A 128,300-nucleotide genomic window follows, 5' to 3' on the forward strand; every position below is an offset into this window, starting at 1 on the left:
GCAAAGTTCTACAAACTATTAAATCAACTGGTTGAATGCATATGCATACCACTCTTTTCAAGTTTTCATATGTAAAATATTTTAAAAACATGAAATCAAATTTTTTTGTTTTTTCACTTAATAATGTACAACTATGCGCTACTACGAATGTCTGTTTTTTACACTTATCAGAATTTGTGACCATTTTTATTACAGTCCCGATTTTAAACAATACCGCCTGGAGTCACAATATTCTTTAGTCACAGAATTAGATGTAGCACCAAATTTGGAAACCTGTGGGCATGAAATTCCTGGGTCTGCACTATTAGTTTTCCTTTTGTTGTGGTTTGGATATTTTTTCCTTTACAACTGTCTGGCGACCCTCAGAAATCATTTTGCGCCCGCCACAGAGGAGTCATCCCTCGGGTTGAGAACCTCTCGCAAGTTGCTCACACGTCATCAAACAGCGACGTGACGGCTTATTTGGGACCACAAACGTGAAACGGTTCTAGTACAGACACAGAAGTAAAGTAAGTAGACGGTTTTCTGTAATATTTTTCTTATTTAGACACAATACCGGGACTGTTTTTGAGACATCCCGCCCTGCTTAACTCCTCGCAAGGTAAACACGGTCTGACGTTAACTCGTTTAACCGGATAAATAATGAAACGTCATTTAACACCTGTGTTGTTTATGTTGTTAGGTTTTCCTCTTTGGACGCTGCGCTCTTAACGCCCTGCTTCGGCTCAAGTCCCGTCTTTATGAATCCAGTAATTAGACGGAGCATTCCTCCGTCAGTGAGGAGCCTCCTGACAGATATCGCTCCAAAGGAAGAGGAGTGGACCGACCCGGCGCCCGAGACAGAGACTGTGGCCAGGGATGGGATCCTGCTTCCGTCTAAAGGAGCTGGAAATGAGGAGTTTCTTTCCCCAGCCAAGATCCAAAAGGAGAAGGTTGCAGGGGATGAGTCTAACACCAGGATGAGCAGGGAGGTGTGCACGCTGTGTAAATGTAAACCCTCCAACTACACCTGTCCACGTTGTAACCTCCAGTACTGTGGATTGTCCTGCTACCAGAGCCCAGACCACTCCGCTTGCTCCGAGGAGTTTTACAAGGAGTCTGTCCTGCAGGAGCTGAAGGAAATGGGGAAAACAGAGGCTGAGGGTAGGAGGAAGATGCAGGAGATTCTGCTGGGACTGAGGCAGAAAGCAGTTGCAACACATGGGGGGATGGAGAATTTTTTAAAAGAAGCAGACATGGTGGGGGAGGGAGAGGATGAAGAGGAAGCAGTGGAGAAGGTACAGGTTTTGGATCTTCTGTCCAAGTTGGCAGAGCTTCAACAGTCTGGAGAGGAGAACATACCAGAGATGGAGGCTATTCTGGGAAAACTTGAGGAGATCGGAGGAGCAAAGGTGACGCCTGGAGCTGCTGGTGAGGATGCTGACAGTACAGAAGGGGATTTGGACTTGGCTGTGCGATTGTCAGGGTTGGAGATCGACAAGCTTTCAGAGGAGGAGCTGTGGGAACTTCTCAGCAAGAAGGAGCAGGAGAAGTTTATGGGTCTTTTGAAGGGGGGAGATCTCAGCGGGGTACTCCCTGTGTGGAAGCCCTGGTGGGAGGAGCATGAGGAGATTGGCAGGTCGCTCATCGAGGTACTTCAGGAAGAAGTGAACAAACAGGAGAATGCCAGTGATAATCAAGTCAAGATATCACAAGAAGATGGTCAGAAAGAAGGAGAGTCGGTGTCAAAGACAAACAAGGTTATAGGAGGGAAGAGAAAGGAAAAAGGAAAAAGTAAAGGAAGCCCATCTGGAGAAAGAGTTCCCTCAATTTCTGCAAATATTCCAAAGTTGAGCTCCTTATGTGCAAATCCATCTCCTCTGGTTTGCTACAGTTTAGTAAATGCCCTTTATGGCTATGCCTTTGCCTTGTCCCTGTATAATGGTGACACAGATTCATTGATGTTCGAGTTCTGTGACATGACTCTCGTTCTGTCTGCGGCTCTGAGCTCAGGCAGGGTGTTCAGCTCTGTCCAGGAAGCTTTAGACTGTGGAGAAGCTCTTGTCCTGCGTGATGGTTGCCTCGACAGGGATGACCCTCTGGCTCCCGCCAGAGCAGTGGAGGCTGTGGCTCACATCATGACAGGCAGAAACAGACGGGATGCCTCAGGTTACTGTCTGGCAGCCCTCAGTCAGCTGCGCAGTGTACTCTCCAAAGCTAGGGTGAAGCTATCCAAAGAGGGTGAAGAAGGGATTAGGAGACAGAAGTACTTCCAGGCAAGCAAAAAGTGTGAATTCTTTCAAGCCTGGGTGAAGGACAGTGTTCAGCAGATTCACAGACTTGCTGTGGAACTGTGGAGTGAACACAGTAAAAGAGAAAGTGTGAGGGACAGCATGGAGAAAGCAAAGACTGTAGTTCAGGAGAATTTGAAGAAAAGAAAGAGAAAAAGACACGATAAGCTCATTGAGGAGCTGAGCTAAATGCATTTATACATGTATGTTGTTTTTTTTAAATAAAATTTGTTGTTAAATAAAATATGTCAAAAATACAATCTGGTCTGTTTGTGAATTTTAAACCAGTAATGACTTACTTAGTGTAATCACTTAGGCCCAGTTTCCCATACAGGGATTAAGGCCTAGTTCTAGATTAAATCACATTTTAAACCAGGATTTATTGAACCAGCTTTCTTAGATATGGATTATAGTAGTTCCAGACTTGTCCTAGTCTTGAGTTAAATCTGTTTTGAAGGAAGACGAGCTAATCCAGGTCTAAATGAAGACTTAATTAAACCTGGCCAGAGGCAGGTTCAACTTCACAGTAAAGGCAGTATGTTTCACTTTGGATGGGCAAAATCGATTTTCTTGACTACATCAATGATGCTAGATGACCACCACCAAAACCAGAAAGAAGATTTCTCAGAAACAGAAGTAACCTGCTGAATGAATTTGATGACACAGATTTCCATGACCGTTTTGTATGTACAGAAACACTGCAGCTGAAATGATGTGTTTGCTTCAAAGATTGCATGTGACTCAGTAAGAGGAACTCCTATACCTCCTCCTCGTTTTCGGTAAACGTATTAGGGTGTCTGTACTCCCACTATGCAGGTCTCAAACATTGTTGCACGTTGGAGCGATTCAACACACGACTCAAGGATTTTCCAGAACTCTTTGTGTGCTCAGTTTGAAGCTGGAGAACACAGTGGAGTCCTACTGCGCGACTGTGGTTATGCACAGACACAATTCTTGTTTACTCCTTATCTGCATCCAGTCAGGCCTGCGCAGCAGCGCTACAACCAAGCCCACATCCACACCAGAGGGCTGGTAGAGCGCATGTTTGGTATCTGGAAGAATCGTTTCCTATCTCTCAGGAATACGTTATGTTTTGAACCAAGAAGATGCTGTATTGTTATTGTGGCAGTTGCAGTGCTTCATAATTACCTCAGACAGCATGGCTGTTCAGACCCACCAACTGAATATTACAATGACCCACATGTTCCCATGGAGGTAGCCAATGACAAAACTAGACATGCTTATAGAAACAGCTTTGCTGTGCAGCACTTTTCATAAAGAAAAAGAAAAGAAGCTGGAAGCTGTTGAGTGATCCACAAGTGATCTGTTTGAATTTGTTTGACTACATTATGTATCATTTTGAAAATGGTAAGATGAAGAAAAAATATGGTTCATTACTGAATATATTTTGGTTGAATTGTGATTGTAATGGAACATCTTTATTTCATAATGGCACGAGGTCAACAGAGGCATTATTAGGAAAAACACTGAAGTTTAGCCGCTGCTGTTGTTTCATGTCTCTCTCCATCTCTTTGACTGACAACTCCACTTGAAAGATTTTTATCTTGAGTTCATGTTCTTTTAGATATTGCAATTTGTGCTCATGAAACTATAGCAAGTTTTTCATGGATAGTCAGCCTTTTCACTCTTGCTGTGCTGCCTGGGATGGTGATACTGGCTGCTGCCACAGGTGCAGAGGTCTGGTTTTTCTGACTCTGTTCTGGCTCCTCCGACATGTGATTCAAGCTCAGGACGTCTTTCTCTAGAGAGAATTACAATACAAGACATAAGATTTCAAGAGTATTATTCATAGTGCAAACGATGGTACTATTTAGCTTACCTGAGCAGGACAATAAATACACACAGACACACATTGTAACAAAGAGTAGAAGTAGAAGATTCCCCACCTGAACTATCCAGATGATCATCATCTGGGATCCCTTCCAAGGGTTTTTGGCTTTCAATCATCCCAATTCTTTCAGGTCATAGGTTTGTGGTCTAACTGGGGGTCCCCCACCTGTCTTGAAATGCTCCCTACGAGCAGTGGCTGCGTTTTTTTTTCAGCTGTACTTTGATGTTTTTTCCACAGGATCCTTACGAGGCAATATATGGCCTCATATGTGCAAACATACATTTCATCATGAGTGATTAGAACAATCAGGATACTGTAAATAATATAATTAAATTATACCTGAATCTGTCAGAGGGTCCGGTTGGTAACTATTTCATTCAAGTTATATTAATTTTCAGTTGCTTTTGATTAGATGCCAAAGAAAGTGATGGAGTGACCGGACTTTTTCTGGCTGTATGGAGCAGAGAGTAATGTAGAGCTGTCCCTCCCCCACCGATTGCTACCCCCTGCCAGTCACCTGGCTGAGAAAAAGACTCCCATACTTTTTCCTGGCTTACAAGAAAGATAAATTAGGGTTTCTGTAAATATTTCCAGTGTGAAAAATCAGAATCATGGTGTGGCAACTAAAGTAGCGCTACTTATCACACTTAACACAATTAACTAGTTTTGAAAACTGGTAGTTTAAAACCAGTCAGTTTTCATGCAGAACAATACACTGACAGTGAAAACAGTATAATTTCTATGTATTAAATTTATTATATGAATGACAGCTATGTTCCTTTTAGGACATTACAAGTCTTTTGAAGGTGTACCACTTACCGTGTAAAGGAAAGCAAACCAGAATATTTTACAGGGCAAATACCATTCATGAAGGCAAATGGAAAAATTGTAAACCATCTTTACCATGTTCAATAGGCAAATTAAAAGGTATCTTGCAACAGATTATATCCCTGAATTATCCACACATAAATAAACCATGCAATGTTCTTATCTCTTGTCTTTGAAAGATGCCGTCTTTGCACAATTACATTTCTTTCGACCTCGAAATTTTCTGTTTGTTTTCAGTGTTGCTTTTTTTCTTGATTTTATATGTTGCTATTTTCAGCTAACCGATAATGTATATCCCAACTGATTTATGTTCTCAGTTTAGTGAAAATGCCCAATAATTTGTATACAGGTCCTTCTCAAAATATTAGCATATTGTGATAAAGTTCATTATTTTCCATAATGTCATGATGAAAATTTAACATTCATATATTTTAGATTCATTGCACACTAACTGAAATATTTCAGGTCTTTTATTGTCTTAATACGGATGATTTTGGCATACAGCTCATGAAAACCCAAAATTCCTATCTCACAAAATTAGCATATCATTAAAAGGGTCTCTAAACGAGCTATGAACCTAATCATCTGAATCAACAAGTTAACTCTAAACACCTGCAAAAGATTCCTGAGGCCTTTAAAACTCCCAGCCTGGTTCATCACTCAAAACCCCAATCATGTATAAGAGTGCCGACCTGACTGCTGTCCAGAAGGCCACTATTGACACCCTCAAGCAAGAGGGTAAGACACAGAAATAAATTTCTGAACGAATAGGCTGTTCCCAAAGTGCTGTATCAAGGCACCTCAGTGGGAAGTCTGTGGGAAGGAAAAAGTGTGGCAGAAAACGCTGCACAACGAGAAGAGGTGACCGGACCCTGAGGAAGATTGTGGAGAAGGGCCGATTCCAGACCTTGGGGGACCTGCGGAAGCAGTGGACTGAGTCTGGAGTAGAAACATCCAGAGCCACCGTGCACAGGTGGGTGCAGGAAATGGGCTACAGGTGCCACATTCCCCAGTCCTGGGCTACAGAGAAGCAGCACTGGACTGTTGCTCAGTGGTCCAAAGTACTTTTTTCGGATGAAAGCAAATTCTGCATGTCATTTGGAAATCAAGGTGCCAGAGTCTGGAGGAAGACTAGGGAGAAGGAAATGCCAAAATGCCAGAAGTCCAATGTCAAGTACCCACAGTCAGTGATGGTCTGTGGTGCCGTGTCAGCTGCTGGTGTTGGTCCACTGTGTTTTATCAAGGGCAAGGTCAATGCAGCTAGCTATCAGGAGATTTTGGAGCACTTCATGCTTCCATCTGCTGAAAAGCTTTATGGAGATGAAGATTTCATTTTTCAGCACGACCTGGCACCTGCTCACAGTGCCAAAACCACTGGTAAATGGTTTACTGACCATGGTAGCACTGTGCTCAATTGGCCTGCCAACTCTCCTGACCTGAACCCCATAGAGAATCTGTGGGATATTGTGAAGAGAACGTTGAGAGACTCAAGACCCAACACTCTGGATGAGCTAAAGGCTGCTATCGAAGCATCCTGGGCCTCCATAAGACCTCAGCAGTGCCACAGGCTGATTGCCTCCATGCCACGCCGCATTGAAGCAGTCATTTCTGCAAAAGGATTCCCGACCAAGTATTGAGTGCATAACTGTACATGATTATTTAAAGGTTGACGGTTTTTGTATTAAAAACCCTTTTCTTTTATTGGTCGGATGAAATATGCTAATTTTGTGAGATAGGAATTTTGGGTTTTCATGAGCTGTATGCCACAATCATCCGTATTAAGACAATAAAAGACCTGAAATATTTCAGTTATTGTGCAATGAATCTAAAATATATGAATGTTAAATTTTCATCATTACATTATGGAAAACAATGAACTTTATCACAATATGCTAATATTTTGAGAAGGACCTGTATTAACCTTACCAAAGAAGAGAACGAGTCTGATTTGGTACTCTCGCGAGATTCTTCCCTCAGTCACGTGGTGTGGAAGTTCCTCCACGTTGTGACCGAAAACATGGCTGCGCTCTTGAGATCAGCCCGGTTACTCAAGTTTTCACCATCAGGTTTGCTCCAGATCCCGGGGAGCAGAAGGAGCGGTGCTCCGCTCGGTCGGTTGTACAGTGGGGCTGTCGGCGGTAGAAGGACCGGCGTCTGCTCCAGACAGATCGGCTTTGTTTCTGACAACGTCAGCAGGTAGGTTCCTGCAGGTTAGCTGGGACCCACGCGTGAAGCATGGATGTCATTGGGCTTCAATGACAAACACAGTAATATGTCTGAAACATTGTTAACCAACAGCATTGCATGTTGAACCATAAAACATGCGTTGTTATAATAGAAGCAATTCAACATACGCAGTTAGCTTCTTTGGGGCCACTCGGAAAACGTGGCTTTTTTATGCACATTGCACGCTGTGTAACGTTGATACAGCACAGATAACTCCTCTTACTTCAGTTTGGTATATTAGCCGTCGTGTTTCCTATTATTACCCAAAGACTAACCGTTATATATGTAGCCTGTTAGCTTTTAGCATGAGGCTAGCTAGTCTACGTTGTGATGCTGTAGCCAGTTTGTTGCTATTGAATAATTAACAGTATTCGTTTTCATATTTTATCATAAAGATTTAAATAGGAACTGCAATCAGTTTCCACTAGTATAATGTTTAACAGATGACCACAGGTTACTGCAGCAGGACTCTCATCCTTCAAGGTCACAGCTCATTACAAAATCACAAAGAGCAAACTGCTATGTGTGGTGTAAACCTAACACTGCATTTCATTTAAACACGTCATCCCCTCAGTGAAACACGGTGTTGGTTGGATCATGCTGTGGGGATGACTTTCTTTAGCAGAAATGGGGAAGCTGGCCAGAGTTGATGTAGATGTAAACATGCAGCCAGAGCTACCATGGAAGGGTTTACATCAAAGCATATTCATATGGTAGACTGACCCAGTCAAAGTCCCAACCTACATTAGTTCAGACATAGATTGATGTTCAGAGATGCTCTCCAGACAACTTTAATATAATGGAGCTTGAGATTTATTTTAAAGAAGAAGCGGGAAGCATTTTAGTCTCTAGAAGTGCAAAGTTGGTAAAGACATTCCCAAAATGATTGCTGCTATTGCAGTAAAAAGGTGCTTGTACAAGACGTGGATTCAGTACATATGCATTGAAAATCATGTATCATTTCTCTTCCTTTTAATACTTTTTGTTATAGAATCTAGTTTCATGCGGGACACGTTACTCATGTCCTATCAGTACCGATGGTGAGATGTGAGCTGATCATTAAGTTTCAGTAAATGAAAAGGTGCTTGAGTCGATGGTTTCTCTATTCGCCTCACCTCAACTCTTATCTTCCTCAGGTGTGTGTGGCCTTACACAACCGGGTGCGTGCGTAACTATGCTGTGGCCACAGAGCAAAAGGACGAGGCCAATGTGGCGGTGCGGTCTAAGCAGGCACAACAGTTCGATTGGGCGCTGACCAAACTGGACAGCTCAGTGAGGAGGACGGGACGCATAACAAAGACATTGCTTTTGCGCATCTTCCATGATATCTGCAGGACAGGTAGGCGGGCACATCTCGGAGCAGTATGTACATTATTGCATATTATGGGTGTTACCAGCAACAAAAAACCTTTACTCTGAAACGCAAGCTTTAAGCATTAACTGAATAAGAGTTTCAGAATGCCTTTTCCAGATGCACAATTGTATGCTATCAAGCCAAGAAAAAGTTAATTTCAAAATGAATTTCCTTTAAACTATAAGTATTGTGACATTTTTCGCCCTCTGTTTTTGTTTCCATCCAACTGCACTCTGTTTCCCTATATGCATGCAGGTTATCCTAGTAGTAATCAGGCCTTGCTGCTGCTGCGTAGCTGTGGCTCCTTGCTGCCTGAGATGCCAATGGAGGAGCGTAACGAGCTGGCACACAGAGTGTGGGATAAGCTGCAGGAGCTGGGTAAGAAGCTTTTAGTGGTGCCAACATCCTAAACCTCAGATGATTAGAGAGTTGCCCCACTGTTCACTGCAAATGTGAGGATACATTTACTCCCAACATATGAACATTTATTAGACTTAAGTACGATTAAATACAGGGATATAACCTTTTTTGAAGTTATTTAAACCATTTGGTTTTTTATAGAAGTTTTTTTTTTTTGATATTTTGCTGAATCTGAACATTTGAACATTTTCCCCAGGTGCACAATATGACGTTAGCCACTACAACGCCTTGCTGAAGGTTTACCTGCAGAATGAATTTAAGTTCTCCCCCACTGACTTCTTGGCTAAAGTGGAAGCAGCGAATATCCAGCCAAACCGAGTAAGTATAGCACAGAGTGAATCCAACAGTTAAAAAATGCAGGCTTGATCCCTAGAAGAGCTTTACGATAAGAAAAAAACAGCATACTGACGAATGTAAATCATAAGCATTATTTTTTTTCATTTGTTGATAGTCCTAATTTCATTTATTTGATTTGACCTTTTTATCCTTTGATAACCACTATTTTCCTGAGTAGTTAATAAAATGAATGTTGCTGTGAACAGGTCACCTACCAGAGGTTGATAGCTGCTTATTGCCAAAATGGAGATATCGAGGGAGCCAGGTGAGAAAATCTGCTGTTTGTATTGTATCTCTAGAAAACCCTTTAAATCTATTATACAAAATATAAGCAATCACTTTCCAGAAATGGTTACATCGTTACTTATAACGTTTCATCTGAATTTGAGGTCAGTGATTCCTGACAACCAGGCCCTGTTAAAGGGCACATATCATGCTTTCAAATCCTTCCCTATCGCATTTAAATCCTTCAGTTGTGGTCTATATAAAGTGGAACAGCAAGGCTTTGGTCTGATTTCTTGTTATTGTAGCTCCACAGGCTCCTCTATTACCCTGTTCTGAGGTGCGTCTGAGAGCAACTCGTTTTGGTGCCGTCTCTTTAAATGCCGTTGAGACACTTCACACTCCGCCCCCTTCCAGTTCAAAGAGCGCTGAACTTTAATCTGTCTGGACATTTTTGTAGTTTGATAACAGAGACGCAATTATCTAGCGCCGCAGAAATGACAAAAACAGCATAAACAATGTAAAACTGTTAATGTAATAATACTGTTCAAAGTACGCAGTATGGTTATTTCCTCAAGGAGCTAAAAGCGGCACTAACATGAGCTGAAGCCACGATGCTACTGCTATCAAATACACAATAAATTTAAGTCTACAAAATTTGTCATTTTGGCGCTATTTGCAGCTTACCGCTTTGCTGTGTCCATTGTTCCCATAGACAGAAGGAACTGACTGCTTAATAAGATGATTTCAACAAATCCTTCTTGATACTGGTGGAGGTTGCTGAAACACTCGTCCTCGAAGTGGGCGAAATATGCATTTCCCCCACTGATGTTGGTAGATTTCCATGAATTTAACCAGGCACTTTGAAGAGGTTCTGATGCTGGGGCACGGTGTAATAAGCTGTGTGGGTTAATACACCCAACAACTTAATACACCCACCAACTGATCCTCTTTCAGGGTATGCATTCTTGAGTTTGGACTACAAAATTGCAGTGAGAAATAAACATGGCGGATAAGGGAAATTGATCAGCCGGAAGACCATGACCTTGTTTAGCTGTTACGCAGCAAATACGGTGATTTAACAGTTGGATCAATGTAACGGATGATAGAGAAAACTGAACGGACTGAAATGTATGACCCTAACAAAATATAAAGATATCTCCACTACACTTGGAGATACTAAATTAAACTTTTCTGCACTCATACAGACTCCAAGTACACAACATATATTTAAAGGCTAAAAAATTGGATTTTACATGATATGTCCCCTTTTAGATTTGGTGGAAAAAACAAATTTTTGTATTTATTTAATGTTTTATTGCTAGTGGCTCTGTTGGCTTTGCATGGTCAGTTCCCTTAAAATATTTTTACATCTGAGCCACCATAGTTTATAATGAAGTGTTTGATTCTGAAAGAACTGAAGCAACTGTGATTACTGTCATTCATTCACAGCACCATCTTGGGTTTCATGAAGAGCAAAGATTTGCCAATCACAGAAGCCGTTTTCAGCTCTCTGGTGACAGGACATGCACGCGCAGGGTGAGTTTCAGAGCATTTCATCTGCTCATAGCACAACAAAATACATCGGTTTTGGAGCAATTTCATTCTTAAAAAGTTGTTTCTTTATTGGTGCTCAGCGATATCGAGAGTGCTGCAAACATCTTATCTGTGATGCGGGGAGCAGGAGTTGAACCGAGTCCTGATACTTATGTGACGCTGCTGAATGCGTATGCTGAGAAGGGAGATCTGGAGAGTATGAAGAAGGTTTGTGCTGTCATAATAAAGATATGATGAGCATGGTTTTACCTTTCTTCAGACCTACACGTTCTTCTTGTCCCATCCCTAACTTTACTCCCTAACTTTTTCAGACTCTGGAGGCAGCAGAGAGCGCAGACTGCAGCCTGATGGACAGAGACATCATGCAGGTCATTTTCACTCTGGCCAAGGCCGGACACCAGCAACACATACCAGAAATGATCGAATGCCTGAGGCACGAGAGGGGCTACATTCCAGGTACACTGGTACAGATACATATCATGTTTTCCAACAGCAGCAAAGACGGATATCAGTCAGAAATACTGCTGACGTCTGATGATGGACAGACTGCCTGTTCATTTCTAGTTAATAAAATCTAGATTTTAGCTGATGCCTGTATTGTCCCTGAGAGTCCACTACATCTGTTTGCTTGTAATTCAATTCAATTTAGTTTATTTATATAGCGCCAATTCACAACACATATCGTCTCAAGGCACTTCACAAAGGGTCTGGAATGGTATAGTGTTGTTGGGGAGGTAAGAATAAACTACTGAGTGTTAGTTTGGCCATTTTAGAATGGGCTATGTGTAGGGGTACTAAGTAAAATAATAAACTGATAAGGTTTGTCCATCTAGAGCAGAGAAGGAGCAGAACAGAGCAGAGACACAAAAAGAAGAAAGAAGCACTGATCCAGGAGTACTTTCTATGGGAAGGAAAAGTAAATGTTAATGGATGTAGCTCCTTTAGTCGATTCACCTAGAAAGAAAGAACAGATAAACTCTGAGCCGGTTTTCAAGGTTAGAGTCTGAAAGAGAGCACATAGAGTTAGTTACAGTAGAAGCTCAGTCAGTAGCTATGTCTAGGAGAGAGAAAGGGTTAAACACTGAAAGACAGGGCCAGCTCAGAGCTCCTATTCTGGAAGAGTCTGGAAAAATATGGATTTAAGTAAGTTCCAGGTCTTAAGAATTTGGAAAAATATTTGTTTTTCAAGGCTTCATTCCCCATCCCGTTATTCAAAAGGTTGGTCCTTTATCCGTTACTTCCTTTGTCCTTCCTCACTCCATTATTTCTTACCTTGCTTTCTTCCGTCTGTCCTTCCTGTCTTCCTTTGTCCATGCCTTCTTCCCTCCTTTCTGGCGTTCTTCTACCATGCCTTGCTCCCTTGTGTCCTTTCCCCTCCATCCTAACGTTTGTCATTCCTCCCCTCTTTCATTCCTTTCCTTCCTTTCCTCCTTCCTTCCTATTTTTTCTTTGGCTTTTCCATGTTCCATATTTAAAGCCTAAAAGATGTCGAAATACTTTTCATAAATTCATAGTGAACTTTTGTATTTGACATTTAAAATGGACTAAAGGGACAGAGAACTCTTTAAATATGCTTTTTTTTTTTCAATAATAACAGTTAGCCAAACAAATGTCACATAAGGTGGTGTGTAAAAGTCCTCCTTCTTGTCCTTCCAGATGCCATGAACCTGTGTCTGAGCCTCATCACCCAGGGACAAGAAGATGTAGCTTTTAGCCTCCTGAAGACATTCCCTACTCTACAGTCAGATAGCAGTGACTCGTCTAACCTTGGAAACTTCTTCCTCAGGCACTGTGTGAACATGGACACGGTACAAACTTGCCTTGGTTTTGTTAAAGAAACTTTGTCGGACCACTGTTGTCCACCCACAGAGTCAGATATTACTTTTGACTTATGTTTCAGGCACTGGAGAAGGTTGTGCATTACTGTAAAGATCTTCAGGTGTTGAACCTTCACACTGCGCCGCTTACCTTCACTCTTTCCTGTGCCCTGGAGGCCAGAAAACTTGGTAACACAGACGTACTTATAGACTAAATTAATTTATGTTCTCTGAATTGTCTTACTGAAAACCAAAATTGTTTTGTCTTCTTCCTTTGTTTTGCAGGGACATCTTTGGAGCTGATGAAGTTACTGAAGGAGCAGAACATACCTGTTAGACCTCATTACTTCTGGCCTGTTCTTATTCAGCCTTTAAAGGAGAACAACATAGCTGGTAAAAACACACACACAAACACAGAGACTGTTTAACATAAAAAAAAGAGGTCAAAATTGTTTTGCAGGTCCTTACTAGAAACCAGCTGGTCAGAAACTCAAACACAGTGAACACATTATACCTGAGTGCTATTAGGTTACGCTAACATGAGCATTCTTCAGCGTCGAAGTTCGTATTAAGGAAAGAAGATTTGATTTTAGCTATTATTGTGAGGTGCAGCTCAGAGATGTAAGAAGCTGTTTGAAAGGACAGGGGCATACGTGTTCATTTTCGTTCTTATTTTGAGCTTTTAGCTTCTGAATGTCATGGCAACCTTTTAGTTAAATGTGCAAAGACATCTAAACGGTAGAACTAGTGGAACAACTGCTCCCAAATGTTTTGATATCCTAGTAGATTTTACATGCAGACTGTTGTGTACTGCTGTCTCTGTGTGAGGAAATACTCAGACACACATGCTAACCTTAATAACTGCTAATAAAAATGGCAAAAACATCTTAGAATGTCAACTTTGTTCATTTTGTCTTTGTTTTAAGTTAATGACCTCTCAGAACAGGATGGCTAGAAGAAATATTTTGGATAGTGTTACCAATAGTTCTTAAAGAGAAAATTATCTGTAGGCCAGAGCTTCACTAAGGATTTAATTGGATGTCAGGTACAAAGCAGTGATTTTGTTTTTCTTTGGAGCGTCTTGATCTTGTAACTGACCTTGGCAGCATACTGTGCAGTATGTTGGGAGAGAAACGAATATGAACATGTGTTAGGGTTAGAAATAAACAACAGGCCCGAGAAAGATGCATCTTTTTATCCCTCTGTTAATGTTTTTTACTCTGTGTAAACTTTTTGGCTAAAAGCTCTTTAGAAATCACTCCGTCCATTAAAAGTAGTTTTCCTTGGCATTTTGGTTTGTTGACTCAACTCGGTAAAGGGAAACGATGAATATGTCTTCCTAAAGGACTGCTGGTAGTCCAACTGAAAAACATTGATTAACTTAAAAGTTTGTGCTTTTCAGAAACCATGGCCTGTCTGAATACTCACTTCATATTTTAACTTACAAGCTTAACATTCTTCAAAACTACATTATCTATAACTATTTTGTGCCATTTAACTTCTGACTTGGAAGGGAATAGGGTGAAAGTCAAGCCAGTTCTAAATCTAAGCTGGTAGTTGCATGCTTGAGCCACTTTTAGCTTCATGTGTAAATAGTTCGTTGATGTGATGACCTAACAGGAGCCACGAAGCTCTTAAATAAATGAAAAAAAAAAAAAAGTTAAAACTCCTTTTTTGTTGAGCGTAATCCTGTCTTTTGGATCTTTTTTTTTTCTGAAGGCATAGAGGGGATTATAACATCTTCTGTACCAGAAAGAGCTTTTAAAGGGGAGTTTTTATTTAAGTATTAATGACCTTTGAGAGTAAACCAACTGGGACAGATTTCACCGGGTTGGGCCAGTGAAGGGGGAAGAGCTCTGATCTCTGCTTGAGAGGACGAGAGCAGGAGCTACAACAAACACGTGCATGAACGCTTCTGTGCAAATACTTACAGTGTCCTCTCTAGAGAAGTTCGTGAATACGTCAAAAAACTGAGACATCCTAACTTCGCATTTCCTGTCAACTGTAAGACACTTTGATTCTCAGAAAATGCTTTCAGACATGAATTTCATGTTTCTGCAACTCTCCCTGATGTCTAGTCACCGTTTTGTTCCAGGCTCTGGGTTTCTTGACCGTACTAATCAGTTTTAGTTTTTTACTGGAGCTTCTGGGCTCAGTATTTTCAGTTATCTTCCTTTTTTGGAAGCAATCAAAATAAACTGAATTTTAGTGTTCGATTTTGTTGCAAAAGTACGAGTCTAAAAAAGCAGCCGCAAACTTCAGTGAATTTTTTGTTATGTTTTTAATGGACGTCCAGTTGAGAATAGAATGGGAGACTTTATTTTTAACTAATTTAGGCCTTGCCAATGATTCTTTTAATGCGGGCTTTGACTAGGCCATTCTACCATTTGCATTATAGCTCTGGCTGTATTTTAAGGGTTGTTTTCCTACTGGAAGGTGAACTTCCAGCCCAGTCTCCAGTCATTTGCCACCTATAACAGATTTTCTTCCAGAATTTTCTTTTCATTAACTCCACCCATCTTCCAATCAGCTCTGACTTGCTTTCCTGTCCTATCTTAAGAGAATCATTCCCACAGCATGATGCAACCACAACCATGTCATATGATGGGGATTGTGTTATCAAGGTTGTATGCAGAGAGGTTTTTCCACATTGTGTAGCCAAAAAGCTTATTTATTTTTTGTTTTCTCATCTGACCAGAGCATTTACTAATTGGTTGGCCTTTAAATAGGTTCAGTGGCACCGCGTTTTATTTAGGTTCATCAGAGTAAAGAGGGCTAAATACTACAAGCCACTTAAATTCATTAAAGTTGTTGGTTGATAATAAAATGTTGTTCAGGGCTCTGAATACCTTTGCAGACCACCGTATATGCTGATACAAACCAAACAGAAGCAGTTCAAAGTGCTTCGCAGTTTGTGTTGAAGGATGGCCTCTTGACCTTTGCCCCATGGTAGGCTGTCTTGTTGGGTAATTTGCTTCAGTGGGTTTGTTCAGTTCTTTTGTCAAACCAGATTTTTCTCACTGTGCAGAACTTTATCTTTCCATTACTACCATTGCACAAAGGATGCTGGGAGCTCTGTGCGTGGTTTCTGAACCCTTAATGTCTATGTGTTGAGGTAGAACAACTCTGTTTTGACTTAACACACCACGTGCTTTCTTTATATGTATCATGAGCTCAAATAAATGAGTTATTTTTGATTTGTTGACTCAGGTTGATGCTCGTCTGTTGCTGTTTGACCGCCGGAGCTCCCTGTGACCCTGGTCAGAATTAGGCAGGTATAGATAATGGATCCAAAGAAGCTGGTTCTCAATTTTTTAGGGTGTATTTACAGCAGGAAAGTCCTTTTAGTCCGCTTGTTTGGTCCGGACCACCGGCGGACTTTATTTTTTTTGTTTGGTGAGGTTTGCTTTGACATTGTACTTTTTGCAAGTGAACTATTACTTGTAAACAAAGTCACGCAGGTGACGATCATTGCTCCCATTGGACAGAAATGACGGGGGCGGGACAAAGCGCTGACCCGGAAATTTAGGAAAACAACTGTAGACGTGCTGCGTGCAGCACCTCTGTTCTGCATATTTTTGCCGTTATTACAGCTGCAATATTATTGTGAAGGTGAAGAGCAGCTCATTCAATGCAGATTTTCAGACGTTCCATTTATAATTTTGGAACGGCGTCGGAGAATGCGTGTGCCCTGTCCCACAGCATGCCAGTAGCGTTGCAACATACAGCTGATCAGGTATGATTTGTGTATAACGTACACTTTTGCTATCGGCTACGGTGGCTTGTTAAGTCCAAAGAGACATACATTTTCTGTAGTTGGTTCAGATCGGGGCCGGTTTGTATTCAGTCCATAAGCGAACCGCACCAGAGCCCGTTTGGAAGCGGACCAAGACCACCTCAAAGAGTGGGTCTCGGTCCGGTGGTTTGGTCCACACCAGGGTTCGCTTGAATGTATTCACACCTGGACAAAAGGTCCGTACCAATGGGGGAAACAAATTCCGTTTAAAGCGGACTGAAAGTGGCAGGTGTGAAGACACCCTTAAATTCTTGAAGTATGTTTTGATCATCTCCCAGTAGATGTTAAAGCTGCTTTCTAGTTCATGTGAAGTCAACTGGAAGAATCAGGCTACAAACAGCTGTCAGAATAACTGCAAACATTCGAAAACAAAGAACTGAATACAGTAGACAGATTTGTCTGTTTTCCCAAAGTATTTTCCCTCTCTGGTTGTCTTTGGAGATGGACCAGTGTAAGAAATCGTGTCGGTCACAGATTGCAGGTATCTTGAGACTTGTCAAGATTCACAACTCATTAGCAGGTGCATCCTGCCGACTGTGTTCAGCGGTAGTATGGTTTTTAAGTGCTTCATGTTTGCAGAACTCCGGGTCTCTCTTTGGGCTTTTTTGAAGCAATTAATAAATTATGGATTTTTTCTTCTCCCTTGTCGGCCAGCTGACAGCATTCAAGCTGGCAGGGAGGTGAAAACCGGTCAGACCGGTGTTGCGCCGTTGCAAATTGAATCTTCCTTGCGGTCAAGACTTATTCCCAGTTTGACTGGTGAGATGTCTCAGCGGCTGGCTTTAGCAGCCTGAAGGGGAGGACCAGATATGAGTGCAAACATGTGCAACCAGACAGACTTGAGCTCCAAACGCACATTCAGACAGCACCCATCTATGTATCGTGGTGCGGAAAGGAGGAAGAAAGAAAGAAAGGAAAGTGGAGAAACTTCTCTCTCGTTCACACTTGTTTCCAACAGTGTTTGCCTTAATCCTCATGAATCATGCAGCTTCTCTCCCCCTTTTCTTCTCCCTCACATTCATTGACTATAGGAGCTGTGTGTGTGTGTGTGTAAGGGAGGGGGTGGAGATGACTTTCGGAGGGCAGTGCAGGTGATGTGACTGATGCAGAGTGACTTTATTTCATGTAAATGCAAGCGCTCTGAGGGAATTCACTTTGGATTACGCGCCCCGCTGTGCATGGCCCATGAAATATTAAGCGTCGTGTCACTTTTTGTCCACAGGTGTCACTAGCGGGCAGAGAGGCCGGAGCTGAGGAATGGGAGGAGGTCTGGGGGAGGAGGGAAAAAAAAATCCCCGTACATGTTGATGAGGTGTGGATTTGGTGGGTTTAGCGAAAGCATATGCTTGCCACCTGCCGCCAGCTAGTCACTGCTTGTCAGTCCTTGTGACACATTGTTGTCTTATAAGTTGTGACACAGCAGGGCCAGGGAGAGGAAGAGGAAGCTGCAGAGGGAGGTGGTCTCTCTCACCTTGCATGTTTTGGGTGATGAGTGAGGTGTAAAGTCTTCTGGTTTGGTCAGTTTTCCTTTCTTGCAAAGACCTCTAACAAAATTGCAGAGAGCTACTTTATATGAGCTCTTTCCTGGACATTTTCCCTACATTTTATTCCAAATAAATTATTATTTTAATTCAAATCACCTATGGTGGAAGCTATTTCTCCTCGTTTCCAACCTGCTGTTGCGTTCTAGCATCAAAGTCCACCCCAAGTAGTCATGGGCAAAGAGAGATGAGCCAGACAGATAGCGTTAGAGGAGAAAGCAAAGGGGAAGTGACAGCTTCTCATGTCCAAGGACAGGACGAGATGACAGCCACCGGTTCACTCCACTCCTCTTTTTCTCCATCTTCTGTGTGTCCTCACTTCCTGTTTGTGACAGTTAACCTGGAGACATGAAGCTGATGGTGATATCTTGTGACCACTGCCGTGCTTAACTTACTACTTTGATACTTCTTGCCTGGAGAAAACGCCAGGTTTCTATGCTGACCGACCTGGAGAGGTCTCCATTCTTCACAGCTCTTCTTTGTGCTAAAATCTGTTTGTGAATTTCTCAGATAGAGTAAACAACAGGGTTTATATAGGTGTGAGTGTTGTGGAGTGTAAAGACTGAAGGAAAGTTAGACAAACGATGCTTCAGAAAATCACTAGTCGTTTTGCTCTCAAATTTCTTTTACTAATTGGTTAAGAACTTTTTTCCAATTATTTCTCCACTTTCTAAGTTTGATTCATGTATGTTAAATCATCTTGGTTTTTTTTCTCCCAGCTATTTACTTATTTACTATCTACTAGTAACATCCAAGGCAGTGTTTTTCTTTTTTTTTGGCCTTTATTTTTGTTATTTTTTTAAAGTGCTAGGTAGTGCCAGAAAGTGGGTCAGAGAGAGGGGGAAGACACACAGCACAGGTCTCACAGGGGTTGCGATTTGAACCCGGGACAGCTGCGTCAATGACTGAAGCCTCCTTATATGGGTCATGCGTTATTGCTACGCCCTGTGGCATGCCTACATCTGAGGCACTTTTTATTAAAAAATTTTTTTTTACTCCGTGTTCTTCCTAGACAAATTATTCACACGCTCATCTGCATGGTAACTGCCAAGCTAGTCAAAGTTCACCAACATGTCTGAACTCTCTACAAAGGGTGGATCAAGATTTTTGTTGAATAATAAAAATCTAAAAAAGGTGTTTTTGTTGGCCAACTGTGTAATGCAGAGATGCAGTAATCAAAATTTTGTAGCCGATTTCCAATCTGTTATTTTGTAAAACCTTTGACCTGCTCTGCCGATTTTGGCATTTATATTTGAAGCATAAGGTGACGTCTGTTTAAGAGAGTTTTTGCTGTAATAGTGCCAACAGATCCATCACATTCCTTAACAGACAGAGGTAAAAAGTTCAGAAAGATGAGCAAAGAGCCTTTCTGCTGACGTTTTGCTCTCTCTCACTCACTCGCAGCCTAAATAAACTGTATCCTTTCCTACATGAAGCTTCTTACATCTCTAAGCTTCTTTTACATCATATTTAAACACCGCACTGATGCTAAAAATAGCCAAGTTCTTTTTCCTTCCTTTATTTCTTCCACACTAAAGAGTGTTGTTCTTAGCATGGCGTGGTAGCACTTGGATATGGTGCATTCACAGATCGCAAAAATATTAGTCAAAGCCTGTAGCTTTTCTGCCTTAACATTTGTCTCTTGATTTAAAGGTGGGCTTCGTCTAACTAAAGCTTGAGTACAGATATTATCCATAATGTAGAAAATTTATTACTTTCACCTTTGTTTGGATGTTCATTGTAGGTCCCACTGCACCTTTTATACCCCAAATAAAAAGGAAGATATAACTCATCTTAAAGAATATTAATAATATTCCCTAAATCTTAAAATATGTGGACCCAAAGCTGACCCTCAAAATACTGAGGCTCAAAGGGTTAAAAGCTTCTTGTTTAAAGGCATGACTAGCAGAAACAAATCCACATGCTTTCATATTGCGTTGGTGAAAAGTGCTGATGATCATGGAAGCTCATGTCCGGATGTCTGAAAGCACATGAGGGACGTCCAGCTTCTACATTTAAACCTCCTGCTCTCCATTCACTTGTTTTCTGTCTGTTTGGCTCACCGTGAAATTGATTATGGATTATTCAGGAGGAAAACAGGTGCTCCCTCTCTTCGTTCATAAAAAAAGGACGGGTGAAAGCGATGACGGGGGTAAGAATGAACCGACGGATGGCAGAGTGGATGGGATCCTCCATTGAGAAGAAAGGGGAAGATTGTGTGTTTGCTTCTTTTGAAAGATGGGTAGATGGATTGTGGAAGCGGTGGATGAATGAGTGATACGGAGGGAAGGGAAAGCTGAATGGATGGAGTGGTTTAGGTACCTCCACCTGTGATAATGCAGCCCAGTTGCAGGTTTTTTTGACATATAAAAGCCCCGAACTCATCATTTATTTATATAAAGATCCTGACAGGTCAACACATGCCTCCCAAGAGAATACACAAACACAAAGATCTTGCTTTCTCTTTATATACAGCATTCTTATATGTATGTGATCTAGAGGAATCACTTAAGGATGGTTTTCTGTGCCTGAAGGTGTATTGGTAATATTGATTAAGCACATATTGTAGCAACATTAAGATTGTTGCTTTACACCTATTCACCAACAAGCACCAACACGAGGTCACGTGTCTTTGCTTTTTTAGGCCTCTCTCCTTCACAGGCACGCTCCGAGACATGATGCACAGTGTTGCCTTCATCGCTGAGTAGTTTTTGTGGCTCTTCCATATGCATGTGGCTGCTTTGGCCACCTTTCCTTAGGCAGGACCTCAGGGTTGTACTGGAGAACAGGGTGCAAGAGTCCACTTGAGGCCAAGTGTGTGTCTACACATGCATATGTTTACCCGGCAATCTGGGGTGGAGGGGAAAGGAGCCATTAGTGTTGTAACAGTCAAGGGTGTGGAGTACTTACACAGCTTCAGCCTGGTACATGAGAGTAACTGTAGAAAAGTGTGTGTGCAGTATTTGACTGTAAGAGACACAGGAGCTGTTGTTTTTCTTATTGTTTGAGGTGAACATACACAAAGTTTGTCATTTTAAAATCTTGTTTTGAAAGTATGCATGGGCCAGTATGAGATTCTTATGGTGTGACCTGGAGGAAAAACACCACAGTTTCACTGTATTTACACTGAAGTTTAAGACAAAAACCTGTAACCTAATGCATCTGCTTTTGTTTGAAGCTTAAAAGTAACAATTATTCATCCGTAGTTGATCACAGCTATATTATTTTAATGTTATTAGGCAATTTTATTGGCGATTAATGATATTGGCTTCAAATTTTATCACGATATTTTGTTGTATTTATTGCAAAGGCAAAAATGATGAACAGATCTTAAACATTTATCAATCTGTTTGGTAAAACATCTGCCACTGCATACAGTCAGACCCTGCAGTACAAATACTGCTGAATTTACAAAGGGCTTTTATAGTCATACCAACCAATCAAGGTGCTTTACACTAGTGGCGCATTTACCCAGTCGCACTCACTGACGCACACACATTCATACATGGATATGCAGATTGTAAGGCAACTTGAAGTTGTGTGCATTGTCAAGGCACTTGGACATGTGACGGGAGGAAGCTGGAATCGAACTCACAACTTTTGGATTGCAAGAAAACTGTTCTTCCCACAGTTGCCCCATAAAATTGACCTATTAGCAAATAGGCTACTTCAGCACACCAACTGCATTAGATTTGCATCAAAAAAGCACACAACCTTTGCAGACAATCATATTTTTAAATATATTGATATTAATAGCATTAAGTTTCTCAGTTTTGCAAACATCCTGAACTATACTTTAATATTTTTATGGTAAATTGTATAACTGGCCATCCCTAATTTAGCAAAAAAGAAAAAAAGAATGAACACCTGCTAAAGTTAGTTTTAGTTTTTAGTTTTTTAGTATACAGAGAGCCGTGCTTTAGTTTCCACTACATGATTGTAACCCAGCCAACTGCATTGGGTCGATGACCTTGCAGCAATCGCAACGATCTCTGCTCCTGAACCAGCATGTAACTAAAGCGGACAGTTGATTGCATCGAGTCTTTAACTTTGGAGCAATTAATCGAGCTGAGCATGTATGAAGGGACAACAGGAAATAAAGTAACAGCTGAGCAGATGAGCTCTGTGCCAGTTGTAAATACTATAGGGTGAAGGAGGGCACATGTAGTTTGTTGCAGAGAGAAAGGGTCAAACACGGAAAGACTGGGGACAGGCGTGTTCCACTCCATACATTCCATTGAAAGATGCTGCCTTTAGTAGTCACCTAATTAGCAATAAGAGCCCACCTGTGTGTAATTTAATTAGAAAAAATAAAATAAATTACTGGTTCTGTGACAACATGTTTTACAAGGGACTATGATATTAAGTCCTGATTCTTCATATTGGCAATGGATTTTGGTACAATTTCTTGGTTAAATACTCGGAGACATAAGCTTAGATTTAGGGAATCCATAATAAAAGTTTTTGCTAATCTGCAATGTTTCTCATCTTAGAAACTGACATGATTTAAATTTAGTTTTGGAAATAAAATGTTGATTTTTCTCTGCGTTTTTGTTGTAGGTGTTGTGGAAGTGATGCGAGGCATGGAGAAGCTTGGCGTGTCCCCCGACCTCGAGACGTTATCCACCTATATCCTCCCCGTGTTCCCCAGCTTAGAGGCCGCACGACAAGCCCTCAAGGTGATCAGTCGGTCAGGCTAAAGTTTATTCTCCGGTGCTCGCCGAAAGGTTTATCTGACAAAAATGTTGCTGTCTCTTCAGGATTTAGGCATCTCTGTGGATTCCGAGGCCTTCGTGTGCGCAGAGGTTCGCTCATTGGCGGCTAGCGACCTGGCCCAAGTGTACACTATAAGTAAGTTGACACACAAACACATTAATTCTCACCAAGTTTCACAAAATCTGAAGAACCTCGGCACCATACAGGGGCATCCATCATCATAGAGGTTGCTGCTTGTCTGCAGGCTAATTGGCGTTTGTGTCCTGGCACTTGAGCGCACACACACACACACACACCTGCCCTCTAACACCTCTGTGCTAGTCAGGCCTTTTAAGGGATTAGTTTGTGTGAATTTGTAAAGAGCGAGAGCGAGGAGAGCTCCGTTCTGCAGAGGAACGAGATATGAAGGGGTTCCTAAATTATGAAACGCTGCTCCTGTTTTCTGTGTCTCATCTTTTAGCCTCAAACATCGAACGCTCCCTCCACATATGTCACATATATGTCTCAGTTTAATCTCTGTGAGATGACTGATTAGTCGTTTCACCTGAAATGGAAATAAATTTCACGATTGGAAGATGTAAATATCCATGAGATTCAGATTTTATGGTAACGTCTAGAAACAAGACAATGATTCTGAAGTTTCTGGGCTGTAGATATGAAACTGTCATTTAGCAGCCTATGTAGATGTGCAGGTTTAGAAATTAATCTAGCACAATGATTTTTACAGTTATAAAATGTTATCAAACATTGATAACAATGTAATCTATGTATTTGTTTGATTTCAATACAGTGACTTAGAGAGACACTTGCTAAATCTATCATTTAGTTTTAAATGAGTTGACTATTATGCAGATTATTATACCTTTTTGTCATTTTGCTCTTTATAGAGTAACATGAATATAAAAAGCTCATATTGTTAATTATTCAGCATATCTACTGGAGTAGAAACATGTGATTGGATGTCATCTTTAGCACATGGGTTAGCTACTATTCTATATATTTTTACACAACTGACTCTATTTAAAATATAATTGTGAAACACCAACTTCATGCAACTTCTCTTAAGAACACTTTTCCTTCATTGTTCTTGTACTGCCTTGAAATTGACCAAAGTAAGGAAAAAGAGGGAAAACTGAAGAAACGGAGGTAAAACGGGCCCAGTTGAACGAACCAATCAATGTTTGTGCTGACGAAAGGCCTAAACTTTCAACTTCCCACTTAGTCTGTAGATGAACCCTCCTCGGTGCAACAGTGTGGAAAAGCAATGCCCTCTAGTTTTATATCTGGTCCTTGGGGCAAAAAGTACATTTTGGTTTGAGGTTCTGAGGACTGGTTGTATTATGTTGCTTTCACAATTAAATGATTTAGAAAGGCCCTGCAAGTTAAAGTCAGCCTTTAAAGACGAACGGGTATGCTGTGCAAATGCAGTTTAAAAAAAGACTGATGAGAGCTTTTCTCTTTGTTCTAGTTGAGTCTTGCTGAAGAGTTTTGGACCAAGCGATTAAGAGCTTTTCTGTTGTTGCTTGTGAGAAGGGCGTCCCAGTCAAACGAAAAATAAAAGCACCAATAACCATCTAAAGTTCTGTTTTGACTGCAGCTTTCTTTGCTTGATAATAATTCTCGATTTACTCGAACAGTTTCAGACAAGATCTTTCAGTGACCTTTTAAGAGACATCGATTGGTCGCAAACGACGCCTAAATTCCTTAGGTTTGCCTTGATGGTAGAAAATAAATGACCAATCTGTTGCCTGATGAAAGGATCCACGCTCTGAATGAATGATCTGACTTTTCTCTGTTTGCTTTCTTCACATCAGTGTCGGATCCCTCTTTCCCACCCCTGGACCTCAGTTTTTTCCGCAACAGCCTCATCGCCGGCTTCAAAAAGTGAGTCAATTAGCCCCTTCATGTGTTTGTCTTTCCATTTTCTGCATCACTTTACATCCTGCATTTTTACATATTTGGCCCCTCAGAGCCCCAGCCTGGGGTTTCGCGTGGCTCTATGGCGGTCACTGCAGCATATGCTGTGAATGTGTGTGAATATGACATGTGCGGCCCGTTGCACCATCCACTGGCGTCTGCGCGCGCGGGCAGCTGCAGGGAGAAACGCTGCATCACACACACTGGCAGATATACACGGGCGCCTCATACATATGGAGGCCCTCTCGCCCCAAAGCACTGCGGGAGATATGCAAATTAGCAGATGCCCACCACTATCCCCTGACTTCTGTACTGGTTGCATTTTCTCTCACTCTCTCTGACACACAAGGGGCTAGCCTTAGGACCTGCATCTGACTCACAGGCATTTATTGAAGGGGTGTTTATGAATATTTACAGTTTAGCACTACACGGCTGCACAAAAACACTTGGGCCCCAGAGCGACGCTGGAAGTGAACCAAGGAGTAAAGTGCTGACTTCCCTGCAGGGACTGAAGTTATTTCTTTCACTGAGCAAAAATCAGATTACTAAAATTCAACTTTACGCTCTTGGTTCATCCTGTCGAAGGTCTTTGTATACAGTGCCTTGGAAAAGTGTTGATCCACCTTGGAATTCTTAACATTTTGACGTGTTACAACTTATATTAAAAATATATGCGATGGATTATCACAAGTTGTTCCCAGCTGGCAAGTGGAGGGAAAAGGATTTATGGTTTTTTAATTATTTATTTTTTTACAAATAAAAGTCTGAAAAGTGTGGCATTGAGAGTTTTTCACCACTGCTGTGTCAGTAGTTGCAGAACCAGTCAGATTTCCACATGCTTGTCGGGGAATGTCGCCGTAACGCAATAGCTTGTGATATGGCTTTATTGCAATCATAGACCCCAGGTAGTGAGTAATCTATCTAGCTACAGGATGAGCGTAAGTTCAGTACTTGCATCTCAACAAGGTTTGATTGAAACCACTTTTATTTGCTACATTTGATGTTTTTGTTGCATTTTTTTAATGACTTTACCTGAACATCTTAATGACAATTTTCTTCTGCAGGCCCGTCATGATATGACGCAGTTTATATCCACCCTTTGAAGCTGACATGATTTTAGAAAGCTTTACCGTTAGCAGTCGCACAGGGTCATAGGGTGAAAGGAAGCGGGAACAGACTCGGCGCATGCGCAATAGCAGACATTAAAAAAGCACAGAGGGAGTCCAGATGTCAGTCTGATTTCAGCGTAGCGGCCCACTACCAGAACCTTGGTATTAATTCTTTGTGCAAGGAACTACGACTCTTTATAAATCATCCCATTAGATCTTGGGATGTGTGACATCTTAGATTTCTGTTGATATTCCAAAATATTGTTGATATCCAATAGATATTCCAAGTCATCACTAATTATCTGCCTTTTTTCTGACTCAGTCCTTTTCCCCTACTCTATTCGCTTTGCTCTCACACCCTAACACACACTCCTCTGGTAGTTAGGTTGCCTGACAGGGTCATAATTGGGCTTGTCACTTGGGAAACGTGTGTGTGTGTGAGCGCTATGTCATCGCTGTGCGGGACCAGACCCTGTCAAAGACAAGGTCAGGGGATAATTTAATCATTAAAGACCTCTTCCTCGCTCCTCTCATCACCCCCTCTCTCCTCCTTTTCCAACATCTCACTGACAACGCCGGAGATGTCACACATTGTCATCATTTAGCCCGTAGTGTGAGTGTTCATGTGTGACTTTTTGTCTTTTGTGGTTCGCCAGACCTTTGTACCGCCGTCTCTCATCTGTTGTATTGTGGGATGGAGAGTATCAAACCGGAAAACATGTCGCTCCTTCACGTATGCGGTGTTGCGCTATCATTTCACTAGCTGTGGTGAAATAATCTGGTCACTCTTGAAATGTCTTGTGTAAGAATAAGAAAAAACAGAACGTTGTTGGATGGTATTGAATCTGAATAAGGTTTTATAAAACAGATTTTAAATGTTTTTACACGCTTCTATATCTAAAGCTTTAAAGATTTAAATGTTTTTAAACTGTAATTAATGTCTCTCTTATTCCAGCAGAAGTACCTGGATGTACTTTTGTGTTTTATGACCTCAATGACCAAACTGCATAAAAGCCCCCACCAAATTGGGGGTCTGGTTGAGCTGCAGTTGCTGTGTTTCAGTTGGGTATTCATTTATTGTCCTCTACTGCCCCCTGCAGGTCCTCTGATGTGGAGAGCATGGTGAAGGTAAGACCACTGCATATCAATTTTGAAGTAGACAAAAAAAAAAAACTCTGAAAAGGGAGGTTGTATTTATGATGGTAAACATATCTGGCGAGGTTTTAGCAATAATTTATGAACAAGGCTCTTTCTCTCAAAGTAGCTGTTTCAAAAAGCCTTCATGCTCCTTTTTCACATTTTGTCACATTACAACCATAAACCTTGATGTCTTTCGTTGGGATTTTATGTGACAGGCCAACACAAAGTTGTACACAATTATGAAGTGGCAGGAAACTCATACGTGCCATGCACTTGTATTCAGCTCCCATTACTGTGAGTAAAAGCCAGAGGGACCAATTCTCTTTAGATGTTTTCCTAACTTTTAAATAAACTCAAGCTGTAAGTAATTTAACCTCAGTTAAAAAAACAATTCTTCTGAAAAGGCCTCAGAGATTTGTTAGAGAAAGCCACCGGAAATATGTGTGGACGAAAACAGACACACTGCAAAACATGGTGTTGGCTGTATCATGCTGTGGCCGTGCTTTTCTTCAGCAGGGACACAGAACCTGGTCAGAGTCTGTGTCTACGAACACTTTGTAGAACCCCAGAGGAAAAGGCTGAGGCAAATAATGGTACTAAGTACTGACTCGGGGGGCTGAATACAAAGGCACAAATTCTAATTTTTATTTGTAAAAATTGTGTCATTTTTTCTTCCAATTTGTACATTGATAAGGAGTTGATCATGATCTGTGAAAGTACAAAAATGTTGAATCAAAAATGTAATTAAAAATGACAAGTAGTTAAACTGAGACCTGTTGTGGGGTGGGAATATATAGGTTTACACTTCAATCAACTCATTTTTAAACATGTTGCAATAAAATTTAATATGTGGAAAAAAGCTGAAATTAGAATTATGAGTGTTTGAATTAAAGAAATGTCGCAAAGTTTCATATTGGCCTGTCACATTAAATCCCAGTGAAATCCAATGAAGTTTGCGGTTGTGAAAAACAAGGGGTATGAATACTTCAAACATTAAGACTTTGTGTGTGTGTATATGTTTATAAAACTTGCTGATGTTTTTCCAGATTACTGAGCTGCTCTATAAGGACAAGCGGTTCTCCAACTCAAACTCCAACCCCTCTGGTAAGAAAACACTTATATACACACGTTACTCTCATTTTTACCTTAGACATGATTTGAGTTTTCTTTGATTGAGAATTCTTTGATTATATAATTTAGGAATTTTTGCCTAGGTGTGAAAGAGAGGCAGCTGCCCTGTGTGGGCATCATCTTCGTCGTATCATAAAACTTGGCAGGTTGCACAGGCCACCACCTGCTTATAACATATTATTTTATTTTTTTTAAGGCTAGGCTTAAAACTTTCCTTTTTGATAAAGCTTATAGTTCGAGTGGCTTAGGTTATCAGGGAGGGAGCCTTCCTCCCTCCCTGTTGGATGGAGTAAGGAGGAGTCAAGTTTAGCCTTAACCGGCTCAGTTATGGTTGAGGTGCAAACACACCCTCCATTTCTGCTACCTGTATGACCCCTTCTCTTTTCCATTGGTTATAATCAGTCTGACAGAGGGAGGTATCCCAATCCTTGTGGTTTTTAGTATAACAATGACCATCATTGGGACCCTTTGTGGGGTGCCTTGAGGCGACATTGTTGTAAATAAGCACCGTTTAACTAAATAATCTGAACTGAAACTATCTGTGTAGTTATGCTGCTATAGGCTTAGGCTGCTGGAGGACATAACGACCACTTTCACCCTCTTCGCTACATTCTCACACTACTCTCCAATTTTGCTTTATTTGCTGTTATTTCAGCTTTTAACTTTATGTTCTCTCTATTCTCTTCCTAGAAGCTACACCTGGCCTGGCTCTGTGTCTACCTGTGACACCTTTCTGGAGAGGGGCATCGTCCGAGCTTCTGCTGGCAACAATTTAATGTTCACCTTTTACCGATGATCCACATGGCCCTGTCTTTCAGTGTTTAACCCTTTCTCTCTCCTAGACATGGCGATTGACTGAGCTTAACTGTAACTAATTATATGTGCTCTCTTTCAGACTCTAACCTTGAAAACTGGCTCAGAGTTTATCTGTTCTTTCTTTCTAGGTGAAACGACTAAAGGAGCTACATCCATTAACATTTACTTTTCATTCCTATAGAAAGTACTCCTGGATCAGTGCTTCTTTGTTCTTTTTGTGTCTCTGCTCTGTTCTCTCAAACCCCCAGTCGGTTGTGGCAGATGGCCGCTCACACTGAGCCTGGTTCTGCTGGAGGTTTCCTCCTGTTAAAAGGGAGTTTTTCCTCTCCACTGTCGCTACATGCATGCTCAGTATGAGGGATTGCTGCAAAGTCAACACCAGTGACTGTCCACTGTCTCTACATGCTCATCTAGGAGGAGTGAATGCTGCAAGTCACTGACTCGATGCAATCTGCTGGGTTTCCTTAAACAGAAAAACTTTTTATCCAATTTGAATAAATAACTATCTCTTACTGCACTGTTCAATGGTTAGGATTAATTGGAATGTATGAACCTGACTGTTGTGAATTGACGCTATATAAATAAAACTGAATTGAATTGAATTATAAAATGTGTGTTTACCTCCAGTGAGCTCATGCTCGGCCCACTTCTCGCTGTGGAATCTCTGTACCTTTCAGTCCATTATGGGTGTGTGTTTGTCAGCATGTTGGTGAAGGACCTGCTACCCAAGGGAAATAGAGCCTGGCTGCTGACACAGCACTGAGACTGTGTGTGTATGTGAGTCAGAGAGTCTCCAGCACTGAAGCTGGTGTGTGTGTTCTGGTGGAAGCGATGGAGACTGTTATCCATGTCACTTCCAGTTAGGCTACATCTGCGTGTGTGCATAAGCGTTGCAGTAGGAGGAAGCTGTCACAGCGAGCCGCCGTACGTTCACTCAAACTGCAGATCGAAAGCAGCTTCTGTCAGCAGAAATGACACAACCTCACACTCTGCAGAGGTTACAGAAAAATAGTATGAATGCACAAATGGAGACTGTGACTGACACAGTGGCATATGAAATTTCTTTCCCAAGATGACTGCTCACAGTGTGTGTTTCTGTGCAGAGGCTACGTCGTACTTCCTTTACAACCTATTTGACAACATGTCAGCCGTGCAGTTTGAGGCGCAGGAATACAAACTGAGGAGTTTCCTCAATCAGCTGCAGACTCAGGTACAAACATCACACTCCAATAAACTGCATATCAAATCCATTCGTTCCTGTTTTAGAGGAGCTTTCATGAAACAAATCTCAGGCAGTTTGCAGTATGTCAACACACTTGGCTGCTTTAATTTATATTTTTAGTTCAGATATTAAAGGAAAAGGCTAAAAACACAAAAAGTTGAAAATTGTAGCAAAACACGGTTGGAAAACATGACTAATATGAATAGAAATGCGTTCAGTGATTTATTGATAATGCAGAGAAGTTGCAAAACCTACATATGTACAAAAGACTGAAGAACCTGTTATTTGTTTTCTGTTCAGCCTCAATTAAAAAAAACTTTTCAGACAGAGGAATAGCTTACAACTTCCATAATCCTTCCCAGTGATAATATTTACAGTTTCAAAGATTTGTTCAGATTCTGATAAATCAGAAATGATCTATGGTCAAGTCTCTGATAGGAAAAGGCTGCTATAAACAACCCAATTATCCCAATAGGGTCATGAGTTACAATAAAAACATTAATGCTAAAGATCCACTGATCAAGCTTTTACTGCCTGATATCAAATTATGGTTTAAAGTTAGGTACGGGTTGTCATATAGCTACTTCTGTTTCTGTGCCATGAGTTTACTGCTGCCTTACAGAGATGCATCCTTGTAAGAATATTTTACCGATTCACCAGCTGTTTAAATTCTTAGCATTTTGTGCATAATTTCCTATTGCAGTGCTGCTTGATGTTGATGTGTGCCTTTTTATATAAATTTGTTTTGCAGAACGTAACAATTTCTCTAAACATCTGTCGAGGAATCAAAAATCTGCTGGAGTCCTACCACTGCCCTGAGCTAATTAAGGTACAGATTCTGACCTTCATTCTGATTCTGTGGCTCCACAGTTCACCAATCATTATTTATGCTTGCTGTCTAATGTCCAGATTAATAGGAACTGCTTGGTAAGACTTGATGATTTATCATGATTTTTATTCTTTGACCTCACCTTATTTCATTTATGTAAAAGAAACTTTTTGAAACTATTAAGAGTGTTAAGAAATATTTTTTTATAAGATTCAGATTCAGACAGCCTTATTAGTCCCAATGGGCAAATCATCTGTAGCTGTCCATTCATTTGTCACTAAGAGGAATCCTCATACCAAAAAACATCAGTAAATCCCAGAAAATTGATATGTACTCTAGTAAAGTAGCCAAGCTAAGCATAAAGCAGCCATAACGCTTCAGTTTCTGAAGTTACAGTTGCATCACAGTTGTAGAAATGTCCACATATGATCTTTGTTTTGTAGGATGTGATTTCTTTGGTTGAACCTAAGGAACGAGACTCTGTGTCGGCTGCTCCTCGAGCCACTGTAAGTAAATATGTTTTAAAAAAAACAACGGAGCAGCACAATTTGTCTCATGATTACTTTACAGGTGCTGGATTATCTGAGAATAAACTAAAGGTTTAGAGCACAAGACTGAACTTATGACATGTAGGTTTATAGACACTCATCATGGATATATGTTATATTAATTATGGGCTTTAATGCTGATTTTTCGAGTGTTGAATGAGCGTACAAAATGCAGGTTCTACAAGATCTGAGTACACAAGTTTGAACTTACTGCCGATCACGGTCAAAATTCTACATACAGGTTCAGATACTTAATGCGCTCCTAAGTGTTGCTAATTTGTAGCTATCAATAAGTTCTGGCATAATTCTGACTGGATATATGATTGCTCGCTGTAAAAAAAAAAAAAGAACAAAAAAAAAAAGTAGGCGATATTGGAGCACGGCGCTGATGGTGTAGGGGTTAAGCGCGCAACCATATACGGAGGCTACAGTCCTCGAAGCGGCCGTCCCGGGTTCAAGTCCCGGACTTGGCGGCATTTGCTGAATGTCTCCCCCTCTCTCTACCCCTCTTTCCTGTCTGCCTACCGTCAAAACAATAAAAAAAATAAAAATAAAGGCCACTATTGCCGAAAAAATATCTTAAAAACCTCAATGCATTAAAAAGAAAAAAGTAGGTGATATTTAACTTGGGCCCCTGCATAGGCTGTTCTGTTAAGAACATCTACAATATTTTAAAGAACGCCGAGGTGGGTCCAGACCAGAACCTTAATGTTGTCCTGTCTTCAACTATTCTAAATCCAGTTTTGATGAGCTTGGAAATATTGCCTTGTAGGAACACCCACTTGTGTCTAAGTTTCAACAGGCTAGCTGTTGATTTGAAGTAAAGTTGGCAAATTTAGAAGTATCAAGCAATACACAGGTACCACCTAAGGCAAGTCAGCCCAACAGCATGATGCTACCACTACTATGCTTAACAGTTGGCACAGTTTTTAAAATGTATCTTGTCTCCTCTAAACATGCTTCTTGTTGCGGTGTTTTATTCACTTTCTCTTTTAGGCACCTGCATGCAAATTTAATGCCGATATAAAACCCATTCAATGTGCATTGGGACACCGCTGATCCAGCACTTTACATTTCATGGCAGGCTTGAGTCTCCTTGGTTGTTTTTAGGTAGTTCCTTATCATTCCAACCAATTTCCTTTCATCTGAGGATGACGGCGTCGGGTCCTTTTCCAGACCTTATCATTATAACCTGTAATTATGTATTTCTACTGATGACTTCCCTAACTTGTGTAAATCTGGAATTTTATTTTCTAGATCTTGACCAAGTTACTCAGACTTTCCCATGAGTCAAAATAATCCGTTTTATGCAAAGAGAACCTAGGATCTAGAATTGCCAACAGGAACTAAAGTGAATTTTAAAGCCTTGTCCTAGACAAAGTAAAATACATTTAGGTCACAGTTTGTGTGTATTTATTTCAGACAGTATCCGTAATTCATAGTCTGTGGGTCAGAGAAAATCCACATTAAAATTTTTATGTTTGCCCAGTTCCTGTATTTATTCATTGCAGCTGAATGTTGTATAATCGTCTATCCTGGAAAAAAGAGAGGTAGAAATAATTTATTAAAAGTCTTTCATGCCCATGCTGAGTGGATCTAAGCTTCTGACGTTAACCATATTACCACAAGGTGAGGTAATTGTGAGAATGTGTGTTGGTTCTATACATGTGACGAACATTTTGTCTCCAGGGAGTTGAGAACAGAGTTTTGGCTCTTGAGAATAAATTGGCCGAACTGAAAGCAGAGAACAAACCATTGGGCTTGGTTCTTAAACAGGCCATCCAGGCTCTGACTGCCGAAGAGGTACGCTTCCTTCGATTCTTTCTGTTTTTTATGTTATAACAGTTTTTCCATGTTTGGTTTGTCTGAGAGTTTTACTGTCTGATCAGAACCTGCAGCGTGCCCTTGAGCTGAAGCAACAGCACGAAGAGGAGATGACAACCGGGGCTTATGCCACCCTCATCAACCTGTGCTGCCGCCACAACAATGTGGAGGAGGCGCTCAACCTGAAGAGGGAGATGTGAGTGCAGCAGGAAACACACACACAGAGACACGCTGCACTGTGGCCAGTGGTGGGCCATTAAAGTTTAACTTGAGTGGTATTAGGGGAGACATTAATGCAGGGTCCAGCCGCTCTGTTGGTGAGCTGAAACACAGGAAACTCTCTCCACCTTCTCCCCTTGTTTCCTCCTCCTATTTCACCACCTGCTTCCAGCATATGACTGAACTCTGACAGTATATAGCAGATAAGCTGCATTACTTTTAGTACAATACATTAATCAAGGCACTCTCTCGCCGTCTCCTTCTCTCCTTTTAGGAGTCGTAAGGACTCATCAGTTGCCCTGGATCCCAGTAAATACATCGCACTGATCAAGATGCTCTCTGTGAATGACAAAGTTGAGGGTAAGTTGTCAGAATCAAAATCTCAGATTTGTTATTGCTTTAAATCTGTACTTCTTTGAATGAACTCTTAAGGTGAGTCAAGCATCAGCCTTGTACTATAAAGATGTAAAGCTGAGAAATTATTTTTTTAAATACATGTCGAAGTGCTGCTACAATAAGCCCATTCATGGTGCTTTGGCCCTTAGTGAGACTTTGTATGCCATCTGTTTTCAGCAGAGCCTGATAGTGACAGTTAATAGATAGAACTATTTACCGAATTTGATTAAATAAATGATGGCCCAAAATGACTGGACTGGCTTAATGAAGCTTTACAACTAAAGATGCACTGAACAGTGTTTTGTGTTTGATTTCCTATCAGTTTTAAACTTTAGATACCGGTTTTTCCCTTTTAGGAATTATACAATAAGAAACTACAAGAACAGCGTTTAAAATATTTCTAGTCTTGTTGCTGTGGTCATTACCTATTAATGTTGGGAACAGAGGAAACCTCATGGCGTGTGTATTACAGAACAGTTGCTGTAAAGTTAGGTTTTACTATTTGAAAACAAAGAAAATTATATCAGACTCCATGTTTTAAACCGTTAATATTAGCGATGGGCATGGATAGCAGTTTTGGTATTACCCAAACAGCAGACTCTGTGTGTATGACAGACAGAGGTTAAAGCTCAAAATAATAAAACAGATCAACTTTCCTGTATTATGTTCATCCTTCTTGTTATCTGCTCATAGGCTTTCTCTCTCTCGCTCTTTGGAAACCTTAGTGAATCGGGTACACGTCACAGAATCTACAGTTTCCATTCAAATAGCTTCTTTACACCTCTGTGCTTCCTCTGACTTCATTTCCTGAACACCTCTTCTTCACTCAGTAACAGTGTCCCTATTGAAGATCGTTGCCAGTAGGTATGGTGGGTTTACAGTTCCGGAGCCAGTCACTGATCAGGGTTGATCAAGCTGAAAATCGCTTGATCTGAGTCACCAGCCAATTTCTCGTTACATCTCAACTGAAAATGAAATAATGTGAACTTGAATAGTGCTTTTTTTAGCCATACTGACCACTTGCATGTTGTTTGGGACGAGCCTGTTATTAAAAGACCAGTTTTTTTTCGGTTCTTCTGAGTTGGGCTGAGGTTCAAAACAACATACTATGTACCATTAGTTGATGCCATGCTGGATAAATCCAGGGTTTATTTTTAGTTTACAATGTAAATGAACCGATCTTTCCAGTTGATGTACATTGTTACAAGAGACAATTGCTCATTTTCAGATTGTGTGAAAACGAGTCATAACTCTGCTTCTGTCATTTATTGTTCAGGGTGTTAATTCTTTGTGTGGTGAAGACAAAAGTTGTAATACTATCATCTTCAGGGTACTCATTAGCATTTTAGCTGAAAGAAATCAGTTCATTTTATAAGTAATTCTGTCTATTAATAAACTAGTCTGACTCATTGTCAGGTCCTTTTTTCCTCTTGCCACCAATCAAGTTGTGCACTGCAGGGAAAGTATGTGATTTTCAGCTTTTGTGTGTGCGCCACCAACTCTGTCACAATCTCTCTCTGTCTCTCGGTTACCATATTAGCCGACCATTTTCTGAATTCTACGGTGGGTTTCCTTCAGCCCATTGAAGACCCAATTACCATCAGTTTGTGCTTCTCTGCATTTTGCATTGGATGACAGGCGAAATGTTTCCCTCGTCTGTTCTCGTCTTTCCTCTCCTCCCTTTATCACTCGTTCTCCGTTTCTGTCTCTGCCTCTCCATTTGACCCCCCCCCCCCATCCTTGCCTTTTTGCAAAGCTTGTCATTCACTTGCCCCACACACACACACACTCACTCGCTGACACGCAGACGTCGGTAGGAAATGAGAGAGGGAGAAAATTACAGGACTGTGTGTATTTTTCCAGAATTATTGAAATCCGCCTTGATGCTAATGGTAGATCATGTCCGCCAAAGTGCTTGAACATTACACACACACGCACACACACACACTCTTGTTTTGCTATATGTAGTGAGGACCATGTGTTGACTTCCATTAATTTTCAGTCATTATCAACCCTTTCTATGCCCTAACCCTGACAATAACCCTAAACCTAACCATTACCAGTGCATGCCTAACCCTAACCTTAACCGAAAGTCGATTCACACCTTAGTCCTAAACATAACCGTTAGCAAAATAGGTCGTGAGGACCAGCAAAATGTCCTCACTTTGGTACAAACGGTGCTCAATTTGATGGTGAAATCGGGAAAATGGTTCTCACTGTGATGCCAAGACAGAAACACACACACACACAGAGTGACACACAAATTTGCATGTGAATTCAAGCAAAAGGCATTTGGTGGCGCTTCGGTCGGTGTGTCCATCTGCCTGAGAGTCTGTTGGGGTGTATATAGGCAGCGCTCAATGCATTTGCCATTAGCCAGAGAGTGTGCATATGGAGGCAAGGCTTGTCAGCAACATTAGCACACATGGCTAACCTTGATGTTAGCCTGTCCCCACCCAGACGCTGGTCTGCCCAGCTCTCGGCGCACACCAGGCTCAGCTGAAGATCATGTCTCCTGTTATTTCGCTCCAGCTTTAATGGTTTTGTTGTTTTTCTTTGAAGCTTCTCATCTTAACTGCCAACTTTGTTTTTTTTTTTTTTTTGCTGCTTTGGTCTTTAGCTTTATCCTAAATTTTATTCTCATTTTAATGTTTCTTACAAGTATTTCTAGTCTCCAAACCATTTAATTTTCTTCTTCGGAGCGTTCATTTTTACACTCTGTACATTTTACTCTCTCTTTTGTTCATTCAGTCCAAGCTATAGCTGTCATGTTTAGAAATCATTTTTTGCAGGTTACTTTTGTAGGTTGTGCTAAAAAGGCTGAAAATCTCTTAACCCCCAAAAAACTATTAACATAATACTCTAAAATGTTCTTAAGTGAATTTATTAGATCTTCACTTTAAAATTCCTTAATCATACCCGTTTAAACTGTCTAATCAAATGGGCTTATATGAGACCTGATCCTGCTTTGATTTCAACCAGTGGTCCGCCCCACCTGGCATCTTGCGTGTTTTAGATGTCTCCCTTGTACAACACACCAGAATTGGTTGAAGGAGCCATCAGCAGGCTCCTGTAAAACTTTGACATGCTGTGGAGTTTGTTCAGCAGGACATAGATAAAACATGGATTCCTGCCCCTGAGACCTGGAGTTGACCCTTAAATTGAACTTGTTACATTTGGGTCATCAGCCTTTGGGACGGTGAACTTTAGTATCAAGTCTTTTGCAGCTTCTGAGAGGTTTTCTTCTAGAATTGCCCTGTTTTTGGCTCAATCAATCCTCCCTTCAACCCTAAACAGCTTTCCTATCCCTGCTGAAGAAAAGCATAACCACATCATAATACTGCCACCACTATTTAATTGTACCAGTTAATGCTCTCCTTGCTGCCCGACCTGTCAGTTTAGGTGTGCTGACATGTTTTGGCAGGTCTACAGTTGTGCCATGTTGTTTCTGTTTTTGGATGATGGATTGAACAGCGCTCCATAAGTTCAGAGTTAGGGATCTTGTTTTATAACATTATGCTGCTTTGAACTTTACACATTCTCATCTCTGACGTGTCTGCTCTGTTACCTGGTCTTCATGATGGTGTTTGTTCACTGATGATCTCTAACAAACCGCTGAGGGGTTGTTAGAGGTTGGAGGTATCAAAGAAAAGGAGGATGAATACAAATACACGCCACACTTCTCAAGCTTAAGTCATTTTACTGTTACTATCGGTAATTTTCATATGTCATAGCCTCTATTGCAACCTCTGGGATTCATGTATGTGTGTGTACATATATATATATATATATATTTATCTACCAGTTATAATAACTTCAATCCTTGGAATCACTGAACTACATGGGCTTCAAGAGGCTGAACACAGTTTTCCTCTGCCTTCCCTCCTCTTTTGTTCTTAATAAATACACCTCTCCTCTATCACCAAGCATCTCTTTGACCTGACCTTGCCCTCTCCTTCAGTCTGTCCAGCCTCTCACTTTAGTAAACGTAACTTGTTCTGTTTTCCCGTGTTTCTGAACTCTTCTTCAGTGCAGAGTTTGTGTGTGTGTGCGCGCGAGAGCTTCTCTAAAGAGACATCAGCAGCAGTCAAGTCATGCAGCATTATGTGAACCATTGGGCTGTGTGATGTTTGTTTACCTGGCCTGTCTGCCTCTCCATCTCTTGATGCCTGCACATGTGTGCGGGGTCTGCCTCGCTGTGCTGGCCCAGATGCTCGGCTGAGCTGATGGATATACATACTAGCTCAGCGGACGGCTGAAGGGGGAGATGGAGGGAGAACGCCATGGGGGAGGTTTTGATGGTGGACGGAGGGACGTTTGGGTTGGGTTGCTCCATTTGGGCAGATCAACTCCAAGCCATTGGTCTCTGTGATTAACGGGTCTGTCATGCCGTGATGTAGAGAGCTACGGGTGGATGGAGAAATGGTCAGACAGACAGAATATGCATCATCTGAGATGATAACAGTGCAGACCTGATAGCAGGTGAGCTTATTATGTAGATAGCAACATCTGAGATCAGCATGTTTTTATGGTTTTTTAGATAGTGATTATATCTAACAAGGTGTGTCATTTTCTGTTAAATGTTTGCTTTGTGCATTCATTTATCCCTGCAATTTCTACTTCAGATGTTTAGGTTTACATCATGCTTGTTGATTGGACCTGGTTATAAGACACCTGTAGTATGTAGCCCAGAAACATTCTCACACTTTGGACTCATCCTTTTTGTTCTTACATTACTTTGAACCGCTAAAAGGGTTCATATAAAATAGATTTTTGACAATAAATATTGTTGACTGTAAAATATCTCACGTAGATAAATTTGCAAAGAAACATGGTACATGCTCCACTCCTGATGGTTTTTATTCAGTTCCTTGATTCTGTCTTATGCAGCAATAAGCATCTTTACGATGTGTATTTATGTTATTAGGAACCAAACATTGCAATAGTCTAGATCTGGGATCTTTAGACATAGCACACTTGTACAACTGAACAAGTTGTAAATAGTATACAAGTCAAGGCCTCTTGATGTGTACCGGTCAGGTATTTGGCCAGCACTGTGTTTTGAGCAACTCTGTCACAGTGGTGCTGCCTCTATATGAAGTAGTTCTGGTTGGAAATTGCAATACACCAGACTTTTTGTGGTCCTTTACTAATTTTTGACCGTTTTTGGTCAATTTTGTTTGGTGATGGAGGGATGGATCAATTTTGTTCAAACTCGATCCATCCATCAGAGCTACATATCCACCTCACACTGACTGATGTCCAGCTGAGGTCTACCTTTGAACCCAACTTTGACATCAGGTCTGTTGCTCACTGGGATGTCGGTACTGCAAATAAGCTTTTGCTAGTTGGATAAAGTTAGTGTGATATGTCATGCTGTGTTTAAAATCTAGCCTTTTATAACTGAGAAGTACCAGTTAACATTCAGCTTGGCGTGATGCCTCTTAGAAGCTCTGGCAGTTTCAATCCCACTTGTATTACGGTTTCCGTGACACCTTAGATATTTTGCAGCGACTCTTTCTGGGTTTCAATGCTAGTCGCTCGCGCTCCAACCTCTGTTCCCATGTTTTCCCAGGTCCCGTTAAATCTCTGGCAGCCTTGGGTAGCAACTGGCACAGGAAGTTGGGCGTTGGAGAGACAGACTAAACATTAGGATGGCAAGGCACTCACCAAGTGCAAAGTGTTTGACTATGGACTTTTTGTAATACTCTTGCTGTAGAGGTTTAGTTGTGATAGTAGCTTTATTGGAGAAGGGATCTTTGTACCATTATTGTGGAGCTAAAGTTTTCCTTTTTTAGCTTTAGGTTTGTCTTTGCTATCTTTACACCAATGATGGAATCAAGGCCCTCGGTTGAATACATTTTAAGTGCAATACCAATAGAACCCTGCAATTTGAGTCCTAAAGCAGATTATTCAAATATATTCTGTGTGTCTCCATCTTTCCATTTCCTCCTCATTATTGGTCTCGCTGTATAGATTAGTATCTGTGGTGGAGAGCGGCTGTATCACTGACAGCCCATTAGCAGCTGTCTAAATAGACCGTAAACGCATCTTAATTACTTTACCCTGTTAAAGCACATACACACACACTCCCTCTCCACCATTTAGCCCCTTGAGCTGGCCAGATGGGCGCTTGGCCCAGTAAAAAGCCCTCCATTACCAGCGAGACTTGACCAAACCGATCCACCCCTCAGCCCGCTCACCAAGGTCCTACTGGGGCCACGGCAGGCCCTTGTCGTCACATACCTATAATTTAGCCCCCCAAGTGCTTTCTACATGGCCACGGCAAAAAGCTGGCCTCCATTGTAGGGGTCCGGTAATTGTAGTCTCGTTTAGAAAACCGCAAGTAGCAATTAGCTGAGAGTTGGCATTATACGGGGTAGGATTTGCATCCCTGCTGGGTGCAAAATGCTGTTTTAATATGGGTTTGTTTTCCCCACATGGAATTAGCTAAAGGGGTTTTTTATCGTCTTCACACACCCTGCTTTTTTCTGAACCAAACTCTGCCCACCTCTCGATGTCTCTCTCCTCTTTCTCCTTGTCTTCAGTTCTTTGCATTTGTCCTTTTTCTCCTTTACCTTTAAATCACTGCCAGGTCACTGCTCTTTCACGCTCAACAAACAATTCTCCTTTCTTCTCCTTTACAGAGGCAGTGGATATCCTGAAGCAGATGAAGGAGAAGAATGTGGTGCTGGACGACAACCACATCACCTCCATCTTCCACATGCTGAGTGCCGTGGCGGCCAAAGACGGCATCTCCACTGTCCGCCGCCTGCAGGACACCATCTTTACCCTTGGTTTGGCTAAACCCACCGCTAATCTCTGCTCGCCTGTGGTCACTGCTTACTTGGACAGGTATTACAAATATTGTCACAAATTACATGATCCAAATTCACATTTGCCAGAATAAGTTCAGAAATAGTTTATTATGTTGTTTGTTGTAGTTTCATGGCTTGGGTGAATCCACTAAAGAGCCAACAAGCTCATGTTTGTTTTCAGATCTGTTTCCTCATCTGCCAAAGCCTCTTGCCAGGTGTGTGTATATATGTATGTGTATCTCAATGAGTCACTCATCCCTCCCTATGATCATAGCTGAGGTTGTAGTCCGGCTCAGCGATTCAGAAAGGGAGAGGATGTGGAAATTGTTCATTTATGTTAGTTTGTGCCAGAGATTTGTTTATGTGAGGATGCGCCAGCTGTAACATTCCCCCCCCCCCCCACACACACACACACACACACTTGATCTCCTCAAACACTTATGGCTATCCTTTGAGATTTAATTGGTTGCCAGGTGTGGGCTGGTATTTGATTTTATGAACTTGCACAAAGAAATTAAAGCATGGTTGATTTATTTAAAATCGAAAAGCAGCAATTGTTTGTACCACACTGCACACAATTTAGTATAAATTTAAATCAATTACACAGTGACAGTTTTTATAATACACTTCATAAAATGTATTGTTTTTTATGCATAAGCAAAAAATATAGGCTTAAGTTAGTATTGGTTTTAAGGTGACTACTGCATAAAATATACATCTATTTCTATACATTTCTATTTTATTATATATAATTTTATGATATTTTATTAAATTTTGTTATGGTGTAATATAGGTCTAAAAGGTTGATGATAGCTATCTAATTAGCTAGCCTGCAGTCTACTACTTTACACACATGCTGATCCTAGCGTATCACCTGTAGTTTTAAAGCCAAGTTACCTTTTTTGATTATTTTATGAAGTATCCTTGTCCGTAAAGTCATCACGGTGATGACTTTATGTACAAAGACAAATATGTTTCAGATTTCTTTTCTATCTTACACTGCAAATTAAATAGTTTTAAGAGAAGGACAATTGAATTTCTCTTTCATGTCAACGAAGGAAAAGCCTTCGTTCAGCCAGCTGACTGACAGTGCACAGCAAAAGATACAGGAGGGGGTGATGCTTTGTCACTCCTGTTCGATTCAGTTTTAGAAATCAGGTCAGAAAATCTGTATCTGCCAGAAAAAGCGTGTTTGGTGCATCTCCACTTTAAGCATTAAAACTGTAATAGTTGTAAGAGTTAGAATCCTTGGTAAATGTTGATGCCGATGAACATTCCATGCCACCGATGCCTTTTCCCATAGTGTAAATATTAGCAAGCATTCAGTTTGGGGTCACAGGTATCAGCCCACCTTTCAACTCTACTGAGCTTGTGTACATTATGAGCTTGTTTTGGTGTGAGCAGCTTTTAACTAGATTAACTCATTAGCAGGTAATTATGCCCGGGACACTTAATTGCTAAATTTACTATAAACATCACACACATTCTCCACATACTTTCATGCAGCTTATGTACTTGTGCATTGCTAAACATGAGGTAGACCTCGCAGACCTTTGGAAACGATTCCTCTGCACACTCGCAAAAGGCAGCTCCCCTGCTGCTGTTTGTGTTGCTTTGACTTCAGTCTCCAGCACAAACAGAGCTTCCAGGTTCACGACGATAATCACTGCCTCCGCGAGATTAGCAGGCTAATTTACTCCTGGGTCATCAGCGGCAGCCAAAACACAAGCATGCACACAGCAGCTTACCGCCAGCCGTTGCTCCCAAATCAAGTGCCAGTTGTACTTCCTCCTGCTGATACTGCAGTAAACACACTAATGAACGCAAGAGAACAAGATAGCTGCTCGTGTCTGTATCGGTTGGGTGTTGGTTAGTGTGCAGTTTACTAGAAAAGGCTCGTCAAAGAGGCAAATTCACTCCTAAAACTTTCTTTTATTTATTGGTGAGGAAAAATAGCTGAATAACTCATAGTTACCATGTATACATATTAACAAGTCGGAATTTTTAAACTCTCGACATCCAGCATGGGCAGGATTCCCACTTTCAACAAGTATAGATTTTCTATCATACTATTAGTTTGGTTTAAAGTCCTTCTAATCAGATTCCAGAGAAAGTGTTAGAGACCAGAGGTTTCTCCACCTGGGTGGAGAATAGAGAAATGCAAAACTCACCCTTTCCCCTGCCTCTTGCTGCACACTGCTGGTCACCTGGCTGATGATATGCATTTACACTTTCCTTTCTGTTGTACTTGTGACTCTATAAAGAGCACAACAGCAACAATGAACATTATTTTGGTAAAATATACACCGAACTGTTGGGACCATTTATATGTATCAAAATAACAAAAATACACAAGCTTTATAGGCATGGTCTTAAAACGTCTAACACTTAATAATTAATTTTAGGCCTGATCTAAAATTACATTTATATTTTCATTTATTGCTTCTGTGACAAAACCACATTAAGAATGGAAACAATAGGGCTAGTCAAAACAAGTTTTATCCAAGCCATCAATCCCTCTGATATGTGCAAAATAAATCTGCTTATACTGGTTCAAAATTGTGTGTTTAGACAATTAAACCCGTGCCGTTTTGTTGTTACGTACTAGCGTTTCCTTTAGCATGTCACAGTGTATATTTAGAGTTTTGGCTTGAAAATGGGTATTTCAATTACTGGCTAAAAGCCCTTGTCAGTAATAGTTATGAAGCATACATCTCACTGTTTGGAAGAGGTCAACTATGGGTGAAAAAGTCATCCTGTCACAAGCCAGATGTAGAACAGAAACATTTATATAAAACTTGCTTATGCTATAAGGTAAGTTAAATTTAAGTGGTTATTTTTCAATATTTTAAAAAAGGTCTTTAAAAATACTTAAATATAACTAGCAGGTTTTACATAACAATATTATACTTGTAATATTTACTTAGGAGCAGTTTTTTTTGGTAAATACATTAGTTCAGATTATCTAAATACACAAGCATCTTATTTTTACTCAAGGTTATCAAACCATGAGTCTCATAGGGGGTCCATACTTGACATAGAACTTAAAATACCTTTGTAAGTTATCATTCCATATTTCAAACATTGTTCTCTTTTTTTTTTTGTTTTATAAACTCTTAAAGCAGTATTCAATGTTTTTGTTTTGTTTTTTACAGGACTACACCAATTTTTGTGAAGATGGTGTGGCTGACCGGTTTCATGCTCTTTACTACCTTTAGTTCTCTTGCGTTTATGCCCACGTCACTGATAGTTTCATCTTCAGAAAGAATATTTCCGGATTTTTCTTTTGCTCTTCTGAAGATGCGATAAGTGTAAAGTCTTTAGGATTGTAAATCAGGGGTTCAAGCTGTCTTTAGGGCAGGTTTATGTAGCACAGCACTTGACTTTTGCAGCCCGGTTGAATCAGTCTTCTTGCTCTCCACCCTTTTTTATCTTGATGTACTCGTCTCCACCTCTTCATTCCGTCAGTCAACGGACAAACAGACAGCGATGGTGGGGGGAGGGGATTGAGAGAAGCGATAAAAGAGGACAAAGCAGGCATCATTCCTGCCTGCACCCATCTCATCACTGCGTCAGCGCTAATGACTTAATGAACACTTCTCCACCAGATTAGCCTTTGACAGCCCATCACACACGCCGCCCCGTTAGCCTTCACGCTCGTCCGCGCAGTATTGTGTGTGCTAACCTGCCACCGCGCTAGTTGGCAGCTAGCTCCGATTGCCATCCTTGAGGAAGTGATTAGCGACAGTAAATGCTAATGGGTCCAACAAAGTGAAGAGCTGGCAGGACGCATATGATAAGGCGGCAGTGGGATGATAGAGCAGGAGGAGGCGGGCGCAGAGCTGAAAAAGCCTAATTTACTTCCAATGTTTAGACCTAAAGTAACAAATGAAACCTCATGGTGGATAAATGGAGGCAAGATTAGTTTTTTTTTAGCTAGAAATAATGAAGAACCAGATAAAGAAGCTGGATGAACAGTGCTAAACATGTTAAAAGACATTTTTGACTCTTAAATAATTATTTTATGTTGTGCAACGAAAGATAGAATAACCAAAATATGGTATTTAAACATTATGGTCTTAAAAGTTATAGCAGTATCACCATGCAAATATCCAAGCTTGTTTTTTAAGGCCTTATTCACTCTTGAATCGTGCATTCCATCTACCAATCATTTACCCCCAGCACACAGAGGAGAAAGGTCAGAAAATGACGTTCTTTAGGATTGAAAATGCATTTTCTCTTGTTTGTTTTTTTTAACAAGTGTGCAAACAAAAAACTAAGCTGATATAAATTGAGCAACCTTACAAAATTTACATTAGGAGTTTCTTTTTTAAAAATAATTTCACTTTTCACTTTAAACAATTATGAGCCCAGAGGTTGGGATCTTTCTGATAAAGGTGTAATATTAAATGCTTTCACATCAAACTATCACTGTACAGAGTCAGTGGAGTCAGATGGAGAATGTCTTGGTCACAGGTAATCTCAAATTTCAGATGAGATTGTATTAGCTTTATGCTTATGATCAAAATTAAGTTGATTTAGTCACACTCCACAACAAACAAATGCAAAAATGGATGCAAATAATGAAACCTGGAGGTTGGTGAACAGCTTTCTTTTTTTTAATCAGCAGTGTGGAGTGTTAAGGGAGCAATGGATAATAGCCCAAATGGGCATATAATAGCATAGGTATGAAAGCCATTAATGTATTTTTCTACCTCTTTGAGATTGGGGGTCATTTTTGCCTTCAAGTTTGCTTCTGTCGAGAAAATCTTTTGAAATAGTTAGAATTTCATAATCTGCAACCTTTAAGCCCACACACAGGAGCAGTTTACCTTCTGTCCCCATTCTTAAGCCTGTTTTATCGTTTAAACAAAGTGAGGAAAAAAGCTGAACTTTTTTGGCTTTTTTACTTTTGATTTTATCTTTACTGTACTTTCACACACCTATCATTGTGCAAACCTAATCACGCTTTACTGTACATTGGTGTGGATTGCAATTATAATAGATCTAGTCTTATTTTCAGGATTATCTATAAATCCATCTCATGGATTTCAGGAAACTGAGTGCCAGCCTGTGTAAAGATACAGATGGGAAATGATAGATTGGTTAAAATGAAATAACATTCATGTTAGCTTGACACCTAATGTTCCTGTTCATCTGCTGGGTGTGGAATTGACTGGACTACTAAATACCATGTTGCCACATCAACTTTGAAAAATGTTCACCTGCCTTTGTCTGACCACAGCAGTCTCCCTTTTTTACACAAAATCACCTGTTATAAATGTGAATGTCAGTAATAAGTAAGTACCATTCTAGCCCACATTTAACTGCAGGCTAGTCGTGTCATGATCACAGCCTCATTTGCGTCTAGAGACACAGACACCTCTTTCTGGAGGACAGTGGCTTTGATAACAGGCCTGCCCATCTCCCCTAAACAAAGGATTAGGACAGAGGCAAAGAAGAAGAGGGGAGGGGGGCGTTGAAATAAGTCAAAATGAGCCTCCTTGTCTCATCTTTCAGGCTTCCACCAAGCAAAGCACTCGTTATTTTTTTCAGGGCTTAATTGGCTGGAAAGTGTCTGACATGCAAAGTTGGGGACATTAACAGGGCTGTGTGCTGCAGTAAATGGCAACGCAAAGTGACAGTTAAATTGTACCTAGAGGGAAATTATCCATCTTTCGACATCTTTAGCTCTTTTTACGGGGTGGATCAGCGGGCGGAGAGATGGGGTGTAATTGCAATGCCAGGCCCTTCTTTTTGCCAGCAGTTTTTTTGCATCCCTCATTAGAAAGGAGGGATTATAAGTAAGGGTTTAGTGTGAAAGGAATGAGGTGCACAAATAAGATATATAGTGCAGGCCACACTCATTGGTACCCATGTGTAAAAATCACAAGTAAAATTATCGTATTCAAGAAAAAAAGTGATTTCTCATCAGAATATCAGTGCAGGTTTTGTGTCCTTGTTGTCCCTGAGAGGTGAAACATCCAAAATGTGAAATATATCAAATCTCCCCACACTTCCATAAAAATAAAAAAAACACGTGGTGATTTTCTGTTTCCTCCTGATCTGACTTGCATCATCTGAAGGGGAGAATTATGGTCATTGTCTGCATTGCATTTTGATTTTTCCATAAGGAATCATTTTGCATCAATATATTACTGTCATTGTCTGCGGACACAGTCACAAACATCCTGGCTGGAGTGGGCATGTACAGATGCACTGTAATATAACTAGGACTGGTTTGGAATTTACATAATCATGTTTTAATCTCTCATTTGGTTATATATATTTTTTAACAGCTTTAAGATGACATTTGTTATAAATGGGTGCTATGAAAATAAATTGAACTGGTAGGTTTAAATTAGGACTAACAATGTTCTCGGGCCTTTGGGAGAGAAACAGGCCCACAGCATTAAAGGTCCTTGACCATACCTAACAGTGAGCATCAGTACTTTGCATTTCTCCTATACCAGCCTTCTTACTGAACATGGATAAAACAAGATTAACAAAAGTGTTCACCAGTTTAGTATCCAGGGGCTTAAATAAACTGGCCTCTGTGTCATACAATATAGATTACTAATTAATAGATTACTGATTAGAAGTTCTTGAAAACTGATAAAATTAAAGTTACAGCTAAAAACATACTTTATTATAAAGAATTGACAGGGGTACCTATGATTATAAAAGCAATAAAAGATGGATTTATCTTTAGGCATTTTACACATCTCTAAAAGAAGAGCCAGACATGGTGTATAGTGTGCACAAATATGAAATGACCCCATTGGCATGTTTGAAAACTGATTTAATCAAAAACATAGTTCTACATTCCTTTTTTTGCCTCATACGTTTCATTTGGGGGGGACATGCATGCTCTCGTCCCCCATGCTGACCTCCCTCACTCTCTGCGCTCCTCCTCTCATTTTCCAAAATCTCTTTATCCGCCAGAGTCGTTCAATCAGACTGTTGAGCAGTTGAACAGCCTCTTGACTGGCGTAGCTGAATAATGTTGTGCCTCTTCATTTCAATTAGCACTCCTCTTTGCCTTCCAGGCCCAATCACTCCATCCGTTCCCCCTTCCTGCCGCACAGAAGCTGGTGCCAAGGTTAAATGTTTCTTTTTTACCCCCCAGTTGCCGGTTGTTTCAGGCCGTGTTTTTGCATCTCCGCTTGTCTAATTGATTAGAGAAGAAAACACTTCAGAAATTACACCTGTTTGCTCTCAGCCCTGTGTTTCTGTTCACTCAGTCCTCCCCTCTGCCTCCCTCTTTACGAGTGCCCTATCTGCTTTGACCTCTGTGTGATTGACATGGTAATTACCCAATCAGTAGATTGATGGCAGTGCTGTCACAATAGAGGGGATTGAAGTGGTCTCTTGCTTACTCCCTCACTTCCTCTCTGCATCCCTGTCTCTCTTCTTCTCTCGTTATCACTCCATCAGGAGCGCATCCTTCCATCGGCGGGCCGCTTTTGTTTTCTGCGAGGCAGAGCGAATACGAAAAGGATGTCATGAGAAGAAGGGCGCGAGCTGTGAAAGGCAGAGTGGAGTCTCTAATGTTGTTGCCATATTTGAGCTAAATTGCTCAGCTGTAGGGGGGAGCGAGGTCAGAGTCAGTACTGAGAGCTAACAGCATGAAATAAAAAAGAAGATGGTGAGAGGAGAGAAAGAGAAGTCAGAAAGGAAGTGTGAAGGTTGGAAGGAAAGGACAATGAGAGATGAGGAGCTGAAGGAAGGTTGAGGAGGTTTTTGGTGGGCAAAGAAGGGAAGTTGGAGACAGACAGGGTAAAGGTCAGTGGAGTCCTTTTATCTGCTGTATTGCTTCGCCCGTAAAAGCCTGTCCATAGTCATTAGTCCCACCAGGACAGGTGTGTGAGAGCACGCCTGGTTGTGTGGGAATGATGTATTGAGGCCAAAAGCCCTCATCGCCTACAGCTGAGCTGTCATGAATTCAAAGGGCTGTATTGTTGAGGCAGGTCATTGTGCTTTGATTGGAGGGCACGGGGTTAACGCCCCATGATACGCTCTTTATTCTCCACTGACACTGTTCTGTACATGAATGATTGGATGAACTCATTCTCACATCCTTCGTTCTCTCTCTGTGTTTGTCTTCATGTTTACAGCAATGACGTGTCTGGAGCCCTCGAAGCGGCGTTGGAGTGTCAGAAGCTCTACAACCAGCTGCCACGCATCCATGACATCATTGTTGCTTTGGTGGAGAAAGGAGACACGGATTTATTGCAAAAAGGTAGAACACAGATTCCTGATCTTTCGAGCAGTGTATAGTAGAACACTACTCAGTCATTTTGGAGATGGCACTTTCATGCACAAAAAACCATGAAACTAAACTGGTCTCCACTTCTGACTTTAAAAAAAATGTCCAAAATCGCCCCATTTTGTTTGAATTTAAGTCAGTGAAAACAATTTATAAAAGAACTTTACATACACTTGATCAAAAGACGCATAATCTGCCGCCCAATTCTCTTTGCCATGGGAGACCCTACCAGGGGCATTTAAGCCCCAGACAACATAACCTCTAGGATCATTCGGGTACTCAGACCTCTCCACCACGTTTAGGTGGCGGTTCAGGGAGAGGATTGGGCGGCAGATGAAGGTGGAGACCTCAGCGGCCCGATCCCCGGATGCTTAGGCTGGCTCTAGGGACTTGGAATGTCACCTCACTGGGGGGGAAGGAGCCTGAGCTTTTGTGGGAGGTCGAGAAATATCGACTAGAAATAGTCGGGCTCACCTCCACGCACAGCGTGGGCTCTGGAACCATCTCCTTGAGAGGGGCTGGACTGTCTTCTGCTCTGGAGTGGCCCACGGGGAGAGGCGGCGGGCTGGGGTGGGGTGGGTTTGCTTGTTGCCCCCCAGCTCAACCATCTCGTGTTGGGGTTTACCCCAGTGGATGAGAGGGTCACATCCCTGCGCCTTCGGGTTGGGGACAGGTCTTTGACTGTCGTTTCGGGCCTACGGGCCAGGCGGTAGTGCGGAGTACCCGGCCTTCTTGGCATCGACAATGACACCTGGAGAGGCGTGACCTGTCCACTGATCAGCACCTGGTGGTGAGTTGGATCCGTTGGAAGAGGAGAAAGCCGGACAGACTTGGCAGGCCCAAGCGCATAGTGAGGGTCTGCTGGGAACATCTGGCAGAGCCCTCGGCCAGGGCCGTATTCAACTCCCACCTCCCGGAGAGCTTTGACCAGATTCCGGGGGTGTTGGAGACATAGAGTCCGAGTGGACCACGTTCTCTGCATCTGTTGTCGATGCTGCTGCCCGTAGCTGCATCACCTGGGCTGTGGCAGAGGCAAAAACCTGGGCCTGGGAGGAGTTCGGTGAGGCCTTGAAGAAGAACTACCGGTTGTCCTCGAAGCGATTCTGGAAAACCGTCCGGCGCCTCAGGAGGGAGCAGCAGTGCTTCGCCAATATTGTTTACAGTGAGGGGTGGGAGGCTGCTGACCTCGACTGGAGACATTATCGGGCGGTGGAAGGAGTACTTCAAGGATCTCCTCAATCTTGCCATCATGCATTCCCTGGTGGAAACAGAGGCTGGGGACTCTGGGTTAGACTCAGGCTGATTTCACCGAGGTGGTTAAAAAGCTCCGCGGTGGCAGGGCTTCGGGGGTGGATGAGATCCATCTTGAGTACCTCAAGTCTCTGGATGATGTAGGGCTGTCATGGTTGACACGCCTCTTCAACGTTGCGTGGCAGTCGGGGACAGTGCCTCTGGACTGGCAGACTGGGGTGGTGGTCCTCCTTCATAAGAAGGGTGACCGGAGGGTGTGTTCCAACCACAAGGGGATTACACTCCTCAGCCTCCCTGGTAAGGCCTACGTCACGGTATTGGAGAGGAGAGTCCGGCCGATAGTCAAACCTCTGCTTCAGGAGGAGCAGTGTGGTTTTCGTCCCGGCCGTGGAACACTGGACCAGCTCTATACCCTCTAAAGGGTACTTGAGGGTTCATGGAAATTTGCCCAACCGGTCCACATGTGTTTTGTGGACCGGGAGAAGGCATTCGACTGTGTCCATCGTGGTGCCCTGTGGGGGCTGCTCCAGGAGTATAGAATCGGGGGCCCTTTATTAGGGGCCCTTCGGTCTCTGTACGAGTGGAGCAGGAGTTTGGTTTCCATTGCCGGCACTAAGTCGGGCCTGTTCCCGGTACATGTTGGACTCCGGCAGGGCTGCCCTTTGTCACCGGTCCTGTTCATAACTTTTATGGACAGGATTTCTAGGCGCAGCCAAGGGCCGGAGGGGGTCTGGTTTGGGGACCAGTGGATTTCGTCTCTTCTTTTTGCTGAAGACCAAGACCTATAGCATGCGCTCGGGTGGTTCGCAGCCAAGTGTGAAGCAGCTGGGATGAAGATCAGCTCCTCCAAGTCCATGGCCATGGTACTCGACCGGAAAAGGGTGGCTTGTCCTCATCAGGTTGGAGAGTTCCTGCCTCAAGTGGAGGAGTTTAAGTATCTCGGGTCACGAGTGAGGGAAGAATGGAGTAGGAGATTGACAGACGGTTCGGTGCGGCTGCCGCAGTATTGGGGGCACTGTGGCGGTCCGTTGTGGTGGAGAGCTGAGGCGAAAAGCGAAGCTCTCGATTTACCATTCGTTCTACGTTCCTACCCTCACCTATGGCCATGAACTTAGGGCCATGACCAAAAAAACGAGATCCCGGATACAAGCGGCTGAAATGAGCTTCCTCCGTAGGGTTGCCGGGCACTCCCTTAGAGATAGGGTGAGGAGCTCAGCCATCCAGGAGGGGCTCAGAGTAGAGCCGCTGCTCCTCCACATCGAGAAGAGCCAGTTGAGGTGGCTCGGGCATCTATACCTGATGCCTCCTGGACGCCTTCCTCGGGAGGTGTTCCAGGTACGTCCCACCGGGAGGAGGCCCAGGACACGACCCAGGACATGCTGGAGGGACTATGTCTCTTGGCTGGCCTTTAAACAATTTCAGAAAGCACAGATGATAATATCATGGCTTTATAAGCTTCTGAAACAACATAGGAATGTCGAGCCATCGTACCTTGAAGGAGCGTCCCGGAGATGAACATGTTTTGATGTGAAATGTGTGTATCAACCCCAAAACAAAAGCAAATCACTGTGATGCTGGCAGTGTCATTAACCACAGCAACATCAGGTACCAACATGGGCTGAGAGGCCACTCAGAGAGGAAGAAGTCTTTACTCCAAAGCAACATAAAATGCAGGTTCTAGCTGGTATTACAGAATGCACTCAGGGACAAATTGCTGATTTTAACTTGCATGTCCTGTGATCTGATGACATTTAAACAGGTGGTCAAAAAAATTACAAGTGTTACATTTGCTGTTTTTTTTTGTGTTTATATTGGTGTTTCACATTATAATAATTACCCCAACAGTTTGTGAACAGACTAGGTTTGAACACCTTGGAGGATGAATAAATATGCAAGACTCTCTTAATTCAGGATCAAAGTCAGATTTTCCTCCTCAGTCCTGATTTTTAAAGTCAATCAAGCTCATCGGCAGTCCCTGCACAGTTTAAGATGGAAACGCTGCATTAAAATCCAGTAGTTCGCCAGGGTCCAGATAAAACTATGTTTGGGTCGTATCTGGACTTATATCTGCTGATTGGGGGGCTCTGTTTTAGGGTTCCCTTTCAGTCGATTCACTCAGTACAACACATGAGTATGGGATATCATGCCCCGCGTGTCCTGGCTGAAGCCACCTCTAATCACGCCTCCTAGGCGAATGATGTGATGACTACAGGTGACAGGGCCCCGCCTGCACTATATACATGTCCGTCATCGTCGTCATTATTCAGTTCGATAGCCGCTATTCACCGAGTCCAGCTGAGCACCGGGGCAGCCATGTTTTGTACTTCGTTACTCTCCTTCAGGGAACAGTGGTTATATGCATAATTTTACATTCCTTCTGTCTCAGGATTGTTCAGGCTCGCAGAGCGTTGGCAGAGCCCGAAGCATGTGCATTTTGTCACCAGCTTCGTCGCTCAACCCTGGAGAAGCGAGTTAAATTCCTTGAGAAGGTGCTGGGAGGGGCTGCTGTCTCACAGCGAGACCCATTGCTCTCCGAGGCGGGAAATCCAGTTTTGTCCGATTCTGACGAGGACGGCTTTTCGGTTGAAGTCCCCGCTTCCAGCTGGGCAGACCATATGGAGTATGTTGATGGGTTAGCCGATAATGAAGGTGCCCGGTCTCAGCTTCAACTAGAACCCCTTGAGGGAGAGGTGAACTTACTGGGCATCGGTTTGGATGTTCATGGTCTGTCCGACAAAGAGGATGAGTCTCTGCCGAGTCAGGCTGCTGCTATTGCGCCACAGACCCGGGCGACACGTCTTTTTTCTCTCTCTGCTGTCGTGCAGCTGATACCCTGGATGTGGAATGGCCCTCCCCACCTCCTGCGGAGAAGCCATCGCAATTTGCCGGGTTTTATCTCCCCTCGGAGCCGACCGCAGTTAAGCACCATCCACCCATGTTCCCAGACTTCGTTTCTGAGTTGACGTCTACGTGGAAAAAGCCACTGTCCACCGTCCACAGTGCCGGGTTATGGACAGTATCTGGACCTGGAAGGCGCCGGAAAAGGCGGACTGGTGAATATTCCGCCTATGGAACCGTCCCAAAATCATGGTGTGGGTGGTCCAATATCGCTTCCGTCTAAGCACTGTAGGTTCTCTGCTGCTCAATTGGAAAAAATCTACAGGGCTCAAGCGACCACCGCTCGTGCCCTGAGCTCCATTACCATGCCGCAAACATACCAAGCTATGCGCTTGGCGGAGCATGGAGCTGCAACACTGCCGGAGAGCCCTTTGATGCCGCTCTTGAATGAGGTGACAATCACCGCTGACTACGTCCTCCGTGTATCCCGCTGTGTAGCGCTGTCCCTGGGCAGAGGAATGGCATCAACGGTTGTTGCACAAAGCCTGCTGTGGCTGACGCTCTCTGACATCCCGGATAGGGATAGAGTCATCTACCTGGATGAACCGGTGGTAGCCGACGGGCTGTTTTGGCAATCTCTCGACGCCGTACAGGCGATATTCGAGCTGAAGAAAAAGCAGACCGAAGCACTGCACTGTATCATTCCCAGACAAGATGTGAGACCCAAATCCAGCTTGGCCACTCGCAAACCAGCTGTACCGCCACCCCCACCGAAGAGGATGACGCGGTCTGTGAGCTTGAGCCCTCAGATGGCACAGCCACAGAATCACGGCCAAGCTCCCCGAAAGACTGCTTGGAGCAGGGGTCCTCCTCCGGGGCTCCAGAGGGACCAGATGTCCTGGAAGAAGAAGACACAGTCCTCCTAGCTGTGGGACTCAAGATCCAGGGGTTTCAGGAGCAGTGAGACATGTTTGCCAGTTTTCAGCAGCTGCCGTCCAAAAGATGTTTTGCTGGTGTTGTTCGGGATCCCAGTCCTAAGAGGTGCTGCGTTTACCCCACACAGTCTCCCCCACACAGTCTCCCAAGCACAATTTCCCCACAAATGCATTTGCACTAAAAGCCCCCTGTTTGGGTGCGTTGAATGTGTTTCTGAGCACTACAGTTGTTCCAAATGTTTGTATGTATGCTCCATACATTTCAATAAAGACAGCTTTTTCTATGGAACAAATTCAAAATCAAATGGCTGCAGGCGATAGCCAAATGAAGCTGCACCTCTCTTGCACGTCGGGAGAGGGCAGCACTGTTCCGCCAACAGTGCCGCAGGCCAGTCGCCTAGCTGCAAATCTCCATATGTGGTGCGCTATAGCACTCCAACATTGGGTGGAGAGGACCGTTGTTATGGGTTACCGTTTACAGTTTCGCCGGAGATCACCCGCTTACTTGGTGTAGTAAACACGGCGGTAATGGCCCAAGCAGCAGAGGTTCTGAGAGAGGAAATAAATACACTGTTGGCAAAAGGAGCTATCCGTGCGGTTCCTGAGTAGGAGATGAACAGAGGTTGGTACAGCCGTTATTTTGTTGTTTGGAAAAAAGGGGGCAGGCTTTGTCCAATCCTGGACTTGACAGTTCTGAACCAATGCCTCCGAACATACAAGTTCAAAATGTTAACACTCAAGCAGCTTTTGAGTGCCATCAGCCCGGGCGATTGGTTCGCCACGATCGACCTGACACAGACGCTTACTTTCATGTAGCGATACACCCGGACCACAGATAGTTTCTGAGATTCGCCTTCGAGGGCAAGGCTTACGAGTACCTCTTACTGCCTTGCGGTGTGTCTCTAGCACCTTGCGCCTTTGCAAAATGTGTAGAGGCAGTGTTGGCACCTCTCAAAAAAACAGGCGTCCGCATTTTGACTTATCTAGACGACTGGGCTTTAATAGCCAGTTCCAGAAAGCAGGCGACAGTGCAGCTGTCTCGGGTTCTGTCACACATTCAGGCCCTAGGATTTTTGGTAAACTCTCCGAAAAGCTCGCTGATCCCAAGTCAGCAATTTTCATTTCTCAGTCTGGAAATATGTTCCCTTACCAGTGTTGCCAGGTGTACGATAATTATCGTATTTGTATGATAAATTTGCTCTCTGTACGATGTACGATCAATATTCCTAAAAAAGGCCAAATGTATGATAATTCGACCATTCCGTGAATGTGTGGGTGGTTGTAATCAGTTGTCATCAGCCTATCGCCAAAGTCTGTCGGAGTTTTTTTGTGAACCCTGAAGGCATCTGTGTCCAGATTCGGGAACAGATGCTGGAAATTCCAGCCAATCGTGCTTTTCTAAATGTGATCTACGAGTGACGTGATGCGTTGGCCTCAGAACAACGGCCATGATTGGCTGAATAGTCCACTGTGCCCGCCCATGATTGAGGAAAAGAAAAAAAGAAAAGAAGAAGAAGCAGAGCCCGGCACTGTGGGGCTGCAGATGTTGATAAATCCATTCCGTACTGATGCCACAAAGCTGCGAGTGCCTGTTAGACGCTATTCAACACATCAACAGACTTGTTATTTTGGTTATGACGAGTGTACAATAATTTCCCTCAAAATACGATAATTTTATGTCTCTAGTACAATAATCCTACATTTCTCACCTGGTAACACTGTCCCTTACAAGCAGGGCATGTCTTTCCGACCACGGCGTGGCCATGTTTCACCGCTGCCTCGCTCAGTTTCAGTTGGGACACAAACTGCGCTTCCAGACTATCTTACAACTGATGGGTATGATGGCATCTATGATTGCAGTAGTACTGCTCGGTTTACTGAAGATGCGCCCGTTCCAGCGGTGGACCCGTCGGCTCTCGGCCCTTGGCGGGAGGCCCTTGTGCCGAGGTTTGCCAATAGGGAGAGTAACCTTTCGCAAGGTGGTATCCACTGATGCCTCCCTGAGTGGGTGGGGAGCTTTTGCTATGGCGTGGCGGTGAGCGGGGTTTGGACACCAGTACAATCCAAACTCCACATAAACTACCTGGAGCTCTTAGCGGTTCTGCTGGCTCTGCAACATTTCTGCCAGGTTCTGTTAAACCAACATGTTCTGGTCAGGACAGACAACACCACTGTGATTTCATACATAAACAGACAGGGAGGGACTCGTTCACTTCCTCTCCTGAATCTATCACACACCCTCTTGCAGTGGTGCAGCATACGCTTTCTGTCTATCAGAGCTAATCATGTCCCGGGGACGACTGATTCTGGGTGCAGATTTGCTCTCCAGAGGCGGACCTCGGGTGAGAGAGTGGAGGCTTTACCCCTCCGTGGTGGCACAGATATGCTGTCCGTTTGGGACAGCAGAAGTAGATCTTTTTGCCACCAGAGCCAACACCCACTGTCCTCTGTTCTTTTCCATAACAGATCAGGATGCTCCACTGGGAGTGGATGCCCTGGCCCATCCATGGCCCAATGTACTCCTGTATGCATTCCCCCCCAGTGGAAATGATACTACCTGTACTAGAGAGGGTGCGCAAACGGGTCTGTCCCTAATTTTGGTAGCACCCCGTTGGGCTGCAAAGTCATGGTATTCCGAGATAATCAGCTTGCTGGCAGCAGAGCCGTGGAAACTCCCAGTTCGCCGGGATCTCCTCACTCAGGCAGGGGAGAGATATTTCATCCACACCCAGAGCTGTGGAAGCTGGATGCCTACCTGCTGAGAGGTCCAGCTTATTAGCCAAAGGCTTCCCCCCTGATGTGGTGGCAACAATACAGAGTGCAAGAGCATCCTCCACTAGAGGCTTATATGCTTATAAATGGCGGGCTTTTGAGCAGTGGTGTGAGGACAAGCACATTGTTCCATTTCAGTGCTCAGTGGTAGAAGTTTTAACATTTTTGCAGGAACTGCTGGATAAAGGTCTTTCCTTTTCCACAATTAATGTGTACTTGGCTGCCATTACTGCCAGCCATATTGGTTTTAATGGAGTCATACCAGGTGCTCATCCTCTGGCTGTACGCTTCTTAAAGGGGGTTCGTAGACTCAGACCTGTGATTAAACCCAGTTTTTCTTCCTGGGATCTCGCATTGGTACTAGAAGCTCTTTGTGACCCTCCATTTGAAACTTTGGAGTCAATAGATGTGAAGTTCCTTTCATATAAGGTTGCTCTGCTTCTTGCTCTGACAACTGCAAAGAGGGTTGGAGACATCCATGCTTTATCTGTAAATCCTACCTGCATACACTTTTCACCTGATGGTTCCAAGGTCACCTTTTGACCTAATGCAGCTTATCTTCCTAAGGTTATACCTTCGGACTACAGCTCCATGACTTTGGAGCTTTCTAGTTTTTGTCCACCTCCTTTTGCATCTGAGGAACAAAGGAGGTTACACTTCTTGTGCCCTTTACATGCACTGCGCATTTACATTGACCGTACTCAAACTGTGAGGTTGTGTGATCAACTGTTTGTGTGTATTGCTAACCCAACAAAGGGGACAGCTCTGTCCAGACAAAGACTTTCCCACTGGATTGTGGAGGCTATTTCTCTAGCTTACAGCAACAGGGGTCTCCCAATGCCACGTGGTGTGAGGGCTCACTCCACCAGGGGCATAGCGACCTCCTGGGCCCTATTTAGAGGGGTGCCCATGAGTGACATTTGTGCTGCAGCCAGCTGGTCGTCGCCACACACATTTGTAAAGTTTTATCGTTTGGATGTGACAGCCCCTTCTGTGGCTCACTCTGTTCTTTCTGCTGGGTCTGAAGTGCTGCACTAGTATGCAGTGCATGATCCAGGTTTGATGGCTGTTCTTGCGGGGCGTTTATATATGTCCCATACTCATGTGTTGTACTGAGGGAATCGACCGAAAGAGAATGTAAAGTTATGCATATAACCACTGTTCCCTGAAGGAGAGTAATGAAGTACAACACATGGCTGCCCCGGTGCTCAGCTGGGCTCGGTGAATAGCAGCTATCGAACTGAATAATGACGACGATGACGGACATGTATATAGTGCAGGCTGGGTCTGTCACCTGTAGTCATCACATCATTTGCCTAGGAGGCGTGATTAGAGGTGGCTTCAGCCAGAACACGGGTGTGATATCCCATACTCATGTGTTGTACTTCGTTACTCTCCTTCAGGGAACAGTAGTTATATGCATAAATTTTAAGTTTTAAACTGTTAATGTTCTGAGGTAGTAAGGGTCTTACTTATTAAACTTCCCCTAACTTTGAAGTGATTACAACTCTGCTTCAGTCTGTAACCGCTGTAGAATAATCATGTCATAGTTCTAGAACATCGGGTTGTGGTCCTATCTCTGCTCTCTCTTCTCCTCCCAATCTGATCTTCCCATATTTGTCCATGATCGTATTTGATCAACGATTAGAGCCGTGTTTCTGGTGCAGAACTAGTTTGTTGTCCTCATGTCCGTCCCCCCCCTACAAGGAGTGTGCAAAAAAAAGCATGTTAACAGATGCTAGGAAACCCAAACAGAGCACAAGTGGACCTGAATGTCAGAAAGGTTTAGGCCCGGGTTAAAGATGAAGCTACTCATGTAGAGCAGCCTCTTTATATCTCCACGGCAGCAAGGTTAAAATGTCAAGCTCAACATGCTGCCGAGGGGCCAAGTGGCTCTGAGTGGGTGAAGGTTGAGGCCGAGCAGTGGAGCACCTCTCCACATTTTTACCTCCATGATAAAACTGGTTATTTCACCTTTAAAAACGTAGTAACTTTTCTAACATTTAGATACAGGCCAGCATTACAATCCAGTACCAAACTCTGATTCTTAAATGCTAAATTTATTCCCCCTCCCACGCTGTTGTTTTAAAGCGTTAAACACAGCCTGAGTACTCCATAAGAACAAACTGAGTGCCTTTCACCCATACTGTGGTTTTATACTTTATAAAATTCACCTTTTAAATCAAGAGGAATGTACTTAAACTACAGATGTCAAGCAGACTGCCCTTCTATGATCCATAACACGTTAAAAATTGGCACGCCTCATCAGAGTATTTTGGGTCACATTTGAAACCTCTGTTTAGGGTTTGAGCATCAACACAAGGATAAAATGATGGTTTTGTGAACTAAATGAAAAGAGGAGTAAATTTCTTTAAGTTTTAAGAAAATCTGGGTTATTACTTGGAAAATACATGTGGTCCAACTGGTCAGAAACTTGTGTGCAAAGTTTTCCATGTTTGATTTACGCTTTAAATCACACCATTAAGCTCCTAAAGCACCACATTGTTCTGTCTTACAGACAGAGGAAGAAAATGAGGAGGGATTACCTTCATGTCCTTGGCTTTGCTGAATGTGCAGCTCCATTTGGATAACTGAAACGCTGTGTGTGTGTGTGCTACCTGTCCTGAATCTGCTGGACAGAGATAGTCTGCAGCACTGAGCAGAGGGCTTTAGCAAGTTCACCAGAAGAGAGCTTAGGCTTGTGTTTGGAAATGTGTGGCTTGTTTCAGGAGAGGATGATGCCAAATGATAGAATCTGAAGAACACAATGAAGCATGTTTGGTCTGTTTGATTACCCTCTGGTGTTCTTACTCTATTCCCTGCTCTGCATCTTTTTTTCAGCCATGGACTTCATTAGCCAGGAGCGAGGAGAGATGACGATGCTTTATGATCTGTTCTTCGCATTCCTGCAGACAGGCCGGTACCGTGAAGCTCGTAAGATCGTTGAGGTAAGCCCACATTCACAGAGACTGACAGTGATGTTCTTATTGGAGCCACACTGGTGGGTTTGAGACGTGTATAGAAAACCTCCAAAGGGAGAAGTCCAGAACCCGTCCTAATCAGATGCCCAAACCAATTCAACTGACTTCTTTTGATGCAGAGGAGCAGCGGCTCTAGTTGGAGCTCCTCACCCTAAGGCTGAGTCCAGCCACCCTACAGAGGTACCTCATTACAGCCACTTGTGTTCACAGTCTTAGTCTTTTGGTAACGATTCATATCTCATGACTATTGGTGAGAATTGGAACACAGACAAACTGTTAAATCAAGAACTTTACTTTTCTCTTTCTTCACAAAAGGCTGGAGCAGATGAGTAGGCTCTAGTGCATAGGTGTCCAAAGTGTGGCCTGGGGGCCATTTGCGGCCCTGAAGTAATTTTTCAGCAGTTCAGGAATGGTGCAAATTTGGCCCCTCCAGCAAATGAAGCAGATGCAGCTGAAAATCGACTTGAGCTCACCCATTTATTAAACTTGGCTGAATACAGCAATTATTTTTAAAGCAAGTTTTCGTTTTTGTGGCTGAAAATAGACTAAAAATGTTTTCTAGACCAACAAAATAGAAAACGTCTGTCCCAAAAAGTTAGGAAACTGGACACCTTTCTTTTATTAGGCAAACGTCTGAGATGCATTTCAAAGTAGTTTTGCTTTTTCAAGCAAAACTGCTTTGCTTCTTTAATGCATGTTTAATTTATTGCTGTGTAGTTATAAAGATGATAATTTACAATTGGATTATTTTGCGTTCTAAGTTTTTAACTTGCTGATTTTTGCACGTGGTGCACAAGGTTAGGACGCTACTGCTCTAGTGTTTATATATTTGCCATAGTGATGCATTTTGAGCTGTAAGGATTTTTAGATCTTTTATCGCCGGTCTGCAAACTGCGGCTTTAATTAAAGGATGCAAATGAACGGATGGAGGGAAGTCCTTCTGAGACAGCTGAACTTTGTTTCAGGTTAATCAGATTTACTCTAATTGATGGAAGGTGTGAACTCAAGAAGACTAAATGAAATTGAATTAAAAGGTGTTTCAACAAAGCTTTTAGTTTCAGGGTGTAAATGCCTACCCTAACTTTCTGTAATAATTATTATATTTTTTGTTTTTAATCTTCTTTTCCCCCTAATTGTACGAGACATATGTCACATAGATGATGGAAAAGGTTTTGAAGTAATTTATCATGACCTCATTGTTGTTTACTCTTTAAAAATTCAAGATATTTTAGTGGTAGTGAGACCTGCTATAGATGATCTATATGAGAAAAACAAATTCTGCCATCTGCAGGACCGTCATGGCTCTTTTTAGCCTTAGGCTCACAGAGCACATTTAAAATGGAGTTGCCATCCTTTTGTTTCGGTGTTGAGTCATCTGACCTGAATATTGCATGAATATTTATATCTTTGTCATCTCAAGTCCTGCTGTAAGTCCTCTAGATTAGTGTGAGGAAAGCGAGAGGCACAGCGAGCAGATAAGATGTGATTTTTCACATGGATAAAACCAAAGGTCAGGGCATACAGAGCAGCCAGGGAGAGATTGATGACCAGATGAAAGGAGGGATGAGCCTGGCATCCGTGGAGAAAAAAGACAAGGCCATTAACATTGTGATCAGGATGGGAACAAAGCAGACGAAGGAATATCTGAACCCTTGATCTCTTGTCGTGATTTGCTCTAAAAGATGGATTTGTCCCTCTTGAGGATTCAAACCCTCTTAGATGTTATCAACATGTTGCTATGGCTCTCATTCCCCTCATGCTGGATTAAATGGCTGCTATCCTGCTTCTAATATCAACTACATGCCAATGATGTGGGAGATTGTTGATACCTAGGCGGCCTAGTCAAGGACTGAAAGGCTCTCATTTGAATCCTGTTGAAATGCTGCTGGGATTAAACTCCGGAGGGAAAGTACATGCTTCTCACCACGTTTTCAGTAGAAAAACATTTTAGTACGTAGATGACGTTGAGTCGTGGATAGATATGAAAAACATAATTGGGATAATTGACGGGTCCAGTTTAAAATATTCATCAATTTTAAGGATGTTCATTGAACAAGGAGTTTACAGTCTCTGTACAGGGGAAAGGTATTCTGTCTCACATGTTTTAGCCATTTGTGTGTGGTTATTATATAGTAATTATGGTGGTACTTAGTCGATGTTTTCAATGGGTCTAGGTCGTTAATAGCTTCTGTGATCAATGCTGAATTTTGAAATTCTGATTCATAAATTTATTGTTAGAAGTGTACTATATCAACATTGAGATTTAATGCAGAGGCCTCCTATGATGTATAGAAAAGTATAGAATATGATTTAATAATTTTCTCTGGCTAAATTAGTATGCAAACATATTTAAAAAGTGTTTCTGAACTCTATTTCGTTTTTCATTATTATTGAAGATAAACGTGAATATCTAAAAAAATAATCCATGCAGATTTATTTTTATTTGAGTTTTATTTTTGGTTTGCTACATCACAACTTTGATTTGTCCCGCTCAGTAAACACTTTGTCAACTTACAGAGAACTTATATATACTCATTCAAAAGATTATTTAAAAAATGGAAAGTTTTTGGCCTCCAGATTTATTTTAGCTTTGTTTTAGATTGGACCCAGGGTTCTAGATCTGGGTTCTGCTGAGATACCAAAGCCTTATGTTTTGAAAAATAAGAATACTTCAGTTTTTCTTATTGTAAGACAATATTTTGATGATTGGAGGTTTGGTGGCTTCTTTTCTTTGTAGTCTGTAGTCAGTTTAATGCCATGTTTCTACAGAGACCAAGATATATGAGTTGTTTTTTTTTTCATTAATAATTGATTGAATTTGTGCTGCACATTTTTCAGTCTCAGTGTTCTACAATATAAAAACTACTAGAAGAAAGAGCAAGTATTGCTACGTATTGAGGCTACCTTGGATTCAAAGATGGTCACTTGGATGGGCGACGTGGGAGAATGTCTAGAGCGAATGCAGGTTAAACTTTACAAACATCTGAACAGCTAAAGAAAACAGAGAATGCTATAATTGGTGTTGATGCTCTGGCTTGTCGATGCCAATTTTATTCGGACTTCCAAGAACTATTTATAAGAAGATATAAGATTAGCATTTAATAAAATACTGTGAGCTGTCATTAGTTGCGATGCCACTCCACGAGTGACATCCATCCATCGTTTTCCGCTTATCTGAGATCAGGTCATGGGGGGTAACAGGTCCAGAAGAGATCACCAGACAACCTTTGCCCCACCAACACCCACAAGCTCATTCTGGGGGATCCCAATGTGTTCCTTGGTTAGGCAGGATATATTGTCCCTACAACATATTCTGCATATTTCCTGGGATCTCCTTCAAGTGGGAGATGCCCGGAAAACCTCCAAAGGGAAGCGGTAAGGTGGTATCCTGCCCAATCTCTTCAACTGACTCCCTTCGATGCAGAGAAGCAGCGGCTCTGATTTGAGCTCCCCCAGATGACGGAGGTCCTCACCCTATCTCTAAGCCTGAGTCCAGCCACCCTACGGAGGAAACTCATTTCAGTCACTTGTATCCAGGATCTCATTCTTGAATGAACAGCAGACGTCTCACGACATGTCTTACAAAATACTATATCCTTTTCAGTAGCTTCTTGCCTCTTTTCTTTCTCTGACTTCGTACTAAACACAACAATGACAAGAAAAAAAAAAGCTAACTTTTAGTCTTCTTCGCTCAGTGACCGTGTCCACACAAAAAAGTGTTATCGTTGTGGCCTGGTAGTACCTAGGCGTGATGCATTCCGTGATTGGGGAAACAAATCAGTTTTTTGAGTTTCCAATCCGGGCTGATCAAGCTAAAAAATCGTCTGATTCCAGTCAGAAAATGATTTCTCAGTGTATTGCTAATTTAAAAGAAAGTTAAGGAATGCTTGATTTTTTTATTTTTTTATTAATTTGCCAGTGGTGAATCCATTAACCTGTTATTTATCCCCGGTGGTTAAAAGCACAGACCGTCATGTTAGCTCATTCCTTTAATATTTTCATTAAAATGTTTTTGTTTTATTGAGCTTATAATCAGGAAGCAAAATGAGAATTTCACAAGAGCCTTTTCACTTGTGCTGCTTAGATTGCAGAACAAAGTCTCTAAATTAAAAGTTCACTTTCATCTGTCTATTATGGTCACATTGTGATGAAGGCAACACTCAGGCGTCTACAATAAAATCATATCTCTCATCACTCAAATATTAATACTTACACACTCACTCAGGCACACAAATGCACTTTTTTTATCCCTTTGAGAGCGTCAAGTGGTGGTCCAGTGTGGTGTCTCTCTTTAGGCTCTGTTTGGTATAATTGGCAGCTGATTAATCACAGCTAATTAAGTGTAATGACAGAGAAAGGTGGCCAATTTTGTGCTAAATGGTCATGGTTGGGTAGGGGGATTGTCAGGTGGCCAGGTCCTATTATTGCTGTGTGTGCATGTGTGTGATGGTCAAGGTTAGGTAGTATTGCTAAAGAGTGTTGAGCTATTATGTGTTTTTATGTTAGGGAGTAGGCTTCGATTGTGTGTGTGGGGTAAGTGGTGATTAGTGCAATAGGGACATTAGGAACTGAGATGGCGAGGGTTTGTTAAGTAGAGGGAAGGCAGGGTCATCTTTTGCCTTTTTTTTTTCTTTCCAAATGCCTGTAAAAAATGAGAGAGACGTTCCAACACCAGAGAGTCAAAGAACGTTCTTCAAGATGCAGCAGGGTGCATTATATTTGGCTGACTGTATGTGTGTTTGTGGATTGTCCGGCTTATCTGAATTGCTTGACCTTTTTTTTTTTTTTTTTATAATCTTTCTCTAATAGTAGGTTATTTTTCTTCTACAATTGAATATATCGGTGTTGTGGTTTCTTATTCCTGAGGATTCCAGGCCCAGAGTAGGAAGATTTCCACTGACCGATTCAAAATCCCAAATATTTGTGTGCTGCTTTGAGCCCTTAAGATTTTTCCAAGTAAAATGAATCTGAGGCAAAAAAGATGGAGCGCTTGCACCGAGCCTTAGTCTCTAAGAAGATTAGACAGATTGAGAGAGAGTGAGTGCTACACATTTTAATTTGTCCCTTTTGGCTGCTTGGGTAAGAACATAATGCCTTTGACTGTGACGGTTAGAGGGATGGAGAGACGGGGGGCCGCAGAAGAGGACAAGAGATTTGGAAGAAGAGGGAGGAATTTGGGGATGTGGGAAAAAGGAAGGGATGACCGCAGTGATGGATGCTCATAGAATGAAATGAAGCTTATCGTTTCTTTACTTTTTCCTTCCTCTTAAAGCATGATGGACGCCCATCAAAGAGGCCAACGAGGATTGAGGGCTGTTGATCCTCTGTCAGATTAACTTGCAGCCAGATCGTTCTGTGTTTCTGTTCCCAGATTACCAAGAAGAGAGGGAGAGTGAAATTTCTCAATCCTAGTCTTATTCAGATTGTATCAAAGCCCACAGGATACAGATGAAATCCTGATCACTGTTATTCCATGATAATAATCATGTAGGCAGTGCACATATCAGGCTAAATCGCTGCTACATGAGCCTGTAGATCAATCTATGTCAGACCTTATTGACAGCAGAAATGCTCTGCTTATCTGTGTATCATTGGTGTTTGAAAAGTAAAAACAAATCTCTGGAAAATGGAGGACGACAGATGCTAGGGACAGCAGAGTAACTGCGTTTTAATCCTCTCCTTTTGTTCCTTTTGTCTGTTTTTATGCCACGGCATCACGGAGTTCACTTAAAACTGAACTACGCTGTTTTTTAAATTGCGTGTTGGTTTTGGCGTGCTTGTAAACAAGGTAACCAGGGTGTATATGGAATTCTTACCCTCAGTGGATTAGAGAGAATCAACAATAAATTTCATTTCGTGCATCTAATTCTTGTTTTTAAAGTTAGCTGTATGTTGTGCTGTCAGTCCACTGACAAAGGTTCAAATAAATCCGTATTTATTATGAGTTTCCTGAAGTTGCCAAGTATTTTTCTTATAGTCTGGAATTGTATCTTGATTTTGGAATTAAAAATGTGAGGTAAAACTAGGAATAAACATAAATGATTTAAAAAAGGTCAAAATAGTAGGGTACACATGGTTAACCTACAAGTAACAGAACATCCTTTACTAACCTAAATTTAACACCAGATTTAAATTTTGAGTAAAATGCAAGGAAGAAATTTCTAAGATATAACCTAATAAGAGCAGAACAATAACCAAATAAAATGGACAACAACCCTAAATAAACATCGGCAAACTACAAGGGCACAATGTAACCATAAATCATATTGTTTTGTTTCATTTTAATCTGGATGTCTTGGTCCTTGATGGTACAAGGGGAGGCTGTCCAAAGGCCTTACATCTTATAATCCGCGCATAGCAAAAAGCTATTTTGGTAAACACATTTTCAAAACAAGTAAAAGATTCGGCTGTATTCATTCAATCCCGAAAATACTTCTTAGGCATCCCTAAGCTTTTTGCTTTTGTTTTGATTCTCTCTGAATCATGATTACAGTCATTCTGATTTTTGCATGTTTCTTTTGAGGAATTTAGAAATGTCCTGCTTATTAGAATCAGAATTTTATTGTCATTATGCATAAACAGGAACATATATATTGTGAAATTTCATTTGAAGCATCACAGCTTCCAGGGAATGAAGAGTTCAAATCAGGGAGAGTGCTCTTTTAACCATCCGTGGTAAGTCCATTCTTTCTCCTTGGTGTTCTGGGTGTCCAAGGTCAAATTTATGGTCTGAACACTACTGCGTCCAGTGGTGGATTTTCTCTCTGTAGTGAGTCTCGTCATTGTCTGTGATGAGATCCACCACGGTGGTCGTCTGCGAACTTCACAAGTAGTAGATAGCAGAGCAGTCGTGAGTGAACAAAGTGAAGAGAAGTTGACCGAGCTCAAAACCCCGGGGAGTCCCCATGTTCAGGACCCAAGAGAATTGGTACCCAATTCTCTCGGGTCCTCGGCTTTTCCAGGATTACAGTGTCGAAAGCTGAACTGAAATCGATGAACATCATCTAAACATAGCATTTAAAGTGTCCTAAATGGGACAGGACTGTGTGAAAAGTTTGTGATATGGCATCCTCAGTTCATCTGGGTAGGACAGCATCAGTGCAAAACTATATGTAGGCTATCACTCTGATGTTGTGAATTCCTCCAGGTCAGAGACCTCGTCAAACATTTACCAATTGGTTTGTTGAAAGCAGTCCTGTAGGGTGGTGACAGCCCCATCAGACTAAAGTGCTACAGTTTTTGCGGTTGGTTTAAGCCTGCATGTTGGGTGTTTGTAGGCCGGGATCAGTTCTACCGACATATGATCTGACATTCCCAGATGTGGGGCAGCTATCGCCTTGTATGCCACAGGAATGTTGCAGTAGACCTGATCCAGGTCAAATTCAATACATTTGGGAAATTTGGAAATTCAGCCCTTAGTTCTACATGGTTAAAATCACCAGCCACAATCACAGCTCCCTTGGGAAATGTGTTAATCTGCTGCCTAATCAGGCAGTAAAGTTTCTCCAGTACAAGCTTAGCATTAGCTTGTACCAAATTCCCTCACCAGTTTGAAAGGTCTGCATTTTGCAGCTAAATACTCCAGATCAGATCAATAATGTCACTGTGTGAATATACAGCGCCACTCCACCTCCTTTTGTTTTTACCCGAGGCAGCTGTTGTAGCTGCTCGAATAGGACAGCTGCCTCACCAAACTTGTGTAAATGTTTTTTCGAGAGATTAACACAATTTTGTCAAAACCTAATATGTATACAGCAATTTATAAACAACCTGTAAAATGTATGTTCTGATGTTTTTCAACGGAATGCACAACATTAACACAGCAAACTACTGGAAGCTATATATATTACATATTGTATCATTTATTTTGTAGACCCCTGGGCTGAGGGCAAAGCCTGGTCGCCTGCAGTGGTATGGAGAAAAATGCATTATTTTGAACCAGGTAACGCACACACACTTGCATACACAAAATGTTACATAAAGTGGGGATAAAAGGGGACGTTTTTAACTGTAAATGTCTTGTTTTTGCTTGTAGATGGAGGCTTTGGAGCAGATGGTGGAAATGACAGCCAAGCTGTTTGAGTGCGACAGAGATGAGATGTACAATTACATCCTGAGGCTCTGCAGTAAGTCTTCGTCCTTCATTTGACCATTTGCTCCATTGTCTCGGTTTGTGTTTTGGTGCGTTTGGTCCTCAGTGCCTTCTCCTCCTTTGACCTCCAATATCCGCCTGTTCTTAAGCGTGCCATGTTCTCTCCTCATTCGCTGAGTGTGGGACTGAGTGGGATCAGCCAAGACGTGGTGTGATTGCTGCAGCCCAGAGCGGAGCTGATAACAATTGTGATTGGAGTGTTAAAGCTGATTGTCATTGTCCCATTGCCCCCACTTCTCTCCACATACACATCGTAGTTAGTGTGTTTGATAAATTACAGAGTAGTTGAGGGTGAGTCAGTTGATCAGATTAGCGCTCTGATTGCCTTCTACCAGCATGAAGCGCTTTGTCACAAATTACCCTCGGTGGAAAGAATGGCAGGCGAGCTGACTGTTGAGCCGCACCGGTCTGTGTGTCATGCACTTAACAAATAAATAAACCTTACACTGATTGGGTTCTGGTTGTTTTCAGAGGAAACCAATGACTGGCAGAAAGCAGAAGCCACATGGACAAAGATGCAGGAAGAGAACGTGATTCCCAGAGAAAGGACTCTGCGTTTGCTGGCAGACATCCTGAAGAGTAACGGCCAGGATGTGCCCTTTGAGGTGCCTGAGGTAAATCTCCATGTTTTTAAGGTTCTGAAAGGCCTATTAGGTACAGTGCATAACTTGTTTTCATAGTTTCCTGAAAGTAAGACAAGCAGCACATCAATATAAAAGCAAAGATTAGGAGATTCTTGCATAACAGTTTTTCCATCAATCTATTTGACCATCCGTCCGTACATCCATTTGTGTTTCTGTTAATCTATCCATCAGTTTGTCTGCCCATCAGTGGGTTTGTCTGTCCATCCATCTGTCCGTTTGTCTATCCATCTTTCTATTAGTTTGTCTGTCTTCTGGTCTGTTCATCAGTGTGTCCATCCATCTATCTCCTTGCCTTTCTGTCCATCCATACATTCTTCCATTTTGCCATGTGTCCATACATCGATTTATGTTTCTGTTCATCCATCTTCCCATTCGCTGGTCCATCGGTCAGTGGGTTTGACCATCCATCCATGCTGGAATGTGCTGGAATGACACACAGCTAAATTTAAATTAATCAAACTAAATAAAATATTAAAAATATCTGCATTAAGGTGGAACTTTTAAATATGTGTTTTCTTCTATATTTTGTAAGATTCTAAACTATATGTTAAATACAAACAAATAACACTGTGGTCCCATCATCCTAATATTTTCAAACTGATGATACTACAAGGTTTTTTTTTTTTAGTAAAGCTAACTGAAGAGATTATTCAGAGTGGACCCTGGCCTCTAATTGTTGAAGCTAACATTCTGCCAAAAAAACTCCAACTCTTATCAGCTGCTCTCCAAACTGCCCCCCACTTTGCTCCACTTTAAGCCTCTGTTCATTACATGCAGAGCAAACAGGATTGAAGCTCTGATCTGATGTGTAGTCAATCAGACTAGCTGGCTGGTGAGAGGAATTACGGCTTGATCTGTCTGTAAATCTGTAATGCCTGACTAATTTAGCCCGCAGCTAAATGCCACCATATGGCTGCAGCTTGATGCTCAGCTGGACTGAAATTAAGAGAGAATCAAAATTTAATTTGGAGTTAAAAGAAACTGGACTGCTGCTTTAAAATCTGCTGCTGCTTCATTCCTCCCCAGATTTTAGTTTTTTTCCCTGTATTTGGTTTGCATGCTCCAGCAGCGTGAAGCACGATGAGACAGGAAGTGATTGCTGTTGCCTGAAGCGATGAACTTCGTGACCCTCGGGGCTCTTCAATTGACACATCCCGCTCCGACACACAAACTCTCTAACGCACACGCTCTTCTTTTGCCCCTGGGGTTCCAGACCTAATTTGCCCCCAGCCAATACAACTTAACCCCCTCCCCTGACTGCTGCACGGGTGGGCGAGCATTACGGGACCAGGCTCTGGCCCAGCCGACTTTACCGTGCAGCCATGTACACACATGCAGACACCAGCTCACTGCCAGCTAAAGGTATTTTCAGGAGGGTTGTAGCTGTGTTTTGATGGAAACTTCACATTCAATTGTAGCTCTTTAATCCTGTGTGTTTTGTTTGCAGACGTGGTACGAGCAAGCCACCCCCCACACACAGCAGGTCAGGTCACCACTGGCGCCCCCGTCAGCTGCAAGTGGTGCTGATTTCCAGGCCCGTCTGCTGGCACTCTGTAAGAAGGGTAAAGCCAAAGGTAAGCAGTAGGAGGTCTGAGTGATGTTGTCCCACGTCACAGAAACACTGCTGTACACAAAGGAAGCTGAGATGTCACATTAATATGGTTAATATTGTTTCCTCTGCTGTTTCATCACCAGATCATAACATTTTCCCAAAACTCCTCTCATACTCTTCTGTTTTCTAATGTTTCTTCTTACATACATGGATTTACTTTTGCATTATTAACTGTTTTTTGACAAATGAGGCGTTACCTGGTTCCTGCTGTATTATCGGTTGTTCCGCCACATTGGTCTCAGTTCTCATCTTCTCTGAACAGTAGTTTTTGTATTTCTGTAGCAATGTAAAGATGCTACAATGCACCCAGTAGTATCATCTACTCAATGCTGACATTGAATACCAGCCCCACTGGGGAAGCTTGTGGTGGCAGCATCATGCTGAGGAGTTGCTTCAGCAGGGATGTGGGAGCTGGTCATGGTTGTTTGGAAGATGAATGGAGCTAAATAGAGTAGTCTTGGAAAAAGCTGTAAGAGACTGCAAAAGACAGGCAAAAATCTTAGTCCACAGATAAAGTGACATGCAGCTGTAACTGTAGCAAAAGGTGGTTCTACAAATGATTGACTTGGGGCGAGCTGAGTACAAATGCATGCCACACTTTTCAGATTTTTACTTGTACCAAAAAACCGTGTGTAACTTTCCTTTAACTTTAACAAAACTACGAGCTGCTATCTTGACTTTCTTGACATTTGTCATTTATATTTTGAGAAAAAGGTTGAAAACTATAAGAAGCATGATTAGAAAGGCCTTTGTGCTTTCCATATGTGCATGGATGAAAGAATGTTTTACAGCTTCATGCATAGAGCTTTAAATACAGAAGTTAATCTTCATGTCTTTCAGAACAAGAACATTTATATTAAAACAAACCTTCTCACAACAAGGTTTGCACTGTTTATGGAGAACTGGACCTAGAATAAGTGTTGTTAGATCATGCTTACTTTAAGATCCTCCATTTCTGAATCTTGATACTTCAAATGAAACCTCCTGCGTATCATCTTATTGATTTTCTAATTCAAGAATATTCTGAAGTTCTGGTTTGTTTTAACCTGATCAGTATCCCACTCACTTTCCTGTATTTGTTTCTGCAGAAGCACTGGGGAAGCTGAAGGAGTTGGATAAACAGGGCGTGGCACTCGCCCCGCTGCCATACGACCACTTGATCCGGGCTTTGGTGGCGCAGGGATTCATTGAGGACGCCATGGCGGTCAAGCAAATGTAGGTGTCTCAGCCAGTCATCCTTTAATTAAATTCATGTGTAGTTAAAGAAAGGCACAAATGTAGATGGTAAAGCCTGCAATCAGGCACAGGATAAAATGTTCAGACCCAAGAAATACCAATGACATTACTGATGACAGCTGCACAGTCTTAGAAAAAACATACAACTGATATTTCATTGAATAACTTCATAAGACTTCATCTTCTCTTTCTTGTCCATCATCACAATGGCCGCACCTCCCTCAACGAGCTTCATTATCTAAGGTAGTCAAACTCTGTGGACCTGACCAATTGAATAATACCGTGCAGAGTGTGAATCCTTGACACAAAAAATATAATAGCATACATAATATTTCATGCACATAGAATTTTTAGATTTTATAACTCCCTGACAATGATACATCAAGAAGAGTAGAGCTGGATGTTGTTGTCTTTACAGGTAAAAACAACGTGGGTTCAGAGCTGAGATAACAATAGTCCACAATAACTTTATCTTTTATCCCAGTTACAGCTACTTCTAGTTTTCCTCCCTAGTTCTCCTTAAATTCCTTAGGTGAGAGCTTTGAATTTTTGTAAAAGGGATATTAAAACTTTATCCCCCTTTTAAAAAAAAATAAATAAATAAAAACAAATTGGGCACTGTGTGCCTCAGTTGGTAGAGCACCATGTGCACCTGCTTTATTCCTGTAAAAACAAAGTTAAATGAGGGCCACCAGTGCCAAAACAATCTAAAAATGGAAGATGTGTGTATGTAGAAGTATTCAGGTTTATACAATTATTTGTTTAGTAAAACTTGGACAACATTTAGATGCCAAAGATAATGCCCCAAATCATTTATACACTTGGCATATTTAGATTTAGAGTAATCGTTTAATTTTTAAACACGATTTCTTCTGTTTAAGGTAATATTAACATTTTGTAGCGGGCCAACCAGAGAAGGGAGCTAAAAATTAGGGTGATGGCAAAGAGGCCTTCCAACCTCAAGGACTTGGAGCTTGTAACTTGATACTTTTTTGCTTGCTTGTTTTATTGTCTTTTTCAGGAAAGCCTCTCTCATTTCCTATCGTCTTGGTTAAATAAAAAAAGTTTTAAATCCAAATTTTGTTTTGCTCAACTGTTCAGAACAAAAAACCCAAATGAATATAGGATATTAAGGCTCTTTGTTCCTTTCAGCTTGTCACAATGCCATAAATGTATTCCCATCTCTTCAGCTGATTCTATGGAAACAAACATGATCTTTAAATAAAACTGTATTTTAGTACCAGTATGCGATTCCCAGAGGCCAACCTGTCATACAGTAGGTAGTTTTTTCAGTCATTGACTTATTAATCTACTGTAGATAGTTTTTAGGCCTCACACTTATTCTTTTTTCGCCACTTGTCAACTTTTTACTTTTTTTTTTGCCACATTATGCAGTCATGCTTCGGTACAAGGACTGGGCATTAAATTTGCAACAAAACAGCCGACGTTTAAAAGACCTTCAGAAAATCTCAGGAAGTACTGATCACAACACGTGTAAAAATATTGTCAGGTTTAAAATGTTTGCTCTGGACTATTTGCGACGTATCCCCTCTATTTAAGGACAGATGGCTCATCTCTGTATCTTGCCTCTGAAGCGGAATATCACCAAACCGAACATGACGTGTATTTAATTCTCTGCTCCTTTCCCTCTCATCCTCCGCCTGTGGCTGCTGAGGACACATGACATTATTACCGCTGCTCCTCATCAGACATTAGGATTATACATGGATTGTGTGTTAACATACTCAACGCTGCTGGATATGAACAATGGTTCGCTCTAAGCCTAAGTATACGTACACACTCGGATGTCCACATTATTTTTGGTTTTCCGAGAAGCTCCGTGCTGAAACGTCAGTCTTCTTTCCAATTAGTGATGTATCATGTGTTGTCATGTTATGGGGGGTGAGGGGGACATATCAGGGCTTTGAGCCTGAGGACAAATGGACAGACACACAGAGGTATTACAGATCCGAGCTTAAAGCAGAGCGGATCTCCTGTTTGGCGTTTTGGGTAATCTCCTGTGCTTCCTTTATCTCCCGTCGTCCCTTTTCATCGCTTTCTTTCCACAGAAGAAAACACCGAAGCAAAGAGATAATCACGTAATGACACACAGCGAGAGAGGAGCCGCAGTGGCTAAATTGGTACAGAAAGAAAAAACATGTAAAAACATCCATTACACTATCAGCCTCTTCCCTGCTCTGTTTTCTCAGCTCTCTACATGGTTCAGTTTCTTTTATTACAAATATAATCATATCAATTTTAGAGCCGCGTTTCTATGAGCGCGAGGCAACATGAGTGATAACCCATCTCCAGCTTCTGCTTGAATTGGTTTATGGCATCCCCGCCTGGATAAAAGCTTAGTTTATCTGCACTCTTAATGAGAAGTGTAATGAGCTGAGAGGAGAGTCCAGGGAAAGATGGAAATGTGTAAGAAAAGGATGGTGATAAAAGAAAAGGGGGCTAAATGGGAAAAGAGGAGCGAATGAAGAAAAGAGGGCTAGATTTAATCGTGTGTGGGGATAATGAAGATGCTATAGGCATTAATTCAGAGTGTGTGTGTGTGTGTGTGTGTGTGTGTGTGTGTGTGTGTGTGTGTGTGTGTGAAGGTAATCTGTATAGAATTGAGCAGTGGGGTGCTTATGGTGAGATTAAGGGATTGTGAGATAGAGGAAGAAGCAAGAGATGAATTCATTGGCTAAAAGGCGATGCCCCTAGAAGAAGAAGGTGAGATTGGCGGAGTGTGTGTTGGAGGGGAAGAGGGTGAGCGACGGACACCCTCAAGAGATTTTCTCCCACTTGATAAGAATAATTCTCCCGTCCACTTCGCCCGTCCTCCCCCGACAATCAGTTAGCGACCCTGTTACCGCTCCAATCTTCGGCTTGACCCCGTCGCAGCAGCTGCCGGATGCTGCTTGGCCTGGTGTCGCCGTGGTGATAAGGATTGCCAGCCTGATGCTCAATTGAGCGCAAGGATTAATCTGGTTGCAGGGCCATAATGATAAATGTAGCAAAAGAAGGCAGGAGGCAAGTTTGATTGAGGTTTTAGTGGCAAACAAAAAGAAAGAAAGGGAGGGCGACTGACAAAGACTGCATATATAAACGTACTGAGAGGAAGAGCTCCAAGAGGCCTCAGTTTATCTTTTTCCACATTTATTACAACTACCAACTTTCATGTCAGATTTTGTGTGCTAGGCCAACACATGTAATGGACAATTGTAAAACCCAAGGAAACCTATACATGGTGTTTGCATTTTTTACCAATAAAAATCAGAAAGTGTGGTTTGCATTTGCATTCAGCCCTCTTGTGTAGATACTTATTTGTTCATGCTGCTTTGGGAAATCGACCGAGCCCATTCAAATTAAAAGGAGAGGGCCTGAATATCAGTTTTCACAGATTCTCAATTGGGCTTAGGTCTGGATTTAGATTGAACCATTCTAACACAAGAATATGCTTTAATCCAAATCATCTGTGGCTCAGGCTGTATGTTTAGGGTCGTTGTCCTCCTCCAGCGCTTTGAGTGTCTCGTTGCTGAAAAGCGCTATATAAATAAACTTACCTTACCTTACCTTCAAGGTGAACCTCTGCTCTATTCTCAAGTTTTTTGGTACGTCTATCACATTTTCTTCCACTATAGCCCATTTAGCTCCAAATGTTCCCATCTACTCTGACCAGCTTCCCTTTTGCAAGAATGTATTCCCACAGCATGATGCGGCCTCCACTGTGTTTCACTTCACTGTTCATGCTATTAGTTTTCTACCACTTTCAACATGGCTTGGGGGAAATTCTTTTCTTGCAACAATTGTGCCACTCTTCCATAAAAATCAGATTTGTAGAGTGCACAACTTTTTCCAGTTGGCAAATCCTCCCGCTGTGGATCTCTGCAGCTCATCAGGAGTTACCATTGGTCTACTGGCTGCTACCTGGCCTCTCCCTTTAGGTGAACGGCCATATGTTGGTAGAGTTGCCTTTGTACCAAACTCTTTCCATTTTCACATCATGGATTGAACAGAGCTCTCTGAGATGTTCTAAGCTTGGGATACTTGCTTGTAACCTAACCCTGCTTTACACATCTTCACCCCCTGACCTGTTTGCTTTGTTCTTTGGTCTTCATAAAGCTGATTGTTCACTAATGTTCTCTAACAATCCTCTGAGGCTAGAAATGGAAAACCTGGAATTATATTGAGATTACATTAAACACAGGTTGACCATTTTTACTAATTTGATTAATTCTTAAGGCCATAGGTTGCACTGAATTTTAATATCGGATTTTGAGAGCGAAGATTGGAAAACTCTTAAAAGACGTCTCTGGGGGAATAATATGTGTGCAAAGGTCCGTATATACCAAGAAGAAACACAGCATTAAGGATCAGACATCAAGGAGGTCACAGCAGGCGCATTAGAGGTTCAGACTTGCTACCAATCAGATTTGTTCCTATTGTCTGGTATCTTCGAGATCATGTGTTTATCCCCTCTGTCCCTGTGCAGCCCTATGCTTTTCTAAATGTGACACCTCATGATGACATAGAATTTAAAGCCCAAGACAACACGTATGTAGTTCACTCATCACAGATTATAAAGATTTGCCCCTAATGGTACACTCCACTATCAGCTTTAAGAGCTGGAATTAATGCCCTTTCTTGTAGAAATAGTTATACATGGATGAAAATCTATACTGTGTACTGTGTACTGATCTAATATCTAGAAAAAAGATGAGTCTTTTTCATTTTCAGAAACATGACTCACCCCTCATGGGATAACATGATTTAGAAATGAAAACCTCAGGCCACTCTGGTGACTTCAGACACGCTACATGTGCAAAACGTATCACGGACATGTCTTTGTTTTATTTTTGTTAGTTGTAAAGATTTTCTCATAGTGAAATGGTTTTTTTCTGAAAGCCAAAACATGCAGAAAAAAATTACTACATGGGATTGTCTGTTTTTGATTCGATTTGCTGAGCTAAATACCTGAAAAAATGTTGTACATGAGGATACTGATGCAAGAATTGTCTGCAGGTAATCCGAACATTTATACATATTGATTAACTGCTCTAACCCCAGCGACTCAATCCAGTGACAAGGAATAACTGCCTTTCCTTTCTTGCACCATTCACCACACCTATGTGCTACCCATCATAAAGTATTAAAATAAAGCCATCTTCCTCCCTTCATTCTTCTTTCTTGCTGTACTTGTGAACTCTGTTCCTTCTTTACTTCTGTATTCCCCTCCTTTGACACCTCTGTCCTTCCTCCCGCCCTCCCTTCCTTCCTTCCCTGTGTTCTTTCTTCCTTCCTTCCCCCCTTCCTTATGTATTTCCTTTTGTTTCCCTTCTTGTCGTTTTTTGTCCTACCTGTGACCTTTTTTTCAATTTATGGGTTCTTGTAGGTTCCATATTTAAAGCCTGTCTGTAAAAATTCAAGGTGAACTTTACCATTTTATATTTTGAAATGAATTTAAAGGAAAGACAAATCTGGATAGTGGAGTAAGAAAAAGTAGTTCACATGAAAGTTCACATGAAAAAAAAAAATGTAGGAACCCTGTAATCGTTTTTTTTTAACACGTGTCTAAGTGTGTAGGGCGCCCTGTGTGGTTTTTTTTTTCAGCAAACATTAAATTAAGAAATAAATCTGCATCTTGTCTTTAGCGCTGAGTCACGTGTGCGAAGCTTCAAGTTGAGTGACGTTGCCAACAGTTTGCTCATCATCTCACACAGCAAAAGAGGCCAGACCAAAGGTAAGAGTCAGATGTGCTTGTTAGGGGCAGAAATGTTACATGCATACATACACACACACACACACACACACACACACGTCCCCTCACCTTTTGTGTTTTTTTGCAGAGGCTGTGGAGAAACTGAAGTCTATGCTTCAGTTGGATCACGTGCCCTCGAATCTGGCCATCACCAGACTGGTTCAGGCCCTTGGTAACCATGGTGATGTGGCAGGAATTCAGGAAGTGGAATCCCTAATTAAGAGCCTCGGCACAAGCCTGAACCTGTCCAGCATGGTGTTTATCAACAACACAGCATTGGCACACATCACAAAGTAAGGCCAACAAAGTTGACGGCTTCCTAAATGTGTCAGAATAATAAGAATTGTTTTTCTTGTTGCTCCAAAGTTTTTAAGTTTTAACATCTTCGGTGACTTTTCCTGTAAGACTTAACTCCAGCATAGCCAGCAGAGTCAGATGTCGTCCAGAAATGTCCTACACATAAGAACTGATATTGAGTCAAAGGTGTGCATACATCATTAGTGTGGATGTCTTTAAAGAGTTGGACCATTCTTTTTTTCTTGGTGGATTGATACCAACCTATATCTTCAATGATTTTTCTTAAAGAAGGAATTGAGTACACAGCCCTTCTTGTTCGGCTGTAAAACCTTTTGACTTGTCCTTGTCGAGCTGGACATTAGAGGGGCTGGCGTTAGAGGGGATATCTGTTTGAGCCATTTTCTGTAATTTAGAGACCATCTGCATTACATTCAAACTTTAGTCCCCAGTTCTTGTTTTCAAAAAACATTGAAGTTGTATTTTGTATATTCATTCCACTCCCTCGGCAGAAATTAGTGGCATTCGTAGCCATGATCAGTGAATGAAAAGTTGGGACCAGAACTCTAAAGGACTTTAAGATAAGCCGGACTGCATGTTGGATGAGAAACAAAATAAAATGCCATTTCAGTTGAGTCTAAAGTGATTCTATTCTTCTATTGTTTAAACAAACATAATAATTTAATAGAGTGCCGGCAGTGTGAGAGAAATGGGGATGACACACTTTTACAGTAAAAGCTTACAAGGAGAGTGAGGCGTCAAGAACAAAAAGGAAACACATGCATAATAGGTTTATTCATGGGCCCATCGTCCTCTGCTTCGCCTCAAACAAAAGAGAACAAAATAATAAAACGCATCGCGCATCAAAATTTTATTGTACCACTTGCTGCATTAGCACGCTCCCCCGGCTCCAACAGCAACCAACTTGGAGGGACAACAGGAAGTGCCAAATAACACAGTGATGTTACGCCTGATTGGACATCGCAGCGATGGCCTGTCAGTTTGAACCTTGACCTCCGTGAACTGCGCTCTGAGCGCCTCTGACACATGCTCCACTGCTGTATCTGAGTCAAGCTGACTGGTTAAGAGCTTCAGCGGAGAACCAGGCCGGTCCGGGAAGCCTGGTGCCACATTTAGAGGGGCCCCCTTGCTGAATTATTCAGACGGTCCCAGTCGCAACAATCAGCGTGGATATATTCCCATGTTTCTACACGATGCTGTGCGCACACACCGTTGGTTAAATATTCATCTCGGCTGTTTAGGGCAGGGAGAGAGAGCAGGTAGTGGAAAGTGTTAGCACTGAGCTCAGGTTGCCAGATTGAGTTGGATTATATTTGTTGTGCTTTGGTTGTGGCAACCTCAGTGTAAAAAACATTGCAGAAATGTCAGGAATTAGTAGTTCTTATCCCAGAGGGAGGATGAAAATGACACAACAGGGACTATGATTTTTAATAACTTAAATCTAAAAGAAGCATTATCCTAGGGGGAGCGCCCCCTAGGATAATGGGAGGGGAAACGCTGCTGTTGATTAATATTAATAACAAGGATCCAAGACTTTTATTATTTCACCACAACAGCAACAACCATTAGAATGTGTAGTTTAATGCGTAACAATCAGTCATTTTGTTCGATATGATTTCAGTTCTTATCAAAAAACAGAAAAGGAAAAAACATTTCCGTATTTCTCTATAAAACATATATTGTCCAAAAAGCAACATCAGGGAAAAACAAGGTGATATTTTGTTGGATGTAGAATTTTAGTGAGATGGCCAAAGATGTTCACTTACCCTCTCCATTTAATTCAGGTGTTCTGATCACTTCGTGGTTGCAGGTGCATCCAATCCGGCGCCTAGCCAAGCCGACTGCTTCTACAAACATTTATCTAAGAATGGGTCGCACTCTGGAGCTCAGGAAACTCCAGCGTGGTACCATGATAGTAAATGTCCTCACTACTAAATATTATGTGGAAGTGGAAGCGATTGGGGAACAACAGCAACTCGGGTCATTGGAGACAATAGTCTGCTGAGGTCATCAACTTTCAGCAGAGTCAGTAGCTACAGACCTCCAATGTTCATGTGGTCTCCAGATTAGTTCAAGAACAGTGGGTAGAAAACTTCATGGAGATTCATCACCAAGCCCCTAACGCCCATGCATTAAGTATGGGATGTCACTCAAGCTCAGGTGTGTAAAGGCAGAGGAGAAAGTACTTGAATACATCAGACTAAATTTGTTTCAGTAGGATATAGTTGGCATTATTATTGTTCTTCCTCAGCAAGCTTTAAAATAACCATGATATTGATAACTATTGACATTACTCATATTAAGTTGCATATGTTTATGTAGTAATGACCAACGAGAGCTGATGATGTATTGGCTTCTTTGAAGGAGTTCTTTGCGGGTACTTTAACTCCTACCTGAATTTAGTACCAGGAGTAGGTATAAACCTAAGAAATGGGGTTCAGCCTAACTTTAGCCTAAAATGAAGGGATTACAGGATTAACCTCATTTATTTATCTAAGCATATGAACCCAGCCTTGATCTGATTATCTCAGTGTGACAAAGTACATCAAATACCATGCAGTTTATTTTATGCATTTACAGGCTCAAAGGTGGGAGTTTTTAGTTTTAATGCATTTATTAAAAAGTATTTAAACTGCAGATGAACTGCCATAGCCAGTCAAGTCGCTGATTTCTGTTGCTAGTTGATTGAACGGCTCGTTACAAATTTTCATTCCACCAACCGATGTTGGTGTTTTTAGAGAAGTGATTTTTTGATAACCACTTTACCCTGACCAATGAATCATACAGGGAAAAAAAGGCCTCCTGCACTCAAGAGATTAGTGGTTGTGATAAATTTGGTGTTTTTTCTGCAGTTCTCTGTACAGCTGATGGATATTGTGCAGCAGATCAAGCTTCCAAGTGAAAAACCGTCACCTTTTAACCGAAGCGATGCCATTAGTTGTTACTAATTTCAGACATTGTTTGAGTCTTTAGTAAAATGAGAGTTTTAGTAAAACAATGAGTGAATTAACCTGCTCTTCTTCTCTTTAAGTGGCGATGTGGAGTCAGCCGTCGAGTTGTTTGATGGAATCTACACAAATCCAAACAGCTCCAACGCCAGCATGTCCTTTGTCTTCAGAAAGGTCCTGGAGTCTGGAAATGACAAAGCTTTGGACAAATGTAAGGCACACAGGAGCTGTGGATAATAGAAGCATGACTAGTTCATTTCCAGACCTCTATTGTATTGATTTTAAAATCCAAACTGAGCTGTATGTTTGTGTGCTGCTGCAGTGAGTGCGATGGCAGAGCGGCTAGCCAATCACTTTGCCTGCTACAGACCAGCTTCAGATCTCTTCCTGCAACTGCTGGATTTGGACAAAGTGGATGATGCCAAATTTATGCTGGCTGTGAGTATCGCTGTGTAAAAAAGAGCCAAGACATTTGAGCATGTTTAAGCATAATTTAGATGGAACTGAGATAATAACAGGGCATTATGCAGCTTTCATGGGAATTGTTCCTCTGCTGCCTCTTAGTTTTTGTCCTGCTCACAATTTAAACATAAAGTGAATGAAACACATGCTTTCAGAATTAGAAATATTTCCCCTCCTCAAAGACGTGTAAAATCATCTGTTGCTTTAATTTCTGGTTTCAGATGGTCAGTGTAGGTACTGTTTATGTCCTGCTTGATTCAGATTGGAGATTTTTTTGGTGTTTTTTTTTTTTTTTTTTTTTGGTCATCTGCCCCATGTATTCTCCATTTGTATGTGGAACTGTTTTAATTCATGCTAAGATATGTAAGGTGAAATAAGTCCAGAATAAAAACGGAACTGATTTTAAATTCCCTCTGTATCCCAGTTGAGCTCACCCAGTTGTCAGATCCCAGTCATGGTGGAGACACTCACTGGGTTATTTATCCAGATTCACATTTTTGTGAGGAAAAGCTTTGCCCACTTTGTACCCACCGAGACCAGTGGTCTTTTATTGGGCCATTGCTACTTCATTTATTCATCATAGCTCATCCATTACAGCTCAGTGACTTCTCGCTGTGCTTTGGGACATGAATATGTAGCACCTAAATGGATGAAAGGTGGAGGGAGAAGGGTGTGATGGAGAAGACAAAGGTGCATGAGAGCTGGAGACTTTCTGAGATAAACACAAACATTCAGATGAAGACTTTATTTCCTCTTGGCTAAGCTAGTGACGAACATTAAACCTCGTTGTCACTTAGCTGCAGTCTGTTACAGCGTTACAGGCACATGGATATTACTTTGATGTTTGCGAGTCAAAAATCATCATAAGCTCATAAAACCTTGTGTTGCCAAAGAATATTGTTGGCAGCTGCCCTGCAGAAAAAAATTAACATTTTCTTCCAGTATTTTACTTAAGTATAGAGTTAAACAGGTAATTTATTGTCAAACTGTTGAAGATTTGGTAAATTAGGTCATTGACAACCTCTCTTTTTCACAACGCAGAGAGAGTTAAACAGATAAATCAGACATGGGTCTGTCCCTCACCCCTTTCTGAGACCCGCTGATTATTCTTTTCGATCCTTAAACAGGGATTCCTGACTAATGTTCATGTTAATGAAAAGATACATTACTTACTCCTCCAATCTTTATTTGTATTTAAACACCAAGTAAGGTTGCTGGATTTTAAAGGGATAGTTCGGCTTTTTTTTTAAGAAGGGTTCTGAGGAGAAGTTATGAACAGTTAGTACCTTACCCACGATGGGAAAAAGACGTTTGGCGTGTAAAGACGAGCTAAAAGTCAGACCTATCGTAGAATTTTTGATAATCTCAGAAGTGATTTACATATCCGCAGACCTACCAAATCTGCAGAGGGATTTACAAAAACAGTTATATTAAATAAAGACTTTGATGCAGGGTAAAACTTAGAAAATTAGCATTCACTTCAACTGCTTTGATTAATTTGAGACTGGGGCTATTTTAAGATGGCAAAAATCTGCTTTGGTCTTCGCACCACAATGACAAACCACCTACTGCTCTTTCCAGTCTGGCTGCTATCTGCTACAGGGATGTTACTATCTGCTCAAAACCTCTCCACAGAATCACCATAAGTTCAAAATCAATCTGAACTGCCCCTTGGCAACTATATTATTTACCTAATAAGAAAGTCTCTCTAAATCTAACAAAATATTAGCAATAAATGTAACAGGGTACCAAACCAATTAAAAGATGAGTTTTCATTATAAATATAAAGCGATAAAAGATCTACTGACAACATTTCAGACAGTATTTAGAGAGTAAAACCACCCAGTAAAGACTGATGTAAAACATGTTCTCCTGCTTGCATCTCCAGTTAAAGTTTGAGTTTTAACTTTGCAGTCGAGACCCGAAATAAGCTGGTGTGCCGCTTTTTCACTCCTTGCCGCCCCCTCCCTTATTCTCCGAGCCGCTCTTCCAGGGTCACTGGAGGGTAGCAGCTGAATTCCTCCATCCCATCACAAGTGAAGCAGGACCAAAACTCTGAAAAGCTTTTAAGTAGGCAAGCGGCCCGTAATGATGACAAGGCTATCAGGAGAGAAGGAGGTGAGGTCGGTGGGGAGCAGCAGGGATGGAGTCGGTCATTAAGCAGAGATTCGGTGGAGAGGAGGGCGCTTAACAAACTCGTCTGCGGCTGCTTACATGCCTGTGTGTGCAGGAATGGATGGTTTAGGAGGAGGAAGGGAGGATTCCCAAGATACGGTGGGCTTTTAGGCAGCATGTGAGAGGAGTGGGGTAGGAGGTCGCTGCTGAGGGAGACAAAGATGTGGCAAGGGAAGAAAAAAATTAAAGTAGAGAGTGGGGAGTGAGAAACTGAAACAAAGTTGCTTCAGATGTAGTCTTGGTCTAATTGCGTGATTGTACTAAAGCTGTCCTGCCACTTTAGTGACTCCTAAAGACTGCTGCTTGCTTTGTGTGTGTCTGTGTGTGCAGTGCTGTTTAAAGTCTCGCAGGCCACTCGCTTTTAATTGTGGACAAATCGGAGGAGTGAAACACGTTAGTTTACGACTGGCTTGTAATCAGACCTCACTGATGCTCAGCCAAGAGAAACCGGGCGGTATGCAGCTATGCTAATGCATCTCCTGCTAAAACATGCAAGACAACTGCATTATAAGAACATTTTTTATTGGAATGAGTCAAACACACAACTCAGTTGTCACACTGTATAATTCACGTGTTTCTACCTTCCCATGAAAGATGTTTGATATATCATTATATGTAAAAACTGGGCTTTACCCACTGTCACTGCAAGTACGAGTCAGATCCTAATATAATTAACATTTCATTTTTTCTATTATCTTTAGATTTAGAAAATGAAACAAACTTAAAAAATAAAATTAAAAGATTTCCGGTAATTTAATTCATCTGTGATTGGGAGGTGAGGTTAAATTAACTATATTTACTTTGTTCTAGTTCATCTGGAGGTACAAAGATTTAATTATATACTCTACCTAATTCATACAATCCAATCATATAATCAGACATTTTAGACTTTAGGTTTTGCATGCAGACGCACTCTGTGTTTCTAAAGATACATTGGTGCACATTCAAGTTTTATCTATATGAAAAAACAGACAAGACTAGCTCTACTCATTGTTAAAATACGGGTGCCCCCAGCACCATCACTGACTTAGTCATTGTTTTATTATATAAATACACACACGCTCATATTTTCATATTGAAATTAAATGTAAGCCTCAAGCTATCTTTGTTTGGAATAAATAAATCTTAGCCTGATGATATGAAAACTCTCAGAAAAGTCTTTCCCCTCTTTTTTGTCGATACCTGTGTAATAATTGCCTAACTAGAACAAAGTGGTTCTTTTATAAATAAAATCCCACTAGTGGATGAACAGGCTGGGATTGCAACAAAATCACTTTCTCTTCTCTAACTTTTTTTTTACTTTCTAAGTCTTAAAGCTTAACAGGAGACGATCGGTGGATGAACAGTCCATCTTAGCCCCCATGTGTAATTACTCTGACTAGTAGAAATGGCGTTAAATGTAACTAAGTGATGATAATTACGCTTTCTGATGAGAAAAGTGCTTTACATGTAGGTTCACAAAGAAACGAGTAGTTCCGTAATTATCCCTTAACCTGAGTGTAACCGTGAATGTTACAAGTGCTCATGTGAATGTGTGGCTGTGCTGGGGGGGGGGGGGGGGGGGGCATGTGAGTTTATCCACTGAAACATAGTGAAGGTCACAGGTTGAAAAGTGGTCTTGGCCTCTGTAAATGGCGTGAAAGTGACTGGATCAAACTTGCCTCCTATTTCCTGTCTTGTCTCGTTGCAGCGCTGCAACGCTCTGGCTGAACAGAAGGAGGTGTTGCTGTCCTTCGTGGCTCAGAAGGCTCAGAGTCCTGGACAGGTACAGTCACGATGGGGTTCCTCAGGGAGTTCAGCTTTTGCAAATGCATTCTGTCAGTCAGAAACTGGCAGATTACAGCTTTTACTTGAAAGAATGTTAGCTGACAGCAGTTTCTGAAGGGCTGCTCCATTGTTTTGTTGTTTTCTTTTCCAAGAATTTTGTCTTCCCACACTTTTTTTCCTTCAATGTACAAAAACCCTAATACATAATAATTGTACTGGGTTCACCATTGAGTTATATTAAATTGACAAGCATTGTCTTTGCCAAACAAAGCACTTTTATGAATTTTTGTAAACAAAATAAAGGTATTAAACCTCCCAAACTGGGCTTCAAAGAATCAGCATTTAGTCTTGGATGTTCTTTATTTTGACAAGTTCAAGAATTAGATTTAGAAATAAAGCTGAGCTGTAGGTCAGTCCAGATGCAACAAAAGCACTGAAATGGGCCTTTACCACTCTTAGAAAATCGAAAGCTAGATTTAGCATCGTATTGTTTATTTGCTAAGTGTATGGATAATGAGACGCTACTATTCAAAGGAGCTCGAGTAATTATTTTGGGCTCAAATTTCTACAGTCTTATAAAAATACTGCATGAAAATCTGAAATAGTAAAAAACTGAAGAAACCCTGCATTTTGTTCCACAAATGCACCTTGTACTGATCTCTGAACCCATCATTCACATTTTTTAGCTTCCATAATCTCTGTGTCATAACTGATTTCTTTAGTGTGTTGATACTTTTCAATCTACATTCAGCCTTCCAACCATTTTCATCATAAATGTTTGATATTTTCACCATTAATGTTTTTTTTCCAAGGATACGAAGCTTTTAATTGCTCCCTCATTAAAGTGAAATGGAAAATATAAGGAGGGAAATACAAAAGTACGGATGCACCGATAGGAAAATTTAAGCCCATATCAATATCCGATATTAACATTGTTATTTTATATATATATATATATATATATATATATATATATATATATTTCCTCACCCTCTTGAAACCATGAAAAAACAACCAGACAGCTGACATTGCTTGAAATACCACATGGTCAATAAATGATTAGCATTGGCCGATACCGATGTTAATGCCAATATTTCATGCATTTAGTACAATTCTACCTGTACTCACTGGAACTGTGAGTAATGTGTATATCTATGGCATTTATTTATTACAGAATCCAACATCATCTCAGCTGGGGTTTCATATTTAATACTTTAATAACCACAAGAAAATAGTAATGAGATATATGGAAGAAAAATAAGTAAATTAAATAATAATAATTGTATTCAATCATAATGTGCAAAAAGCACATTTTGATTGGCCCAAAAAAAATGATCTTACTTTTCTGTCAGAAACCAAACAATGTACTGTTGGTGTTCACAGACTGGAAAGATCAAGAACCTGATGAGCCTGGTTCCAGACTTTACAGAGAAGGAGGTCCTGTACGCGTACCTGATGAAATGTCACGGTAGGACACGCCAACATGAATGGGCTGAAGCAGCCCAGGGGTCACTAGGTCAACATGAACTGAATCATTAACAATGCATGGTGCAGGCAGGCACATGTGTAGTGGTCTGAACACATATTCTTTTATCAGTTACCCCTCTGACTAGCATAGCATGCTAACTCAACCTGCGCTAGCTCCGTACGTTTAGGCTCTTTCATTTTCAAACCTCTTCAAATTAGATTTTACTCTGTTTTGATTTTTCTTCTCCACTTTGATTCTTTTTTTACTTGAACTTTGTCTTCTGATACCAATCACTGTTTGTTAGTTGGTCCTGGCAGCTTTAGAAGGAGAAATGATTGATTCTCTGTGCTTTTCTTCTCTGCACCAGGATTATCCCTTATTATTTTCTCTTGTTGTAGTTACATACGGTCAAATGCGTTTAGACGTTTCCAAATGATTTTGGTAGGAGAACCTTGACCCTGCATTTAGCTGCATCCATCTTCCCATCAACTCTGACCCACTTCCCTGTTAAAGAGAAGCATCTCCCCAGCATGATGCTGCCACCACCATGTATCATGATGTATGATATCTTTATAATCAAATAATGTTAATATTTTCCATCTCATGCTGTGTTTTACTTGTAGGCCAACAAGCTAATTTTACTGTCATCCAACCAGAGTACGTTGTTCCACATTATGTAGCAGTATTAGATTAAAGGGGTTTGAATACAAATGCTCTCCACACATTTCATAAGTCATCTCTGCTTTGGGTGTATATAATATTATTACCACTGGGTTACATTTATTTCACCTTTAAACAAGAATTTCTTTATTTTTTAGTTCTTTTATCCATCTTCTTACTAATTTATCTATTCCCCCCTCTGATTTGGCAGTGTTGGATAAGGACTTACCGTCGGCCAAGACTCTGTACGAACAGATGCAGAAAGAGGGGCTTCATGTGGACGAGCTGTCACTCAAGCGGCTGGCTGGGCTTTACCGCGAGGCAGGAGAGACCGCGCCCTTCTCTGAGCCCCCTGTGAGTTAATAAGGAGCTGGTTTAAACTATAACGACAGCACATGGATGATGTTTGATTCAGAGGAAAGAAAAAGACCAAATTGCTAACAATTGTGACTGTAATATTACCAGTATGACTTCACACTTGTAGTCTTCTGTGCTGCAAGCTTCCCTATTATCTCTTTATGAAGGTTGGGGAAAATCATTTCAGCTGATTTGGAGTTTAGGGGTCAAATGTATGTTAGAAAACCTCTGCAGCTCATTCCTGTTTCTGTATGCGACCTGAAAGCTGCATCAGATCTCTGTTAACTGGATGCGTCATATGCAGTAATAATCCTTTCAAGACCTTTTAGATCAACTGGTCTTACAAGCTTGTTTTGGTATGAACACATTTTAAATGACGTGACCTTTTAACCTTATTTGGGTTCTGAGAACAGCTTTACTCTGTTTCTCATTCATACAAACCCTTACTCAGCTTTTTTTATTATGTGTATTGGTAGAGAACTTGTTATATTGGCCAATCTGTCTCGTAGAACATCTTATAGACTCAACAGCCATCCCCAATTCAAAAGATAACAAGAATATGAAAAAATATTTTTATTTAGACTTTCCTTCAATCCTTCTTTCATTGTGTCCTTGTCTTTTTTCTGTCCATCCTTTCTTTGTTCTTTCCTTGTCTGTCCTTTTTCTGTCCCTTACTTTCATGTCCTACCTCCCGACTTCCTTCTGTCCTTTCTTCCTTGCAAAACATCCCTTCCTTTTTTTCTTTCTTCCATCTTTTCTTGCCTCCTGTATCCCTTTCTTTTGTGTGCTTTTTTCCTTTTCTTGTTCTTCCTCCATTCCTTCTTTAATTCATTCCTTTCCTTCCTTCTTTCCTTCATTATCATAAATTCATTGTGAACCTTTCCATTTTATTTTTATCTGCTTAAAATAACTGAATGAGAACTTTGAGAAGGTGAGTCTGGAGAAGTCAAAGTGTGGAACTGAGGCGGTGTGTGGTGTAGAGGGAGAACGTGTGCATGATATACGGAGGATATGAGTTCTTGATGCAGCCATCCTGGGTTCGATTCCCGACCCTGGGACCTTTGCTGCATGTCTTCCCCCCTCTCTACCCCATTTGCTTAACGCAAAATAAAGGCCACTTGTGGCACCACAGCTGACTCAAAAGCACATGAATAGCCAGCTCCAGTTTGCTCACAACTGAATAAATAAGCCAGAAAGATTTTGGGATACTGTTTGGTGGAGCGATGAATTAAAACTATTTTTGGGCCTTTGAATGAGCGGTATATGAGCAGCATACCTTGAGAAAGAAGAAAAAAGCACACATTCAAAAGAACATCCTGCTTACAGTAAAGCATGGTGGTGGCTCAGGGATGCTATGGGAAGCTATTTGCTTCCTCGGGCACTGGAGGCCTGCAGTATGTGAAGGGCAAGATAGAGTCAACAAAGGATCAAGAAACCCTGGAGGAAAGATTATACCATCTGTGAGGAAGCTGAGGCTTGGTTTTAGAAAAAGTCCTGGAAAATATCATCATAGTCAGAAGCAGCACGCAAACCCAAGAATAATAATGTAATGAAGGCCGCTGCTCATAAGGAGCTGCCTGAGATACACCAGGAATGCTGCATGAAACTGCTGTCTGGCAAAACAGGTCATAACAGCAAAAACTGCTCTGCTAAGTACTAACGATGCTTATCATGAGGGGGGGCTTAATCCTTTTTGACAGTACTCATTTAAAGTGGCGTTTTGTGTTTACTTTGGAGAAACCACTTGTAATATTAGTTGTGTGGAGCTACTTAAATCCAGCTTCTAGTTAAATATTTTGTCTCAAATGCTTTGGGGTTTTAATACAACTGTAAAATCCTGAAAAATCTGTTTGTTATTGTAATGTCACACCTTAAAAGCTTGCGAAGCTTGTAAGTATAAGCGTTGTGTTACAGCTGTTCCAAGACATGAAAACAGTACCAGGCTGTTTGTGTTCTCATTTTGTTCTGGTTTATCTGGCCAATTAGCAACATCCCTAAACCTAAAGCAGGGATCGTTTGGGTCGCTGCCAGCCTAGTATGATCAACATTTTGGAAACACGACTCTGCACAAACACACGCCTTGACCCGCCTAAGCAGGGCTGGCACTTGTCCGGTTGGTGTCCTAATGCATGCCTTTGTGCAGTAATGTGAAGAAGCAGTCCTGCACAGGCCCGCAGCTGGTGGCTACTTAGTGTGTCAGAAATGATCCCCTCAGGAAACGCAGCACGCGCTGCCTGTTGTGTAAGCGAGAAGGTGTCACACTGCAGCAGCCTCTCTCTTTTCTGGCTCATGGTGTTTTTGAGCATTTCAGCACATTGAACATTTTGTTAAAGCTGATGTGACCCTATTTTGAGCACAAGACGCAAACAGAAATAGACGTTTCTGCAGCATCACTGTGATGCCTTGCCCCTGGAGGCAGGTATGGACCACAAGCCGACTCTTACCTTCCCATCACTCACCTGCAGGATGAAGATAGAAGGAAAAAGAGAGATGAAAGTAGAGGAGGTCCTGCATAATTCACAGAGTGTCAGCGTAGCTAAGTGATGGCTGGCGTTATAAGCAGAGGAGATAGGGAAAGTTGCAAGGAGAGGGGAAGGTGAACATTTATACGATTCAGACGTTTCTACAAATAAGTTTAAAAAAAATGTCATTTTTTGTTTAGCTTTTCCATATCAAGGTTTGAGTGAGTTAAGGATAGGGTGCAAACAATAATTGTGAGAAAATAAGTTTCTGCAATTAGGGCAAGCTGACCCTTTGAAGGCATCTGAAACTCTGCCAGGATCACTCTCGCTGTTTACACCAAGCGCAGCCGTTTATCGGCATTACTTACCGCGTTAATAGGCAAACGTTAAGTTGTAAGGAGCAGGTGTAATCTGCAGAAAAACTCTCACCTCCATTCACCTTCACTGCTATAAAAAACACCCAACACAAACACTCTGTTTGGATCAAAGCGCTGATTAATAATCCAGGAACGAGTCAACGGACGGAAGTGTGTGTTTGGGGAATGAGCTACAAATCCCTCATTTGTGTATTAATGAGGATTTAAAGATGAAACGAGACAACCTTGTTGGAGGCTGTTTAGACCGACCCAGGAGGGTTTCTGTACTGCTTACTTTTTCAAAGATGCCAAATTGAAACGAACACACGGTTTGTTGGATTTATGTATTGTCTGAATTTGTTTTTCTTTTACCTTTTCTAGGAGTCCTTCAAGTTTTACGCAGAGAGGTTGAGAGAGAAAGCCACCAAACGTCGGGCACAAGCTGAGGAATAGAGTGGTCACTATCTCCTCATACCTCCATGCAAATCCCTCCGTTTGGTTGTCTTTTTTTCTTGGTTTTTTTATATGTTTTTGAAGGAGAAATGTGGAATATTGCGTTGTAACTGCCTGTTTTAGCTTCTGTCCACTGTAATGACAATAATGTTCATTAAATTGTTGAAAATGTACAGTCGTATTTATGCTATTAAATGATGAGGGATGAGCCGAGTTTAGTCTTAAATGGTTTTTATCATCTGTTTTGTATTTACCTCCAGTTCAATAGAAAATACTGTAGATTTTTACACAGCTTAATTTATTCAATTTGCAGACATGAGCTGATCTCACAAAGCTGATAGGTCCTTGATCAAATCAGAACTAATGTTACAGGTCAGACAAAAGCACATACCGATGGTAAAATAAGTATTAAACACATCCGCAATCTTCTAGTAAATATATTTCATTGGGATGAAATTCTCCCCAGATGTCCATACCACCATATCTAGTCCAAATATCCAAAGAAATCAAACCAGAGCTGTGCATAAATTGTTTAATAAAACAGAATGAAAAAGTACTGAACATAAAAAGGGGGTGTGTTAAAAGCAATGGAAAGTCATGACACCAGCTGAAATCTATGAGTAATTACAATGCAACAGAACATCATTCCCCCTGAATCAACAACCTGGTTCTTCTGCAAGAGTTCAGGCAGAGGAGTGAAAAGAAGGGGGTTATCCATAAGGAAAGGACAACTTGTGGAGAGCATTAGAAAGACCTGGAATTAGGGGCACAGCATGTAGCTTAGCAGTAGAACCTGTGACTCATGCACAGAGGCCTCAGTCTTCAACATAGATATCCCGGGTTTGAGTCCTGACCCGGAAAGACCTTTCCTGCATGTCTTCACCCATCTCTCCACCCACCCCCTTTTAAGAAACATAGATAATATTGGTTTTGTTCCATTTTTTTTAGTTATGCTTGTCTTTCTGAGTAACCTTCAGTATTCATATTCTTTTTAACCCTTTGTCATCTTGCAGCCACAAACCTTTATGCATTATATGAAGATTTTCCATGACAGAACAACACGAAGTTGCACATGAGGATGCATTTCAAAAATTCTTCAAAAATAAAGCTCAGACCTTTACTTTTGTATTCATACTCTAATACCCTTAAATAAAATCCAGTCCAGTTGCTTGCCTTTAGATGTCATCTCATTCATAAAATCCACCTGTGTAATTCAGCCTTAGTGTAAATCCAGCCGCTATGTTTCTAGGCTCAGGGGTTTTGTTAGAGAACATTAGTGAACAAACAGTCATGAGGCACCAAGGAACTAAGCAGACACATTAGGGGTAAAGTTGTGGAAACGTTTAAAGCAGGGTTTTCAACGAAGCATGGTAATTCTGAAGGAGCTGCAGAAATCTGCAGCTCAGGTGGAACAATCTGCCAGCATCATGATAAAATTTATAAAATGGTGTTCACAATATAACTCCAAGAAAATCAAACTTCTCTGAAATCAAACTGTCCACTTAGGAAGCAACACTGATTGACAATCAATTTCACATGATGTTGTTCAAATAAAATAGACAACAAGGGGAAATCTTTGGCGATTAGCAAGACACACTCAATAAAGGAGTGGTTCTGCAGGTGGGGACCACAGACCACTTCTCAGTACCTATGCTTTCTGGCTGATGTTTTGGTCACTTTTGAATGTTGGTGGTGCTTTCACACTCGTGGTAGCATGAGACGGACTCTACAACCCACACAAGTGGCTCAGGTAGTGCAGCTCATCCAGGATGGCACATCAATGCGAGCTGTGGCAAGAAGGTTTGCTGTGTCTGTCAGCGTAGTGTCCAGAACCTGGAGGCGCTACCAGGAGACAGACCAGTAAACCAGGAGATGTGGAGGAGGCCGTAGGAGGGCAACAACCCAGCAGCAGGACCGCTACCTCCGCCTTTGTGCAAGGAGGACCAGGAGGAGCACAGCCAGAGCCCTGCAAAATGACCTCCAGGCCACAAATGTGCATGTGTCTGCACAAACGGTTAGAAACCGACTCCATGAGGATGGTATGAGGGCCTGATGTCCACAAATGGGGGTTGTGCTCACAGCCCAACACCGTGCAGGACGCTTGGCATTTGCTAGAGAACACCAGGATTGGCAAATTCACCACTGGCGCCCTGTACTCTTCACAGATGAAAACAGGTTCACACTGAACACATGTGACAGACGTGACAGAGTCTGGAGACACCGTGGAAAGTGATCTGCTGCCTGCAACATCCTTCAGCATGACTGGTTTGGCAGTGGGTCAGTAATGGTGTGGGGTGGTATTTCTTTGGAGGGCCGCATGGCGCTCCATGTGTTCGCCAGAGGTAGCCTGACTGCCATTATGTACCGAGATGAGATCCTCAGACCCCTTGTGAGACCATATGCTGGTGCGGTTGGACCTGGGTTCCTCCTAATGCAGGACAATGCTAGACCTCATGTGGCTGGAGTGTGTCAGCAGTTCCTGCAACATGAAGACATTGAAGCTATGGACTGGCCCGCCTGTTCCCCAGACCTGAATCCAATTGAGCACATCTGGGACATCATGTCTCGCTCCATCCACCAACGTCACGTTGCACCACAGACTGTCCAGGAGTTGGCGGATGTTTTAGTCCAGGTCTGGGAGGAGATCCCTCAGGAGACCATCCACCGTCTCATCAGGAGCATGCCCAGGTGTTGTAGGGAGGTCATACAGGTACATGGAGGCCACACACAATACTGAGCCTCATTTTGACTTGTTTTAAGGACATTACATCAAAGTTGGATCAGCCTCTAGTGTGTTTTTCCACTTTAATTTTGTGTGTGACTCCAAATCCAGGCCTCCATTGGTTAATAAATTTGATTTCTATTGATGATTTTTGTGTGATTTTGTTGTCACCACATTCAACTTTGTACAGAACAAAATATTTTTGAGTGTTGAGTTGAGTCTTGAGGTTGTTTTTGAAGTATTTAAATTTTAAAGTCCTTGATTCTCTGGTTTGCATCTGTCAGTAAGTTATGGCTTGCACAATAACCCTCTTCCAGATTAATTCTAGCACCACCTACTAAAACACAGAGAACTTGGTGCAGTGTTGCATCACTTGAAGAAATTCTTGACTCATTCAGAAACAAACAATGTGTTGTTATGTGTTGTTATAAGGTCTGTAAGATTTTGATATGGCCTCAGCCTGTTATATTCAGATCAGATGCAAACATTTCTTCACCTCCTTTTGCATGACTGACTGCCTTAAGAAGCCTCACACTCCGTGACCCTCCTCTCTGCTCGGCATTAAACTCTTCTCACACTCCTCAGTGTTTTGGTTTTGTGTCATTTAAGTTGTTGGCGCTATCAAAGGGCAGAAGTTAGATAACACAAGTTGCCATTTCCAGAGAAGATCGTGGGCTGCTTCACTTCAGTGGGCTGGGCTGGGCTGGGCTGGCCCGGCCAGGTCCGTGGAGCTCCTTAGGAGCATTTAAATTAAAATACAGCAGAGTTAAACCCATTATCTGCAGCTTCGGATGTCAGTCAGAGCGTTCTTAAAGAGGGACATATGCAACAGATATTTCCCTACAAAAATATACACACACACTCAAAGCAATTTAATTTAATTCTTAATTTGGACTAAAGCTACAGTGTTGGTTTAACATTCAGTAATTTAGTCTTTGCACCAGTGGAAAAACATACACCTTATATAACTACATAAGTACAGGTTTTACACTTTTTTCTGAGCGTGACTTACTAAATCTGCACTAGACTTTGGTTTTTACTGCCATACGTACAGACACACATTGTCAGACTAACTTTAAAAATCTCCAATAAACAACCAAAAAACAAATAAAAGCTGTTGGGGAGGGGGGGGAGGCTGAAAATGGAACAAGCAAAAGCTGCAGATGGATATCTGCCAGTGTAGCGCTTCCAAAAAAGGGGAAAAACATCATCTGGATGTTGTTGTGGTACTCTGCTGCCATCCAGCAGCACACACTGGTACAGAAACAACTAATTTATCTCACAGCAAGAATTAAAAACAGAAATGACTAAAATAATGCCCAAATTACCATACCAAATTAGATTGAAGATATCAAACAGTTTGCTTTGTTTTGAAGGGAACAAATTATTCTGAAAATGCAATTTAAAAAAAAAAGAAACTAGCTTTTTCTTCTCGACTTTAGCTCCCAAACATGAAAATAAGAACAGTATAATCCACAATGTTTTGTGTCGAACCAGTCGAACATCTGTCCACTTTTACAAAACAAATCCTCTGCAGAGTACGTTTAAAAGAAAAGAAAAGTGTGTGGATATGTGATCTAATTGTTTTCACCAGTCCTGACCGGACTTCTGTTTGATGAATTTAAGGCAGATGTAATACAGCACCATGAAGCCGAAGCAAACTGCCACCAGCACCAGGTAGCAGGAGAACAGAGGGTACTGGTTCATTTTCATGGCCTCCACCACCTGCAAGATGAACATGTCAGTTTATCCAGTTATTCAGAACTCACAGAGGCTGATCATCTGGTAAAAAATGGCCTAAATTGTGCATGCATCAGGGGTTTGGCTCTACAACTACAAAACCAGGCCTGAAACACACAATATGAATACTCACATATATGCCGTTGACATTGAATGTGAAGTTTCCTATTGTGACAGGGTACTTATTGTCCCTGAACTGCACCTGCAGCATGCCATCAAAGCCCCAACGCATGAACGAGGCGTAAGAGAGCCACGATGCCACTGGAGAGGAGGCACAGACACAAACCCTTCTGTCATCGCACACATATTTAAAACATTTATTACATTAACATCCTGAGACAATGACTGCCTCCTCACCCAGCCACATATTCTCCAGGCTGATGACGAAGCCTCCAGTCAGGTAGAAGACTGTGAACAAGGCGTTGCCAATGAAGGCAGAGGTCTGCAGGGTGGGCAGCGCAGCGGCCACAAACAGAGCCATGGCTCGGCTGCCGTAAACCATCAGCCACACCAGCAGTAAGAAGAGCAGGAACCGGTCCGCAGCTTCATTAAGCCCTGCTAACCAGTAGATGGGCAGACCATAGACCAGGGTGAACACACAGTGTTCTGGTAGTTCCCCCAAGACCTGAAGGACAACAGACTGTCTGTTTACATACATACAACAGACTGAAAAGTAAAAAAAAAAATAACTCTCATAAATACAAATGTTTCTGCCTCACTTACAGTTTCACATTCCAGCACTGTACATTACGCTCATGGAGCAAGAGTGACCCCTGCAGGAGGAGGAGGTTTACCTTGGCAAAGAAGTACGAGGTGACGGAGTACATGCCGTCCTCCAGCTCATGGTAGAGCATGGCCCTCTCTGTGTGACCTGCAGAGTCAGGTTACAGGTCAAGGTTCATACTGTTGCTTCAGAAACCATGTTGGTCAGAGTATTTGAATAGTAAACATTAAATAAACACTACCATTTAGAAATGAAATTACATAAGAAATAAATGGATGCAGCTTATTTATATTGAATTGCTGTCATTGAAACCCAGCAAACAATTGTTACATTTATAGCAGTTAATGCTTATTTAGGGCTTTATGATTGATATGTTGCTTAAACATCTTTCACTGATAATTATCTGTCTGTTTTTAAACCGAATCATATAATGTGAATTTATTTTAGTTATTTTTTAATATTGCATTGTTCTGTTTGTGTTCTGCTTACTTTTCAAAAATGTTTCTGTCTCGTCCTGCCAGATGTCACTTATTAACCCATTATCAGTTGCATGTTTTTTTATGTTTTTTGATTTTCACTGGGATTTTGTTATCTAACATGTGTCCTGTCCGGCGGAGTAGCACTCAGAATTGTTGAAGAAGAAGAAGCCCAACAGATTTACTTCTGCAAGTGGAGCATTATGGGTAACTCTATAATGCTCCGCTTGATATATAGAAAAAACGTTTTTAGAAACTGCTTTGGGATTATTTCAAATGCAGTGGTAACCGGAGACAGAAATTGAAGGGAATAGAAGCAAGAAAGGGAGAGAAGGAGAAAAGAATAGAGAGAAGAAGGACAAAGAAAATATAAGATAACACCCTACCACACCCTCCCCACCGTACAGAAGTCCTAGGGAGCTGCAGCGACGAGCCCCCAGGCTCCACCAGCAGCCAGCTACACCAGAGCATATCCAGACAGACACCCGAGATCCTAGGTCGGCCCGACTACAACAAAAATACCCGCGCAAAAGACGGCACACAATCCAAACACCCGCGGACATATGGCACAGAACCAACAGAGCATACGCCCCACACCAACACAGAGGCAGCCAATAAGCCACACCCGATCCAAAACAGCAAGCCCACCCAAATGCAGACCCCAGACCCCAGTTATTAAATTATTAGACCAACAGACAATATCTGGTCTGTCAGGAAATTAGACAGACCACAACAGTTGTAAAGAGACAAAGATGTCCTGTCTTGGCATTTCACGTTTACCATATAGAGAAGCTGAATGCCTTCATGTGCCAGGGCAGCTTTGCTCCACAAAAACAATATCTCAAGATGGAATCCAAGTTGTGTGATTGACACACAACTTGTGTCAATCGGGGATGCACCTGGCATCAGAGTAGACAGCTTGCACTAATGAAAAGGGAACCTGTGTTTGTATGACTATCAACTTTTTCAATTATTTGTATGGGTGTGTGAAAATAATTTAAATAACAAGACAGAAAAATTAAATATGTCCACTTCACCCACAGCCATACTTGTATTAAATGTCATTAAACATTTCTTAGCTGCTGAGTGCCTAAGTATGTATGTAATTGTGTGATTGCACCTGCTTCGATATAGACGTTGATGTAGACCTGCTTCGATGTTTTGTGTGTGTGTGTGTGTGTGTGTGTGTGTGTGTGTTTAAGTGTGCTTTTAGCACAGCAAAACTCAACATACGTAGCAAAACTTTGAATATGTTTCTGTTTACAAAGTTTCCACTCATAAAATATTCACTCAATAACTCCAAGGTCTGCAGCAATAAAACATCAGAAAAAATGTGAGTTTAAATCAGTTTTAAGAGATCTACATGCTTACATTTAGCTATGACGTCCAGCACCACAGCGAACGGCGTGAGAGCCCCCATCATGTAGAGGAGGGCCACTGTGTCTTGGATGTTCAGACGCTCTTCCCCAGCCCCGTAGTACAAAAAACCAACCAGCAGTGACATGAGCAGGGCCTCGAAGCCACGGACCAACAAGGACACTAGGTCTCTGAAGTCATTGTACATGTGACGCCTGAGGGAGAGCACGGTTTAGTGTTTGGCTGTTCCTTCAGAGATGCTGGGATAAATTGATATGCCTCACCTGATGAGGGTTGTAAACTGCTGCAGTTCTCCAGGCAGCTTGTTACTTTCCTTGAAAATAGTGATGCCTTCCTCTCTGTTTATGCTTGGCTGCTGAGGGCTGTAGTGGACATAAAGGCAGGAGAGTTACAGTATGAATTAAACAGTGGAAAGACATCAATGACAATTTTTCAAGCCTCAAAACACAGCTGAGTTGAAAAGAAGCTATCAGGAGAATATCAACTGTTAAGGTTTGCAACCACACAGCTTCAGCACCAGCTGTTTCCAGCCCAAAACACAGGGGGAGGACCACTGAAGAGTAATGGGACCATAAAAAATAAAGAATGACCGAGACAGGGTTTTGTTGAGTTAAACGTTTCTTTTAGCCCTACCTCTCTATATGTGCTGCACTGGTTTCGGCTGATTTCCACATGTGGTCATCAGTGTCTTGAACCTTTTCCTTGAACTGCTGAGATAAAAGTCTGGACCGCTCCAATCCCTCAGCCTCAATCTCAGGACTTCGCCGGTCTATACTGATCAGATCAACTGGACAAAAAAGATGGAGAGACTTTTTATAACAGAGTAAAATTTCAAATGTTTATAAAAATTTTTTAAAGCCATGTTTGTAAAGCATTACCACTACATCTCTGATGATGGGTTATCCTAAAAAAAGCTAATAAGTGAATAAAGATCTGTTTGGATGTTCACACTAACCGTAGAAATCGGAAGGATTACAGTATCGTGGGCAGGGGTACCCAAGAGCAGTGAAATAAGGAACCATGTCTTGAGCTGCACCAAAGTAAACGGCTGAGCCTGAAGAAAGCAGCACTACGAGGTCAAAGAGCTGGAAGATGTCTGATCGAGGCTGGTGGACCGACAACAGGATCAGGCGGTTCCCCTTGGCGAGGCGGGACAGAGTTATTACCAGATTGTGGGCTGTGAAGCTGTCCAGACCTGAGGTGGGTTCATCCAGGATTAAAATACCTGAACGATGAAGAAATGTGGTCAGTTTCTGAAAGAAATGTCACCACTTAGCACTGTTCCCTTTCCCTGGGCTTTAGGAAGGACATTAAAGTGTTTTAATTTGACAAGTTTTCTTGAAGATACCAAACACATTTATTTGAATATGATGATGTCATAGCCCCACCTCTAACATAACCCTTGACCCCAGTCAGACCCCACAGCTACCTTTAAGCCTACACTCCCCACCTCCTGCTTTGTATCTGGTGTATTTAGGTGATCGCGCTACATCACTACATACAGGCCTGACATAATGTACCATTGTGAATAATTTCTTTTGTATGGATGAAAACAATTCTAGAAACGATGCAGTGTTCATAAGAATCTTTTTAGAGCAGACAAATACAATGACATTTTTGGGAAAAACCTTCATTTACAGGTGAAAAAGGGCCTAAAAGTCTTGAAGTTTATGTGAACCTAACTATAATTTCATAGTAATTTGCCTTGTGCAGGTTGGGCACTTAAATAACTTGCTCTTGCCCAGGGGCCACATCCAGCTAAATCCATCCCTGGCCTTTCAGTCATAATGTTGGAAGGGCTAAAGCATTCTGCTGACACATTTTTTACCTCTTCTCAAGAGAGGGTTAGAGTAATTTTGTGTAAAAATTCAAACGTAGAGTGATAAATCAGAATAGACTTCTGAATCAAATTAGTTCAGACATTAGCTCAACAGCTAAAAGGCTGATTCAGATTTCATTATGTGGAATAATTTAAGATTAGGAGGTTTTCTGGTACCAATATATGATAAAATATGCCATTTTAAAATCATCTCCAATAACCACCTAAAAGAAATCTGACAGTCTAAGAAATAATATTCTCACAATAATAAAGTTATTATAAATGTGGGGTTTTATGTAAAAGTATTAATTTATTTGCCAAGAACTGAAACACATTCAACACACTAATCGCACATGATGCTAAAGCATTAATAAGATGTAAAGGGTTTCATTTTTCTCACCAGGGTTCCAGAGAAGCTGAACAGCTATACTGACTCTTCTTCTCTCTCCCCCAGAAACACCCCTAACGTAGTCGTTTCCCACCCTGGTGTGTGCACACTGCGGCAGCCGCAGCTCTGAAATAACATCATCCACCTGCAACAGCAGGAGCCATAATTTCCTCATTAAACATGGTGCTTTTTTCTGTTATTTCATATGAAGATATAAACCCTTTGAGTAGCCCCACTTACCCTCTTGTCCCTCTGGGCCTGTGTGAAGTGAGTTGGGAGTTTTAGTTTGGCCACGAAGGAGAGAGTCTCCCTCACAGTGAGGTGAGGAAGAAGCCGGTCATTTTGACGAACATGAGCAATGCTCTTCTTCACGAGCTGCGGTGTGTTGGGCTTCCCGTTAATCAGAACCTGACCGGTGGTCATTGTGCCGCCCTCGTCCCGGCAAGTTATGATATCCAGCAGAGACGTCTTCCCGCAACCTTAGAGGGGAAGAAATGTGCACAACACAGTAAAATTAGAGCACCCAAAAGAAACCAACTAAATTTATGGGCAACAGATCTTTAAAGAAAATATTTTCACGTTGTATGCAAAAACAACAACAATAACAACATTTAACAATTTTCCAAACTGTTGTTTTGATTTGTTTCAGATTGAAGCTATGCTGCCATTAGGAAATGTGGTTTTCACATAACAATTGGGCTTTTTGCTACTGTTGTCTTAATTTATTAGGCTGGGTTAAACTAGATTAAATTTGTTGCTAAAGGATCTTTTGCCAGGTTCAAGCATATACATACTTATTCATTGCTTTTTAATTTTGTCAACTTACCACAACAAACCTCTGTATTTCATTGGGATTTAGTGTGATAGGCCAACAGAAAGTATCTCATAATTGTGAGGTCTGAAATTTGACGTTTTTCCCCTTTCTTCTTTGCAAACTAAGCTCCAGTTTAGTCAGATTGCATAGAAAGTGTGAACGTCAGATTTGATGTCAGTTGCCACAGATTCTCAATAGAACTTATATCTGAATTTTGACCAGGCCATTTCAACACAAAAACTATGATACTTTGACATACACCGTTCTGGACTCTTACACTTATTTTTCCCAGGATGGCCCTGTATTTAGCTCCATCCATCTTCTAAGCAACCGCTATCAGCTTTCCTGTCCCCCTTAAAGAAAAATATGTCCACAGCATGATGCTGCCACCAACCTGCTTCATTGTGAGAATGAGTTGAGGACGACGTGTAGCATTAATTTTCTGCCACACGTGGACATATACAAAGTCAATCACTGCTGGATTGTATTCAGAGGTATCAGGGTAAAGAGGGATGAGTACAAATGCTCATAACACAGATTTTACTTGTAAACAAAGATGCAAACTATGTATTATTTTCATTGCTTTTTACATTTATGCATGACCTTGTGTTGGTGTATCCGATATAATCTCAATAAAACACACTGAAGATTGTGGTTGTAACATAAAAACTGAGGTATGAATACTTTTTCAAGGCGCTGTAACATTAAATACTTGTTAAAACAAAACATATATTTTTCTAAAGTGTTTGGCATGTATAAATTAAATAATTGAATAATATTTATTTTTAAAAAGATTGCACAGCCTGGTTTCATAAATAACACCTAAGATTATGTGGCCAAAGTCCGGATTTATTAATTTTTCCTTGTAAGGAGACTATATAAATTTCTTTTTCCATATTTTCTATTCATTCAACAGCTTTTTAAATGTGGACAGGAAAATCCTGGTGAAGCAAATTTTGTTCAAACAGGCTCATTTAATCAGAATGTGAACAAAACTATAAAGTGTAATCCAAGCAGTTTATGGCCCTAATGCTTTCACTACTATATGAGCCTTTCCAGGAATAATTACCCAGACTGTCTGTTACACTGTCACAGTTACACTAAATATAGCCTCAGGTTTTCACCTCTAGTCCAGAGGTGGAACTAATAACTTCACCTAGAAGGGCCTTGAGGTCTCTGCTGTTATTAGAAAAATAAATATTTAAAACCCCAGCGAGCAGTTGTGTCACCTGAGCTGCCGATGACTGCCAACATCTGTCCGCTGCAGACCCGCAGGCTTAGGTTGTTGATAGCCGTCTGCTTGTTCCCTTTTACCTCCCAAGGCAATTTGAACTCAGCCAACTTCTCATACCAGGGAATCTGAGCCGCTGTGTCCACCTACAAGAACAAACATTTACACATATTCAAGAACCTTGATGAAGTGCATCAGGAAAAAGGTGAAAACAGAAGCTAACCTCATAGTGCAAGTTGGTGACTTCCAGCTCGTTGTCCTCTCCGCTGTAAGTGAAGTAGAGACTGCTGTCCTCTTCAGACGAGAACAACTCAGTGTCTGTGTGCTGTTACAAAGGAGCATGCAATTTACATTAGGCCTCAGTTTTCCTTACATATTTTGAAATTGTTCATGTAATTATTACCAGAAAAAGATGTTTTTAATATCTGTGCAGATAAAGTGTGTGAAGAAGCAGATAAAGCTCTTTTTAGATTTAGTTTTCTCTTGTTTTTTTTGTTTATTTGTACAAAATTAGAATCATTTGTAAACATTTGTTTGATATGAATATTCTCAACTTATCTGGCTTTGTACATGCAAGGTGTTGTTGATGAATTAAAATCATACTAAAATCTTCTACAGCTAGTCTGTTAAGTATTTCAGCTTGAGTACACCTATCCTGTGTGTGTTTTGACTTCCATGTATTTGTATCTATGTGCAAATAGTTGCTTAAGACCTTTTGTGGGTCAGAAGTCAACTCAAAAATGGCAAATCGCACATTTTAAAGTCCTGCACAATATATGACACTTGAAATGGAAACAATTAATTAGAAAACTTAACCTTAAAGTTGTTCTTATTTAAAACCCGCTTCACGATTAGTTAGAAGGAAACAAAACCCGCACCTTTAAGGTTGGTGGGGAATGAATCAACATCAAGTTTTATTCAAGAGAAATATTACATATTTCTCTTGAATAAATAGTCAATAGAAATATATAATATTGCTGTAATTAGATTTTTCTTTCCTGACTGACCGGTGAAAAGCTGTTTCTCTGTCTGAAACTGGTCTCTGCGTCCATGATAGTTGGTTTAATTTTGCCGTTATGCTGTAAACTCCAGTCCAGCTGAAGCTCTCCTCTGGAATCTCCTTCTTCAAGACATCCAAGCTCATGTCGTGTCAGTGCTTCAGCCGCATTGTCCTGCAACGTCTTGCTTTTGTGGAAGCAGTCCCATAATAGGAGGACTATCGAGAGACTTGGAGTCTGTGAACGAACTTACTTTGCCTGGGTTTTTTTCCAATATCTTTGCACAACTCCAGATCAAAGTTCTCAGAGATAACAGATATTAACTGTGTTTTTATGGTTCGGAAAGACACCACTGACCCTGCACTGCAGCTCTTTAGAGCACAGCTGCTCACAAACACAGTCTGAGACCTGAGGACTATTAAACTGATGTCCAGTTGTTTGCTTGAAATCAAAGATTGATCGGAGACATGAACAGATTTGATTCCCTCGAAGCGGGGGAGCCACAGAATGGGACAAAAGCTGCAGGGTTGTTCAAGTTTGTGTCCGAGGCGAAGAGTGATGTGTGCAGGGAAGGTGGAGAGGAGAGATCAGAGCCGTCCTGTTGTCTCAGTGTCAGAAACATTTCCTACACTGTCAGGTAAACATTGCATGCAAACAGCTTTACATGTGAACTGATAATCAAAATATATGCAGGCTGTTTTAGATTGAATTTATGTCATTAATACTGCCAAATTTATTCAGCAGAAGACAATTAGTGGTGTGTGTCTTTACAGGATAACCTATTTCAGCTCTTTATTTACAGCTTTGGCGAATTAAATAAAATCACAGTTAGAATATCGCCTATGTCTGTCTCTGTATTTATTTTAGTGAGCGTGTTGGACCATGGTGGGACTTACGATCCTGCAGGAAGCGATGGACTCGTCAGATCCTCAATGACATCTCCTTCCACGTAGACAGCGGGCAGATCATGGGTATTCTGGGTAATTCAGGTTTGTACGCTGGTCAAAAGAGCAACACGTTCAGTCATTGCTGCCTGTTTTTATCAGATCTGGAAAAAGATGTGAAGAGGTATATCTAAAGTACAAAAGGACACAAACTCAATGTGTTAAATAAACTCAGCAGTTCCCTTTGTATATCTGACACCAAAAATTATTTAATAATGCAATTATCTTATTTATTTAACTCTTTGCTATCATGTAAGAGAAATGCTGTTTCATTTCATCTCAATTCCTAATAAAATGAAAAGACAACAAGACAGCCAAGGGCAAGGAGAAAAGCTGAAGTTGTCTATCAGTTGTACCCCAAGCAGATTCTCTGTTGCTTCTTGTCATCGTCATACAGCATGTTGGGGTTGCCCTCTGTGATGTGCACGGTTGAAACAAGTCAACTTTACATTGTTTATTAATGAATCTTTACTGTGTTTCATCAGTGCTATTTCAAAATCTACCCATAATAGCCAAACCTCAACTGAGTAATTCAGAAACAGTGATTTGGTCAAATTAGAAAATCTCAAACTGATTTGTAGATTAGTTTGAGATTCATGAAACTACTTACACAACTTAAATTGAATTGAAAACTGAAATTGGAATAAATTTGCTAAAACACACACAAAAAATTAAGATTCTTACTTTACTCAAAAAAAAGTTGGAATCTCTTCTTTTTTCGTCTCATGAGCCCAGAAAGGGAACAGAAAGAGGGCTCGAATAGGATTCATTCCTCCGGTTTTGTGCTCAAACTTGAATCATGCACCATATGTGTCAGTTTATGGTATTTATCCATGATTGTGTTTTAATTCTGCCTTGGAAAGGCTCGGGCAAAACTACTCTGTTGGATGCCATTGCTGGCCGGATTGGAAGCTCCAGCACTCTGCTGGGCGAGGTCTTCATTAATGGCAGAAAACTCAAGAGAGAAGAATATCAGGACTGTTTCTCCTATGTCTTGCAGGTAACACAGACAAATCCAACTATATTATATGAATTCACAAGTCTGAATAATTTCTCAACACTGAATGTAAACTGGTTTAGTTTAAAAACTGGTATACTTTTTTGAAAATGGGCCAGGGGAACACCAGGGCCTGTATTTACAAAGAATCCTAAGACTAAAAGTGACGTCATTCTAAAAGAAATCTTGAGTTGTAAGATTTTTCTTAGAATTTAACCTCAGTAAGTTTTTCACAAAGCACCATAGGCCTTAAGAGAGCTCCTAAAGTGAACAAATGTTAAGAGTAGTAAGGAGGACTTGAGCCTAAAAGTGTCTTAAGCAGAGAAGATGGCGAAAAGACAGTGAACAACAGGGAATCGCTCAATCATGCAGGGATGCTCCCACTAATCAGTGGAGTAAAGGAACACATTACGTTTTATACTTCTAAAACATTGATAGAATTATTAATATAGAGATAAGATTAACTTTGTCATCTCACTAGGGGGGAATTAAATAGTTTCAGCAGCAGGACAGGACCTAGCAACACTACTCTCTATGGTGTTGACCCCACACCTCACCAAGATAGGAATTTATGTTGTCTCCGCACTCAGAGTCGCTTTCAGCCGCTAGCTAAATTACTCTTAAGATTCTTGACTTCTTGGCAGGAATTTTTAGGCTAAGATAGGAGCTCTCTGAGAGGATTCTGTGAATACAGACCCAGGACTTAAACATATAAACATTATTTTTCTGGGCTGCACGGTGGCGCAGTTGGTAGGACTGTTGCCTTGCAGCAAGAATGTCCTGGGTTCAATTCCCAGCCTGGGGTCTTTCTGCATGGAGTTTGCATGTTCTCCCCATGCATGCGTGGGTTCTCACCGGGGACTCCGGCTTCCTCCCACAGTCCAAGGACATGCCTGTTAGGTTAATTGATCACTCTAAATTGCCCTTAGGTGTATGACTGAGTGTGTGCATGGTTGTTTGTGTGTTGCCCTGTGATGGACTGGCAACCTGTCCAGGGTATGTACCCTGCCTCTCGCCCATAGACTGCTGGAGATAGGCACCAGCTTCCCCACAACTCACTATGGAATAAGTGGTAGAAAATGACTGACTGACATTATTTTTCCATTATTAGTTCACTAGAATAAACTAAAAAACTTCCAGACCTTATGATATCTGGTTATTCAAAAATGCCAGTAATAATATCTGTAGGATGTCTGCAAAGTATGAAGAAAAGTTGCATATTTATATGTATACTTTCTTTCACTCATACAAATACAGCACCTTCTCCTACTTTCCTTCTAAACCTTAAACAATTTTACAAAAGCCTTAAATTAAATCATTGAAAACTAGATGACAGGAAGATAGCATTGTCTCTGCAGTTCTCTTACAGTAAACTTTGGACAGTTTTTTAATCTTCTTTAAAATCCCGTGGTGGGGTCCATGTATTTCTCGTCTAGCTGTGTTTGTTGCAATTTCACTTGTTTTAAACTTTAGACTATAGATATGAGGAAGTTTAGGTCAGTAGCGTATTTCCTGATTTATGAATTCAACTTATATCTGTTTTAACTAAAGAGCATGTTCTCCTGTCTTTCTGATTTTGAATAGTGGGCCATATAAATTGACCTGTGTGTCACAGCCTCATTTGTTCCCCAGAGAAATGGGGAATCACTAATTAAAGGTTGCTATACTTTGATCAACTTAAAGAGGTCAAGTGTATTTTATAAGAATTGATAAGAGAGACAATATTTGTGGCATCAGAGATTTAAATAAAGAATGTTTTGTTTCCCCCTCTGAATAAATGTATTCAAACTAAAGGTTAGATTTTTTTATTTGAATGTGAGTACAGTATGTATTCCTGCTGTAAGAGCTGAATTTGTTTTAAGGACTTTTTACACATCTTTACCACAGGTACCAAGACTTGTGAACGGTATTTTAGATCACATGCACAGAGACATACACCCTTTGGCAAAATCTCCAAATAGCTCGCCCTGCCCTCTTTATGAAATTAACTTAATGCCCTTGATAGCCTCCTCATACACTTAATCTCTCAATGAGAGGCGGTCATGTGTGTCCAAAGCTTGAATTAAAAACAGTAGTTTTAAAAACGGGCTTTGATTAATTTCAAATCGTCTCTCTCCTCTAGCTGATAGCAAAGCCTTCTGCTCTTTAAGCTTCGTCATTAACTTCCACTGCTAATCCATAGATGAGGGGCTGATATGAGCTCCTGATATTAAAGTCATTCGGAGGAGACAATAAGGAGGACTGGGAATGGGAGGCGTGCCATGTGCTAATTGAAGCAGGCAGCAGGTTCAGCTGCTTGAAGCGTGTGTGAATAACCAAGAAAACTAGAACGTTTAAATATAAGGCATAAAAATATATGAATGAAGGCTACAAATCTCTGACTTGATGCAATCTGCTGGGTTTCCTTAGATAGAAAAACGTTTTATCCAATTTGAATAAATAACTGAATCTGACTGCACTGTTCAATGGTTACGATTAATTGGAATGTATGTACCTGACTGTTGTGAATTGGCGCTTTTTAAATAAACTGAATTGAATTGAATTGATGATTCTAAGTGTGGATGGAGGTGCTACAAAGACAGTGAACGGGACTATGAACACTACCTGTTAACACATCTTTAACTCTATAATTTAAATCAAAAGTTTAGATGATGAGTACTTTGTGGATAATGTACTCACAAGAGTAAAACCAAGGTTTAAAATATTCTATAAGCACTGATAATAGACATTTACTCAAAGCATTACATTTTATTTTGTGAGATTTTTTTTTTTTTCATGCTTAAATCATCATCTTCCATTGCTCGGATCAGGCTCTTTTATGCGAATTAGGAACAGAGATTGTGGGACAGAACTATTGAATCCTAATGTTTGTTGTATGACAAATAAATTACCTTCGTGGGCAGCTGAACATCATGAAAAGCCATGAAATGTTCATCCAAGGTCATTGATGTAAAAATGTAGATGTACTAAGGTTTATAAATCTAAGAATACAATATGGCTTTACAGCTCCCTTCAATCTGCCACCCATCTGACTGGATTTAACAATAAAACATGGATTGTCTCTGACTGTCTTGAGCATAACAGGTGCAAACTCAGATAATATACAATAGGTTCGAGCTAGTTGGTTTCAAAACAGAGATTTGTTTTATTTTTCTATAGCAGTGCCTTAATTCTTAGAGCGTTTCACAACGACAAAATGTTGGTGTAAATCTACCAAATTATACACATTATTTAAACAAATCAGTACCTTTTAAATTGAAAATGAGTCAGTATTTTCTCCAGATTTTGTTCACCGAAAGTTATCAAAGGTTAAAATTGGCTTCAAATGGTGTATCAAATATTTAAATTTCACGACAAAACAGGAATACATGCAGCTTCTACATGCATCATTAAGTTGGCAACAGATTTAACTATTAAAATCAGGATCCTCTTTAAAAATCTCAACCTCAAATTTCTTGCATTTGGATGCGATCATTAAAGCTAGCTAACAGAGCTAAATACAACAGCTATAAGCCCAAAATTATTCATACACCTGGAAGATTTAGGTTTATAGTAATCTTTTAGTTTTACCCAAATGTTTTTCATGACTGGACGTAATATTAATGTTTTGGAGAGGCACGGCCAGAGTCCTGACTTGAGTCTGATAGAGAATCTGTGGAGGAAGCTAAAGATTAGGGTGATGCCAAGGAGGCCTTCCAACCTGAAAGTCTTGGAGCTTATTACCAAAAAAAAAAAAAACATCAGAATACCAACTTAAATATGTAAACATTTTTCCATTGATTGTTCAGGACAGCATAATAACAAGCTATTGTTTCAATGAAATGTAAAAAAAAACCCAATATTTCTTTTTTTAAAGAGATCCACCTTTTACATTTGTTTATCTCTTGAGTGTCTCATTTTCAATCAGAAACAAACTTCTTACTTAACCGTATGGTACCCAGGTGAAAAAATAGAGACATTTTCAAATTAAAATTGAATTATGTTTTGGTGTGTTGTTGATGCACATTTAATGTTATATTTGGGTTTATTTTACTTGTGCATTGTTTTTTAATATATTTAAGTGATCTGAAGAGTTTATAATAAAAATATGGTATGGTGTTTCAAACAGCAACAACAGGTGTTTTTAAAATGTCTGCTAAGTTGTTTGTTAGGACAACCTTTGGTAATGAGTGAATATTAAAGCTTAATAGAGCATGAGATGGCTAGTTTAACTAAAAAGGGGGGAATAATCTACTTGGACACTCAGGAAGTCAATTCATACACTCATTGATAATTTTGTGTCGTTACATGATTTTTACCAACCTGTTTTCATTTTTTGTCTGTTTTTCAGAGTGATAACTTGCTGAGTTATTTGACAGTGGAGGAGACTCTGACTTACACTGCACAGCTGGCCCTGCAGAAACACTCAGCAGAAGCCATCACAAAAAAGGTGATTTTTTTAAGCCTTCTGTGGTCTGTCCGCTTTTGAGGGGTTTTCTACCTTGAGCAAATACAGGTCCTTCTCAAAATATTAGCATATTGTGATAAAGTTCATTATTTTCCATAATGTCATGATGAAAATTTAACATTCATATATTTTAGATTCATTGCACACTAACTGAAATATTTCAGGTCTTTTATTGTCTTAATACGGATTATTTTGGCATACAGCTCATGAAAACCCAAAATTCCTCTCTCACAAAATTAGCATATCATTAAAAGGGTCTCTAAACGAGCTATGAACCTAATCATCTGAATCAACGAGTTAACTCTAAACACCTGCAAAAGATTCCTGAGGCCTTTAAAACTCCCAGCCTGGTTCATCACTCAAAACCCCAATCATGGGTAAGACTGCCGACCTGACTGCTGTCCAGAAGGCCACTATTGACACCCTCAAGCAAGAGGGTAAGACACAGAAAAATATTTCTGAACAAATAGGCTGTTCCCTGAGTGCTGTATCAAGGCACCTCAGTGGGAAGTCTGTGGGAAGGAAAAAGTGTGGCAGAAAACGCTGCACAACGAGAAGAGGTGACCGGACCCTGAGGAAGATTGTGGAGAAGGGCCGATTCCAGACCTTGGGGGACCTGCGGAAGCAGTGGACTGAGTCTGGAGTAGAAACATCCAGAGCCACCGTGCACAGGCGTGTGCAGGAAATGGGCTACAGGTGCCGCATTCCCCAGGTCAAGCCACTTTTGAACCAGAAACAGCGGCAGAAGCGCCTGACCTGGGCTACAGAGAAGCAGCACTGGACTGTTGCTCAGTGGTCCAATGTACTTTTTTTGGATGAAAGCAAATTCTGCATGTCATTCGGAAATCAAGGTGCCAGAGTCTGGAGGAAGACTGGGGAGAAGGAAATGCCAAAATGCCAGAAGTCCAGTGTCAAGTACCCACAGTCAGTGATGGTCTGGGGTGCCGTGTCAGCTGCTGGTGTTGGTCCACTGTGTGTTATCAAGGGCAGGGTCAATGCAGCTAGCTATCAGGAGATTTTGGAGCACTTCATGCTTCCATCTGCTGAAAAGCTTTATGGAGATGAAGATTTCATTTTTCAGCACGACCTGGCACCTGCTCACAGTGCCAAAACCACTGGTAAATGGTTTCCAGACCATGGTATCACTGTGCTCAATTGGCCTGCCAACTCTCCTGACCTGAACCCCATAGAGAATCTGTGGGATATTGTGAAGAGAACGTTGAGAGACTCAAGACCCAACACTCTGGATGAGCTAAAGGCTGCTATCGAAGCATCCTGGGCCTCCATAAGACCTCAGCAGTGCCACAGGCTGATTGCCTCCATGCCACGCCGCATTGAAGCAGTCATTTCTGCAAAAGGATTCCCGACCAAGTATTGTGTGCATAACTGTACATGATTATTTGAAGGTTGACGTTTTTGTATTAAAAACACTTTTCTTTTATTGGTCGGATGAAATATGCTAATTTTGTGAGATAGGAATTTTGGGTTTTCATGAGCTGTATGCCACAATCATCCGTATTAAGACAATAAAAGACCTGAAATATTTCAGTTAGTGTGCAATGAATCTAAAATATATGAATGTTAAATTTTCATCATGACATTATGGAAAATAATGAACTTTATCACAATATGCTAATATTTTGAGAAGGACCTGTATTTCACACTTCTTAGGGGAAAAAGCAAAACAAAGAAGCTTTAGTTATAATCTTTGAAAAAAGATTTTACATTTATGCAAAAGGTAAACTCTGGTATTTCCTTTATTTTCAACCAGAAAAAAACGAAACCATTTGCCACTCAACAAACGAAGAGATATCTCCCATTGATAATCAGTATATCTTGTTCTCTGACCTTGACCTGTGGTTTACATGTAGGTGTCGGCAGCGATGGCTGAGTTGAGTCTGAGTCATGTGGCGCACAGTGTTATTGGAGGTCGGATTTTCCCAGGAATCTCTGGTGGTGAGAGACGGAGGGTCTCCATCGCTAGCCAGTTACTCCAAGATCCAAGTAAGTTATGCCTTTGTTAGAGAGGAGTTACTGACATTTTACCTGGGAAAAAAGGCTCACAAAGTCTGCAGCAAATTGAAATCAATAGGAGGACATGAAGAATGGCAAGACATTATTTCTTAAGCTGTAAATATCAGATCTGTTATGCAGATAAAAGTACATATTAGGCCTTAAAAAATATACAAATGTTATTTACAATAAAAAGGAATTTTGGAAGGTATTAAATATTAATCATTAAAATTATTAAAACTTTAATACAGCATATTAAATTGTAATTATAATTTTTAAAATATTGATTTAATTCTAACAACATTAACCAGTTTGTTTTGGTGATAAATCCTCCCAACACGTTTTGATTACAATCCGACAACGGAGTATTAGGGCCAGATTAAGAGTATTTTTTTTATTACGAGAAAAAAGTCATCATTTTGCGAGAATAAAGTTGTAACATTATGAGAATATTATGTTAGCTGGTAAGCTAACGTAATATTGACTGTACGTAATGTAACGTAATGTAATGTAACGTAATGTTGACTGTACGGTATGAGTGAAAGTGAATGTTGGGCTCAGGCTGAGGCTGCTGTTTGGCTGAGCAGATCTTGCTAACTCTATTGAAGCTTTGCTTTCATTAAAGCAACTTTTTTTTCTCATAATATTAACACTTTTTTCTCGCAATATTACCATAATATTACGACTTTATTCTCATAATATTACGTCATTCTCAAAACAACATATCTTTATTCTTGTAATTTTACGACTTTATTCTCGTAATTTCCAAAAATAAAAAATAATCTCTTAGTTTGGCCCTAAACTTCATCATACAATCCAACTGAAGATTTTGGTTGTTAGCTGTTAGCTATGCTAGCTATGACTGATATTTTTATCAGGGTTGTATAATGGATGATATATAAACCTACAAAAAATTAAAAACTGTCATATGACTTATAAATGAGAAAGTGCTCTATTGGAGCAAGAATTTAGGCATCCAGCTTTAGCCACTTTAGCAACAGTGCAAAAATCAAGCTTCTTAGCAACCTGAGCTTCTCAACCCTGAGACAGGGGTTCCCCATAAACTGCACATTTAGCTTTTGTGGTCAGAAGATTTACAAGGCCACCTTGTTAAAATAGATTTATTAAAATGTATCACTATTTCAGTTACATTTTATGCCTTAACCAGTACAGCAACAGTGTTAATACAAAGGTCACACAAGCTAGCAAGCTAAGCTTCTAAACCCTGAGGCAGTTGTTGCCCATGAATGCCACATCTTAGCCATTTTTGTCAGAAAAAAAATATTTATAGTGCAAAACAGATAAAACAAGATTGTATACAAAGAGGCAAAACATTTTTTCACTGTCTGACATTAAATAAGACTAAACGTTTCCTGTTTTAGGTCACTTAGGAATACCAAAATTATTTATAATTGCTAAATGCCACAGTATTGAGAAATACATTTTTAGATATTTGTTTTCCCTTTATTTTTGTTCTTTAAAATCAGAAGTTTATATAAATTTTTTTGTAATTGGTAGAATTGCCTATTAAACTGTATAACTTTGGTCAAACGCTTTTGGGTTTTCTTCTTCAAACTTCTCACAATAGTTTGCTAGAATTTTGGCCCATTCCATCTGACAGAACTGGTGTATCAGGTTTGTAGGGCGGCTTGGTCAAACATGCCTTTTTAGCCCTACTCACAAATTTTCTACATGATTGAGGTCAGGGCTTTGTGATGGCCACTGCAAACATGAATTATGTTGTCTTTAAGCCACTTGCAACCAATTTAGTGGAATGCTTGCAGTCATTTTCCATCTGGAAGACCTATTTGTCCCCAAGCTTCAACTGGACCACAGTATCTGTATCTCTAAAAATTAAGATCTTTGTTTCTGAATGCATTTGCAAATTGTAATCTGGCTTTTTATGTTGCTTTGAGAGTGATAGCTTCTTCCTCACTGAATGACTTATGGAGGCCCACAATTATCTCCGTTGGCTGTTTTCTTTAGATTTCTCCATGATGTCAGATGAAGAAGCAGTGAGTTTAAGCAGTTACCTTACAATAGATCCACAGTTGTGGTTCTATTTAACTCAGGTCTTGTGAATTAAAAGATCAGAAACTTACAAAGCCATGGCTCAATCACCTGGGGTTTTCCAAATTGTTTAATAGTATTGTAATCTCAGTATATTTAAACTTGTGGCTTTTGAGAAAATATTTGTAATTCTTGCTCTCATTTTTCTGGCATATTGTAAATAGTTTTCATAACTGACCTAACAAAGCAAAGTTTAGTCATTGGAAAGAAACATTATAAAGTGTGTTTAAAAACTGTACACACACACTCCATTAAGAAATTACCTGAAAGAACTGAGCAGGATATGCAAGCTTTGAAACATCTGATTTGAAATTTTCACTGAAACCTGCTAATTTAGGCAATTAAATGACAGAAGTTCAACACATGACCTGTATCTTACCCTAAGAGTTTCAAAGTGCCCACTGGAAAGAAACAAAAACATCTAAATGGTATTTGGATCAGGAAAGGACAGGGAAAGGGATGGGGAGATTGAGTTGAGTATTAAAAAACTGGTTTATCACACCATGAAGGGAATGAGCACAGACCCACCTGTGTGTGTGCGTGTGTGTGTGTGTGTGTGTGTGTGCTCGTGCTCCTCCCAGGTGTGGTTTATCAGGTCTAGAGTGCTCCAGGGAGGACTGAGGGTCTTGGTCCTCATTCAGGATTAAATGTCCATGAACAGACACATTCCCAGAGAGTCATAGTCGGAGTAATGAGAAGTTCCCATTCGCTGCTTCTCCAATCAACCAGGAAATGAATTAATCTCACAATTAAAGCATCTGCTAATTCCACCCTGCTTTCATAATGCAAAGAGGCAATCTTTTAATTGTCCCAATTACAGTAATTAACTAAAAAAAGAGAACTCACTTATCTTCACAAGTTACGTTGGACCTACAGAGAGTCCTGCAAGTGCTACTTTATAAGAAGTACTGTTTAAAGTTTCCAACTTGGGTAAGGAGGAGTTGTCCTATCTTTAACTTGTGCTCAGTGCTTCATTATGTGACACTGATGATGTCACTGGGATGATGTTCCTGCAGGGGTTATCTTACTGGACGAGCCAACCACTGGCCTGGACAGCATGACCGCCAATCAGATCGTGGTGCTGCTGGCAGAGCTGGCAAGGAGGGACCGCATCGTCATTGTAACCATCCATCAGCCGCGCTCAGAGCTCTTCAGGGTGGGTTTTAAGATGAAAAGAAAAAAAGGAGTGACTGAAGGTGTCTTCTGAAGGATTGTTTGAAGAAACAGATTTGTTCATTGAAGTAACTTTATGTTGTTGTAGTTGTTAGAAAATTAATTCTTCTGCACTACAAATGTCTCCAAAAATTAAGTAGAAGCACTTTTAATTAACAATGGATGCATTGTTGGTCATTATAAACAGAAGCATCTATTGCACCTTAAAAATAAGCCAAAGAGAATTGATTTGATACTAGACAGTGAAATAGCAGTAGCAGCAAAAGTCCAAAAATGAACTTCAACTGACCTTCAGAAAGGCAAAGAAACTGTATATAACTGTTTTGAAGAAAGTGGAACTAAAATATAGAGGGCAGAGATATTCTTGCACCATACTGTACAGTGTTTTGCAGAAATATTCACACCCCTTGAATCTTTTTACATTGTGTCATTTTATAATCATACATTATACATATACTTTGTCATAATGAGCTTTATTGGCCAGGTTTGTGGACACAAACAAGGAATTGTGACTTCAGTTTCACTTTGCTTTCAATGTACAGACATTTTACACACCAATATATAAATTTGGTACAGTATAAAGGATATTTCTAAAGTAAATATGTATATTTACAGTGTTATTACAAAAGCAGGCAAGGTGGAATTAGTGTAAATATGCATAGTACTGATATTGGCACTCTGACTGTTAAATGCTCCTCAGAGGGACAGCCTGGAAAAGTAATGCCCCTTTTCCACTGGCTCAATTTAGCCCAGCAACACTCCACCTGGCCTGCTTTGCAAGCGTTTCCATTACTGTTTTTTCTGTACACCGGTACCTACTTTTCTCATCCCTGCTCCTGAGCAGGTACAATGAGGGTTGAGAAGATACTATATGTGACACAAACAGACTGTTGTTCACTAATTGTCAAGGAGAAATGAGAAGGTTTTCAAGGAGGTAGTGCTGGGAATATTAATTAAACTCACAAGTGACTATAATAATATTAAGGACTACAATGGCTGGAGTAGGTCAAACCGAAATATAATTTTACTATTTGCAAATCTCTTTACTATTTGTGATATATGTGTGATTTAATCCCAGAACAAGCACAGCTGTTCTTTGTTTGTTAGACATTAGTGAACAAACAGCATCATTAAGATCAAAGGGCACACCAGGTTAGAAATAAAGTTGAAAGAAGTTTAAAGCAGGGCTATCTGAAAATTAAAAGAGTATGACACCACCCCAAACCTACCAAGATATTATGTCAACCTAAACTGACATGTCAGTCAAGGAGATGATTAATTACAGAGACAGCCAAGAGACCCATGGTAACTCTGGAGGAGCTGCAGAGATCCACAGCTGTCACGGTGGGGTTTTGGAGTGGACCAAAGCGCAGACAAGAGCTTGGAAGCAGCATTTCAAAAAGCAGTCTCTCAGCTTTAATAAAAAAAAGTCAAAACGTAACAAAAACACTGCAGGTACTGAACAGGGTCGAGATCCAAACACTTACATTACAGACACTGCAGGAACATGGAGACTCAAGGCAGGGACGAGGATAAAGGGTCGAGTTGTAACGCAAGGAACCCACAAAAACATAATGAAACAAACCAACTAATATGTAGAGAGAAAACAAAGGCAGGTAATCAAAGGAACTAAGGACAGGTGAGGCAAGGAGGCAGGAAGGCAGAGGGAACAGGTGAACCTAATACAAGTAATTAACAAGACACCGAGCAGACCTAAAACAAAACTATAAACAAAGATAAAAATAAAGCATAAGAATCAGGGATAAACATGAACTGAAGGAAACTGAAAAACTGAAGGGAACACAAGAAACACCAAATCTAAGAACAAACAAGGAACCCATAAAGCAAACCAGATTACAGAGTAATGAAACCTAACAACACACAGACTGAACAGACAGGAAGGGAAGCAGAGAACACAAGGACTAGGAAGTAAACAAACAAAATGTAAACAATAAGTAAACACAACCTAACCAGAGGGGCTGGAGAAATATGATAATCAGTAAACAAAACAAAACACAAAGTCCAAAATGTCACATCCTGACAAGCTCAAGTGGAATAATCTGTTGAAAGGACAACTATTAGCTGTAAACTTCACAAACCTGGGCCCGTATTCACAAAGAACCCTTAGACTAAAAGTAGCTCATAGTGATCATTTTAGGAAAATGGCATCACCATAACAATCATACAATTATTATTATTATTATACAAATAAGATAAATTTATCATCCCTCTAGGGGAAAATTTAATTAATTCAGCATCAGGACAGGTTTAAGTTTCACATCTAGTGAGGTAATTTTAGGAAGGATGAATAAATAATATACAAAAATAATGAATTACCATGAATGAAGGGGGAAAATATTTTTGAATTTAAAAAGTACAAAAAAATACATATGTACATAAAAACACACTCTAGACAAGATAAAGTACAATAATCTAAACACTATATACACAGACGGAAGATGTAAATAAGATGACAACATCCACCCATCTGTGAAGAAGTTTGCTTGTGTGCTACAATCTCCTCTCCATCTTCTGAATGCAGCAGAACCAGAGCTGCTCACCTCCTAGGCTGAAGCATGAAAGAGGGAGGGAAAGACGCACTGATCTGCTCGTCAATGTGTTTCCAAGTCTGCCTCTTTGTTCCCTCTGTGTTTACTTGCCATGCTGGTCGTTTTCCTACTTCATCTATTTGATATTAATGTGAACTCTGCTGTCAGCATTTTATGATCTCCTTGTCTAAAGTGAGAAGCACTGGTACCTGCTTTAATCAGACGCAAGAAAGGAGATGGCAGTACACAAGTGAACTTCTTCACAGACGGGGAGCGTTGTAGATGATTGATTTCCACCCTAGGGGGATGATAAAGCTGATCTTATCTCTATAATTATAATTGTATGATTGTTATAGAAGTGTATGTGCTCATTTACTTGATTGTGCAGGGATCCACCCTGCATAATTTAGCAGGTAGTGTCTTAAGCTCACTAAAGTCCTCCTCACTAGCTTTAGTCTTAGGATTCTTTGTGAATACGGGCCTTGGTCAGATGGGACCTGAACTATATATTTTTGCTTACATGTGGAATGTTATATGAGGCGGAAAACTAGCCCTACGCATACGCATAACTACACTATACTAATGGTAAAACGAGGCTTTTTTTCTCAACAGGGACTGGGAGGATAGAATTGTTTGGAAGATGGATGGAGCTCAATAAAGGGCAACCCCCCGAATCCTGTTAAAAGCTTCAAAAGACTTTCCACCTTCCAGTAGAACAACAACCATGGGCATACAGCCAAAGCAATGATTCAGTGGGTTCGATCAAAGGCCCATTCATACGTTACAATGACCCAGTTAAAGCCCAGACTTCAACCCAATAGAGTTGCTGCTTACAAATGCTTTCCATGTTATCCGACTGAACTGCGGCTATTTTGCAAACAAAATGGGCAAAACTGTCAGTTCCTAGATGAGGATCTGGATTGAGAAATATCTTACTGCTGTTACAACAGCAAAAAGTTATTCTACAAAGTATTTCCTCTGGGGGTGGGGGCTAAATACAAATGCATACGACACTTTTCAGATTTTTCTTTCTAAAAATATTGAAAACTACAAATCCTGTTCCTCCCATATAATAACTATAAACTACTTAATGACTGATTAAGACCCAAATGGCAGCAAATGTTCCTTTCTACAAATTTAGCACAATAAAGCTGGAAACTGATCACTGAGCTCCAACCTTCTCTGCATTTGCAAGTTTGATCATCTTCATCTGCAGCACCTGATTCACCTACTGTTTACTAAAAGGTGTGCTGAGTACAGCAGCTTTGTTTATATGCACTACTTTGTCATGTTCTGTCACATAAAATCCAAATAAAATATATATGATTGGAACGTGACAAAATGTGAAAAGGTTCAAGGGGTAGTAATGCTTTTGCAATTTGTTTGTATATTGTGAAGTAATAGGTTCTCATGTGTCTTGGCCTCTCAGGTGTTCAGCAGGATAGCCATAATGAGTCGAGGAGAACTGGTGTTTTGTGGTCAGCCTGAGGAAATGGTGGACTTCTTCAGCCAATGTGGATATGAATGCCCAGAGTACTGCAACCCTTTTGATATCTATGGTATCATTGATACAGAGCAATATTGAAAAACAAATGTTACACATTAACAGAACCCCAAACGTGCTGCAATAAACATTAAAAACTTGTATGATTTCAAACAGTTGACTTTACATCAGTGGACACGCGCAGCAGCGAGAGGGAGGCTGCCACATTCAGCCGAATGCACGAGATCACATCATCCTATCAGAGATCTGACATCTACCAGAACATGCTGGACAAAATGGAGCAGAGCCTGCAGATATCGGACAAACCTGCCATCCCGTTTAAAAACAAAGAGTCACCCAATGGTGCTGCTAAGCTTGGATTTCTGGTTAGGTCTGTAATATTTACACTAATCTCATTAAGGGTGTATAATTACCACATAGGCATTACTTATGAAAATTTACTTACAGAGATTGTTGAAAAATAAACATTTCTTATTGAATTTGGTGTCTTAAATGTTGTTTTTGATGTGTGCTTTTTATGTTTAGGCGAACAGTTCGAAACCTTTCCAGAGACAGAATTGGTGTTCTCATGCGTCTGTCCCAGAACCTCATCTACGGTTTCTTTGTGGCCTTCTTCGTCATACATTTAGATTTGGATGTCGCCAAGGGTGCGGTGCAGGACCGAATAGGAATGATCTATCAGTGTGTGGCTGCTTCGCCGTACACTGGCATGCTGAATGCTGTTGCTCTCTGTGAGTCCACCAACACCACATACATGTTCTAACACTCAAGGTTTGGGATATGTTGATAGCAAGTCACATTTTATTAACAGTTGTACTGCTTTGCAAAGCTTTTTCACATTTGTCATAGTAAAACAAATTTAATGGATTTCATTACGATTTTGTTTGATACACCAACACAAAGTGGCGGCAAATGTTTTGGGCCTTGTCTTTACCAGCTTTACATTTAGAGACTTATTTTTATTGCATTCTTCTTTATAAAAAAGGTTGAGCTCAGTCAGACTGGATGAGTTTGGCTGAGCCATATTAACACATTAATATGCTTCGATGTAAACTATTTAATTGTAGCTCCTGCTGTATGTTTAGTGTTGCTGTCCTGCATGAAGGGGAACCTCAGCTCCATTCTCAAGTTTCTTTGCCATCCCTAAGTGGTTTTCTCCCAGGATCACTCTGTATTTAGCTTCATCTATCTTCCAAACAACTCTGACCAACTTGTTCCTGCTGAAATAAAGCGCCTCCACCGCATGATTCTGGCTACAACACTAGTTATGGTGCTGATGGTGTGTCCAGGGGGATTTCTTTCAGTAGTGAATTTCTTCCTGCCACTCTTTTTTTAAAGACCAAATTTGCAGAGTGCACAACTAATAGCTGTCCTGGCAACAGTTTCTCCAAAACTGAACTTAAATAGGTACATAGGACAAAGGAATGGTCATTCTAGGTAATCACAAGACTGAGCTCCAGACTACTAAACTTTGTAATTTAATAATGTGTTGGAGATTCTTTTTCTAGCGATAGATTCTCCCACCTGAACTGTGGATCTCTGTAGCTCCTCCAAAGCTTTCTTGGCTGCCTCGCTGAGTAATGCTCTCCCTGTCAATTAAGATGGATGTCCAGGTTGGCGTTATGGAATACTCTGTTTTGCGATGATGAATTGAACAGAGCTCTGATACGGATACAGCTTCCAAGGAGCTGTGACCTGAAGGTTATCAGTGCCTGAGGACCTGCTGGTGGACACAGAAGAAGAAGAAGGAGACCTTTAGGATGTGGGTTTCCTTAGGGTCTCCTGAAGCAGCTGACAGGTACCAGGTCGCCAGAGGGTTTGTGGCTTCTGTGGTTGCAAAAACTCGAGCATGGGAGGAATTCACAAAGGCTATGAAGAGAGACTTTCGTTTGGCCTCAAGGAAGTCCTGGAAAACCGTTTGGCAATATGAATAGGGAAAACAGTGACCATCCCAAGCTGTGTAGGCTTTGGGTAGGGGACTGCAGACCTGGACTGTGGATACTGTCAGGTGGTGGAAGGAGCACTTTCAGGATCTCCTCAAGCCAGTCACCATACCCTCTGTGAAAAAGTCAGTGCCTGAAGACTCGAGATATTGAGGTTCCATCTAAGGTTGGGCAATTGGACGAATTTATGGACCATCGAAGATAGGCTGAGCCCTTCAACTGTCGTTTTTTTTTTTGGGCTGTGGTTTTTTTGTTTGTTTGTTTGTTTTTTTTTTCGTCTACGGGTTAAGCGCAAAACATAGTCGGGCATAGCCTACTTGACTCCGCAGACTCATAGCGGACATCCCTTGGACTGCGCAAAACCCAATTTTTGCGATAGCGTATGCACTGTCATACAATAAACTGCCCGATGGGAAAAAGTCTCCACATTAAACTGTTTTATGTGTAACACACTGCTCCGAGAAGCCGGTCGCAAGTACGCGCAGTGTCACTGCCGCTCTGCACGCACTGACAGGTGTATTCCCTTTCTCTGTCCCTAGAGTGGCTTAATGGCCTTTAACACCACGTTTCCTTTTTGTTTTTTCAAAGCTACACAGCAAATTAGTTCTGCCTCTCCATCTGATGACACCATGGCAGAAAATGTAGGAAATGTAGGAAATTGGTACACTGAACTATGAAGCCTCAAACATCTGTGGACAGTCAGCGCAGAGCCTGCGCTGCTCACAGTACACCCCACTATGTTCTGTCCTTAAGTTTCCTAATAGCACTATACGTCTGCACAAACTGCATGCCGCAGTTCATTCAGGCATCTGAGCGGGATTCCCCTCTGTTTGGCGGTTTATCAGCACATCCCACTGGGTAGATGCCACGGAGAAGACCTAGAACTTGCTGGAGGGACTATATCCCGTCTTGCCTGGGAATACTTTGAGATCCCCCACAATGAGCTGGAGGATGTTTCCAGGGAGAGGAATGTCTGGGGTTCTCTCCTGGACCTGTTTCCCCCAGTAACCTGATTGTGGATGAGCGGAAGAAAATGGATGATGGATTGATTGATTGATGAATTACTGGGTGAGGATTTGCTAAAATACTAATATTATCTCTGTTGGACACAGTACAATGTGTTCACTGTATAGAAAAAGTAAACGTGTCATTATTGGATCTAGCTGTTGAGTAAACTGCCCAGTTCAGAGGAGGGATTTGTTTTTTTAATATTTTGCCCAAATCAACAGAGGAACCTAAATCAGTGTTGATACTGACCAATGGGAGAGATGTATCAGAAGACAGAGAACAACACAGCTTCCTATCACTTCAAACTAGCCATGTTCTCCTTTGAACATTAAGTTATGATACCTGCGAACAAGATGGTACCAGAACTAAACTGGTACTAGTTTGTATGTGTTAAATTAAACTTAAAATGATGGCACCAGGATGTATATTGTGTTGAAGGTAGATGTACAGTGTTTTGTGTACTGACTTCCTTGATGATATTACTTTGGCAATTTGTACTGAAACCACATACTCCACCTCCTGACAGCAGCACTCACAGCAGTAGGTTGCATTACTGCACATATTGTTCAGAAACAGTGTAGAGAACATGTCAAAAAAGTCAAAGTGCTGATTTATCCTTCCAATCACCCCCAGGGTACAGACAGATTGAGCATCTGTGGGCTTTGAGATACATATGTCTTCCACTTACAGTTTCCAATAGAAGTGTCTGCTGTGTTTCACGCCACAGAAGAACTTCAGAGGTCATTCCCAGCTGCAGTTCAAAGTCAGAACTGAATCAGATGGCATGGCTGAGTTAAAATGTGGATGCAGATTTATCCCAGTTGTTTGAGTGCTTTAGTTAAGTTATTCATGTTCAAAAGGCAATGAACCTTTTTACCATCCCCAGTTCAGTGAACCTGAGATAACTTTACCCTACCAACCTACAATGTCAGTATATTCTAGATTACATTTTAGCATATGCAATTTAGTCTCTCTGGGGTTAATATGTTCAAAGCTCTCCTAAATAAAAGCACAAAACATTATAGTTAAACAATTAAACAGTACCTTGCTTTTTTTACAATTAATCTTAAAATTAACATCATATGTTGGTTATACACTGAATTATGTAAACAGTTATATTTGACTGGCCCAGTTCTCTTTGCTAAGTATCTTCCCTACTTATCAGCTGTGTCTAAAACATTTCCTTTAGGGCTGTAGACATCAGGCAAAGATGATAAAAGGTATGATAACACAATGGATTGAGCAGAAGTCACAGCCAGAGGTAGTGGCTGCTTTATCAGTCTGACCTTGAAGTTTGTAGATAAATGCCGATGTTACACTGAACTGCATTTTGCACAGTATTGACTTTACTGAATTAGGTGGATTGAGTTCTTGAACCCAGATTATGAAGGCATCCATCAGTTTGATTTGATGAAGAAATTTTGCAATGTCAGATGATTACTTAATACTCACCTATTATACATGGATCAGATCACCAACAATGGAAATGGACAATGAAAAGTTATAAATTTTAGAAATCTTATTAACCTCGACAGTTCTATTTAAATATTTCCAATCTTTTGTAAGATCCCAAGTCGGGGTCCTGGTTCAAACATGTTTGAAGGATCAGTATCAGAATAGCTGACTCTGTTTGCATCAACAGTCCCTGCGGTGCGAGCCATTAGTGATCAGGAGAGCCAGGATGGCTTGTACAGTAAATGGCAAATGTTCTTGGCATATATCATCCACATCTTGCCCTTCAGCATCCTGAGTGTTGTCATCTTCAGCTCTTTTATTTATTGGTGGGTAGTTGCAAATTGAGCCTCAGAAAGCATTAAATTTGTCTTGTGTAAAAGAATAACTCTCAATTTTGTATGTTTTCTATTTTGTGTTTCTGCTCCCCCTCTCAGGACAGTAGGGATGCACCCGGAGACATGGCGTTTTTTGTGTTTTACTGCTGTAGTTCTTGTTCCACATATTATAGGTAAGCTAAAACGATTATGCTTAAAATAGATATAACATATTTTTTTTCTCATGTGAAAATTTGCTCAAGGACATGTTCTTAGACCCATGTTCTTCTCTTTAAAAGACAGAAATGCAGGTGCATCTCAATAAATTAAAATATCATTGAACAGTTAATGCATTTCAGTAATTCTATTCAAAATGTGCAATTTGTATATACAATCGAAACCAGGTATTTGTATGTATATATGTATATATATAGATATATACATATATATATTTTTTATATATATATATATATAAAACCTTTGTTTGTTTTAGGTCAGTTAGGATTGGCAAAATTTTTCACATTTGCTAAATGCAAGAATAAAGACGAAGCGAATTCTTTATAAATATATATTGCTACCTCTAATTCAGAAGTTTCAATTTCCTTAAAATTTACTAGAAATGCCCATCAAACTGTTTTAAACCATCTGGTTTTTTTTTTAAGTGCACCAGTCCTTGCAGCAAAACACTCCCGCAACATGATGCTGCCACTCCCATGCTTTATAGTTGGGCACTTGCAAACTTCCCTCCTTTTTCCTGCAAAGTCGCAATAGTGAATATGGACAAACACGTCCCTGAGTTCATTTGCATATTCAGCCTATATTGGTACAGAAATCATTTCACTGTGGAAAGTCAAACTTCCCAAGCTTCAGCCAACATCTTCGCAAGAGCTTGTTTTTGATTCTGAGGTTAATGTGCACATGGAACATCAAGTATTTGGAAACTGGTGGAGGTCCACAATACTCTTCCTAATATCTTTGCTGATTTCTCTGGATTTTGTTTATTCAAAGGCAATTACAGAAGTTTGTAATCTTCTGAATGAACGCTCTTAATTTTCTGGCATTTTAAACAAATAGAAATAACTGACGCAGAAATAATCCTAACTGACCCAAAACAGGAAAAACATCTGATTTAATGTCAGACAGAAAAAATGGTTTTGTTTCTTCTTATAGTGTATATAAATAAGTGTGGTTTCAGGCATGTGATACGCAGAATGATATATTTTAAGCATTTTTGCATGTTAACTTTGATGGCTTTGGCTTGTAATTAAAACCCTAAATTCAGCTGTTTTTGTTTTTCAGAACATCTGAATAAGACCAATAAAACTAGATTTGTTATACAGAAAGGTGTGCCTACTGAAATGTATGTCCCAGTACTGTACAGTATAATACTGGTTCAGGGCTCCATTTCTTGAATTACTGCATCAGTGCAGCATGGCATGGAGGTGATCAGCCTGGTCTGTGTCTCTCATTTTCCTGACAATACTCTATAGATTCACTGTGGGGTTAAGGTCAGGTCAGTCTGCTGGCCAATCAAGCAGAGTAACAGCATGGTCATTGAATCAGTTTTTTGTACTTTGGCAGCTTGTGAAGGTTTTAGATCCTGCTGGAAAATGAAATCAGCATCTACATAAAGCTTGTCTGTAGAAGAAAGTATCGAGTGTTCTAAAATGTCTAAAATGTTGTAACCACTGCTATGATTCATAACACACCCACACACACACATAATAAACAAACTCCTTTCATTTGGTTTACCAAGTGCACATTTGGGTTCTGTAAAACTTACTTTTTTCAGATCAAATAGAGGAAAAAGGCCATGATGACCATGTTTTGACTGGTGTCATAGTATTAGTATTGTTGATGTTTTGCCAACCTCAGAGTGCAGATCTTTAAAACTTTAATTGAACAATTTACCTCTATTCAAATATTTGTTTATTTGTTCAACCCTTTTGTCAGGGGAGTTGTTGACAGTGGCGCTATTAGGAGTGGTCCAAGACCCTAACATGGTCAACACTGGAGTGGCTTTACTAAACATTGCAGGGATCCTGGTGGGATCTGGCTTCCTCAGGTTAGACACACATTACTGGTACCTCATTTTAAGATACCTGTCAAAATGTCAGATCCTTTTTAAAATAGATATTTAAATTGTAACTTTTGAACATGATTGGCAGTGAGTACATATTATTATGTTTACTTCAATTTCTCTCTTCCTGATTATAGAAGCACGGCGCAGATGCCGCGGTTATTTCAGTTGCTCAGCTACCTGACCTTCCAGAAATACAGCTGTGAACTTCTCATCGTCACAGAGTTCCTTGATCTGGAGTTCATTTGCAGTAAGCTGTTTTACCATGTCACAAATCTTTTTCCACCTAATAAAGAAATGGATTGTTGGGCATCCTGATGTTTCCTATTTTAGATTCTAGCTTCTTCCCCACTGTTCACCCCACTGTGTCTGCCCACTTAAAAAAAAAAAAAAGACAAAATATAGACCACTAGTGCTGCAAAACAGATCTTTTTAAAAAAAGCAAAAGGTGCTTTGCTTTCCTAAATGAAAGTACACAAACATTCACATTTATACTCTGTTTTTATTCTGCTGACCAATTGAAACTCAGACATTTGATGTTGCAACCGATAAAGAATGAGTTCAATGTTCAAGGATTCTTGGCTGAGCACATTGTAAAATCAAGGTTCTTGTTGGCTGGTTCAGAAAATCTGACTATCTCTTCATCATTTATGTTATTTGTTGTTGCAGATGCAACGAGACCCTTACCAGGAGCTTGTGTGGTGACTACAGGAGAACAGATCATTGACCAGGGATATCCTGGTGCCTTGTCCCGATACACACTAGACTTTGTTCTGCTCTACTCCTTCCTCCCTGCTTTGGTTGTGATGGGAATAATTGGCTTCAAGATCAGGGACAAACTCATCCGCCACTAAAGCAAAAAACTTGTCATTCAATGACCATTTTTTGTTATTTGATTAAAACAAAAACACAGCTTAAATCACATTTGACGACTTAACATGCTGTTTATTATGAATAACCGTGTCTTCTGCTGATGCTGCTTAGCATTTTTCTTCAACATACAAGAAACAAACCAAAATATTTTTTAAATATGAAGTCATTTAGCTTATCTGTGGTCTGTGGATTTCTGTCAATGTTTGCTCTAAGTGTGCAGTCAATAATAATTTAAATACTTTTTTCTTGAAGCAGAAGAATTTACCAAAAGTTTATGATTAAAAATATCACTATACAGTTAAACAAAAACATGAGCAATAAAAAAATAACTGAATTCAGCTCTTGCTCATTTTAAATAGTCCTGGTAGTCTTCATTGGCCCCGTCTTCCTTCATTTTTCTTTAAAAACCTAATTTGTTACACCAATGATCCAACCCTTTTTTATCTTTCGTTACCATATAAGTGATTATTTTTATCAAGTGTTGTAAAACAAATATAATTTTTTTTAACTTGTCATTCTAACATTATTCTAATACTTGTGTCTGCACTTTAGATGCTTTGTGAACCGGACTTTAGAGTTCTTAAAGCAAATGAAATTAGCAGCTTCCAACAAAATCTTTTTTTGTAAAATCAGTTTGAGGTTATTTCAGCATGAGAGCATTAAAATGCATTGAAGGAAACACTTGAAACACCAGCAACCTAGAGTTCATTATTATTTTTTATATCTTTATCTAAATTGACCGAATCAATAAAAACAATGGCATTACAAACAAGCACACAAATAACCCCAAAAAGGTTGTGATAGAAAGAACATTGGTTGAAGATGACCAATGAGAACGTAGTGCATAGTGCATGTAATGTACTCACAAATTCAGGGATGATAATCAGTGTTATGATAATATTTCACGAAGGTCAAACCTTTGCAAGATACTCTACTTAAAACTCCCCAACATCTGCTGATTGTACTTCAAAAATATTTAATAAATAATTCATAATAATAATTAGTACTGTCAGGAATAAGTGACTGTAAAGGATGTTTTAATAATAAAAACTTGTTGTAACTTGTTTTAGGAAGAGCTAATTTTATTAGCAGTAGAATGAACAATTAGTTTGGTTAACCAAACATGCATAAATTAATGGAAAAATAAAATAAAATGTAATGTAAATGTAAAAATTAAATAAATACAGCAAAATGTTTGATAAATGTACATAACAATGCATGTGTGTAATAAAGTTATTTCTTATGTCTCCAGCTCCAGTTCTTTCCATGACTTCGCTGCATTTCTTTTATACTGCTCCAACTCCTGAAAAACAGATCCAGACAAAAAGGAAATAAAGACGTAATGCTCTTGTTGTAGAAAGAAAATATGGATTTGGGCCAATTTCTAAATCATTATTTTTTGCTCATTTTTTTACTTTAAGGAAAAATAAAACATATTGTTTAGACCAGCAAACTGTGATTCACTGAATTAATTGCAAACATTGAAAGGACAAAAAATAACCTTTTAACTCTAATAACATCATACCAAGGTAGATTTCATTGACGCAACAGAACCACGCTTCTGTTATACTGCTTTCTGAACTTTTGCTAAGTCACATCATATATGGTCCAGGTTCAGAAAATGAGCTCTTATCAGGTGAAAGTCAGTCGAAGATAGTGATGCTTGCAGATTAATGTACTTTAACTGCCACAGTCGAACCATGGCACATTGACAAGAAGGTAGATAACATCAGGTTTTACAGATACAGGAAATTATTACAGTTATTTTAATGACATCAATAAAAACTAACAGTAACAGAGAGGCTACAGCAGGGCAGAAGGTTACTTTAGGGCAGTGATTTCCAACCGGGAGTACTCGTACCCCTAGTGGTA

The 128,300-nt window shown here is 40.9% G+C and overlaps 4 protein-coding genes and 1 long non-coding RNA gene across 6 annotated transcripts; 3 read left to right on the forward strand and 2 right to left on the reverse strand.

Moving 5' to 3' along the window:
* The first annotated feature begins 386 nt into the window (after nt 1-386).
* Nucleotides 387-2,527, forward strand: znhit2 (zinc finger, HIT-type containing 2). Of its 2 annotated transcripts, none has more exons than XM_047351841.1 (2): nt 387-509; nt 683-2,527. In XM_047351841.1, exon 2 carries the CDS (start codon nt 741-743, stop codon nt 2,457-2,459), a length of 1,719 nt encoding a protein of 572 aa, XP_047207797.1. In that variant the 5' UTR covers nt 387-509; nt 683-740; the 3' UTR covers nt 2,460-2,527. The 2 variants fall into 2 exon arrangements, with proteins under 2 accessions (XP_047207797.1, XP_047207796.1); XM_047351840.1 differs by having other exon boundaries at nt 461-601.
* A 4,402-nt stretch (nt 2,528-6,929) lies between these two features.
* On the forward strand, nt 6,930-90,982 carry lrpprc (leucine-rich pentatricopeptide repeat containing). The gene is made up of 38 exons (XM_047351713.1): nt 6,930-7,146; nt 8,313-8,515; nt 8,786-8,908; nt 9,147-9,268; nt 9,493-9,551; nt 10,961-11,047; nt 11,146-11,272; nt 11,377-11,521; nt 12,722-12,873; nt 12,966-13,071; nt 13,168-13,275; nt 22,780-22,898; nt 22,980-23,070; nt 24,750-24,819; nt 27,062-27,089; nt 28,148-28,205; nt 30,152-30,258; nt 31,022-31,099; nt 31,543-31,605; nt 33,337-33,450; nt 33,537-33,667; nt 33,965-34,050; nt 40,734-40,941; nt 49,022-49,146; nt 59,811-59,917; nt 67,824-67,892; nt 67,986-68,076; nt 68,574-68,716; nt 70,194-70,320; nt 71,447-71,573; nt 77,240-77,328; nt 77,435-77,639; nt 80,693-80,820; nt 80,932-81,047; nt 84,937-85,011; nt 86,397-86,481; nt 87,353-87,495; nt 90,698-90,982. Exons 1-38 carry the CDS (start codon nt 6,968-6,970, stop codon nt 90,767-90,769), a joined length of 4,266 nt encoding a protein of 1,421 aa, XP_047207669.1. The 5' UTR covers nt 6,930-6,967; the 3' UTR covers nt 90,770-90,982.
* On the reverse strand, nt 70,341-77,512 carry LOC124859143. The gene is made up of 3 exons (XR_007036018.1): nt 77,416-77,512; nt 71,425-71,595; nt 70,341-70,835 (listed from the first exon to the last, which is right to left on the reverse strand). It is a non-coding gene; the product is annotated as an uncharacterized LOC124859143 (long non-coding RNA).
* Nucleotides 90,983-94,353: 3,371 nt separating the features above from the next.
* abcg8 (ATP-binding cassette, sub-family G (WHITE), member 8) lies at nt 94,354-103,271 on the reverse strand. The gene is made up of 13 exons (XM_047350681.1): nt 103,068-103,271; nt 102,284-102,385; nt 102,059-102,206; nt 100,256-100,494; nt 100,028-100,160; nt 98,764-99,033; nt 98,442-98,595; nt 98,072-98,170; nt 97,803-98,002; nt 96,026-96,102; nt 95,589-95,856; nt 95,365-95,492; nt 94,354-95,216 (listed from the first exon to the last, which is right to left on the reverse strand). The coding sequence occupies exons 1-13, from the start codon at nt 103,110-103,112 to the stop codon at nt 95,079-95,081; spliced, it is 2,001 nt and encodes a 666-aa protein (XP_047206637.1). The 5' UTR covers nt 103,113-103,271; the 3' UTR covers nt 94,354-95,078.
* Nucleotides 103,272-103,394: 123 nt separating this feature from the next.
* On the forward strand, nt 103,395-127,679 carry abcg5 (ATP-binding cassette, sub-family G (WHITE), member 5). Its single transcript, XM_047350682.1, has 14 exons — nt 103,395-103,695; nt 103,926-104,047; nt 104,866-105,002; nt 109,330-109,428; nt 111,318-111,450; nt 114,546-114,685; nt 118,681-118,810; nt 118,912-119,125; nt 119,281-119,486; nt 123,349-123,487; nt 123,596-123,669; nt 125,429-125,540; nt 125,693-125,805; nt 126,225-127,679. The coding sequence occupies exons 1-14, from the start codon at nt 103,526-103,528 to the stop codon at nt 126,407-126,409; spliced, it is 1,974 nt and encodes a 657-aa protein (XP_047206638.1). The 5' UTR covers nt 103,395-103,525; the 3' UTR covers nt 126,410-127,679.
* The last annotated feature ends 621 nt before the right edge of the window (nt 127,680-128,300 follow it).

The sequence above is a fragment of the Girardinichthys multiradiatus genome, chromosome 22, assembly GCF_021462225.1.
Source record: "Girardinichthys multiradiatus isolate DD_20200921_A chromosome 22, DD_fGirMul_XY1, whole genome shotgun sequence".
Classification (NCBI taxonomy): Eukaryota; Metazoa; Chordata; class Actinopteri; order Cyprinodontiformes; family Goodeidae; genus Girardinichthys; species Girardinichthys multiradiatus.

Coding starts and splice junctions, on each gene's coding strand:
- znhit2 (XM_047351841.1), top strand. CDS start 741: ATGAATCCAGTAATTAGACGGAGCATTCCTCCGTCAGTGAGGAGCCTC.
- abcg5 (XM_047350682.1), top strand. CDS start 103,526: ATGAACAGATTTGATTCCCTCGAAGCGGGGGAGCCACAGAATGGGACA. Junction 114,686..118,680: donor CGCGCTCAGAGCTCTTCAGG/GTGGGTTTTAAG, acceptor TTGGCCTCTCAG/GTGTTCAGCAGGATAGCCAT. Junction 123,488..123,595: donor TTCAGCTCTTTTATTTATTG/GTGGGTAGTTGC, acceptor TCCCCCTCTCAG/GACAGTAGGGATGCACCCGG.
- lrpprc (XM_047351713.1), top strand. CDS start 6,968: ATGGCTGCGCTCTTGAGATCAGCCCGGTTACTCAAGTTTTCACCATCA. Junction 7,147..8,312: donor GTTTCTGACAACGTCAGCAG/GTAGGTTCCTGC, acceptor TATCTTCCTCAG/GTGTGTGTGGCCTTACACAA. Junction 27,090..28,147: donor ATGTGGAGAGCATGGTGAAG/GTAAGACCACTG, acceptor ATGTTTTTCCAG/ATTACTGAGCTGCTCTATAA.
- abcg8 (XM_047350681.1), bottom strand. CDS start 103,112: ATGGACGCAGAGACCAGTTTCAGACAGAGAAACAGCTTTTCACCG. Junction 100,161..100,255: donor AGGCCCAGAGGGACAAGAGG/GTAAGTGGGGCT, acceptor CTGCTGTTGCAG/GTGGATGATGTTATTTCAGA. Junction 99,034..100,027: donor TCAGCTTCTCTGGAACCCTG/GTGAGAAAAATG, acceptor TTCATCGTTCAG/GTATTTTAATCCTGGATGAA.